Source organism: Schistocerca cancellata, chromosome 8 (genome assembly GCF_023864275.1).
Source record: "Schistocerca cancellata isolate TAMUIC-IGC-003103 chromosome 8, iqSchCanc2.1, whole genome shotgun sequence".
NCBI lineage: Eukaryota > Metazoa > Arthropoda > Insecta > Orthoptera > Acrididae > Schistocerca > Schistocerca cancellata.
The window spans coordinates 16,978,476-17,104,735 of NC_064633.1; the positions used below are offsets into that span (position 1 = coordinate 16,978,476).

Genomic DNA, 126,260 nt, shown 5'->3' on the forward strand with positions numbered 1-126,260 from the left:
TGTTAGCCACTACGACAGCATGGCGAGTAGTATGGAGGAATACCCATATAGAAAACTGCATTTTCCATGATAAAACTCTGGAATTATCATATTCTTATACATTGTAGCTCGAGCATTTCATAACTTGATCATTTATAAGGCTGCCTATTCACTTTGACCACCCCAAATATCTTTTTGTCCACAAGCAAATTTTAAAAAATCGATGAAGCAAATGCTGTTTGTCTACGAAGGGAACATTGACAAAAATGACTGCCTTTCTCGTGACTTTGTTCGTTACGAAGATATGAAAAGCAATATGTCTTTTCCAAATACTACCCAACACTTTTCATTTGGTAATCCCTTCTTCCCCTCAAGCAGTTTTCAAGAACTTAACACACGTATTCGCATGAACATGGCGTTATTAAAAATATAACACAAAACTGACATTCACTCTCCGGTACTAGAACACGTTACAATAACTTATCTGCTTGCTGCAGTTGACATTTAACAAATGAAAACACAAGGAAAGTGCACACCGATGTCATACGTCGACGGTTTGTGTTAGTACAAAATAGACCAACGAGGGGAAAGCAGAAATCACAGTCTAACATATCAGTCGTGACACTCACTGCTGTAAAAGTTGTTACCGTTTGACAGCTGGAGCGACACTAACGCTCCAAGCGGCGAGAAAGGAGAACGTCAGATGCGTTCCTAAACATAATGTTTGTTTTGTATCCCTTTTATAAGTGTTTTACGAAATATTTTAATTATTTTTTTGCCTCCAAGAGTTTGTGTAATATCAGACGACGTAGATGTTTCTAAAAATGCTTCTAGTAATATCAGTAATATCAGACGGCACAGATGTTTCTAAAAATGGTTCTAAAGTAAGCGTAAGTAGTGATAAAAATCATGAATCCAGTGGCAAGCTACAACACAAAAGTGAAGAAACACTTGCGACGTTGGATGGAACTGCAGCTTACCACTTTGATGTCATAAGAATATAAACACACAGATTCACTCGTAAGAAGTACAGACATGTACCACTAAGTGCAAAAGGGATCGACGCCCTACTTACCGTTCCGCAGGCCTACTGTGTTTTTGTTACTGTTGCCTGCTGCCACATTATTTTATTCTAAGTGGGACAACCAACTACCAACTAGTGGGAGAAATGTGCTGTGCGTGTAAACCCCAAGCCCTCAAAGCCAACGACACTGTCCGAAGCGCTGTCGTATGTTAAATTTGTCAATAGAGACATTTCAGCCAATGATATATTCATTAGTTTATCAGTATCGGAGAAACGCTGTATCTTTTGCTTTAAAAGGTGGAATATATTGTCAGCTTTCCACATTTCATTTGTATGGCTTCCACATACCTCTGTAATATACCCAATGATGGAAGCATAAATCATTCTGACAAAAGCTGTATGCCTGAGTGCTCTAATATAATAAATTTTGAGCAAACAACTTATTTTCCTCTTTCTATCTTGCAGCTTATTCCTCCTTCAGTGGCATGCTAATCTGGCTTAACAAGTCAAGGGGATCTTTTTGTAAATATCAGGATCCTATAGTCTTCGAAATTTGTTTGTCCTTTATTTGAGCCTTCTGATACAGTTTCTGTTGCTATCTGTACTTAAAACGATAGGCACTTTCCTTGTCCCGTAATAGATTTGCACCAAGTCTAGCGATCTGCAGATTCTGACACCTCACACGTTTCTGCAAGGCACGAACAACTGCATTTAATCTAAACACTTCATCGTCAAAGCAGGTCTGTGTTGACGAGTCAGATGAATCTGATACTGGCATAAGGAGAGTTGAACTGGCTGCTTCTGTGCCATAGGACTGTTTTACTGCTTTAGACGGAATGTCGAACCTTTGTGGCCGTTTCCTCTTCATCGTCAGTTGAAGTGGCTTATTCGGGCTGTCAAACAGTGTGGGTACTGCGTTTCACACGAGTTTATTATTGTAGGCATTCATGAACTGGTTTTGTTCTAAGTGTAGCGAACAAAACATTATTATCAAGCTAAACAGGATCCTTTTTCATAAGATCTTCTCGTCTGCTACTCACTAGCCATTTTCTGTTCTAAAACTAAACACTAATCATTGACACACATGTAGTTTGCAAGCGAATCCTGACGATACAATTTAGTTCAGAAAAATGGTTCAAATGGCTCTGAGCACTATGCGACTTAACTGCTGAGGTCATCAGTCGCCTAGAACTTAGAACTAATTAAACCTAACTAACCTAAGGACGTCACACACATCCATGCCCGAGGCAGGATTCGAACCTGCGACCGTAGCGGTCGCTCGGTTCCAGACTGTAGCGCCTAGAACTGCACGGCCACTCGGCTACAATTTAGTAACATGATGGTATATATCTCTAAGGGTCCGTAAGAAACCTAAAAAAAGAAAGATGATGTGTCTTGTTGTTGTTTTTGTTGCAATTTATTGCGCTATAGACGCTCCTATCGGTAAAAAAAAGTTGTTCAGATCAAAATAAACAACTACTATTCGCTTTCGCTTCCACGATCGCACCTAACTCATAGTTTTACTTACTGGACGCTTGGTGCGCTGCTGGGGCAGTAGGCGACAAAATCGAGGCGATACGTCGCGACTTTTACGTTAGATTCCGGTACAAATGCTGCTTATCTGTGGAGAACATAAGTTAGCGCAACAATAACGATCGATGTGCATTTTCCTTGTGCTCTGAATCGTTTACTGTCTATTCCGACCAGCGGACGGGATAAGCTACCCTAGACAGCTTCACTATGCGCCAGCAAAGGAGAGTCATAGTTATGTGTCACCGTTTTAATAGCGTCATGTGGTACAAGCTATAGGTTTTTGAACACGTCTTCAGAAGAGGAAGTGCATTACCAAATAAAGAGGTAGGGTGATATTTAAAAAGAGGCATACTTCTATTCGTATCTTCGTTACGAATCAAGAGTTACTCTTATAGCTTTTTAAATAAAACAGATTTTATTAACATTCAACATTCTGCGTCTTCATTCCCTTTGTGTATGTATTTCCAGCTCTCGGCCACTACAGGGCTCCGGATTATTCCGTGTAACATAGCGGTGTTAATGCAACTACGTTGGTGACCGAGAAACAGCGTGCTGTAATCGAGTTTAGAATTCGAACAGTTCGACCGCGCATGGAAAACCCTGTCCTCATCATAACAGTGTCAGGCAACACAAGAACACCTTCGGGGACTTCACCTTTAGAGCGATGAAGCTATGCAAGCAGAATTGAAATTTTGGATCCGCCAACAAAGTCAAACTTTCTACAGTAAGGGTATCGGCAAACTGCTCTCTCATTGTGAGGAATGTGGTCGTCGCCAGGGTGACTATGTTGAGAAATCAATATGTAGACGTGAAGAATAAAGAAGTTTATCGTTAACAACATTTTTTTAGTTTAAAAAGATACAAGAATTTCCACATAATAATTCTTAGGCATTACTTTTAAGCACGCGATCGTACTTGAACATTATTACACAAATAACTATGTTTCAGAAACAATCTTCGCTGCTAAACGATTTTCAGAACTGAGTAAATTTGTTTATCTGTTCCATCAATGCTATAGTTGCTGCTTCATGACAATAGTGACAAAATATTGAATAATTCGGGTCCTATGCCCACAGCGCAGTTAATTTGTGGGTCTCAGGAAGTAATGTCACCACACTTAATTCTGATTCGTGCATAAACAGCAGATACTCACCACGTATTTGCGACATTAATTTCATTAATTTTAACCTTAATTATATTAATTATAAAATATAAACAAAGTGAATAATCGAAAGCATAGCAACTGAACAGCGGTTCACAGTCTCAAGTTGCAGGTACTTTTGGTACCTGTATCAGAAATCTTTCGTTTTTGGAAGACACAAAATAAGATGAAAAGAGTTATGTCATGTTTTCAAAAATTCTTCCGATGCCGAAGGGGAGATTTCTTCAATGCTGTACAGAAGACTTTAGGAATGAGAAAAGTAAAGCGAAATTGAAATTTCCTCATCGACCACGACAATGTTGGAACACGTGAGGCAATACTGACCTTACGACTTACCTTAGAAGAAAGATTAAGGAAAGGGAAACCTACGTTTCTAGCATTTGTAGACTTAGAGAAAGCTTTTGACAATGTTGACTGGAATACTCTCTTTCAAATTCTAATGGTGGCAGGGGTAAAATACAGGGAGCGAAAGGCTATTTACAATTTGTACAGAAACCAGATGGCAGTTATAAGCAGAAAGGGAAGCAGTGGTTGAGAAGGGAGTGAGACAGGGTTGTAGCCTCTCCCCGATGTTATTCAATCTGTATATTGAGCAAGCAGTAAAGGAAACAAAAGATAAATTCGGAGTAGGTATTAAAATCCAAGGAGAATATATAAAAACTTTGAGGTTCGCCGATGACATTGTAATTCTGTCAGAGACAGCAAAGGACTTGGAGGAGCAGTTGAACGGAATGGGCAGTGTCTTGAAAGGAGGATATAAGATGAACATCAACAAACGCAAAACGAGGATAATGGAATGTAGTCAAATTAAGTCGGGTGATGCTGAGGAAATTAGATTAGGGAATGAGACACTTAAAGTAGTAAAGGAGTTTTGCTATTTGGGGAGCAAAATAACTGATGAGGGTCGAAGTAGAGAGGATATAAAATGTAGACTGGAAATGGCAAGAAAAGCGTTTCTGAAGAAGAGAAATTTGTTAACATCGAGTATAGATTTAAGTATCAGGAAGTCGTTTATGAAAGTATTTGTATGGAGTGCAGCCATGTATGGAAGTGAAGCATGGACGATAAATAGTTTGAACAAGAAGAGAATAGAAGCTTTCGAAATGTGGTGCTACAGAAGAATGCTGAAGATTAGATGGGTAGATCATGTAACTAATGAGGAAGTATTGAATAGAATAGGGGAGAAGAGGAGTTTGTGGCACAACTTGACAAGAAGAAGGGACCGGTTGGTAGGGCATGTTCTGAGGCGTCAAGGGATCACAAATTTAGCATTGGAGGGCAGCGTGGAGGGTAAAAATCATAGAGGGAGACCAAGAGATGAATACACTAAGCAGATTCAGAAGGATGTAGGTTGCCGTAGGTACTGGGAGATGAAGGAGCTTGCACAGGATAGAGTAGCATGGAGAGCTGCATCAAACCAGTCTCAGGACTGAAGACAACAACAACAACACCACGACAAAAAATTTTATTGAGTACATTTTGACTTTCTTTCTATTCTGGCTCAGAGTTTCCCTTCTATTTCACAGTGAAAACAGAAAAAAATAAACAAGCCATTGTCATCTACTACAACTGAGCCATATTCCAATATTTCTTAATACCTGCATTTTACGTGACTTAAAGTACTCTGCAGATGTGTAACCGGAGTGAGAATCTTGATTCAAAGTTGTCAGCAAACTTACCTGCTAACGCAGGAATAAACCTATGAAAGAAATAATATATTAATACCATGAAAAGATTTTACACTCCATTATCATTTTTAGCAAGAGGCCTGCTTGAATGATCCACGTGCTTGTTTTTGCCATTACAATTACTTTATGTAATGTTTATTCTTAGCTACTGTATGAAACAGATTTTGTCCCTATTGCTCTGCCTACAGCTTTTTCAACGCGGAGTACTAAGTATTTGCTCCAGCCAGCTTACTAACTAAGGCAGCGGTGCTTAACGTATGTTCGCGAAACTGCATGTAAGGGTAGCTCGACAGTGGAAGATAAATGAAACACCGTATTTGCTGTTATTCACTTTATTGTGCCACATTATTTGTTAAATACAGCTGTAAATTGCGCTTGTAAATAAAAGTTTCTTATTTATGAGTTTGGTAGCGGGCGTTATTTCTATTCAGCGAAACTGTTATCAGAAGTGCGAATCTACAATTATCTTCACAGTTGATGAAACATTTCACTACTCTCTGTGTTTTCGAGTCTGTCTGGATTTTTTTTTTTTCCACGAATTCTGTCTCCCTCGTCTACTCCTCCCCTAACTGACGTTTTAAACAGTCTGTGATATTTCTCACGCTTTTTGTTTATTATCGGAGGGTAAGTGAGCAAAATCACTTTGAGGCCGAACATACGTGTATCACGGTCGCGGCCAACGCAGTAAAATGCTGAAATAATAAGCAAACAGCGTGATAACAGGCATAGGTGCAGGTCAGAGGTGGTTTTGATGCCAGATCGGCACATACGGTTCTCTCTTAAAAATAGATTTGGTTAATGTGTCACAGAGGGAGGAGATGTTGTCGTCGAGCGTTAGTGTTGCAGAAGTCAGTTTATGTGAAGTTCGCGTTTACGAAGCATACACACAGAAGTACACGGCCTGAAAGTAGAACGTACGGTATTTTTGCTGAAAGACAGTGAGAGTTAGATTCAGCTGCCTGATAGTACTCCTTTCTTGGACCACACTGATACGATTCCATCGCGAATTGATAGTGTGCTGGTTTACTGCAAAATCCTGCGTGATGTTTGCATATTGAACTAATGGGACGAATCATTACTGCTGGCAGAAATGGCAACTAACCACCTGAGTTGTAAAAATTGAGGAAAACGTGACGAGAGCGATTGGCGTAGTACGTCTGCATTCGGGGCTGGATGCTCAAAATCAGAATAAATATTTACTAAGAAATTATTTTTTTTTCTACAGACTTTAATACTGTGTGCGGTTTTGTATTATAACTAGAAGCCATTGAGACATACTGTGCTACAGGTGGGAAGGGTCTCAGATGTTTGTATACTGAATGCTAAAGAAAAACGGTATAAGGGAGTTCTTCTTAGTTATTCTCATCTACATTGGTAATTGACGTTAGTGGACATACTTCGTGTAACGGGTATAAGTGCAGATACGTTTAGTGCAAATACATTTTGCTGGTACTTTAATATGCTCACACATCAACGTGTTGGTTGTACTTTTTCTGCATGGTCATACTGGGCTACTAAGAGGACTACAGCGGTCAGTATAGATTAACAGTTCTGCGTCTACGCGTCCACACGTCATCACCTGGCCTGCTACCCAGAGGAAAACTAGCCGTAATAACCTGCCCTTGTCATACATACCTGGAGGTACTAACCAACCTAAGTTGTTACTACACCTAATGTCTACAATTAGTAGTATGGAAATGACGAAAATATTGCATTCAGTACAATGTCGTCACTCACCAATAGAAATGTCTGCACTTGTACCCGTTACATCTTGTATGTATTTACAGAACAGTTTTTCAGTTTACGACAACAATGTTTTGACATGGTATGCTTCGTACTTAAACAATTACGGCATTTCTCAGTCAGAAAATCCCACAGTCCCAACTGGTTAGCAGTAAGACTTCTCAGATGTCTTAGAGCGTCTGTTGTTCATAACTGCGAAAGAGAAGTGAGAGTGTGTAATCCGATACCAGTGCATAGCCAACTGCCACACATCTGCACCGATCTGGCACCTTTTCTCGGAGAGATCTCTACCGACCGAGTAAAATACGGTCACCATGAGGGACACTGGGGAGTGGTTTGTGGTTTGAGGCAGCTTAGTGTTCAAGAGCTGCGCTTTAATGGCTCGCAACCCAAAGAACTGGAACGTGCTTCCGCCTGGTTGAGCTCGTCTCTAATGTCGTTGTTTAGCCATCTCATCTACACAGCATATGAATACTGCTGCGGCAGAGACAGCTCCTGTGGGGAACTCCGAGCATAAGAAGTGCATCTGCGCCCAGCCAAAGCGTGGATAGACGTGGTGGGCGAAATGAAACTGGTACAGAAAATATTTAGTGCTCGTTGAGACAGGCAAAGGAACTTACATCATCCCCACCCACGGGAGGTGATGTAGGTTGGGTCGCCTATCTCATCGTGCATGAAATGATCATTTTGCCCACTCTGTAATTGGAGGGAAGGGCAGAGTTATCGTACATAGATGAGGAGGCGTGTATAGTGCACGTGTGAAATTGCTCGGGAAGGGCACAGCTATTATATATAGATAAAGAGGTGTAGACAGCAGATGAGTGATCGGTGGGTGGTGCGCCACTATTATGGCTTCACGAGCTGACTGATGATCGATTCCAGAGAGGATGTGGCAGCCAACCAAACGGCTGAGAGAACGGGCACTCATCGCATTAGTCGAGGGGCAGCTGGTAGTCGAAGATGGAGTCGATGTCGCACTCCGGGTAGAGGAGGTCGCAGTCCCGGGCGTCGGCGTCGGCGTCGCGGCGCCGGCGTCGGTGCGCCTGGTCGTAGTGTCGCATGTCGGCGCCGTCCAGGTCCCGCCCGCGAGCCTCCGGCAGCCTGGAAGGTCACCAGCGCGTCACGAACCTCACACAGCTCTTATCGTAGACGAACATTGTTCAGTAGGTACTTATCTATATCTCTAAACAGCTTAAACGTTGAACCGAAAAGTTGCTCCCAGGCACAACAGCGATAATTTCATTTACAGTATTTCATATAATTATCAACCGAATCTAAAAATCTAAATTCTGTTATAATCTTACGTTAGAGCTTTAAGACAATAAGATTAGTATTACAGTGAGAAACTGCATTTCTGCTTGAGACAACCTACCACATGGAGCGCAAATTACCCAAACTACATTCATCCACTAGTTGAGATCGAGAGTATTTACCCACTTCCAACAAACTATACACATCATTTCAAACTTTTTCGATACTTTTTGTCACTGACGTTCTCCACCCTCCCCTTGCCCCCCTCCCCCCATAAGGTTCAAAATGGTTCAAATGGCTCTGAGCACTGTGGGACTCAACATCTTAGGTCATAAGTCCCCTAGAACTTAGAACTACTTAAACCTAACTAACCCAAGGACATCACACACACCCATGCCCGAGGCAGGATTCGAACCTGCGACCGTAGCAGTCCCGCGGCTCCGGACTGCAGCGCCAGAACCGCTAGACCACCGCGGCCGGCCCCCCATAAGGAACGAAAGAAAAAGTCTTTATACAGCTAAATTTCAGCATCATACATAACCTTTTAATGTATTACTTCTTTGCTAACAACTCTACATGAAACAAATTTTTCAGACTCTGTGTGCTTATACGACTCAATGCACGTACGAACTCATATCGTTCGACACTGAGTACGGGAGATACGATGACATAACACTGATTACAAAAAAGGAAAGAAAGACAGCAGCTCTCCACTGGGCGTTGAAATACATAAAAGGGAATTGTCTCTTTCTTGCGAAGGTCGGCCGTGGTGGCCGAGCGGTTCTAGGCGCTTCAATCTGGAACCGCGCGACCGCTACGGTCGCATGTTCGAATCCTGCCTGGGTGTGTGTGATGTCCTTAGGTTAGGTAGGTTTAAGTAGTTCTAAGTTCTAGGGGACTGATGACCTCAGAAGTTAAGACCCATAGTGCTCAGAGCGATTTGAACCTTGCGAACGTTCGCCTTGACCGCCTCGGTCTTCATCCCCCTCGTGCCAATGGATATTCCAATGGATACAGGTCCATTCATTTACTTGCTTATTCAATATTTACGCTACGACGTAATTTATACTGCGTTACGCACGCTGCTCAGCTAAGAGATATATTCAGTGTGAAATTAATGTAAATTTAAATTTGGTCCTATGTGAATTAGATTCAGGGTCCTGTAAAATAAAATAATCGGATATATCAAATACATTACCTAAAATTAATAGATTAAACGAACCAGAGGCGCGATTACTGGATCAAACATTCGGTCAATTTAGATTATGTCCAGTACCACGTACAGTACTTTCCTTACTCAAAAGTAAATAGTTTGTCTTCAACAATCAGAGGATTAGCCACTCACCAGTGAATAGTTCCTTGGTTATACGACAGGCTGAAATGAATTTAATCACGGATCAAACCTATCGTTAATAAAACATCCAACGTGTTCCTACTTAGATTACTATATAATGTAAATCTTTACTAAATAAGCCAATAAATAAATACATAAATAATGGACTTGTATACATTACCCCAAGGGAAAACTCCGTAGGATGTATCATACAGAATACGAGTAAAAACTGGGATGTGTGGGAAGAATTACCAGCAGTAACAGTGAAATTCAGTTCAACCTTCACTAAACATTTAACAAGAGCAACAAATGTAATAAAGCACTACACTTTTATACAAAAGCGTAATGGTTGATGGGCCACGTGAACGCAACAAATAATCAGTTGCATTGTCTCATGGGCTTGTAAGTCATTGGGTTCTCTTAAAATGGGGACAACTTAATGGTATGGAATCACACAAGCACCTCGCATTCATACTAACACCGCCCAGAAAACAGAAGACAGACTAGAAGAACTGCCACATGCATCACAAATACATACATCCAGTCGACAAGAAGGTTTGCTCCACCGCCTGACACAACTTGTAGAACTCAGACCGTGGAACACGACGAGAATTTCGATCCTGAGTTCAGATCAGTCGTAAATGCATGTAAGACACAAAACACATGTGCAGGTAATGTAATTTGAGCCCTACCAGTACAGAAGAGGAGTTGCAAACCGACGAGCTCAAGGCTAGTTCGTTTTTCGAACATGTGATCCAAGCCACAGAAAGCCAGAACAAGAGAGAAATATAAAAATTCCGAACAGTCGGTTAATCCGTGGAAGTAATTGCCTACACAAGTAAATTAGCGTGAAATAACTGAAAGATAAATCAGATTCCAAGGACTGAATACTCTCCAACCAACGACGAACACTTGGGCTTGAACAGACAAAGACACACGCCCTAACGGATAGAAATTACAAAATATGTGTGGAACTAACGAAACAGAATAATTAATAATGTAAGAAACGCAAACACACGGACATTTACAATGCAAAATATGAATTCTAAGTGACATTAAGCGTAGCTCCCACACTAGGGTCCCACATTCCGAAGTTGTGATAATTTAAATCAAGACCATAAGCTGTCGACAGGTGTTTATATACATCAACGGGGACGGTTGAAATTGTGTGCCCCGACCAGGACTCGAACCCGAGATCTCCTGCTTACATGGAAGACGCTCTATCCAGCTGAGCCACCGAGAGCACAGAAGATAGTGCGACTGGAGGGATTTATCGCTTGCACGCTCCCCGTGAGAACCACATTCCCAACTTAATGTCCACACACTACATTCGTAGTGTCCCCTCCCATTACACTCATTACTCGCGGCAGACAATCTTACCGAGTCCTGTAAGAGTTCGGGAAATGCGTGTGCATCCAGCACAGAAGAAGGTCAATGGCCAGTTAGCCTTAACTATATGAAGATGGTATCTGTTCTTTTGGACAGATATTCTGCATGATTGCAAAGGTCTGAAGCAGCAAAAGGAACAGGTTAAGACTTCACTCAGGCTGAAACTTACACAAACTCAGGTTCCATACCTATTGCTGCAATCGAGCACCCACCAACCCACCAACAACCTCTCTTTTCAAAATCTCAGGAACCAGTGAAGCACACCCAAGCCAAATGGGGGTACACACACACATAGAGAAAATAGTCGGAGGAAGCCCTTTCCGTATCCGGCCAACTTAAAGCCCAATAGTGCTTCGACCAGACGCAACGAAACCTCTTTCTCTCACTCAAAGCATACAATGAAGTTGAGTTGGCTAAATTGTTACAATAGCGGACGAGAAGTTTATCCGTCACCAGACAGTATGAAAACCCAATACATAAACGCACTCACTCGCTCTATCATTCAAAGAGGGTTAGAACTGGAAAGAAGTATAGTAGTACACCATTAAAACATTATGATCAAGCTTGGGGGAAGTGGAAGGAAACAAAGATACTTCGTAAATCGACTTACACTGAAGCGCCAAAGAAACTGGTATAGGCATGCGTATTCAAATACAGAGATAGGTAAACCGACAGAATACGGCGCTGCGGTCGGTAACGCTAGTATAAGGCAACAAGTGTCTGGCGCAAATGTTATATCGGTTACTGCTGTTACAATGGCAAGGTTATCAAGATTGTAGTGAGTATGAACTTCTTGTTGTAGTCGGTGCACGATAAATTGAACACAGTACCTCCGAGGTAGCGATGAAGCAGGGATTTTCCCGTGAGACCACTTCACGAGTGTACCATGAAAATCAGGAATCCGGTAAAACATCAACTCCCCGACATCGCTGCGGCTGGAAAAAGATTCTGAAAGAACTGGACCAACGGCGTCGGAAGAGAACCATTGAACGTGACAGAAGCGCAATCCTTCGGCAAATTTGCTCCAGATTTCAATGCTGAGTCATAAAAAAGTGTCAGCCTGCAAACCATTCAACGAAACATCTTCGATATGGGCTTTGGGAGCCGAAGGTCCTTTCGTGTACCGTTGGTGACTGCACGACACAAAGCTTTACGCCCCGCCGGGGCCCGTCAACACTGACATTGGACTGTTGATGATTGGAAACATGTTGCCTGGTCGGACGAGTCTCGTTTCAAATTGTATTGAGCGGATGGTCGTGTACGGGTATGGAGACAACCTCATGAATCTATGGACCCTGCACGTCAGCAGGGGGACTGTTCAAGCTGGTGGAGGTTCCGTAATGGTGTGGGGCGTGTGCAGTCGGAGTGACATGGGATCCCTGATACGCCTAGATACTACTGTGCCAGGTGACACTCACGTAAGTGTCCTGTCTGATCACCTGCATCCATTCGTGTCCATTTTGCATTCCGGCGGACTTGGGATATTCTAGCAGTAAAATGTGACACCCGACACGTCCAGAATTGCTACCGAGTGAACTATAAACGTTATTGAGCATATCTGGGATGCCTTGGAACGTGCTATTCAGAAGAGATCTCCTGCCCCTCGTACTCTTACGAGTTTATGGACAGCGCCGCAGCATTCATGGTGTCAGTTTTCTCCAACACTACTTCAGACATTAGTCGAGTCCATGCCAGGTCGTGTTGCGGCACTTCTGCGTGCTCTCTGGGGCCCTACAAGATATCACGCGGGTGTACCAGTTTCTTTGGCTCTTCAGTGTATATGCTTGTAAACCAGATACAGAACACACATGATTTCAGGGAATGTATAACTTGGTGACTGATAATGACACATTCAGCTGTTGACTCTCCCTCCCAGTCTGATTCATGAAGTACCCCTGAAGTACGAGATTCTAAAGACATGGAAAATGAAGTTAAATTTTGACGAAACATTATGAAATGGCTGATACACAAACGTTTCAGAATTAAAGTAAATCTAACTATAAATCACCTTATAATATCAGCATGTTACTGAAGGCTTCATGCTAATAAATGTTGTGAAATGAAAGTGATTGCAACTGAAACATTATTTTGTAACCCAATATACAGTCTCCTCGTGTGTCGGGAAAGAGTATAATTGATGTAGTCAGTGCGATTTGCCAGTACTTCTAGGTGTGACTGCCAAAGACTGTTCGGCAGTCAGCTGTTGTGGTCTGATGAAGGAGTGAGTACTCACGTGAAAATCACCCTGAGGATCTCCTGCAGGAAGGTGCCGGTGCCGGCGACGCGCTGCTCCGCTTCGCACAGGAAGCGGTACACACACGAACGGCCGTCCACGCCGAGGCTGCAAACACACCAAATGCGTGCTAACAATATAAACATCTTTTAGTCCCCTTTGTAAACAAACCTCTCCATAGTGACCTCTGAACCTTCATTCCCGCCTCTCCCCAAATGGGCGATACCATCAGCAAAACCACTGAGATCTTCATTTTTTTACTCACTTGATTTCTCTCATTATTGTGCCCATAAGTTGAAACGTATGTGCTGAGATTCGATCAGCATAGAGCCAGTGAAAAATGTCGATAGTTCCCAACCGCAAGGTTGGACGAGTAGTACATCTTCGAGTAGTAAGATCTTTGACAGCTAACAGAGCTAGGTGCACGCGGTAAAAGTTTGAGTAGTGGTGAGGAGATGCACTTTCCCCCATCTGCTCCTATTCCTCGAACATATCCGCATCCTCTACACCTCCCGCCGCCTAGAACCCCCTCACCCCCTGGTTGCTCCTCTCCTCTCCCATCCCTGCCCCCTGCCACGTCTTCACTGTTGTGTCCCCCCTACCCTCCATCTCTACAGCCTACATCTCCTTTCCCAAGGTGGCTTCCATCAACTCCCCCTCCTGGATGATGCCCTCTCTCCCTCCATTTATCCCTCCTATCAACTCTGATCCTCACTCCCCTTCCTTTCCTCTGTCCTTTTCCCGGGCGCCCTCTCCCCCCCTTCCATCCTCTTTCTTCCCCACCTCCCCTCTCTTTGCCCCCTTCTCTCCCCCGAGTCCTTTTACATTTCCCTCCTCTGCCTCCTCTCATTCCCTCTCGCGTCTGCCCTTCTCCCCCTTTATTAGTCCTCTCCCTTCTTGGTTCCCCCCCCCCTTTTCGTATTTTCCTCTCCTCCCTCCTTGTTTTTCCCCCTCCCCCCCCCCATCTGCCTTTGGCTCGGGAGTGCCATATTTGTGCAGTGTTTTACCGTGTATGTTTTTTCAGTGAGTGTTCCGTGTTGGGTCTTTTGGGAAGTGTAGTGCACAGCCATCATACTGTCGCTGGGTGTGTTTTTTTTATCTCTTGCGAACAGAAACCAGACTGTCGCCCTGTTTTTTAATTGTGTGTCTACTATGTTACTTGTCTGATTCCTGTGTATTTTATCAACATTGCCAACCCCTTTTGCTTTCTGTTTTAACTTTCCGCATTTTTACGCCATTTTACACTTTAAGTCACCATTTTATCGCCTGTTTTTCCTTGTTTCTTTCTTCTTCCTTTTTTTGAAAAAAAAGTCTGTAGGCTGTAGAGCAGCATACTAACCTGCTGCCAGCCCGGGAATTGAAAATCAATAAAGAAAAAGAAAGAAAAAAAAGAGGAGATGCGCAGAGACAGCAGACGTGTTTCGAGTCCGAGCTAGATGCCTGCAGGAGGCAGCCGGGTCGTGACAGCATCAAAGTAAGAATTGGCACTACGCACATAATAAGCTATACTCGGCACATACCTGGGGAAACTAGAAAGAATAATTAATAAAATAGGTTTTCTTTGGTTAAATAATGTCTAAAAGCTAAATAGAAATCCCATTGTTGATGCAATAAGCGTTTTGTGAAACTTTCTCGTAAATCCATGTTATAGAAGTGTTTTTTTTTTTTAGTTTTTCACATGTGCCTTAAAAGTTTGAACAATAAATATTTTTTAGATAAAATTAGAGTTTCATCTCACACCTTATGTCGTTCTCCGCATCCTGTGCTTGCATTGAACCAAAAGGTACATTAAAGTAAAGTTCCCATGAGTAAAGCTAATAATTTCATTTATCAGAGTAAAATAATCTCTATGCCATTGCACAGTTGGCAAATTATTCAGATCAGGACAGAATTTTTATTAAGTGAGACGGCCGGAGTGGCCGAGCGGTTCTAGGCGCTTCAGTCTGGAACCGCGCGACCGCTACGGTCGCAGGTTCGAATCCTGCCTCGGGCATGGATGTGTGTGATGTTCTTAGGTTAGTTCAGTTTAAGTAGTTCTAAATTCTAGAGGACTGATGACCACAGCAGTTGAGTCCCATAGTGCTCAGAGTCATTTGAACCATTTTTTTAATTAAGTAACAAAAAAGGGCCAAAATGAGTAAAGTTATCTAGAATGACAATTTTATGCCATTGCACTATGGCTGAGTTGAATATATGTTTCACTATCGGCTAAACGGGAAGGACTGCACGAGTTAAGTCCACAGACGCAGTCAGATGCAGGTTTGTGAATTTCATTTATTTTTACCACTAAACTTTCATGCAGTCAGATGTGTATTTTGAGTATTAATTTTTCAACAATATTGTCATGCAGTCAGATAAAGTTCAGTTCAGTTAAATACGCAGTCAGATGCAAGTTTTATTAAAGACTAAAGCAGTCACATGCAGTTCAGTCTAGTTTAAATAGAGAAGTTTTTATTAACAACACTTTCAAAGTCTAATGGAGAGCAACGGGGAACGTGAACTGCCTTGCTGAATATCTCCCTTTGCCCTAACGCATTTTGGTTTTCTGCCTCCTGCTTCTACACTGCTTTCACAAACTTCATACAATATGTGAACTGTTTTAATCATTGAATCAGGAATGTAATATTTTCTCAGGCATTCGCATATTTTATCCCTTGGTACACAGTCAAACGTTTGCTCCAATTTCAGGTACTCTATTATCAGTTCCTTTTATCTTTTGCAATACTTCTCCCTTAACTGACGGAGGGAAAAAATCAGGTCTGTGGTTCCCTTGTTACTTCTGAAGCCATTCTGTTATTCCTCAGATTGGTGTTCTAGGGTTTTCCTCAATCTCTTTCCAAAACAATGGTATTATAATTAAATGAAACAACTAGCTTACTGTTACCAGTCACCGTTTTATTTATTTCCACGACTCGTTTCAAAGGTTTAAACCTCCATCATCGGGTGGATTTACATTAGTTAGTATGACATTTGTGTGTGTGTTGCGTTACGATTTTTTGGAGGAACTTGTGGCACTGCCTGGAGCAGACTCCAGACGCCATATTTGTTTACAAATGTGACAGTATATATGTGATGTGTTACGACAGGGAAAGGAACCTGTGACCACTGGAGGCAGTGCCACAAGTTCCTCCAAAAAATCGTAGCACAACACACACACAAATGTCATACTAACTAATGTAAGTCCACCAGATGATGGATGTTTAAACCTTTGAAACGAGTCGTGGAAATAAATAAAACGGTGACTGGTAACAGTAAACTTGTTGTTTTATTTAATGTCAATAACAGTCACGGTAAAGCCTAACCTATAATGTTCACATTTAAAGGTATTATAATTCCTTTTTTCCAACTATCCGGTACTTAGTTCTCTTTGCGTATTAGCTTTGCTAAAATTTGCTAAATTTCCTTGCTAGACATGGTAGCCCTTTTCGTCTATACCGCCATGAGGACTTTGGAAGTCAGAACGACAGTATACGATGAAGTAAATCTAAATCGTTTCATAATGTACTACATTTATTTGATGTTTTTACTGTGGTCTTCAGTCCTGAAGACTGGTCTGATGCAAATCTCCATGCTACTGTGTCCTCCACAAGGCTCTTCATCTCTGCAACCTGCGTCCACTTGAAATCGCCAACTGTAGTCAAGCGCTGGGCTGCCACTACAGTATTTACCCCCACTCCTCTCAACGTTACCAAGATGATGATTCTTCGATTGTTCAAAATTTGTCCTGCAAGTTGAGCCGTAAATTTCTTTCCTTCCCATTTCAAGTCTGTGCCTCTTGATTAGATATCCGCTCTACCCATCCAGTCTTCAGCATTCTTATACAGCACAAAATTTCAGAAACCTCTGTTCTTTTCTCATTTGAGTTGTTAATCATCCAAGTTTCACTTGGTACAAGACTACACCCCGGACTCCTACATTCAGAAGAGACTTCCTAATCTGGTAGAGTTTTGTCTTTTTCGGAAACATTTTCCTTGCTATTGTCACTGTGCATTTTATACCTCCCTATGCCTAGCCATTGTCAGTTGTTTTGATCCCCAAATAGCAAAACTCGTCCCGTTCTAATTCCTCCACAATAACCTGTTTTAATCAGACTCCATTCCGTTGCCCTTCTATTAGTTCTGTTGATATTCGTTTATAATCGCTATCCCTTCCGTTTAGCTAATATCCCATGTCCTTTGTCGTCTCTGGCAGAAAACCCAAAGAGATTCCGGTCATACATAAAGCACACCAATGGCAAGACGCAGTCAATGCCTTCACTGCGTGACAACAACGGCGAAGTCACTGATGACAGTGCCACTAACGCGGAGTTGTTAAACACGGTTTTCCGAAACTCCTTCACCAAAGATGACGAAGTAAATATTCCTGAATTCCTGTCAAGAACAACTGCTAAGATGAGAAACACAGAAGTAGATATCATCGGTGTAGCAAAGCAGCTTAAATCGCTTAATAAAGGCAAGGCCTCCGGTCCAGATTGTATACCAGTGAAGTTCCTCTCAGAGTATGCTGATACAATAGCTCCATATCTAGCAGTTATATACAACCGCTCGCTCATAGAAAGATCCGTACCCAGAGACTGGAAAATTGCTCAAGTAACACCAATACCCAAAAAGGGAAATAGAAGTAATCCGCAGAATTACAGGCCCATATCACTAACATCGATTTGCAGTAGGGTTTTGGAACATATACAGTGTTCGAACATCATGAATTAACTCGAAGAAAACGATTTATTGACACACAGTCAGCACGGTTTCAGAAAATATCGTTTTTGTGAAACACAACTAGCTCTTTACACTCGTGAAGTAATGAGTGTTATCGACAGGGGATGTCAAATTGATTCCATATTTTTAGATTTCCAGAAGGCCTTCGACACCGTTCCTCACAAGCGTCTTCTAACCAACCTGCGTGCCTATGGAATATCGGCTCAGTTGTGCGACTGGATCCGTGATTTCCTGTCAGAAAGGTCACAGTTCGTAGCAATAGACGGAAAGTTATCGAGTAAAACAGAAGTAATATCAGGCGTTCCCCAAGGAAGTGGTACAGGCTTTCTATTACTGCTGATCTATAATTAACGACACAGGAAAATATCTTAGTAGCCCTCTTAGATTGTTTTCAGATGATGCTGTCATTTACCGCCTTGTAACGTCATCAGATTAACAAAACGAATTGCAAAATGATTTAGGTAAGATATCTACTTGGTGCGAAAAGTGGCAATTGTCCCTGAATAAAGAAAAGTGTGAAGTTATTCACATGAATACTAAAAGAAATCCGCTAAATTTCGATTACGCGATAAGTCATACAAATCTGGAGGCTGTAAATACTGCTAAATACTTAGGGATTACAATTACAAATAACCTAAGCTGGAACAATCACATAGATAATATTGTGGCTAGAGCAAACCAAAGACTGCGATTCATTGGCAGAACAATTACAAGGTGCAACAGGTCTACTAGAGACACTGCTTACACCACGCTTGTCCGCCCTATCCTGGCGTATTGCCGTGCGGTGTGGGATCCGCATCAAGTGGGACTGACGGACGACATCGAAAAAGTTCAAAGAAGGGCAGTCGTTTTGTATTGTCACGAAATAGGGGAGACAGAGCCACAGACATGATACGTGAATTGGAGTGGCAATCATTAATACAAAGGCATTTTTCGTTGCGATGGGATCTTCTAACGAAATTTCAATCACCGGTTTTCTCCTCCGATTGCGAATATACAGGGCTATTACAAATCCAGAATGAGATTTTCACTCTGCAGCGGAGTGTGCGCTGATATGAAACTTCCTGTCAGATTAAAACTGTGTGCCCGACCGAGACTCGAACTCGGGACCTTTGCCTTTCGCGGGCAAGTGCTCTACCATCTGAGCTACCGAAGCACGACTCACGCCCGGTACTCACAGCTTTACTTCTGCCAGTACCTCGTCTCCTACTTTCCAAACTTTACAGAAGCTCTCCTGCGAACCATGCAGAACATTACAAATGATTGAAGCGATTTCATAAATTCACTGTAGCTCCATTCATTGACATATGGTCACGACACACTACAGATACGTGGAAAAACTCATAAAGATTTGTTCGGCTGAAGCCGCACTTCAGGTTTCTGCCGCCAGAGCGCTCGAGAGCGCAGTGAGACAAAATGGCGACAGGAGCCGAGAAAGCGTATGTCGTGCTTGAAATGCACTCACATCAGTCAGTCATAACAGTGCAACGACACTTCAGGACGAAGTTCAACAAAGATCCACCAACTGCTAACTCCATTCGGCGATGGTGTGCGCAGTTTAAAGCTTCTGGATGCCTCTGTAAGGGGAAATCAACGGGTCGGCCAGCAGTGAGCGAAGAAACGGTTGAACGCGTGCGGGCAAGTTTCACGCGTAGCCCGCGGAAGTCGACGAATAAAGCAAGCAGGGAGCTAAACGTACCACAGCCGACGGTTTGGAAAATCTTACGGAAAAGGCTAAAGCAGAAGCCTTACCGTTTACAATTGCTACAAGCCCTGACACCCGATGACAAAGTCAAACGCTTTGAATTTTCGGCGCGGTTGCAACAGCTCATGGGAGAGGATGCGTTCAGTACAAAACTTGTTTTCAGTGATGAAGCAACATTTTTTGTTAATGGTGAAGTGAACAGACACAATGTGCGAATCTGGGCGGTAGAGAATCCTCATGCATTCGTGCAGCAAATTCGCAATTCACCAAAAGTTAACGTGTTTTGTGCAATCTCACGGTTTAAAGTTTACGGCCCCTTTTTCTTCTGCGAAAAAAACGTTACAGGACACGTGTATCTGGACATGCTGGAAAATTGGCTCATGCCACAACTGGAGACCGACAGCGCCGACTTCATCTTTCAACAGGATGGTGCTCGACCGCACTTCCATCATGATGTTCGGCATATCTTAAACAGGAGATTGGAAAACCGATGGATCGGTCGTGGTGGAGATCACGATCAGCAATTCGTGTCATGGCCTCCACGCTCTCCCGACTTATCCCCATGCGATTTCTTTCTGTGGGGTTATGTGAAAGATTCAGTGTTTAAACCTCCTCTACCAAGAAACGTGCCAGAACTGCGAGCTCGCATCAACGATGCTTTCGAACTCATTGATGGGGACATGCTGCGCCGAGTGTGGGAGGAACTTGATTATCGGCTTGATGTCTGCCGAATCACTAAAGGGGCACATATCCAATATATGTGAATGCCTAAAAAAACTTTTTGAGTTTTTGTATGCGTGTGCAAAGCATTGTGAAAATGTCTCAAATAATAAAGTTATTGTTGAGCTGTGAAATCGCTTCAATCATTTGTAATAACCCTGTATTTTGTTGTCACCCCCTACAAAGGGAGAAATGATCATCACGATAAAATAAGAGAAATCAGGGCTCGAAAGAAAAATTTAAGTGCTCGTTTTTCCCAAGCGCCGTTCAAGAGTGGAACGGTGGAGAGACAGCTTGAAGGTGGTTCATTGAACCCTCTGCCAGGGACTTTATTGTGAATAGCAAAGCAATCACGTAATTGTAGATGTAGATGTTACTAGCTGAGAAACCCTCCATTAACCGGGTATTTACTTAGCCATTTTCTATTAGAAACGAAAACAAAAAATGAACTGTGTTAGCAGTATAAATTTCATTCCCACGTATTAGTGAAAACACCTTGCGAATTATGAAACAGTCGTATAAAAAAAAATACACATAATGTTCAAATATCCAAGTACAGCTGCTTCGTGTACCAACAACGTGATTTTGTAAACGTTCCTATGGCAGCTCGAGTACCTGCACTATGTGATCAAAAGTATCAAGACACCTGGCTGAAAATGACTTATAAGTTCGTGGCGCCCTCCATCGGTAATGCTGGAATTCAGAATGGTGTTGGCCCACCCTTAGCCTTAATGACAGCTTCCACCCTCGCCGGCATTCGTTCAATCAGGTGCTGGAACGTTTCTTGGGGAATTCCAGCCCATTGTTCAAGGAGTGCTGCACTGAGGAGAGGTATCGATGTCGGTCGGTGAGACCTGGCACGAAGTCGGAGTTCCTAAACATCCCAAAGGTGTTCCGTAGGATTCAGGTCAGGACTCTGTGCAGGCCAGTCAATTACAGGGATGTTACTGTCGTGTAACCACTTTGCCACAGGCCGTTCATTGTGAGCAGGTGCTCGATTGTGTTGAAAGTTGCAATCGCCATCCTCGAATTGCTCTTCAACAGTGGGAAGCAAGAAGGTGCTTAAAACATCAATGTAGGCCTGTGCTGTGATAGTGCCATGCAAAACAGCAAGGGGGTACAAGTCCCCTCCATGAAAAACACGACCACACCAGAACACCGCCGTCTCCAAATTTTACTTCGGCACTACACACACTTGCAGATGACGTTCACCGTGCATTCGCCATACCCACACCCTTCCATCGGATCGCCACATTGGGCACCATGATTCGTCACTCCACACAACTTTTTTCCACTCTTCAATCGTCCAATGTTTACGCTCCTTACACCAAGCATTTACCAGCGTGATGTGTGGCTTATGAGCAGTCCCTCGACGACGAAATCCAAGTTTACTCACCTCCCGCCTGACTGCCATAGCACTTGCAGTGCATCCTGATGCAATTTGTAATTCATGTGGATAGATCTCTGCCTATTACACATTATGACCCTCTTCAACTGTCGGCGGTTTCTATCAGTTAACAGACGAGATTGGCCTGTACGTTTTTGTGCTGTACATATCCTTTCACGTTTCCACTTCACTATCACATCGGAAACAGTGGACCTAGGGATATTCAGGAGTGCGGAAATCTCGCGTACAGACGTATGACACAAGTGACACCCAGTCATCTGACCACCTTCGAAGTCCGTGAGTTCCGCGGAGCGCCCGTTCTGCTCTTCATGACGTCTAATGACTGCAGAGGTCGTTGACGTGGAGTACGTATCAGTAGGTAGAAGCAAACTGCACCTAATATGAAAAACGTATGTTTTTTGGGGTGTCCGGATACTTTTGATCACATAGTGTAGCTTTGCTGACGGCTGTTGTTCCTGTCTACCGCCGTTTACGCTTCGCAGTTAAAAGCTGTGGAAAGTGCTGCCAACTGTTAGGGATGTCCTTAAGTTGACTCGACTGTAGGTGCGTCTTAGTAGAAACGAATAAAAGTACTAAAACTACATGCGTAATGCGGCATCTTTTAACGTATCTCCGCGTTAATGACGACTATCCCTTGAACTATGTTTTGTAGAGTGACATATTTGTGTACGGTCATTCAGTGGCATATCTGGATATTGTCTGCGAAATATGTTACGAATAGAGATAGCAGCAATGAAGTAATAAACTTAAACGTTACGCATGATGCGGCAGTTTTTCATGCACCTCAGCGTTTACGACGTTCTATCTCCTGATATATATGATAGATAGCTGGTTCTTACAGCCACAGCGATTGTTGCCTAAGTTTGGTTCAGATAGATACAGTACTTTAATAGGGAACGTGGAAGTTACACACACACACACACACGCACACGCACATGCAAACACACACAAATTTATATATATACATATATGCATCAATTTTTATAATACGGATGGATTATATCCAACTGTTAGTGTTTATATATATCAATTTTTTAATTCATAGTATTTATATTGTGTTTCGAACACATGATTTATTAACCTAACTGTTACAGCGCTAATGAGGAACGCAAAATTGGGGTCTAGATAAGTTCCACCAAGAGCCGCTGAAGCACATTAGTGAAATACGCGAACCAAATTGTATATTTCCTTAATGAATCCCACTGGATTGGAATTGGTAGTCACGAGCAAATTAAAACCGCCTCATAACAGTATCGGAATATCTGAGTGGACGTTAATGAGCGGTGGAATATATTGGTGCTTGGGAATGCGTGACAGAACTTGGTACAGAGAAGAACTAGTGTTTTGTGGTGCCGTAATTGTTACGTATTGCTTAGTGCTTTACATGTTGAATAACTTAGTAGACGACTTACGTTTAAGCAGTGCAATACGTAAAATATCACCAATTGATTAACGCGTGCTTTTTTTGCTGCGTATTATGGTGAACTTTAACGATGCGTTCTTGTGTCAAGTCTCACGCATAAAGTTCTCCTCCTGTTGCGTGGGACTGACGACATTTCGGATGCAAATTGGTACAATACCATAAAAGAACATTTCTTGAAGTCCATATTGAAGATAGTACTCCCTTGCTTGTCTTGGTAATTCACCATTTGGTTATTAATGAAAACATTTCGTTAGAACTTAATGCACGTATAGCTCTCTTCTAGTTGTACTTGCGGAGTACTTTTCACATTTATTATTTGTTATTTTAAAGGATTCTGATGAATTGAAAGCTAACAGCTGCACAAATAAATTATGAAGACAGCATGAAATTACTGCTGCATACGACGAATGCTGTTAGATCCCAGGTTTCGAGGTTAACGTTTCTTCGACAGCGGTTTACTCTTCAGATACGGAGGACTGTGTTGAGCAGCGCGCTGCTGTCCATTTGAGATGTGAAACTAGCATTCAGGTCACGTGACTGAGTGACTCCGCGGAAACCCAAATCAAGTAGGCAAGATCAAAATTTGAGCCGCTTTCTTTTTTGGGTCATCGGCATCTTTCTTCTGACTGGTTTGATGCGGCCCGCCAATAATTCCTCTCATGCGCCAAACTGTTCGTCTCAGAGTAGCACTTGCAACATACGTCCCCATTTATTTGCTGGATGTGTTCCAGTCTCTGTCTTCCTCTACAGTTTTTGCCCTCTGCAGCTCTCTCTAGTGTAATGGAAGTCATTCCCTGAAGTCTTAACAGATGTCCTATCATCCTGACCCTTCTCCTTGTCAGTGTTTTCCACATATTCCTTTCCTCTCCGATTCTGCGCAGAACTTCTTCATTCCTTACCTTATCAGTACACCTAATTTTCAACATTCGCCTGTAGCATCACATGTCAAACTCTTCGATTCTTCTCTGTTCCGGTTTTCCCACAGTCCATGTTTCACTACCATACAATGCTCTGCTCCAGACATACATTCTCAGAAATTTGTTCTTCAAACTAAGATCTGTGTCTCATACTACTAGACTTCTCTTGGCAGGAATGCCCTTTTTGCCAGTTCTAGTCTGCTTTTGTTGTCCTGCTTGCTCCGTCCGTCATTGGTTATTTTGCTGCCTAGGTAGCAGAATTCCTTAACTTCATCGAGTTCGTAACCATCAATCCTGATGTTAAGTTTCATGCTGTTCTCATTTCTGCTGCTGCGCATTACGTTCACCTTCCTTCGATTTACTCTCAATCCATGTTTTCTACTCATTACACTGTTCATTCCATTCAGCATATCATGTAATTCTTCTTCACTTTCACTCAGGGTAGCAATGTCATCAGCGAATCGTATCACTGATACCTTTTCATCTTGAATTTTTATTCCACTCCTGAATCTTTCTTTTATATCCATTATTCATGCTTCGATTTACAGACTGAACAACAGGGAAAAGACTACATCCCTGTCTTACACCCTTTTTAATCCGAGCGCTTCATTCTTGGTCGTCTACTCTTGTTATTCCCTCTTGACTCTTGTACATATTGTACACCCCTGGAAATTGAAATAAGAACACCGTGAATTCATTGTCCCAGGAAGGGGAAACTTTATTGACACATTCCTGGGGTCAGATACATCACATGATCACACTGACAGAACCACAGGCACATAGACACAGGCAACAGACCATGCACAATGTCGGCACTAGTACAGTGTATATCCACCTTTCGCAGCAATGCAGGCTGCTATTCTCCCATGGAGACGATCGTAGAGATGCTGGATGTAGTCCTGTGGAACGGCTTGCCATGCCATTTCCACCTGGCGCCTCAGTTGGACCAGCGTTCGTGCTGGACGTGCAGACCGCGTGAGACGACGCTTCATCCAGTCCCAAACATGCTCAATGGGGGACAGATCCGGAGATCTTGCTGGCCAGGGTAGTTGACTTACACCTTCTAGAGCACGTTGGGTGGCACGGGATACATGCGGACGTGCATTGTCCTGTTGGAACAGCAAGTTCCCTTGCCGGTCTAGGAATGGTAGAACGATGGGTTCGATGACGGTTTGGATGTACCGTGCACTATTCAGTGTCCCCTCGACGATCACCAGTGGTGTACGGCCAGTGTAGGAGATCGCTCCCCACACCATGATGCCGGGTGTTGGCCCTGTGTGCCTCGGTCGTATGCAGTCCTGATTGTGGCGCTCACCTGCACGGCGCCAAACACGCATACGACCATCATTGGCACCAAGGCAGAAGCGACTCTCATCGCTGAAGACGACACGTCTCCATTCGTCCCTCCATTCACGCCTGTCGCGACACCACTGGAGGCGGGCTGCACGATGTTGGGGCGTGAGCGGAAGACGGCCTAACGGTGTGCGGGACCGTAGCCCAGCTTCATGGAGACGGTTGCGAATGGTCCTCGCCGATACCCCAGGAGCAACAGTGTCCCTAATTTGCTGGGAAGTGGCGGTGCGGTCCCCTATGGCACTGCGTAGGATCCTACGGTCTTGGCGTGCATCCGTGCGTCGCTGCGGTCCGGTCCCAGGTCGACGGGCACGTGCACCTTCCGCCGACCACTGGCGACGACATCGATGTACTGTGGAGACCTCACGCCCCACGTGTTGAGCAATTCGGCGGTACGTCCACCCGGCCTCCCGCATGCCCACTATACGCCCTCGCTCAAAGTCCGTCAACTGCACATACGGTTCACGTCCACGCTGTCGCGGCATGCTACCAGTGTTAAAGACTGCGATGGAGCTCCGTATGCCACGGCAAACTGGCTGACACTGACGGCGGCGGTGCACAAATGCTGCGCAGCTAGCGCCATTCGACGGCCAACACCGCGGTTCCTGGTGTGTCCGCTGTGCCGTGCGTGTGATCATTGCTTGTACAGCCCTCTCGCAGTGTCCGGAGCAAGTATGGTGGGTCTGACACACCGGTGTCAATGTGTTCTTTTTTCCATTTCCAGGAGTGTATATTACCCATCTCTCCGTATAGCTTACCCCTATTTCTTTCGGAATTTCGAACATCTTGCGCTGTTTTACACTGTCCAACGCTTTTTCCAGGGCGACAAATTCTATGAACGTGTCTTGATTTGTCTTTATTCTTGCTTCCATTATCAACCGCAAACTTAGATTGCCTCTCTGCTGGCTTTACCTTTCCTGAATCCAAACTGATCGTCATCCAACACATCTTCAATTTTCTTTTCTGTTTTTCGGTACATTATTCTTCTTAGCAGCTCGGATGTATGAGCTGTTAAGCTGATTGTACGATAATTCTCGCACTTGTCAGCTCTTGCAGTCTTCAGAGTTGTGTGGATGATATATTCGAGCTGTATTGCTCCAAAATGCTAGTACGGCAGTGACAACTGGACAGATAGGAAGAGTTTAGCAAAGTGGCCATGGTGGGCAAAGTGGCTATTGAAGTCCAGGAAGCTATGAGGGGGCGGCATCGCGCGGGATGTGCCTTAACCAGTCACCCCGTGAAGCACGGTTAGCCTACTGTGCCGCTTCTCCGAGCTAAAATTTTAGTTACTGAATATTCGGTCGTGCTATTAGAAGGTAAGTCTCCGCAGCGATGCTTAAAGCAAGTCCTTTTGATAGTTACTTGGAAGCGGCAAATAAAGGAAGTTAAAAGAAGGAAAAACGGAAAGCAGCCGAAGAGAAGGAAGGCAGTGTAAAGAAGATTACGAAAAGCAGGAAATCCAACTCTGGAAAAGCTCTTTTTGACAACAAATATGAAGACATAGGGTGCATGCTTCGCGAAGAGAAATTTTGAAATTCAAGACCAGAAGAGCAATAATTTATATACCAACTTACTCCCTCATCTCACGAACTCTGTACTGCAGTTGAGGAAGACAGTTTGACGTTTATTTGTGAAAACTGTAAGCCGAATCATGTTTTATTGTAAAATATTTTTAGTTCTTCGTTAAAACAGTTTTTTATCCCTTCTTTTTTGGTTCAACGCTAAGTAGCTTCTTTTCCTGCTCATATACTTAAAGTACTTAATTTGATCCTAAGATAAATAAATTCCTTTAGCAGCAACTGCTGGCGCAGCGACCATTTGATGTAATTTAGCCGACAGCCTGATTCGTTGAGACAGGTAGCGTCAAGTTCGGACATGTGAATCGGCGGCTAGAAACGCTGGGGTGGGGTTGTGTTTATCGTTTCTGTCGCGCATCGTGGATGTCGAACCACGTGAGAGCATTATGTCCTGTTCTAAGTTGCAAAAAAGTGCCAAAGAAATTCATGGAATGTTGAGATTAGTTTATGGCGATATATCTGTAACACTGAAGACTGTTTACATGTGGTAAGAGTGATTTAAAAACGGAAATGAGATAGTAGAAGACGAGCAACGATCGGGACGTCAATTAATCTCAAAATCTGGAGAAAATGTACAAAAAGCGGCAAAAATTGAGTGATGAACAGACGGAAAATCATGTGTGAATTTGTACGGAGTTGAAGGATAGTCTTCATTCAGATCCGAACATCATATCCAAAACTGTAGCTAGAGATGAGGCTCGTGTCTATGGGTATGACCGTAAGACTAAAATTGAGAATTGCTTATGGAAAACCAGTAAATCTACTCGTCCTAAAAGAGGCACGTCAGTCAACATCGAATATCAAAGTCAATTCTTTTTTATGCGTATTGAGGGTATCGTGTGATCAAAGTTGGTTCGAAGGGGAACAGCTGCAAACGCCGAATTTTACAAGGACGTACTGCGACGTTCATGAAAAGATGTACGAAGACCAGAAGAACGGGCCAATGGCTTCCTTCTTCATCACGACAACGTGCCACTGCATGCCTCGCTTTTTATTCACGAATTTTTGGCCGGAAAAAATGTTCTTGTTTGTTCACATCCGTCGTATTCACAACATTTAGCACCACGCGGCTTCTCGCTTTTCCCAAAAAATTAAAACCGTGCTTAAAGGAAAAAGTTTTGACACCATTCCTGACGTTGAAGGGGCCCACGTCAGAGCCGCTGAAAGCCCTTCCAGAAGAAACGTTCCAGAAAAGCTTCCAGTCAAGGATTCAGCGCTGGTATAAGTACATTGCCAGCCAAGGAGAGTACTTTAAAGGTGATAAATCGAATTCCATGTAAGTTTATTACGTTGTTTGTAGTAAAATTATTCACCCTGTTTTTGATCACGTTCGTATATTATACTTCAATAGTTGTAGGTAGTAATCACTGACTTGTATGTTTATATATATTTCCTTCCATTGTTACCCAACATAAAACAATTGGAATACCTTAGCCTGGCGACTTTGCCAGGCTCTGCCCTACTGCCAGTCCATGATAAACGATAAATTTCAGATATCTTCAACGAAAGCATAAAAATCAAGCTGAGATGCACTATCTCTTGAAGGAAAGGTTGGAGTCTCATGCCCTCAAACGGACTGTGTTAACACTAGACCACGGTTAGTTAACCGCTTGCAAGAGAACGCCGCAGGAGACAACATTAGATTTCGTGGACAAGACGGCAGAGAGCGGACGTAGCAGACAGTGGATCCTGGAGCGTGCGGAGGCCGAAGTCAGCAGGTGCGGACGAAGCGGCCCTACGCGGAGTCCCCCGGGCGCCCTTGATTAGCGGCTTGTCGGCCACACCGCCCTGGGGACGCAGCCAGCCAGCCCTGCGCTGTCTGTTCCGACCACAGCAGCCAGCATCCCTCACCCTCCACCGCTACTCACACACATACACGAGCAAGACACACTACTGTGGCCACACCATCCGCTGGCTCGATCTCACACCTTCCAGTTTTCTTATTTTTAATTTCTCTTAATGATCTGAAACAGGAGAATGGCCAGAGATCTCGGTCGCAACAATAATGATACCAATTGATAGATAGAAGAATGCCAAAAATGTGAATAACATATTGAAGGGCATCTACTGGGGTACACTTGCATGTGGCACCTCAATATGATATTAACAGTAATGTAAACTAAAACGAAACTATTATGTTGTAAGCGATATATGTCTCTGATAGGCTCTATAAAGCGGATCGCTGACTGTGCACGACTGCAGAGCCGAAGATACTGCTCCTGGTCTGAGATTGTAGTACTGGAGTCAGAGAGCGTTGGCGCATAGTAGTGGGTAGTGGTCTGTGAGCGAAAGAGGATGGAGTATGAAATTTTTGTGGTGTGCTCTGTGAACCAACCAAGAGTTAGATTATAATTTAGGTGTTATGAGTACATGTATTATTGGAAATAGAAACGTGGAAGCAGAAGTCTTCACGCAAGCAAGGTAAAGATGTTAAATATTTATGAATTACGTTTTCCCAGCGTTTTGGTGTAGATAAGTTGGCTGATAATTTGTAATTGTTGAGTAACCCTAGAATGTGCGTAAACTGATTTCCTGAAAAGGCTAGTTAGGTATTTCCCTTTTTTAAAGATTCTAAGATTTGTTAACACAGGTATATGTAACTTGATGGTTTTTATTTATGCTCTTTTAGTGAGGTTAGATAATAATTTGTGGATCAATTGGTAAATATGATGTAATCTGCTTAGTAAAGTAATTTCAATTGTAAGATGTTTTTGAAAATTCAAACTTAACTTGGAATATAATTCATTAAAAAAATCAGCGTTAGTAATTTACCGCAATCAGTATCGCCTCCCTGTCCAGGTCATACATTTTCTAAATACAATGAATTTTTCTCAGACGTTTTCATATATCAGCCAAAAGAATTTCAAAGTACTGGTTCAAAATGGCCATGAGCACCATGGGACTTAACTTCTGAGGTCATCAGTCCCCTAGAACTTAGAACGACATAAACCTAACTAACCTAAGTACATCACACACCTTCATGCCCGAGGCAGGATTCGAACCTACGACCGTAGCGGTCGCGCGGTTCCAGACTGTAGCGCCTAGAACAGCTCGGCCACGCCGGCCGGCAAAGTATTGGAAATCTGGAAATTTTTGTAAGTCCTATGGGACCAAACTGCTGAAGTCATCGGTCCCTAAGCTTACACACTACTTAATCAAACTTAAACTATGAAACTTCCTGGCAGATTAAAACTGTGTGCCCGACCGAGACTCGAACTCGGGACCTTTGCCTTTCGCGGGCAAGTGCTCTACCAAGCACTTGCCCGCGAAAGGCAAAGGTCCCGAGTTCGAGTCTCGGTCGGGCACACAGTTTTAATCTGCCAGGAAGTTTCATATCAGCGCACACTCCGCTGCAGAGTGAAAATCTCATTCTGGAAACTTAAACTAATTTACTCTAAGGACATCACACACATCCTTGCCCGAGGGAGGACACGAACCTTCGACGGGGAGATTCAAGGTATTACGGCCAGCATTGCACTCCGCTGAGTCTGCAGCTAGCACATTTTAATTTTTAATGAGAGACCAGAATGTATCGCGTTCCACAGTTTCTGCTTTAGAGGTAAGTATGCGCACAGGGCCCAATGTTAGGACCAGAGGTTTCAGTGCCTAAGGGGCTGAATGTATTTTGCGGTGACTTGTGTTTTTTTCTTGGTATTGGGAGTTGCAGTGCCCAATCAATTAGTATAAAGTTTTTGCTAACAATAACACAGAGCAAGTACACCATTGCAGTGAGAACACACTACACGATAACTCGAGTTATGTATCCAGTCCATAGTTCAGGCATTCATTTAACGTAATGACAAAGATAAATATTTAAAGAACGTTGCAATATGACTTTCAGTTCAGGACCTAATGCAGCCAAAGAGTTGTTGAGCGTGGTCAACATATGCTGATATGTAAAGCTAGTTTGGAAAGGGTGAAGGAAAACTAGTGCAACTGGTAAACTAAAAGTATCGTAGCGAAACATATTATAGAAATGGATTTCTATATGTGTGTATGATTTATGTTCCACATCTCCACCTAAACCATTGCTCCGATTTCAAACGGATTTGGTACACATATCCTTTACTGTCAGGCAACAGTTTCTGCGGGGGCAAGACTCACCTACCACTCATAGTTCACGAGATATGACGTCACAAACACTTCCACATTGTGCATGGCGTTTAAATGTATTACTTCTTTGCTACTAACTCCAGTCCCAACACATTTTCTAGACAGTGTCCACATTTGTCGCTGAATGTACCTAAGAAATTGTATTACTGTGTGACACTGACACATCATGCATAATATTTAAAGTCACTACTTCTCTGCTACTAACTCTGTTGGCAACGTATTTCTCAGCCAGTGTTCTCATATGCCACTGTATGTATCTACAGAAATATAGAATTGTACGACACATACTGCTAGAGATATGACGTCACAAACACTGAGATGCCTAAGAAAAAGGCTACATCATGAATGAAGTTTTAATATATTATTCTTTACTATTAAACAGTCGAGTCAACCTAAGGAAATCCCTGACACCTAGCAGCGATTTTCACAGCTTTAGATTGTGAAGTGCAAATGGCTGTAGGGATAAACAATAGCCATGTATAGAGCTATGAAGAGGCATTGCCATAGAGATCTTTAGAAAATCGCGTTGTAGACATGCGAAGCACCACTCACCAGAAACTGTCGCGATACTGTTTTTATACATTTGTACGTTATGCATATTTATTTGTACGGCTGTTTCATAATTTCAAAACGGTTTTCACGAATACATGGAAATCATTTCTTTCGATATTACATTATATACACAGTTCATTTTATTGTTTTCGTGTTTGATAGAAAATTGGCAAAGCGGATACCTGGGCAATTCCGGGTTTGTCAACTAGCGTCCTATAAGGGAGACAAAATTATATTGCAGTTGATGACTTCGGAGGGCTTTCGACATAATGGAAAAAGCAAGTTGGTGAGTGTTTTGAAGAAGAAGGGAGTTGATTCGAATAAGAGCAGATTGCTACAGAATTTATATTTAGAACAGAAGATAATAGTTGTGAATGAAATTTCTGAGCAAAGTATGATCGGGAGGGAAGTAAGACACGGCTGCTATTTCTCCTCATCTCTCTTTAAATCATACCTAGAGCAATTTTTTTATAAATGATTAGTTGGAAGAAGTGCAGTTTGTGTTGGAGGAAACAGAAGATAATGTAGTGGAAAGGGAGGGGGGGGCGGTAAAGTACTAGCTCTAAGGAAACTTTAGTTTTCACTAAACTATGATTATTCATATAAGCTTGACCCTAACAAATTTGAAATTTATCTGTTGTATAGTATCACACCAAATATTTTAAAGTAAAGAAGAAAATATGGAAGAAGTATAGGCACTTTTTGAAGGCTTACTTGGTGGCCACTTCTGCCTCCCTACAGGGGTTATGTGGTTAGTGCCATCGCAACAGCATCCTACTTTTGCGATTCTTATGTCGGGATATATTTTCTGGGGATCTTGATGCCCTACTATCTGAAACAATACCAACCGGCTTGAGCACATCGTTTTCAATCGGATGTTTGTGTTAGGCCAAATGTAATAGAACAGAGATAGTTTTAATTAATCCGACATCGTTACAAAGGGTTAGAATGACGGATGTTAGATTGTTTGTAAATTTCGCCAATCTTGGGGTTTTGTGTTCTTTTAAATTTGAAATGTTCTCGCTTCTGCAACAGTGTTCCGACCTGTTTAGTCCGTTATAAACTCTCAAACATTCAATCCGTATTAAATTTTGGTATAAGAACAGAATTGACTATTGTAAAGTTTTACAAATGCTGAATATTGCGTTTGCTGAGTTTGCTATGAACAAAACAATGAATTACGAGTGCAGAAACGTCTCTAAGGAGACGGTGAAGACGCTGAAAACGACTAGCTCCGTAGATGAACCTGCGTGTCACCAACCAGTGAAATCGTGGTAAAAGTGAAAGAAATCATTACGAACGTTCGTCGAATCCCAATCATAGAAATCTGTAATGCAAGTATGTAGATTGGATTACGCCATGAAGTTTTTTCGGGTGTTTGGGTGTGAAATGTGTGACGGCAAAATGTTCCAAAATTGATAAATTTCTAACATAAACAGGGACGGATGTAGTTTGTTCAGGAGTTACTAGATCAAGTCCACAACGACGCAGAAACACTGAACCGCGCCATAACAGCTGGTGAAACATGAGTTTACGGACGTGCTGTCGCAACTTTGTCTCAATCGTTCCAGTGGACGCATTCTGGACCGGAACAATCGAGAAAAGCTCGACTATATTGGGAATTATACTCACTGTGTTCTTCGATTTTAACGGCATGATACACCATGGGTATTTCCCACGAGATCGAAGGATCGATAAGGAGTACTACTCCCAAGTTCAACGACATTTGCGTGAAGCAATCCAAAAAAGTATCCCGGATTTGTGATGAAACAAATCATGGCTTATGCAGCACAATAATGCATCTGCTCAAATTTCATTGGTAGTTCGTGAACTATTGGCCAAAAATAATAATGGAATGGTTGCAACATTCGCCACACATGGTCCCCATGTGACTACTTTGAGTTCTCAAAAATAAGAGAAACAGTTTTTACAGACATAAATCGGTTTCAAAACATATCGTTGAGAGAGCTGAAAACTATACCAGAGCTCCAGAAGTGTTTCAAAGATTGGAGAAAGTGTTGATATAAGTGTATAATATCTAATATGGACTATTTTGAAACGGGTAACATTGATATAGACGAGCAAATAAAATTATTTCCAAGAAATGAAAGTTCCCGTTGTTTTTTGAACACATCTCGTATTTTATTCCCTCTCTCTGCAGACAACTGAGGTTTAAATTACTTTAACGGGGTTCATAACAATGAAAAAGGTGTACACTTACATCTAGTTTATAAATTCAAATACAGATCACTTCCTTGGAGCGATTTTTTAAAATATAAAGTACCAATATTTGTGTTGGTGATCTTGATGGTGCAAAGATGGGAGAAGCGATGGATGACAAAGGGATTTGTTGAGTTTGAGGTTCAAGTTGCCAGCAGTGTGGGTTTGGTGTAAAGGGCAGGTGTTCTGTTGGTTGGTTGGTTGATTTGGGGGAGGGGCCAAACAGCGAGGTCATCGGTGACATCGGATGAGGGAAGGATGAGGAATAAAATCGGCCGTGCCTTTTCGAAGGAACCATCCCGGCATTTGCCTCAAGCGATTTAGGGAAATGACGGAAAACCTAAATCAGTTTGGCCGGACGCGGGTTTGGACCGTTGTCCTTCCTTATGCGAGTCCAGTGTGTTAATCACTGCGCCACCTCGCTCGGTCACTTTTGTGTGAAGAGCCTTTCAGGTAGGATATGGTGACGCATACAACCGACAACCATATGATTAGAAAAGAAAACAGAGAAACTTACATTGGGAGGAAAAGGATTGGCTCTGAGCGCTATGGGACTCAACTTCTAAGGTCATCAGTTCCCTAGAACTGAGAACTACTTAAACCTAACTAACCTAAGGACATCACACACATCAATACCCGAGACACGATTCGAACCTGCGACCGTAGTGGTCGCGAGTTTCCAGACTGTAGCGCCTAGAACCGCTCGGTCACGTAGGTCGGTGTAGGAAAAGGATTATTCGGTTAAAATATTTGGAACTATCAGCAGATCTTTGGACGAATTTTATGCTCAGGAAGACGGAGGTGACTGAAGTCTCTTTAGGATAGGACGTGTAGAGTACATAGGGGTAACGCTGGGATAAGTACTTGTATAAACACGGCAAAGTATGTAGTCTGGAACACAAACAGGGAAAACTGGAATGGTTTATGTCAAGTTTGCAGAAATTCACTGCCATTCGGTGTGAAAAGCAGACACGTCCAGCAACCTAATGCCAAACTGACGCAGAATACCCATCTACTAATAATCCAACAGAAATCCCAGGAAAAACTAAGACTACGAACCTTCATAAGCTACGGCTACAGTGCCTCAATCCGACATATTCTGCTGTACGCCAGTGTGGCGCGAGATTCCCGCCCACCAAGGTTCTATCACTCCAAATCCTCGAACGCCGAGTGTATTCCACATCCTCTTATCCGAAGCAGACCACTCTTCTGTGATTGTATACCAGCACCTTCGCCTCCTTCCATCTTCCTCTTCCTGTCTTCTAATCTTACAATTGCTCAATCCCCACAACTTACACAAACGAATTTCTAATCATTCTACCTTCCCGATTACGGAATCCATTTAGAGATCTTCATTTTAGATCAAACAGAAAACTCTTTCTCCATGTCACGGCTGCCCTCTGCATCTACTACGTAAGCCACCTAGTCGTGAGTGGCTGAGGGTAGTTTGTGAACCACTGTGACTTTCCTCCCTTTTTCAGTCGCGATCAGTGTACAGGGAAACGACCGTTGCTAAACCACAGTATGAACTCGGATCTCTCTATTTTAACTACGTCGCGAGGTATATGAAACAAGAAATAGAATGTTAATTGACTCGTCTAGGAATGTTCGCCCTCGAAATTTTAACAGCAAACCACACACTCATGCTCAAAGTGTATATCAAGCCACTTGTGCTGGATGAGCGTCTCCGTGGCGCTTTCACTCTTACTAACTGAACCGGTGACACAAGAGACAAGGCTTAAAAAAAATCTTTCTTAGTTCTCTAACAATCCTACCTGATAAGATACCCGCACAGACGTGTTTGTTAAACGAGAGTTCTGGACGTCATTTCTGTCTTGTTTGAGTTTTTTCTAGGGATTCTTCCAATAAACCTTTGTTTAGCACCTGCTTTTCCTCCTCCTCACTTATTTTCTCCCCTTTCCAGCAGCTATTTTCAGAATCCTGTTCCTTATCATTGAACCCTCTCCATCTATCAAACATTGTCTCGCGAAATACCCACTGATACGTTCTACATACCTCATCCTCGAAATAAAGAGAAAGCCTCTTCTCCTTCTTCCCAGCAAATCATGAACCACTGTCATCACCAACAAATGTAAAGTTAGTCTACAACCTGCTTGTACGTACAGTTCAACGAAATACGGTTCTCATCTTTTGAAGGTATGAAGACATATTTCTCATTCTGTAATGGATTCTCGTACTGAACAACTGCGAGATACCTTTCGAGAGCACAATTCAACATCATTGTGCATATTAATTAGGACAAAAACTGCACATTGTAGGTAAATAATCATTAACTAATGAGATTTTTGTCGTATGAATAGGACTGCAATATCGTATGATGGACAGTAGTGAACAGACGGGTCAATCAAGTCGTGATTGATTGGGTGAAGAGGGGAGGGAAGATGGGAGGAGAGAAAGATGCGACGCTCGAACGTCTTCTTCATCTATTCCATGCATGAAGATTTCATCTACATTCAGCACAATGACATGTTCGAGCATACTCAGGATATATTTAAGTAAGTACAGTGAAAAGCCCATTTCACAGAAAACAACGCCATTTTCTCCATTTAGTTTGAAAACCTTCTCATGCACGCCGTTCCCTTCGCTTTTCAAGCCGTCTAAATCGTACCGTTAGGGGTGTACGTGAGTACGTGTCTGTGAGCTTGTAGTGAAGGGATGTGAAGGTATGTTTGCTTTTCTGATGTTCTAGTGGTTGCTTTTCTCATTATATCTCTCCCTAATTCTTAACCTGTTTCTTCTCATCATTAATTTGTTACAATCAATTCAAAATTTGTCTTTATATTAATTATGTCATACATTAATTTGTTACAGTCAATCCACTACAATATTATACCGGATAAATAACCAATATGAAACAAAATATTTGTCTAGAAATAAATTTATTGGTGCCTGCCAATGAAATATCATCAGGCGTACATCTGCTTAAATTTTCTACTCACTGTTGCAAGAAAAGCGAATTTTGCTTTGCATCCTTGCAGGGCTTCGAAAATTAAGGCTCTAAAGTAACGTTTCTAGCATAAGATTAATGTCGTTAACATTTCTTTTCTCCAGATTCCAGTGTATTGATACAACGATGCACACGTATTGATACAAGTGTTCAAACAGTGCTCGACCCAGATGAGATTTAAATCGAGACAAATGGAGGAAGACAGCGGTATAAAAACCACAATAGCAGAGTCTCGAAAAAATGTTGAAATATATTACTGGCTTTTCCGGAATAAACGCTCCTTCGTTTTCTCTCGTGTTACCAGCAACAGGCGAACCGATTTGCTAATTGCAACAACATTTTTAATGTAGTTCACAAGAAACTAGATTTTCTGGTATGACTGATGTATTAAGGGGAGCCTAATTTCTCGTTATTACTAACAATGAGCGTAATATTAAATTATCTACGGTTTCTCTTATTACGCGACATGAAGAATGTTTGGAACGCATAGTACAGTGTTCAAACTGTCTTGCGAGTATTTGCATCAGAATAAGCGTACAGGTACACGAGTTTTTGCTGTATTGATGATGTTGTTGTCGTAATTAAGTAGGATTTTAGTTGATAAGTAGCGGTAAAAATCATAACTTCCGAGTAAAGACACAGATTACAATATTTTACAAAAATTATATATAAAAACATTTATGGGGAAGACACACAAAATTTTGATAGGTACAAAGGTATATGCTGGTAAAACAGATACAGCCACTAACAAATATCGAAACACGCGTAGGAACTAATATTAATATGGCTTCGTAATATTGCAGTGCAAGGGAGCGTGTTGTACGCAGATAGTTTACCCAGGAACAAATGATTTTTTTCCGGGGTGGTGTTTCAGTCTATTGGCCGATTTTGGAATAAAATGAAGGAAAGCGCACTAGAGGCACTACTGACTAGATTTTCTAGATTGCAACTATTTCAAAACTGAGTATGTTATTTGTCCCAGTTACATATCATGTCGTACCCAAGAACCTTTTTCACATGTGGAAGGACTTTATTTCCGAGTAATTTCCGTAATTTCAGAAAAAGACTGCAGCACACATAAAGTGAATGCCCACACACAAAGTAAATGCCGTCATTTCGAAACGGGATGAGAAATATATTGCAGTTCTATTACAGAGTGGCTAGAGACGAAAGTGTTATGAGATAGACCATTCTCCTATAGTAAAATCTCAAGCGATCCATCTTGGACTTCTAGATGAGGTCCGTGTTTTTATCTCTAGTTGAGATGAAACTAGGATTAATTTTTTGGAAACCTTCTACGAAAGGTTCCATAAATTGACATGGCGCACTGACCGAAAAAGAAGCGCAGCACCAGAAATCAGTTAATGTAGAGTAGTGAAATTTCGGGAAAACATTTGTGTAGATAGCATATTTAAGTGATTGACATTGCAAGATACTAAGCTAATGTAGGCGCGAGATAAGTTGTTGCAAATTTAGAATGCTGGTACATTAATAACCGGTGTAAACGCCAGAATGCTGAATGCAAGCAAGCAAACGTGCATGCATTGTACTGTACAAGTGCCGGATGTCAGTTTGATGGTTGGAGTTCCAGGCTCGTTAGATTTAGTCGGTCGATACAGGAACGGTTAATGCTGGTTGTGGATGAAGCTGGAGTTGTCGTCCGAAGCTGTTCCTAATGTGATGGATGTGGTGTCACCGCCAGACACCACACTTGCTAGGTGGTAGCCTTTAAATCGGCCGCGGTCTTTTAGTATACGTCGGATCCGCGTGTCGCCACTATCAGTGATTGCAGACCGAGCGCCGCCACACGGCAGGTCTAGAGAGACTTCCTAGCACTCCCCCCAGTTGGACAGCCGACTTTGCTAGCGATGGTTCACTGACAAAATACGCTCTCATTTGCCGAGACGATAGTTAGCATAGCCTTCAGCTACGTCATTTGCTACGACCTAGCAAGGCGCCTTTACCAGTTACTATTGAGATTATGAATAATGTACCCTCAAGAGCGATGTTCACCATTTATGGATTAAAGTTAAGTATTCCAGCAGCTACGTACGTTTTTTGCTAAAGTCTAATTTCCTTGACCTGTTCCAGACCTCACGCCAGCCTGCGTGAGCTAAAACGCGTGCCTTTCGGCTTCCTCTCAAAAGCGGTGTTGGCTCTCCTGCCAACCCACAACAATGGATTGGAGATAGATCTGGTGATCGAGCAGGCCAAGGCAAAATGTCGACAGTCTGTATAGTACGTCGGTTACAACAACAGTACATGGGCGAGCGTTATCCCGTTGGAAAGCAACCCCTGGAATACTGTTCAGAAATGGCAGCACAACAGATAGAGTCGCCAGACTGACGTACAAATTTGCAGTCAAGGTGCGTGGGATAGCCACAAGAGGGCTCCTGCTGACATACGAAATCGCATCCCAGGTTATAACTCCAGGTGTAGGTCCAGTATGTTTAGCACGCAGACAGGTTGGTTGGAGGCCCTCAACTCGTGTCCTTCTAACCAACATGCGGCCATCACTGGCACTGAGATAGAACAAGCTTTCATGAGGAAACACAACAGACCTCCACCATGCCCTCCAATGAGCTGTCGCTTGACACCACTGAAGTTGCAAATGACGGTCGTTTGGGGTCAGTGGAACAGTTCGTTGTGTCACTGTGGTGCCAACTGCTGCTCAGATTGCTGCTCAGATACAGTATGATGCGCCAGAGCCGTACGCCGAACACGATCGTCTTCCCTCTCGGTAGTGCCATGTGGTCATCCGGAGCCCGGTCTTTTTGCGATCCTATGTTCTCGTGGACAGGGTTGTAGCCTCTCCCCGATGTTATTCAATCTGTATATTGAGCAAGCAGTAAAGGAAACAAAAGAAAAATTCGGAGTAGGTATTAAAATCCACGGAGAAGAAATAAAAACTTTGAGGTTTGCCGATGACATTGTAAATCTGTCAGAGACAGCAAAGGACTTGGAAGAGCAGTTGAACGGAATGGACAGTGTCTTGAAAGGAGGATATAAGATGAACATCAACAAAAGCAAAACGAGGATAATGGAATGTAGTCGAATTAAGTCGGGTGATGCTGAGGGAATTAGATTAGGAAATGAGACACTTAAAGTAGTAAAGGAGTTTTGCTATTTGGGGAGCAAAATAACTGATGATGGTCGAAGTAGAGAGGATATAAAATGTAGACTGGCAATGGCAAGGAAAGTGTTTCTGAAGAAGAGAAATTTGTTAACATCGAGTATAGATTTAAGTGTCAGGAAGTCATTTCTGAAAGTATCTGTATGGAGTGTAGCCATGTATGGAAGTGAAACATGGACGGTAAATAGTTTGTACAAGAAGAGAATAGAAGCTTTCGAAATGTGGTGCTACAGAAGAATGCTGAAGATTAGATGGGTAGATCACACAACTAATGAGGAGGTATTGAATAGGATTTGGGAGAAGAGAAGTTTGTGGCACAACTTGACCAGAAGAAGGGATCGGTTGGTAGGACATGTTCTGAGGCGTCAAGGGATCACCAGTTTAGTACTGGAGGGCAGCATGGAGGGTAAAAATCGTAGGGGGAGACCAAGAGATGAATACACTAAGCAGATTCAGAAGGATGTAGGTTACAGTAGGTACTGGGAGATGAAGAAGCTTGCACAGGATAGAGTAGCATGGAGAGCTGCATCAAACCAGTCTCAGGACTGAAGACCACAACAACATCAACAACATGTTCTCGTGACCACCACTGCCAGAAATCACGTGCAGTGGTTATATTCCTGCCAAGTCTTTATGCAGAAGGAACGTCCAGCTTCCTGTAGCCTTAATACAAGACCGCGTTCAAACTGAGGTCTTGATAATAGTTTCTTTGCCGCCTTAAAGGCATTCTTGGGTAACATCAACTCATCACGTAAAATCTCTAAGGTAGATAACGCTCACGACATTTACAGCGCGTATTTAAAGCACAGTCTTATGCGAATGGCGGGAAATTTGCGTAGACATCATGTCTCAAATGCAGAAGCTTCCCTACAAGCTTCCGTTTATGTTGCACGACTGTTCCTCGATGCTGCGGTTTCTTACCGTCAGTGCAATTGAGAGGATTCCAGTATTAGTCTGTTTTTACACTTCCACAAAGTGTTCTTTGTATGAGTCTGCGAAGTGGAACAGCTACGTAAATAAGGACAGTTCTGTGGTGTCACCGCCAGACACCACACTTGCTAGGTGGTAGCTTTAAATCGGCCGCGGTGCATTAGTACATGTCGGACCCGCGTGTCGCCACTGTCAGTGATCGCAGACCGAGCGCCACCACACGGCAGGTCTTGAGAGACTTACTAGCACTCGCCCCAGTTGTACGGACGACTTTGCTAGCGACTACACTGACGAAGCCTTTCTCTCATTTGCCGAGAGACAGTTAGAATAACCTTCAGCTAAGTCCATGGCTACGACCTAGCAAGGCGCCATTAACCATTTATAGAGAGAGTCTCACCTGTATCATCAAGAACGCTGTATGCAAATGATGGATTAAAGTTAAGTAGTCCAGCAGCTATGTACTATTCTTTATAGCATTCATTCCGTATCCTGTTTCAGACCTCACGCCAGCCGCTTGAGTTAAACGCGTGCATTTCGGCCTTCTCTAGCTATATAGCAAGTTCATTTTTTAAGTATATTGATGGCTGTTCTACTGCGCTCTATTGATCTACCGTACGTTGAAGAATTGTGGAGTCAGCACAGATTTGAAAATCTACATTTTGGAACTTATCAAACGATTTGCATTTGTAGAAAGGTATTTTAATTTCACCTTTTACTGTGGTCTCCATGGTGTGTTGCCGTACGGTTTTGCTTTTTTAGCTGTGTCCCTTCAAATTTTCTTCCTGCACCAGTAACTCGCAAACGGACGTAATTTGATCAGTCGTCTTACATACGCCCTTGCATCTTGTGCAGTTGTCACTTTGGAGACGAATCCACAGGAAAAACTATCGACGCTTTTTTGAAGACCGTACCACGTATTGAAAAGTGGAACCCTGAGTTACTGCTTATAGATCTCCTTTGGTTTAACCATTGTTCAGGTGACATTGGTGTAACGTACGGTAGACAACAACCCTACAATGGATCTGAAACTCATTCTTCCACACTTCTGGCACTTTCGATTCGACAACTTCAAAATGAGCGGCCACGTGTCGCACGGTGTTGTTTTCTTGTCTGTGTCTTAAAACAGTCAGCAGTAGTTTTGAAATGTGAGCCATATTTCTGAAAGAGCTGCAAATATGCTTTAAACGAAGGGTTTGAATGTCAAGAGATCGAATGAGCGATGTGGGGACACTCTGGGTTCGCTTTGAGGTGGACAGCGATTCAAAATCGCTCCGTACATCCTGGTGTAGCTTCACTGGGCTTTCCCTACATCGCCTAAGGAAAATGCCGGGACAGAATGAAAAGAACGTCAAAGTTTTTCTCGTCTGCCTCCTGTCTGAAATTCATTTACCACATTTCGCCTTGCTTTCCTTGACGGCTTGCTCAAGGTACAGAGTGAATAACATCAGGGACGGGTTACAACTATGTGCCACCCACTTCGCAACTATTGTGTCCCTTTTAGACCCCTTGAGTCTTAAAGCTGTAGTCTGCTTTCTGTTCTAGGCGCTTCAGTCTGGAACCGCGCGATCGCTACGGTCGCAGGTTCGAATCCTGCCTCCGGCATGGATGTGTGTGATGTTAGTTAAGTTTAAGTAGTTCTAAGTTCTATGGGACTGATGACTTCATATGTTAAGTCCCCTAGGGCTCAGAGCCATTTGAACCATTTGAAGCCATCTGCTTTCTGTACAAGTTATGTCAAACTCTCACTCGTTGTATTTTATCCCTGTTAGCTTCAGAATTTCAAAGAGTGTAGCTCAGTCAACATTGTCAAACTCTTTCTCCAAATCTACAAATGCCATAAAAGGTAGTTTATCCTCCATTAAGCTATCTTTTAAAATAAGTCATGGTGTGAGCATTGCCTGGATTGGTTCAAATGGTTCGAATGGCTCTGAGCACTATGCGACTTAACTTCTGAGGTCATCAGTCGCCTAGAACTCAGAACTAATTAAACCTAACTAACCTAAGGACATTACACACATCCATGCCCGAGGCAGGATTCGAACCTGCGACCGTAGCGGTCGCTCGGCTCCAGACTGTAGCGCCCAGAACCGCACGGCCACTCCGGCCGTCTGCCTGGAGTGTTCACTGGAAGTCAAACTCAGCTTCCCTGAGGTGAGATCCAACAATTCTTTTCCATTCTGCTTTATTTCTGTTACATACAGAGTGTAACCGGTATAAGTGCAGATAGTTTTATATGTGATACCTAAATATGTATGTGTAGGTTGTTTTTTCTCTCCGTCGGGCAGTCTTCCCACGAACACGCCACAGGCCTTACGACCTGATGTTTTCTTCACTGTCGAAACCACACCACTAAGTGGACTACACCTGCCAGTATAGACTAATCTCTTTGTATCCACGTGTCCACACTTCAACACTTGATCTGATGCCCAGGGGAACATTATCATTAATGGCTTATCTCGCCACACATACTTGGAGGTACTAACAAACCTAAAAAAATTACAACTTGTAATAGTTATAATTATTACTATGCAGATGATGTAAAGACTGATCTAATGTAGTTCAGTACATCGTCCTCAGTCACCAACAGATATACCATCACTTATACCCATTACACCCTCTATAGTAATTGGTGACGTCACGATAGTGTGTAGTGATCCCCATTGGAACGTAAACCCTTTTCTGTTAACAAAGATGTATCAAGTCAGAAGCAGTCCTGACACAAGGACAGCATGCCGAGTAATATCCGGAGATGAAGACTGCCTGTCCATACTCTGAACTGTTTACAGTTGAAAATACTAATCCAGTAAACGAACCCTGTGTGTTCAAAGCTTGTAGGATAGCATCAGAACTTGCTGCAGAGGAATAAAGATGTACATTCTCTACAGATTAACCGAGTATCGAATCGCAGTGGTGACAAACTGGACTCGCACTCTGGTGGGCAGCGATTCAAATCTCTATCCGGTCATAAAGTGTTGGGTTTTACGTGATTTCTGTAAATAGAACGGCAAGTGGTTCCTTCGAGAAGCACTCGGTCAGTTCGTTTCCTTATCTTTCTCCAGTTCAACTATGTGCTGCATCTGTAATGACAAGTGTACTATGGGACGTTGAACCACAATCTTTCTTCTACAAACTTGTGCGGTCACACACGGACACACGAGCAGAACTTTGCATCCACCTAAGGTAAAGGCCCCTACACGCAGGCGCAAGACACCCCTTTCATTCCCACGCCCGGGTTCCCGGGTTCGATTCCCGGCGGGGTCAGGGATTTTCTCTGCCTCGTGATGGCTGGGTGTTGTGTGCTGTCCTTAGGTTAGTTAGGTTTAAGTAGTTCTAAGTTCTAGGGGACTGATGACCATAGCTGTTGAGTCCCATAGTGCTCAGAGCCATTTGAATCATTTTGAACCCCTTTCATTTTTGAGGAATAACTGCCTACTGCTGTTCCACAAATAGAAACTTCTATTCTCTCAAGTTCATCAGCAAAGAGAATGGACTGCGCCTCCATTCCGGCATTTTCCTTAACCGTTGTAGGAAACCACGGAAAACCAAAAAACTGTGTCGGACAGTGGCTTGGGGTGATGTTCACCAGCATACGAATTCAGTCTCTCATTGCTGTGTCGTCTTGATCGGTCAATTTTATCGAATACGTAACAGTCTATGTAGCAGGCTCCGGTGGTCTTTTCAGGCCTTGGCCATAGTTAACCGAACTTTCCAAATACCGAAATAGTGGTATGACACTTTTGCTACTGCCTATGAACGGTTGAAGACATTAAAATGCAAGCCGAAACTTTAACTTTCGCGGTTAAGAAATCGTACAAAGATGCCGTCGTTTCATCATCGAACAGACTCCAGGATGGACGACGTAGTAATACGCATCCCTCACGTAGAGAAACAACTGAGAGAGTTGAAAACAAATATGTCGCCACGTCCGAATCGAATCCCAATTCGGTTTTACAAAGAATACTGTACGGCAATGGTCCGTTACTTAGCCTGCATTTACAACGAATCTCTCGTCGACCTCAGATCCCAAGTGACTGGGAAAAAGTGCGGGTGACTCCTGCATATAAGGAGGGTAAAATAACGAACATGCAAAATTACAGATTAATATGGCTAACATCGGTTTCCGGCAGAATTTTTGAACATACGAGGTGCATTCAAGTTCTAAGGCCTCCGATTTTTTTTCTCCGGACTGGAAAGAGATAGAAACATGCGCATTGTTTTAAAATGAGGCCGCGTTCATTATCAATACGTCCCAGAGATGGCAGCACCGTACGGCAGATGGAATTTTACCGCCAGCGTCGAGAATGAGAACTGTTTTAAATACTTAAAATGGCGACGTTTTCCTTACTTGAACAGCGTGCAACGATTCGTTTTCTGAATTTGCGTGGTGTGAAACCAATTGAAATTCATCGACAGTTGAAGGAGACATGTGGTGATGGAGTTATGGATGTGTCGAAAGTGCGTTCATGGGTGCGACAGAACATCGTGTGACAACAAACCGAAACAACCTCGGCCTCGCACAAGCCGGTCTGACGACATGATCGAGAAAGTGGAGCGAACTGTTTTGGGGGATCGCCGAATGACTGTTGAACAGATCGCCTCCAGAGTTGGCATTTCCGTGGGTTCAGTGCACACAATCCTGCATGACGACCTGAAAATGCGAAAAGTGTCATCCAGGTGGGTGCCACGAATGCTGACGGACGACCACATGGCTGCCCGTGTATCATGTTGCCAAGCAATGTTGACGCGCAACGACAGCATGAATGGGACTTTCTTTTCGTCGGTTGTGACAATGGATGAGATGTGGATGCCATTTTTCAATCCAGAAACAAAGCGCCAGTTAGCTAAATGGAAGCACACAGATTCACCGCCACCAAAAAAATTTCGGGTAACCGCCAGTCGTGAAAAAATGATGGTGTCCATGTTCTGGGACAGCGAGGGCGTAATCCTTACCCATTGCGTTCCAAAGGGCACTACGGTAACAGGTGCATCCTACGAAAATGTTTTGAATAACAAATTCCTCCCTGCACTGCAACAAAAACGTCCGGGAAGGGCTGCGCGTGTGCGGTTTCACCAAGACAGCGCACCCACACATCGAGCTAACGTTACGCAACAGTTTCTTCGTGATAACAACTTTGAAGTGATTCCTCATGCTCCCTACTCACCTGACCAGGCTCCTAGTGACTTTTGGCTTTTTCCAACAATGAAAGACACTCTCCGTGGCCGCACATTCACCAGCCGTGCTGCTATTGCCTCAGCGATTTTCCAGTGGTCAAAACAGACTCCTAAAGAAGCCTTCGCCGCTGCCATGGAATCATGGCGTCAGCGTTGTGAAAAATGTGTACGTCTTCAGGGCGATTACGTCGAGAAGTAACGCCAGTTTCATCGATTTCGGGTGAGTAGTTAATTAGAAAAAAAAAATCGGAGGCCTTAGAACTTGAATGCACCTCGTATTATCTGTTCGAATACAGTAAGTGTCTTAAGAGCTAGCAGCTTACGTCCACATATCAGCACTTCTTAGAAAGCGTCGCTCGTGCGAAACTCAGCTTGCTCTTTTCTCACATGATATACTACGAACTATGGATGAAGGTCAACAGACAGATTCCATACTTCTAGGTCTCCGAGAAGTATTTGACAGGGTGTCCGACAGCAGACTATTAACGAATGAGGGTGCATGTGGAATAGGTTCCTAGATATGTGATCGGCTCGAAGGCTTCTTAAGTAATAGAACCCAGTCTGCTGTCCTCGACGGCGAGTGTTCAACAACGACAAGGGCATCGTCCGGAATACCCTATAGAAGTGTGATAGGCTTCCTGTTATTTTGTATACGCGTGAATCATCTAGCGGGCAGGGTGGTTTGTGTGTGAAATCTTATGGGACTTAACTGCTAAGGTCATCAGTCCCTAAGCTTAGACACTACTTAACCTAAATTATCCTAAGGACAGACACACACACCCATGCCCGAGGGAGGACTCGAACCTCCGCCGGGACCAGCCGCACAGGACAGGGTGGGCAGTAAGTTTAGATTCCTTGTTGATAATGATATGGTCTACGGTATGCTGTCGATTTTCAGAGACTGTAGGAGGACACAAGATGTCTTGGACAATATTTCTAGGTGATGAATGCCGGCCGCGGTGGTCTAGCGGTTCTAGGCGCTCAGTCCGGAACCGCTCAACTGCTACGGTCGCAGGTTCGAATTCTGCCTCGGGCATGGATGTGTGTGATGCCCTTAGGTTACTTAGGTTTAAGTAGTTCTAAGTTATAGGGGACTGATGACCACAGATGTTAAGTCCCATAGTGCTCAGAGCCATTTGAACCATTTTTAGGTGATGAAATGAATGAAAGCGAGATCTAAATGTAGAAAAATGTGTGTTGATTCGGATGAGTAGCAAAAGGAAATCCGTAATATTCGGATACAGCATCAGTAGTGTCCTGATTGACACAGTACGTCGTTTAAATATCTGGCCATAACGTTGGATAGCGATATTAAAATGAATGAGCATTTGAGGATTACGGTAGAGAAGGCGAATATTGACTTTTGTTCGTTGACTGGAAAAGAGTGGTGCATCTGTAAAGGAGGCCGCATATACGACGCTAGCGAGACCTAACCTGTTCTTGAATAGTGCTCGAGTGTTTGGAGCCTGCGCCAGGTCGGATTTAAGGAACGCATAGAAGCAATTCAAAGATGGGTTGCCGAACTTATTACCGGTAGGTTTGAACAACAAGTTAGAATTACGGAGATGCTTCGGTAATTCGAATGGGAATTCCTGGAGGGTAGGCGACTTCCTTTTCGAGCAACACTTTTGAGGAAATTAGAGAACTGCCATCTGAAGCTGGCTACAGGACGATTCTGTTGACTCTAACATACTTTTCGCGTAAGGACCTGCAAGATAAGGTACGAGAAATTAGGGTTCATAAGGAGGCACATAGACAGTCGTTTTTCCCTCGCTCTTGTTTGCGAGTGAAGCAGGAAAGGAGGTGACCCGTAAAGGTACAGGCTATCCTACGCCACGCGCCGTACGATGGCTCGCGGAATACGTGTGCAGGTGTAGATCTAGAACAACAGGAGGACGACTTTTATCGAACTGGTCACTTACGTCTGCTGTGAGCCTTTCTGACAATCAGAAGCGGTCTTCGTGTTGTGGCCTAGCTGCCTTTACCCATACCCACGGCTTCCAGACACTGAACTGCCTGTAGTACACAGATGGCGCTATTGGCTTGCTTGTCATATTTTTTGCAATACTACTTTCGTAGGAACCAAATCTTCAGTTGTGTGGTTTGTTTTCTGATTTCTGCTGTAGCAAACAGCACGAATACCACGTACACATTTTGTGAAACTCTGCTGGCTCTGATATCCAGGAGGCAGTAGATAAGACCGCCGAGATTGATTGCATTTACCTTGACTTCCTCAGGGCATTCGATAAACTTACCTAGGGAACACAACCTGAGTTTACAATATAGGACTTACTTTGTTATTAGATTCAGGATTTCTCACCATATATATCACAACAACTCGTTCTTAGTGAAACGATCTTCAGATATAAAACTAATATCTGGAAAAAGAAAACTGTAGTGAAATGGAGGAAGACCTGCAAACAATCGATGATTGATACATAGGTTACTTAAAGGTTATGTATTGAGCAAAAATAGGCACAGAGATCCATTATTATTCGATTACACTTCGAGCGATGCATCAATGGAATCTGAAACAACTGTAAAACAGTTTGGAGTATACGTTCGGAGCGACCTTAAGTGCAACTGCCACATAAAATTTAAGCAGCAGGTACACTAAGATCCTTTAGAGAAATCCTAAGATGATGTTATTCATTCACGAAGGAGGTAGTTTACATTATCCCCTTCCTATCGATTCTTGGCTATTGTCCATCAGTCCAGAAATTTGGGAATTTGTGGTAAGTTTCTATGGCATCAAACTGCTGAGGTCTTCGGTCGTTAGGCTTACACACTACTTAATCTAACTCGCACTAACTCACGCTAAGGACAACACACACCCCCAAGCCCGAGGGCGGACTCGATTCTCCGATGGGGGCAGCCACGCAAACCATAGCAAGGAGCCATAGACTGCGCGGCTACCCCGCGCGCCATCAGTCTGCGACCATTACCAGACAGAACTGGGAGAGGCGACAGAGAAGAACCAAGGACTAGCTGCGCCCTTCAGCACGTGTTAGTTCAGCCGGGGGGTGAGTGTCTCGTACATGCTCAACAAATTGCAGCGGCAGACATAAAAGGAAAGGCGTCCTGCATCACGGAGACATTTACTGTCTAGGTTCAGGGACCCCGTGTTCCACAATGAGTCAGCAAATGTAATACTTCGTTCACTATACAGGGCGGGCCATTAAAATTCAAACTCTATCCACGTGGCATGCCACATACGTCAAACTGAGACGACGGGTACAACATGGTTGGCATTTCAGCACAACCACACAAAGTACAGAGCAGAAGTGCCATCTACATGGTATTATACACGGTCCAGTTACGGTAATGTGATCATCACGTACGTTAGACGTCCACGTGCCATGACCAGTCAGAGCCGCTAGGTGGCAGCACTGGTAGTGGAGGCTGTAGGTACAACGTGCGTCGAGGAAATGCATAAAACAATGCAATCGTTGTTGTAATGCGGAACGGATCGATTTATCTGACTTCCAAACAGCATGATCACTGGCATCGGACCAAGGGTTGAAGTATTTCCGAGACAGTTAAGCTTCTAAACTGTTCCGTGTGCTGCCACAGTTAAAGTATACCGTGCATGGTAAAATGGCGCTATTCAACACTGGGATGAATCAATTGTTGTGTACCATAGGCCATAGAGGACACGCGTGAACGACGGCTGCGGCGATGTTTACGGGCGAACAGACATTGGGGAACTGACAACCCAATTTAACCAAGGGACTACCAAGAGTGTCTCCTCAACGGCCTTGGGCTTCCGCTGCAGGTGCCTGGTTCATGCACCGATGCTGGCTGCTGTTCATAGGCGACGAAGGCTGGAATTTGCAACTGGATGTCCACTGTGGGGCGGCAGGTGGACGTTTCAGATGAATCACGCTTTATGCTCAATCGGTCGGAAGGCCGTGGCTGTGAACGGTGTGAAACGTCTGAAAGGAAACGTCTTGTAACAATCCAGGAAGCATTATGGTTTGGGCAATGCTTTCTTGGCGTTCCCTGGGTGATCTCGTCATTCTGGAAGGCACAATGGATCACCACAAGTATGCATCTATTCTTGGGGACCTGCCCCCGCCTACATGCAGTTTGTTTTCCATCGGTATGATGGCATCTACCAGCACGACAATACAACGTGTCACACAGCTTGCAGTGTACGTGCGTGGTTCTAAGAGCACCAGTATGAGTTTAGCCTGCTCCCCTGGCCACCAAACTCCCCGGATTTTAACACAGTCGAGAATCTGTGGGACCAACTCGATACGGTTGTTCGGGTACTGCAGTCAGCATGGCTCCACATCCCTTTCGGTAACTACCAGCACATCATTGACTCTCTTCCGGGACATCTGCGCTCGAAAGGTGGTTATTTAGCCTTTTTAACAGGTGGTCACGATAATGTGGCTCTGCAGTGTTTAACGGAAGATTTCGCAACAGTAATCGCATTTCAGTGTTATCTGATTGTCAGAAAATCGTGTTACGCGTCATTGAATAAGAAGAAACATCTGCCAGTACGAATCCAAATTCGACAGCGATGGAATCAGACCAATCGGGACGGTGAATTATTGATCCGCAATGCTGCCGCTCGCGTTGTACGGGAACCCCTCACTGTCGTGCGACTATGGAATCAATGATTTTAGAGGGGCCGTACTGAAGCCCATGTAGCATCTCAATAGCTCTACACGACTACCACAAAATATAACAGATCAATTACCTGCTGAGCCACGCCCGCCCATTGCAAGCCACATCAAGCACCCTGTTTCAGGAAATGGTTTAGAAACCAGCCACAAAAGTATCTAGACGGACAGTACGACCACGTGTTCACCACAGACTGCCACTAGGTCGAACTTTGGTGCGGCTACTCTTGATGTGGCAGCAGACAGGCGCGTCGTGACTGCTGCGCCCGTTGACAACATTGGACACAACAGTGGCACCACATCAGCTCTTTCGACCACTCCCACTTCCTCACAGAGCACGAAGATCGACGTATCGGTTTGTGAATTCTCTGAGGGAAACGAACGTTGGTACATTGCATTCGTCAGCCTCTCGCGATCCCACAACATGGCCTGGTGGTACAGAGTACTACTGGAGACATTTAACGATCACCTCTGGTTCACATAAGCGGTAATTTTGAAAGCAGAGGCCGGTGTGGCCGAGTGGTTCTGGGTGCGTCAGTGCGGAACAACGCTGCTGCTACGGTCGCAGGTTCGAATCCTGCCTCGGGAATGGATGTGTGTGATGTCCTTCGGTTAGTTAGGTTTAAGTAGTTCTGAGTCTAGGGGACTGATGACCTCAGATGTCAAGTCCCACGGTGCTTAGAGCCATTTGAACCATTTGAAAGCAGAGACCACGTTTCTGACTTGTTATGACCGACGTCCATGTCCTATCTTCGATCTCTCGCTGATGTCATCTTTGAACAAGGTAATGCAAGACCGCATGTTGCCCATGCAGTCCTGACGTACCTGGATACAGAATGTGATCGACCGATGCCATGGCCTGCAATTTCTCTTGGGGTGTCACACACACCGGAAACATTTCGTCATGAGTTTGCGACAGAATAGGGCGGCACCATTCGCTAGCCACTGCAACCGGCGAACTCTGTCATAGAGATGTAGCAGCGTCCAGTGACGTACCCCTACCCGTCATTTAAGCTCAGCTCGACTCGATGCCCAGCTGGGTTAGAGCCACTGGTGCTTCCAGATGTGGCAGGTTTGCGACATAAAATTCGCATCCTTCTGTAACTGATCGAAAGACACGAAAAGTGGAGACTGATAGGTGATGTGTCCAACTTCCTCCTTTACGATGGCTTGAACGCTGCTGGGGACACTTTCAATAAGTTCTCATAATGCCTATTCAGAACAGGCAGCCTATTCTTCCTCAAGATCCGAAACCAGAGAAGATAGTACGTCTGATCCTGGGGTCTGGATCGACGTCGACGCTCTAACTCATCCTGCAGGTGTTCCATTGGGCTCAGGTAGGGACTCTGTACAGGCCAGACCAGTTCAGCAATGTTATTGCCCACAAAACATTGCCTCATGGATAATGTTTTATGACAGGGCGCACTGTCAGCTGACACAGCCATCGTCCCTGAACTGTTTCTCTACTGTACACAGTACACCATGCTGTAAAATGTACTTGTATCCTTCAATATATGGCATCTTATTGAGAGAAATGATGGGACCACAACCTAACCACGAGAAACACCCTCATACCATATTAACAGCCTCCTCCGTTTTTTACTGTTAGCATTACACGCGATGGCAAGTAACGTTCTCGATGGTTTCGCCAAACTCTAACTCTTATATCGGATTGCCACAATGTATGGCATGATCACTCGTCTCCAGGAATCCACTGTTCAGTGGCATCGCTCTTTATACCACCTAAAGCAGGGTAGCCAACCTTCTTTACCTACCGCCAACATTTATATCTCCGTTAGTAGTAAAATTTTCTAATTGCCCACAGATTCTGGGTTGATAATAATTTATAAAGTTTTACTTGTGTAAAATTTATGAAGCAAAGCTACAGCAAGTTAAAGAACACACATCGGTTCCGAGAGTTCCGGAGCCTGTACAGAAAATTGGAATAGGGATCAACATAAACATCATTTCCACCCTTTTTATTGATCATGAAAACCACACATTGCATGTCGTACCACAATACAGCGAGACCTTCAGAGGTGGTGGTCCGATTGCTGTACACACCGGTAATTCTAATACCCAGTAGCACGTCCTCTTGCATTGATGCATGCCTGTATTCGTCGTGGCATACTATCCACAAGTTCATCAAGACACTGTTGGTCCAGATTGTCCCACTCCTCAACGGCGATTCGACGTAGATCCTCAGAGTGGTTGGTGGGTCACGTTGTCAATAAACAGCCCTTTTCAATCTGTCCCAGACCTATTCGATAGGGTTCATGTTTGGAGAACATGCTGGCCACTCTAGTCGAGCGATGTCGTTGTCCTGATGGAAGTCATTCACAAGATGTGCACCATGGGGGCCCGAATTGTCGTCCATGAAGACGAATGTCTCGCAAATGTGCTGTCGATATGGTTGCACTATCGGTCTGAGGATGACATTCACGTATTCTACAGCCTTTACATCGATTTCCATGACCACCAGCGGCGTACGTCAGCCCCACATAGTGCCACCCTAAAACAGCAGAGAACCTACACCTTGATACACTCGCTGGACAGTGTGTCTAAGGCGTTCAGCCTGACCGTGTTGCCTCCATACACCTCTCCGACGATTGTCCGGTTGAAGGCATAAGCGGCATTCATCCTGAACGGTCCATTCGGCATGCTGTTGGGCCCATCCGTACCGCGCTGCTTGGTGTCGTGGTTGCAAAGATGGACTTCGTCGTGGACGTCGGGAGTGAAGTTGCGCATCATGCAGCCTACTGCGCACATTTTGAGTCGTAAAACGACATCCTGCGGCTGCAGGAAAATCATTATACAACATGGTGGCGACGCTGTCAGGGTTCCTCCGAGCCATAATCCTTAGGCAGCGGTTATCCACTGCCGTAGTAGCCATTGGGCGGCCCTAGTGAGGCATGTCATCGACAGTTGCTGTCTCTCTGAATCTCCTCCATGTCCGAACAACATCGCTTTGGTTCACTCCGAGACGCCAGGACACTTCCCTTGTTGAGAACCCTTCCAGGCACAAAGTAGCCGCGCGGGATTAGCCGAGCGGTCTCAGGCGCTGCAAAAAAAAATGGTTCAAAATGGCTCTGAGCACTATGGGACTCAACTTCTGAGGTCATTAGTCCCCTAGAACTTAGAACTCCTTAAACCTAACTAACCTAAGGACATCACACACATCCATGCCCAAGGCAGGATTCGAACCTGCGACCGGAGTGGTCTCACGGTTCCAGACTGCAGCGCCTAGAACCGCTCGGCCACTCCTCAGGCGCTGCAGTCCTGGACTGTGCGGCTGATCCCGGCGGAGGTTCGTGTCCTCCCTCGGGCATGAGTGTGTGTGTTTGTCCTTAGGATAATTAAGGTTACGTAGTGTGTAAGCTTAGGGACTGGTGATCTTAACATAAGTCCCATAAGATTTCACACACATCTCAACATTTTTTTGAACACAAAGTAACAATGCGGATGCGATCGAACAGCAGTATTGACCTTCTGGGCATGGATGAACTACAGACAACACGGGCCGTGTACCTCCTTCCTGGTGGAATGACTGGAACTGATCGGCTGTCGGACCCCCACCGCCTAATAGACGCTGATAATGCATGGTTGTTTATATCTTTTGGGCGTGCCAACGTGTATCTTCAGGAGTTCTGGGAACCGGGGTGATGCAACACCGAAATAAAGCGAGGCTTAGAATCGATTGCAGGAATGTATGGTTTATGAGGAGCTGCTCCACAATTGTACCCCACGCTTTTTAACTCCATGTGCATAGTCATTATACTAGATGGAATGCTGGTAACATTTTGGAACTCACGAGTGATTCCTTCTGCTCTTTTGGCTCTGAGCACTATGGGACTTAACATCTGAGGTCATCAGTCCCCTAGACCTTAGAACTACTTAAACCTGACTAACCTAAGGAGATCACACACATCCATGCCCGAAGCAGGATTCGAACCTGTGACCGTAGCAGTTGCGCGGATCCGGACTGAAGCACCTAGAACCGCTCGGCCACCGCGGCCGGCTTCCGCTCTTTTCATACGATTTTTTATCACGATGCTTCGCAATGCTCGGAGGCCATTGTCGGTCACTGCCTGAGGCCTGCGAAGTTTAGGTTTGGGTGTGGTTCTTTCGCTTTTTCATTTCACAGTCGCGTCACAAAAAGTCGACTTGAAGAAGACTCTAGAAGAGTTGAAACGTCCCTAATGGATGTGTTACTCAGGTGTGAGCCAATGACTAGCCCACGCTGGAAGTCACCTAACTGTCGTAACTTGACCCACCTTGGTGTTCCTGCTTCTCTACTCACAACATACCACTCGCCGCCTCCGTTTGTAGTGGCTGGCTAGCCTCTCGTGTCACCTACTGGTCAGTTTCGCATCACACATGGCTGTCTGGATACGGCGCACATACTCTCAGGTCACCTGCAAGTTATTCATTTACCCTTCCCACTACACTGTATTCGCACGCCCAATACGCAAAATTTCTTTTTTTTCAGTATTACCAGGGATATTGGCAAAGTAAGTTCCGATAGGTCGCGAAATGGAAACGGCAAATGAAAATCCGACGAAGTTTTGTACAGATGTTTTGCGCTGTGTCTCCAGTATGCCTGTCGATCGCGTCACGTCGTTCTTCTCAGTTCTGAACAAACAGACAACACGTAAAGATCCTCAGAACAATTGTGTCGCCCGCCAAGTATGGGTGCCTTCTCCGAGGTTTCGCCTGATTTTATGCTATCCCACACAATTCCTTCTTCATGGCAGTTCTCGGCCGCGCGCTGCAGGGTACCCACCATATCCTGCTCACATGAACCGCTGGTTATGTAGACAGCATTTTGGCACAGACAACGAACTGCAGATAAGCGTAAATAAGTGGCGGAAAGCACAGCCGGCTGCCTTCTATAACGACGGTATTGGAAAGCTAGTACAACGCTACGAGAAACGCCTACGTCGGAGCGGCGACTATGTAGAGAAGTAGCTGGAAAGTGTAGCAAACTGTTGAAATACTTGTACTGTCACAGGTGACTGTCTGAGAAATTGAGGCTCATACGGAGGCCTAACGATAGTCGCTGTTACAGTACACGATCCGCAGGCAGAATAGAGAAGGATGAAATTTCAGTGGCACCCGATGTCTCCTGGGCCTCGCAGCGCAGGGAGGCACGCCAAATACCCATGTAGATATTATTGTTGTACCGGTGAATTTTCTAGAGTTTACAGAAACTCATCCGAATAAAATCGACGCGTGCTTCTCATTTGTCGGCTAAGCCTTATCGCTACAGGTGCCTCGAGCGGCGGGTGCGTGGTGCGTGCGCCGAGCTGCACGCATTGTTCCCTCCCCTCCCGCCGGCCGCGCGGCCACTTCCGCACGGAAGCACACGCACAGTGGATCGCTGTGACGCACAGCAAACGCATCACGCCGCAGCACGCACTGCGTCGCTATAAATCAGCAGACCCCCGCGTGTACCACAAATTTTACTCGTAGCTGCAGTAGCGAGCGCTCCGAGAGGTAGAAACTCTTTCGTGACGCTCACGCATAAGATCTCGTGTGGTGCCAAGAGCGAGCAGGTCCACGAAGTAACGCCGAGTGCTTCACTTTACCGCACATACAGCGAAACCACTTTTCTATCGAAAAAGTTTTCCGATGTCCCCATCGTTTGTTCGACAATAGTACCTACCGACTTACGCAGTCAGATAATGGGATTCTTGTAGAGATCAGATCTGAAGAGAAAGCAAAGAAAGTAAGCACATTGCGCTCGTGTCTGGTGGAGATCGGCCACAAGCCTTCACAGTAAAAGTTAACGTTTTGACTTCTGTCGTATATCTTCTGCTGATTATCTCCTTTAAGTTTCTACTTTAATTAGTTAACCAGTTTAACTTTGGAATGCAGACAAGATATAATAAGAGACCTTAAAAAGGAAAATCTTGATATGCAATTCTCATCTAATAATACCGGACAAATGAAAAAAAATGTTTACGTTAATTAATATGCCCAAATGTGATGTATTCTTTATTGTTTGCAACGGGAAGTTATAGCCAGCTGCAGAATAGTTTTCTGCCTATTTGTAAGAGCAACCATCGACACCAACAACATCACCACCACCATCACCACCACAACCACCACCGCTTTCCACTGGATCGCCATCAGAGTTGGTTGTTTGGTTGGTTTGGGGAAGGAGACCAGACAGTGTGGTCATCGTTCTCAGCGGATTAGGGAAGGATGGGGAAGGAAGTCGGCCGTGCCCTTTCAGAGGAACCATCCCGGCATTTGCCTGGAGTGATTTAGGGAAATCACGGAAAACCTAAATCAGGATGGCCGGACGCGGGATTGAACCGTCGTCCTTCCGAGTGCGAGTCCAGTGTCGAACCACTGCGCCACCTCGCTCGGTCGCCATCAGAGTCTTTTCTTTTCTAGGGGAATCAAACAAAGAGTTTCTTTGGCCTCCCTACAATTCGTTTATCTGGCTGCATGCCCCACCTATATGCCCTTCATATTCATACATCCTTCAGTCTGTCTTTTCCTTACTGTATTTCTTTGTTTGCTTCTCCCGTCTATCGGTCTCAGCATGCGCTCTGAGCAACAATAAATTTTTAATTGATTTCGCATTCACATATCATGTCTCACTGTCATATGTCATTGGCTGTTTTACGCATTGATCATAAACTTTTCCATTCAGACATTATGGAATCTTCGTTAAAGACATCTCCTAATACTTGTACAATTTCCTCTTCGCTGTTGTTTCCCTTGCCATCTGCTATCTTGACTGACAAAATATGATATCCACCCAAAGTAAAATTCTCTTTTGTTTCCTTCATATTGTTTACAATTAACAATTTCACCAAGCTGTTGTTATACTTCATATCCAATGGAAGACGTACGCTGATAGTTTAGTTCAGCACATTCCATAATGTTCCTCTTTAAATCTCTTCCGTTCTCTTTAAGAGTTCTAACATTAAATTTTATTTCTTCATCCGCACCTCGAGGAAGACAAATTCAATTGCCAGAACACATTAGCAGACTTACATTTAGCCATTGTCAGTCTTATGGAACAAATTAGATAACAAGATGAAATGTACTGCAATTTTTTGAAATAACTGAATGAGCGAGATAAAAGTGAACAGCTTGAAGTCACACTCCTGCGCTATACAGGAATATTCTTATGTCCGTTGATTAATCACAGAAATCGAAAAGCAGGTCTTGAAAATCGGAGAAATATGTGAAATCAAATGTTTTTTGCTCGAGTATCATGTCGTTTTTCGAAACTCAGAATCTACTATGTAGGAATCAACATGGATTCCGGAAACAGCGATCGTGTGAGACCCAACTCGCTCTATTTGTTCATGAGACCCAGAAAATATTAGATACAGGCTCCCAGGTAGACGCTATTTTTCTTGACTTCCGGAAGGCGTTCGATACAGTTCCGCACTGTCGCCTGATAAACAAAGTAAGAGCCTACGGAATATCAGACCAGCTGTGTGGCTGGATTGAAGAGTTTTTAGCAAACAGAACACAGCATGTTGTTATCAACGGAGAGATGTCTACAGACGTTAAAGTAACCTTTGGCGTGCCACAGGGGAGTGTTATGGGACCATTGCTTTTCACAATATATATAAATGACCTAGTAGATAGTGTCGGAAGTTCCATGCGGCTTTTCGCGGATGATGCTGTAGTATACAGAGAAGTTGCAGCATTAGAAAATTGTAGCGAAATGCAGGAAGATCTGCAGCGGATAGGCACTTGGTGCAGGGAGTGGCAACTGACCCTTAACATAGACAAATGTAATGTATTGAGAATACATAGAAAGAAGAATCCTTTATTGTATGATTATATGATAGCGGAACAAACACTGGTACCAGTTACTTCTGTAAAATATCTGGGAGTATGCGTGCGGAACGATTTGAAGTGGAATGATCATATAAAATTAATTGTTGGTAAGGCGGGTACCAGGTTGAGATTCATTGGGAGAGTCCTTAGAAAATGTAGTCCATCAACAAAGGAGGTGGCTTACAAAACACTCGTTCGACCTATACTTGAGTATTGCTCATCAGTGTGGGATCCGCACCAGATCGGGTTGACGGAGGAGATAGAGAAGATCCAAAGAAGAGCGGCGCGTTTCGTCACAGGGTTATTTGGTAACCGTGATAGCGTTACGGAGATGTTTAACAAACTCAAGTGGCAGACTCTGCAAGAGAGGCGCTCTGTATCGCGGTGTAGCTTGCTCGCCAGGTTTCGAGAGGGTGCGTTTCTGGATGAGGTATCGAATATATTGCTTCCTCCAACTTATACCTCCCGAGGAGATCACGAATGTAAAATTAGAGAGATTAGAGCGCGCACAGAGGCTTTCAGACAGTCGTTCTTCCCGCGAACCATACGCGACTGGAACAGGAAAGGGAGGTAATGACAGTGGCACGTAAAGTGCCCTCCGCCACACACCGTTGGGTGGCTTGCGGAGTATAAATGTAGATGTAGATGTAGATGTGTCGCAGTTCCAACTGGAACGACTTTGGAGATATCCAATTCCGGCAAGGGGAACCGTAGAAAAAAATTGCGTTTAGGATAATAGTGTTACAGTGAGAATATAATTCGACACATGTACTTGTCCAAAGTCAGCTGTTTCGCAACAGAATACCGAAGAGAAATTATCGCATAGAATCTGATTCAATCAGAGTAAAACAAGTCTGTTCATACGCTGCCAGTAGTAAATCTTATAAAACAAAAATGTAGCACAGCAGACTATGACGCTTACTACGAAAAGAAAGAACCCGTGTCACACAGAAATTATGTGCTAGACCCCTCATAACCTGTTCGTCAATATTACTTTAGTATAAAATTTTCTTCTCTTTCTTCTGCCTCTGAAGCCTTCCAACGTACAGCTCATTCACAGCGCGCGGTAAGAATTCTCAGGGGGCTGCAAGTAGCGGGGGAAGCATGCTCCTCCCACCACCTCTCAGCACATGGACTGCCGAGGGAGAGAGGCGGTGCGGGGGGTAAGAGACCATGCTTCAGGCAGGCAGTGTTGCTGGCACTACACATGTGCTTGCTAGTTTTACACGGCACGGATGACAATCACTTTATAACGGCTACGTCACACAAGGATATTGTATCGTTAGGTGGCCAAAGCTGGCAGTGGGCGGACACAAAACATCAGCAGGCCTACATCGACCGATTTCTAGAGACTTTTGCAGATCCATAACTGAGGGCGTTTTGCACGAAAAGTGTTTGTATGTTTGTTTTCATTAACTCCTTATTCTCTTTACTCTGCGACTGGAATAGCTGACAGTTCCTGCTAACTGCTCAAGCACACTGTTTAATGAAATATTTGCTCCATTGTTTGGCTCTTCCGAGAAATTTTAATGACATCGCGTAGACACACGTGCCTATTTGTGAAGTACCTTCCCCGCGTTGCCATGCGCTGTAGTAGAGATATGGTAACCCTAACGCTCGAAGTGCAGCGGCTGGGAAGCGAAAGGTCAGCAGAGGTGGCCGTCACTTTGGAGTATATGAATGGACACGGCCAATGCCCAAGACTAGAATGAGTACCTGCTGTGGAGCCACTGTATCTTGCACGAGCTCTACTTAATGCAAGGAGTGTAGATGACTGTTGATCTTTATTCCAAATGGGTGGAGCAGGTCAAGGCGTTGTAGAACTTTCAGCAGTTTTCATCGAAATCCCAGCGAGTTGGTGGTGGAGCAATTCCAATTGGAAATGTTTAGGATGGGGAAAGCCGGTTCAGACATTTCTCTAACCAGTGAAAATCTCCCAAAAACCTTTATCGCAGCTGGTGTGGGAGGGGGGGGGTTAATTGAAATGATTTTAAATTTACTCTCGCCACTATTTTGTCCTACAGAACAGTTGATTTGACGTTTAACAACATGTAGTTGATTGTTCTTGTACTTTTCATTCTCCACTCCGTGGAGTAAAGCAATGTCTCTAAGATTTGGTTCGTTATAAAGTCACAGGTCTTTTCAGCCAGTTACCAGGAGAGCTGACAATGGAGCAAACTCAATCACGGATGCAATTACAGGGGAGGGGAGTACCAGTTCTGATATATGCCAAATAACCAACGAAAACTGCCAAAAGATCTTTGTCAGATCTAGGTGACTGGAACTATTTGTCATTTATTTCCAAAACAATGTTTCACATTTTCAGAAATTAGTGTGTGTGTGTGTGTGTGTGTGTGTGTGTGTATTTGTGAACAAAAAATAGACAGTGTAGCATGATTTATGGAAGTTGGTCATCAGTTCAACTACAAGAATGGTTCTGAAAAATGTCGTATACTAACTGGTATTACTGCGAAACTTATTGTGAATTTCAAGCCATGTTCCACTCAGCCCCAACGTAACACACGATTCAAACATCTTATGTAAATGTGAAAGGTGGCTACACTGAGCCACAGCGCCAGAGATCGCGCCAGAGAGTTTTGTTCCACCGCCTCCACTGGCAGTGATTATTGAGAAGTAGCGGAGGGCAGTGCTTGCTGAGATGTCGTAGTGAAGAGTGCTTGTCGAGAGGTCGTGATGGAGAGTGCTTGTGGAGATGTTGTAGTAGGGAGTGCTTGTTCCATGGTTTATGCAGTTGTTTGATGGGCTAGACAGCAGATGTTGTTCTAATGGAGATATTGTAATGATTAGAGTGCTTTTCGTCAATGTATATGAAGGTAACAAACTTGCTTTTTTTTCATTATTTCAATGTCTTGAATAATGCGTCATTACAGGTTCAGTCAACAAAGCATCTGGCTCGTGTTCTTATATTAGAGTGTAATTCTGGTTTTCTTGCGTAATTATAGTGTTTCTATTCTTTTTAATTACTTCAATATAAATTGTACTTAAAATTTCTTATCTTATTGAAGAAGAACCGTGCCAGATGTGTACGTTGAGTCATACTTCACACACAGAACAGCTACACTTGTGTTTGTTGTTTCGTAGGTTTTATAGTTGCTGGGGACTTAATTAATTGTGTTAACGAAAATTTTCATTTCTTTCTTTGTTGTTGTTCTATGCAGTCAGATTGCGTACAAAAAACTAGTCAGGGCCAACCGTTTACGAGACAGCGTAACCTCACAGACAGTAAAAAATTATTTTAATAAAAATTTAATTAAGCCCCCATGCAAATGCCTACGCAATATTTCACGCTAACTATATAATAATATTGATTTCAACGTCATTCTAACGTCTTCAAAACGTCTACAAGAATAACACAGCCCAAGATTAGATTTAACAAATGTTCCCTGTTTCAGTTCATATACTACGCACTCATGAATACTGTTCGTCTATTTGCACATAATTCTTTCCATGTTACAGCTATGTTCTGCATGCTGCTTGAATTTTTTAACGACTGTCTTCTCGCAAACACACTTGCCCACCTTAATGTGACCACTCGTCAAAAACCTGAGTAACCACCTTTCGTAGCGCGAGACGTGCCTGGAGAGACTGAGTGAGGTTCTGGAAGGTGCTGACAGGGCTGTGGAGCCATTCTGACTGCAGTGTTGTGGATAAGTGCGGTAGATTGGTCGGCTGAGGATCTATGACGCGGACAGCCCGATCGAGATGGTACTACAGATTCTCTATTGGGCTTAAATTCGAGTATTATGGTGGCGACAGAAGTACAGTAAAGCCATCGTCGTGTTCTCCGAATCGCAAACGTACCCCTGCGAGCTGTTGACACGTCGTATTGTCCTGCTGGAAGAAACCACCGTGCCAAGGAGAAACAAACTGCATGTACGCATGAACGTGGTCCCTAAGGATAGATGCATACTTGCATTGATCCATTGTGCCTTCCGAAATGACGAGATTAGCCAGCGAACGCCAGGAAAACATTCCACAGATTTTATCTCTCCCTCTGGTTGCTGGGTGCTTGCTTTCGGTTGCCTATGGCCGTCTGTGCGATAGAGCATGAAGCGTAATTTATCTTAAAAGGCCACCTGTCACCATTCAATGGGCTTCGACTTGTCGTATTGGCGTACAGTTTCCAGCTTTCGTAGCCGATGGGCACCAGTGAGCATGGGTGCATGAACCAGGAGCCTGCTGGCGAGTCCAAACACGGCAACGTTTGCTGAATGGTCGTTGTGGGTCTTTTGTATATGACTTCACAATGATGATTGTTCGAAATTTAGAATGTTGCTGCCACTACATTGCCTTAAGAACCAAATACCATCACCGGATACCTGCTTGCTTTGAGAAGACGTGGCAAAGTTGTCAGTACATTGGACTTGCATTTGGACGTGCGGTGGTTCAGATCCCTGTCCGGTAATCCGCATTTAGATTTCCCGTGATTGCTCCACATCGTTTAAGGCACTGTTGGTAGCCCTTTGGTTTATCTGCGAGGTCAGTTGCTAGACAGTCCCACGTCTGTACGCCCTTACATATGTCCACAGCCGCCGTTCACCTCTATCGTCTATGGCACATGGTGCACCACCTGGACGTCGGTTTTGGGTAGCGTACACGATATACTTTAAGTACAGTGGCAGGCTAACAGCTCGTTCCGAAAGCCAAATCGCTCTGTTTCTGCGTTACGACAACGGCTGCACTGTTTTCCGCGTCTCCCCGACTGCTGCCACCTGCTGCCTGTGAGTGGTCACTGCACGTTGACGTCGATCACAGTCGTTGGTCACGTTAATGGGACTGGACCATGTAAAGTTAGTCAGGAATAAATATTTTGTCAATATTTACAATATTCCTGCACAATTGTTTCTTTTGTGTATGACTTCACAATGATGATTGTTCGAAATTTAGAATGTTGTTGCCACTACATTGCCTTAAGAACCAAATACCATCACCGGATACCTGCTTCCTTTGAGAAGACGTGGCAAAATTGTCAGTACATTGGACTTGCATTTGGAAGTGCGGTGCTTCAGATCCCTGTCCGGTAATCCGCATTTAGATTTCCCGTGATTGCTCCACATCGTTTAAGGCAATTGCCGGATGTTTTCTTTGAAAGAGCACGGCCGACTTCCTTTCCCATCCTTCCCCAATCTGAGCTTATGCTGCGTCTCTAATGACCTCGATGTCGACGTCGACGGGACGTTAAACACTAATCTTTCCTTCGTTCGTTCCCTGCTTACTTTATCAGCGAATATACTGCAAAACTGTGTTAATACAAATAAAAGTTAGTATGATATCCATTAGCAAATACTGGTGGGCTAAGCAGCATTTATAAGAAATTACGACGTCAGTGCATGCAACTGGAATTCCAGCGTCCACTTCAGAGGTTGATTCAACTTTCTGGGTCACAACCAGAAGCTTGAATGTTTCGATCTCCTCTCATGTATTTGTTAACTGAACTTGGATTTTACGCAGAAACAAAAAGCCGATTTTTATATGCCATGAGCAGCTTTTGATGTGTAATATCATGTGATAATGGTCTTTCAGTGTTGCCTGCGTCGATAAAAAGTCCAAAATCACTTTCATATGGCGTTATTACGTTCAAAATGTCTCAGGTAACAAGACGCTTTTTAACGAACCACATGATTTCACTCGTTCCTTCAGTCTTCTTGGTAACACAAGTTGAAACGTCTCTGTGTAGTCGTTTTAGGCTCTGTGGAGTCGTTTCAGCGCTTGTCTCGCTGAATTCTGTGCATCCTCTTCTGTCCACCACCTGATTGCAGTTTAATTTATTAACTCTCCCAGAAAGACTGAGCAATCAAAGTAAGGCTTATTGAATGATTTCTTAATTTTTTTGTGTTCCATAGGAAATCATGTCCTGTTTTTCCCTTCACCCTACCCTATGTGAGCGTGAATGTGACTGAATGAGTGTTTTTACGAGTGGTTTCGGGTTTCTTTTGTGAGGGACGCTGAGTTGGTTGTCGTCTCCTAGGAGCAGGTGATGTTTGCTCCTCGTTTGGAAGGTAGCACAGGATGACCAACTTAGGACCCCAGTACCTGGACAGAGAGATTTACTCCTTTTAGTCTGAGATTGGTTTGTCCGTCAGGTTGGTGGCGGAAGCCTACCCCTCTGGTAGCTTCCGTTGCACCGGTAGTTAGGCGAAGCTCGGTGGAGAAAGGACACTTTGCAGCTAGCGGTTGGTGAGTACAGTTCTTAGCTGCTAGAGAGGGTTTCTGTCTTGCTGAGTTAATTTTATATCGTGACGGCAAAATCATTCTCCTATTGCACCATTAAAATTTCTTACATTTGTGCCTGGTTTAATGTCTAAATTCTGAACAGTTTACTCGTAATCAAGTTTACCACGTGCTGAAGTTCGGCCGTTCGTAAGCGGCAGGCGCGGATTCCATGTCGTATATCTACTATACAAACCTTGCGAATCGGATAAACCTCTTTCCAAGCTAGTCCATGAGCATAATGGTGATAGGTATCTCTCTGAACTGTTTCTGTCGTGGGTATGTAGGTGGAATGATTGAATGATTGTGTTTTTCCTTTTTTTAATTGCGCTATTCTACCATTTTTGGCGAATTATTTAGTAAAATTTTTCATTCAGGCACCAGTCATGTGTATTCATAGGATGTATATCAAATTCAGTAATGAAATAAATGTGCTACGTAAAAGATAAACTCTACGTCCTTCATCTTTCTAATTGCTGCCAGTTTTAAAATTAATTTTCTATTCCCTGATTTTTTTAAGTTAATCTGCTTGCTTGTGATGAACAAAACTGGGAGGAAAATTCGATTTAATTAAACAAGCTTATTGATATACGACATACAATGCTGTTCATCTTGTTAGTGTCTTTAAAAAATTGCATTCTTGTAATTAATTTCTTAATTTAATTGAACTGATAATTTCCAGTTCGGTCTTTTCTTAATTATTAGGAAGGGCTTGGGCTGGTGGCGACCCTATAATTTTTATATTTATAATTGTCCTTGTGAGGTGGCTTAACCAAAGATTGCGCACAAGGGTTACATCTCCATTATTCTTGGTACGTAACGCATGTCGAGCCTTGGTTAGGATCCCTTTCCAGTTCTACATACATACTTTAAAAAGTATTCAAAAGTAAAAAAAAAGAAGAAAAAGAAATAAAAACGATACAATGAATGTTTCACGAAAAAATATTTGCAGGATGTGCAACTTTTAGTTAAAGATGTTGTGCAATGGTGGAACGTTTCTATCAATTTTCATGTGCTTCATATAGAGCTCCCACACTCGTAAAATCAAAGTGCACTACTTACATTTGTAGTACACTGCTCTCCAAATCTCAACGAAAAGTACACTGCTCTCCAAATCTCAAGGAAGAGGTAGATAAAGTAATATGACATACTAATAACGCTGTCGAAATTGATGAAAGAGCTGGTGCATGTTGCCAGAAGCCTTCTAGCCGTGTACAGATAGCTTGACGACACACAATGTGAGGTCAGTGTGAGTATAGTGCCAAATGGACCTGGCCCCGCTGCACAAGGCGGGTTTAGGAACGGGAGAAGACAGTGTGTGTCAACTTGCAAGGAGCTACGACGTTCTGTGGTGGCGTTCTTCATTATAACATAGCCCGGAGACAATATCTGTATGACTACGCATTGAAAAGAAGCATCGGAAAACTGGGAGGAGGACGAAGTCTGTTTAGAAAAAGTGACAAAAAGCAGATTTCAGAGTACCTGTTGGCTCAACACAAAAGTTTTGTCTCAAGTACAGATAGTGTTGAGGATCAGTGGACAAAGTTCAAAACCGTCGTACATAATGCGTTAGATGAGTATGTGCCAAGCAAGATAGTAAGAGATGGAAAAGAGTCACCGTGGTACAACAACCGAGTTATAAAACTGCTGCGGAAGCAAAGGGAACTTCACAGCAAACATAAACATAGCCAAAGCCTTGCAGACAAACAAAAATTACGCGAAGCGAAATGTAGTGTGAGGAGGGCTATGCGAGAGGCGTTCAATGAATTCGAAAGTAAAGTTCTATGTACTGACTTGACAGAAAATCCTAAGAAATTTTGGTCTTATGTCAAAGCGGTAGGTGGATCAAAACAAAATGTCCAGACACTCTGTGACCAAAATGCTACTGAAACAGAGGCTGACAGACTAAAGGCCGAAATACTAAATGTCTTTTTCCAAAGTTGTTTCACAGAGGAAGATTGCACTGTAGTTCCTTCTCTAGATTGTCGCACAGATGACAAAATGGTAGATATCGAAATAGACGACAGAGGGATAAAGAAACAATTAAAATCGCTCAAAAGAGGAAAGGCCTCTGGACCTGATGGGATACCAGTTCAATTTTACACAGAGTACGCGAAGGAACTTGCCCCCCTTCTAGCAGCGGTGTACCGTAGGCCTCTAGACGAGCGTAGCGTTCCAAAGGATTGGAAAAGGGCACAGGTCATCCCCGTTTTCAAGAAGGGACGTCGAACAGATGTGCAGAACTATAGACCTATATCTCTAACGTCGATCAGTTGTAGAATTTTGGAACACGTATTGTGTTCGAGTATAATGACTTTTCTGGAGACTAGGAATCTACTCTGTAGGAATCAGCATGGGTTTCGAAAAAGACGGTCATGTGAAACCCAGCTCGCGCTATTCGTCCACGAGACTCAGAGGGCCATAGACACGGGTTCACAGGTAGATGCCGTGTTTCTTGACTTCCGCAAGGCGTTCGATACAGTTCCCCACAGTCGTTTAATGAATAAAGTAAGAGCATATGGACTATCAGACCAATTGTGTGATTGGATTGAGGAGTTCCTAGATAACAGGACGCAGCATATTATACTCAATGGAGAGAAGTCTTCCGAAGTAAGAGTGATTTCAGGTGTGCCGCAGGGGAGTGTCATAGGACCGTTGCTATTCACAATATACATAAATGACCAGGTGGATGACATCGGAAGTTCACTGAGGCTTTTTGCGGATGATGCTGTGGTGTATCGAGAGGTTGTAACAATGGAAAATTGTACTGAAATTTAGGAGGATCTGCAGCGAATTGACGCATGGTGCAGGGAATGGCAATTGAATCTCAATGTAGACAAGTGTAATGTGCTGCGAATACACAGAAAGATAGATCCTTTATCATTTAGCTACAAAATAGCAGGTCAGCAACTGGAAGCAGTTAATACCATAAATTATCTGGGAGTACGCATTAGGAGTGATTTAAAATGGAATGATCATATAATGTTGATCGTCGGTAAAGCAGATGCCAGACTGAGATTCTTTGGAAGAATCCTAAGGAAATGCAATCCTAAAACAAAGGAAGTAGGTTACAGTGCACTTGTTCGCCCACTGCTTGAATACTGCTCAGCAGTGTGGGATCCGTACCAGATAGTGTTGATACAAGACATAGAGAAGATTCAACGGAGAGCAGCGCGCTTCGTTACAGGATCATTTAGTAATCGCGAAAGCGTTACGGAGATGATAGATAAACTCCAGTGGAAGACTCTGCAGGAGAGACGCTCAGTAGCTCGGTACGGGCTTTTGTCAAAGTTTCGAGAACATACCTTCAACGAAGAGTCAAGCAGTATATTGCTCCCTCCTACGTATATCTCGCGAAGAGACCATGAGGATAAAATCAGAGAGATTAGAGCCCACACAGAGGCATACCGACAATCCTTCTTTCCACGAACAATACGAGACTGGAATAGAAGGGAGAACCGATAGAGGTACTCAAGGTACGCTCCGCCACACACCGTCAGGTGGCTTGCGGATTATGGATGTAGATGTAGATGTAGATGTGTGACGAGTGTTGCCCAGGAGTTTGGTACTGCTCACAGCATTGTTTCACGTGCATGGGGAGCGTTCCGAACCACAGGCAGTGGTGCCCGAAGGAGAGGAGGTTGCCGACCATGGTCAACTGGACCAACAGGTGACCGCTTCATTGGCCAACAGGCAAGAAGGAACAACTGTCAAACAGCGAGCGCAGTTACAACCCCTTAACGCGCTTGGCAGTGACGCGGGGAATGCAGGTGGTGGCATCTTCGCCAGACGACGTGTATGGTGCGTTCAGCTGACACCCGCACATCGGAGGCACTGTTTGCCATGGTACCACGAGCAGCGCTTCTGGACCAGCGAGCAGTGGGACCGCGTCCTTTCCTCGGAAGAGAGCAGATTCGGTCTGAGTAGTGATACTGGAAGTAACATAATATGGTGAGAGGTGGGAAGAAGTAATGTATCCCGGGACACTGTCGAACGTGATAGTTTTTCATGGCCCTGGTGTTACAGAGTGCGGAGGCATAAAGTTACATTGGCGGACTGAAGTCGAAATGTTTGAACACACCGGTCAACGTTATTCTGATACTTTGCTCCTTCACTAAGTGTATCTTTTCATTGTTGTTATCGATGACAATGCCTAACCACATCCAATAGCGCACGTCTGGAGATCTTGGAATGAGAGGATGGACTGCCCATTCCCCCAACTTAGATCCCACCGGAAGTGTCTGAGATGCGTTGGGACGTATCACAGCACGTCCACAGGCACCAGTGACCATACAGCAGTTACCAGCTGCACTGGTGGACGAACGTAACGCCGTGCCACAAGAGGTCCTATACCAGCCTGTGGCTAGCATGGTAACACGTTGCGGACAGTGCATTGCTGTCTGTGGTAATCACACACCCTGTTAGGAATCATGTTCCATCTCCTGTAATGTCCAGGAACCATCATAAATGGCGACGACTTCAGCTTACTTATTATCTCTGATTAAAACTGTTATTTCTGTTTGTCTCATTGCGTGTTTCTTTCAGTTACCTTCTACACTATACTATGCTCTAGCAGTTCCAACTTGCATCGACCTGTGTTACTTCGCATGCGAAAGTCAATTTCGTCCTTAAGATTGGCACACCACTGGACAAAAGAAACTACCAATACAAGCGCTGCTGGGCCTTAAGTTTACAGAAGGCTATACTTTGTTGGCCGCAGTCCTCATAACCACCAATATAAATTGAAATTATGGTCACAAGAATGGAAGACATTAAGCACGCATTTCTGCACGTTTAGAACAGTACTCAGCAACTACACTCCTGGAAATTGAAATAAAAACACCGTGAATTCATTGTCCCAGGAAGGGGAAACTTTATTGACACATTCCTGGGGTCAGATACATCACATGATCACACTGACAGAACCACAGGCACATAGACACAGGCAACAGAGCATGCACAATGTCGGCACTAGTACAGTGTATATCCACCTTTCGCAGCAATGCAGGCTGCTATTCTCCCATGGAGACGATCGTAGAGATGCTGGATGTAGTCCTGTGGAACGGCTTGCCGTGCCATTTCCACCTGGCGCCTCAGTTGGACCAGCGTTCGTGCTGGACGTGCAGACCGCGTGAGACGACGCTTCATCCAGTCCCAAACATGCTCAATGGGGGACAGATCCGGAGATCTTGCTGGCCAGGGTAGTTGACTTACACCTTCTACAGCACGTTGGGTGGCACGGGATACATGCGGACGTGCATTGTCCTGTTGGAACAGCAAGTTCCCTTGCCGGTCTAGGAATGGTAGAACGATGGGTTCGATGACGGTTTGGATGGACCGCGCACTATTCAGTGTCCCCTCGACGATCACCAGTGCTGTACGGCCAGTGTAGGAGATCGCTCCCCACACCATGATGCCGGGTGTTGGCCCTGTGTGCCTCGGTCGTATGCAGTCCTGATTGTGGCGCTCACCTGCACGGTGCCAAACACGCATACGACCATCATTGGCACCAAGGCAGAAGCGACTCTCATCGCTGAAGACGACACGTCTCCATTCGTCCCTCCATTCACGCCTGTCGCGACACCACTGGAGGCGGGCTGCACGATGTTGGGGCGTGAGCGGAAGACGGCCTAACGGTGTGCGGGACCGTAGCCCAGCTTCATGGAGACGGTTGCGAATGGTCCTCGCCGATACCCCAGGAGCAACAGTGTCCCTAATTTGCTGGGAAGTGGCGGTGCGGTCCCCTACGGCACTGCGTAGGATCCTACGGTCTTGGCGTGCATCCGTGCGTCGCTGCGGTCCGGTCCCAGGTCGACGGGCACGTGCACCTTCCGCCGACCACTGGCGACAACATCGATGTACTGGGGAGACCTCACGCCCCACGTGTTGAGCAATTCGGCGGTACGTCCACCCGGCCTCCCGCATGCCCACTATACGCCCTCGCTCAAAGTCCGTCAACTGCACATACGGTTCACGTCCACGCTGTCGCGGCATGCTACCAGTGTTAAAGACTGCAATGGAGCTCCGTATGCCACGGCAAACTGGCTGACACTGACGGCGGCGGTGCACAAATGCTGCGCAGCTAGCGCCATTCGACGGCCAACACCGCGGTTCCTGGTGTGTCCGCTGTGCCGTGCGTGTGATCATTGCTTGTACAGCCCTCTCGCAGTGTCCGGAGCAAGTATGGTGGGTCTTTTTTTCCATTGTGTTCTTTTTTCCATTTCCAGGAGTGTAGATAACGTCGAGAGATGTAGGTCCTATCCTTGAAGACCCTGAAATGGATTTCCATCCTCGCTATTTTTAGTGGCCTTAGGAAATTATTCGCTAGTTACCGTAGGTAATCTACTTCATTACGTGTTCCACAATGAATCAGTGAACATTTTCACACAATAAATGTTACAAGGACGTTATCAAACGGGCAAAAGTTTCATAAGCACCAGTAAAAATTGTTTTATGTAGCTACATGTAGACAATTTAGAGAATGAGTTAGGAAGGGGTAGAGGGTGGGCAGCTACAGGAATCCCGAATTACAGGTATGGCCAAGGGCCTAGTGGTGACGGTTTTGTGTTGTCTTCCAGCGATCTATCGTGAAGTGTCTGTGTTGTGTGGAAGTATCTGCCTTGTTTGGGAGACCGTGATGAGATTTTGTGCAGTTTGCAGTGTTGTGTTGCCATGGAGGATGCATAGAGGGGAGTGGGGGGAGGGGGCAAAATCCAATGCCAGCACATACTCAGCTCCAGTCGAGTAGCACAAAGACGGTCCTCAAGCTTAGAGTCCCCATCTGGCAGACAGAACAGTGAAGCGCCAATACTTTCACTGAACGAGACACTGCACACAGTTTTGGAATTTAGTCCATGGTATTAACGTGAAGTCTGTCGATCAGGAATTTTACTGTACAATCGCTTCACTCATTGCCAGCTAAAAGTGATGAAAACTTTTTCAGGCGACCAGGATTTGAACCGCTTGTATACTATTTGAATGGGCTCTGAGCATGCGTCATGGTAGGATAGCGGCTGGCAAATCCAAGACCTGAGTCGGTCTGTGAAGTGTGGTATGATTCCCATCTAAGAGTCCAGTTTTAATACTGGTCTGAGAAACAGCTTTTAGCTGTCAGGAAGCTTAAACAGCACGTGCCTAGCCTAATCTGAGTGAAAAATCTGTTCATGAAACATCGCTTAGGGGATGGTAAAGCCATTCATTGTAGGAGAAGGAGAAGAAAGATACACGACAGTATTCATGAGATGTGGGGAGAAGTTGGTTGGCTGGTTTGTGGGAGGGGACCAAACAGAGAGGTCATCGGTCCCATAGGGTTAGGCAAGGATGAGGAATGAAGTCGGCCGTGCCCTTTCAAAGGAACCATCCCGGCATTTGCCTGAAACGATTTAGGGCAACCACGAAAACCTAAATCAGGATGGCCGGACGTGGGTTTGAATGGTCGCCCTCCCGTACTCGAGTCCAGTGTGCTAGCCACTGCACCACTTCGCTCGGTGTACATAAGTGACTGACCATTAAGCACCCAGTTTTTTACAGAAATTGAAAGATGCTCAAGTGTAGTTCCATAAAGTAATGTGAATGCTCAAAGGTAACAGTCGGAGTTCTATGTAGCTCCGTCACCTGGCGCCACCTGCAGTGACAGGTAAATTTTGCTAAGGTGCGTCATGTGAAACGTGAGTATTCTCCAAGTACGGACGAGCACCTACCTGCTGAAAGCGCCTTCTGCCTTGGCGTAGAGCGTCCTACGGTCTCTGCGGTGCATCAGCACCTCGCCCTGGTGCATGTGGTCGTAGCCGAAGTGGTGGCTGTACTCGTCGAAGCCCGGATACCCGTCCGCGTGGTGGTCGTGGTCGTGGTGGTCCGGCGGTGGAGGGGGCGGCGGCTCGGTCGTGGGCTTGCGGAGCGCCTGGCGGAGCTTCTTCTTGTACTCCACGATCTGCTTGCCGTCGCTGGGCAGCTCCCACGCCAGGCCGAGAGTCCACCCAAACTTGAAGAAGGGCACCGGGACGATCGTGGGCACCGTCAGACAGTAGACCAGCTGCAGGGGAGAGGAACGCAACCACTGTACGACACTGTACACCTCATACACGCAATTCACTTGTCCTAATCAACGTCTTGCGAGTGGTGTGGAACAGGAATGAATGGCATCACTATGAGGGCCCCCTGTTCGGTGATTAGTATTGTGGTGTCACCGCCAGACACCACACTTGCTAGGTGGTAGCTTTTAAATCGGCCGCGGTCCGCTAGTATACGACGGACCCGCGTGTCGCCACTGTCAGTGATGGCAGACCGAGCGCCGCCACACGGCAGGTCTAGAGACAGATACTAGCACTCGCCCCAGTTGTACAGCCTACGTTGCTAGCCATGGTTCACTGAGAATTACGCTCTCATTTGCCGAGACGATAGTTAGCAAAGCCTTCAGCTACATTTGCTACGACCTAGCAACGCCCCATTACCAGTATAGATATTGAGATTCTATTAATGTATCATCAAGAGCGATGTTCTACAAATTTGGATTAAAGTTAAGTATTCCAGAAGCTACGTACTTTTCTTTATAGCATTCATTACGTATCCTGTTTCAGACCTCACGCCAGCCTGCGTGAGTTTAAGCGCGTGCCTTTCGGCTTCCTCTCATTGTGTCTAGGCTGTCTTGTCTAGACACAACAAGTATCAACCATAGTGCTAGGATTCGCACGAGTTCTAGAAGCCAGGAAAAGTCGCAGAGCGATTCAAAAGTGTTCGGCCAAAATGTTCAATGTGCAAGCTGCGTACTCTTTAAAGTCCACAAATTCTGTGATACATATATCCAGCTAGTCTGGTTCCTAATTCGGTAATGTCCATAGCACACTGCACAGCTGCTTAACCCTTTCCTTATCAGCAACAAACCATTTCTAGTATTATTATTTTCTTAACACTACTACATTCTTGTAGATGCCAAATTAACGTAAGTACAAGCAGTTTCAGTAAACAGTTATTCTGCAGTATTTTTAGTGTATGTAGTTTCGCACGGAAACGACTAGTAAAATTAAAACTGTTTCATCTTGTACTACGCAAAAAAGTTATTATTACTCATGCAGAGCCCGGTACTACATCTCTGGTACATTTACACGATGAGAGTATCTCACTGTACTAGATAATGCACACTTTTTTGATACTTTCTGAGAGGCATATGTGCAGGCTGATTTATCTGTTTAGCTTATGTAACGTCTAGTTTATAGCAGCTGATGCGTACTACTTTATTTGATTTTATCGTTGGGATTATACCTATGTCTTCACAAGTCCTCCAGTACTAGCGTTAGTGATCCTCAAACTCATTTTATCTTCTCTGTCAATAATTCTGTTCAGTATTGTGACACTGACAATAACCAGATCACGAAAACTCCACGTTATATGATGCCACCGTTTCACGTTCATTGCCACTTACCAGTGGTTGCAGTCTAAAACTACACATGTTTTTTAAAGACATATCAGTACTTGCCGTCAACAAAAACTGCAGTTCTCTGAACTGTGTAATCACGAATAAGGAATATCTTCCAGCCAGAAGAGCACGCAAAAGGCATGAGTCACACAGGTAGGCTACAAATTAGGAAATTTGAGCTATTTAAAACTGTATACTCATGGTGGTCGCAAGAGTTCAGTAGCTGCCAGTAAAACTCAGGATTCCGCTATCACATCACTGACAAGCTAGGTAGTCTACCTAAAAAAGATTGTTTCTGCCAGTAACCACTGGTAAATAAGCAGCTAAAGGGACATCCTTACAGAATGCTGCTATTCATATGTTGCAAGATAGTGGAAAACGTGTTGCATTCCGTCGGAGTTTCATCTCATTTCTGATGCTATATGAGAAAGAACTCGGAGATTGGTTTTGTTCTGACGAGACATGGTTCCACCTTGATGGATTTGTGAAACAATGGTGCTCAACAGTGTTGGACGTACCCTCACATCGCGAGAGATGCGAGCACCTAATGCAGCCAGGAACATTGTCTTTTTCGTACTCCTGGTGTGGGGAAGTATAATGTTGCATGGACTTACTGAACTCCAGACATGTGAATACTGGACACACACCTGTCGGCATGTGTGTCTCTTCAGGAACGCATTGGGCCCTGAATTCACTCTTATGGATGAGAATCCGCGACAGCATTGAACAATGCAAATGGGGGAGCTCTTGGAAAAAGACTATATCCGGCAAAAGAACTGACTCATCAGTTCGCTCGACTTAAAACCCGACCAGGGCGTGTGGGATGTGTTGGGGAGTTGGGGAGAAGTACTGCAGTGCGTCCTTACGGACGAACGACGGCCAAGCAGTTGTCAACCACGGTGGTGGAGACAAGAACCTCTTCTTAATCTTGTGGCCAGCGTGGAAGCACTTCGCAGAACATGCATAGCTGTCAGTGATGATCGCTTACCCTGATCATTATGAGCCGTGCTGGCTTCGGTACAGTAGATGTCTTCCAATGACAGTGTCATTTCTGTCCATCTCATTGTGAACGCCTTCAGTTAACACCCGTACTGTACTGTACACTGAGGTAACAAAAGTCACGACACAGCGATATGGACAAATACCGATGGCGGTAGCATTCCATACACCAAGTATAAAACAATAGTGCACTGGCAGAGCTGTCGTTTGGACTCAAGTGATGCCTGTGAAAAAGTCTTCCGACTTGATTATGGCCGCACGCCGGGAATTAACGTACTTTGAACGGGGAATGGTACTTCTAGCTAGACGCTTGGGACATTCCATTTCGGAAATCCTTAGGGAATTCAAAATTCTGAGATCCACAGTGTCAGGAGTGTGTCGGGAACACCACATTTCAGGCATTACCTCCCAGTGTCCGGTGGCCTTCACTTACCGAGCTAGAGAAATAGCGATCGCGTAGAGTTGTCAGTGCAAACAGACAAGCAACACTCCGTGAGATAACAGCAGAAATCAATGTGGAACGTACGACGAACGACAGTGATGTCAAATCTGGTGTTAATAGGCTACGGCAGCGGACAACAGACGGGAGTGCATTTCCTAACAGCACGACATTGCTTGCAAGCAAGACGACTGGAAAACCGTGCCATGGTCAGATGAGTCCCAATTTCAGATGGTAATAGCTGATGGTATTGTTCGAGTGTCGCGCAGGCTCCACGAAACCACGGAGCCAGTTTGCCAACAAGGCGCTGTAGAAGCTGGTGGTGGTTCCTTGATGGTGTGGAGCGTGTTTACATGTAATGGACTGGGTCTCCGGTTATCTTCGGCTTCTTAGAGACCATTGGCAACCACTCATGGTGTTCATGTTCTCCAACAACAACGGAGTTTTTATGGACTACAGTGCGCCATGTCACCGGCACCCAATTGTTCACGACTGCTTTGAAAATCATTCTGGACAGTTCAGCCGAATGATTCATTGACTCAGATCGACATAATCGAGATGTCAGTTCGTGTACAAAATCATGCACCTGTGACACTTTCGAAGTTATGGACGGCTGTAGAGGTGGTTCAGTATTTCTTCAGCGGACTTCCAACGACTTGTTGAGTCCATGCCACGTCGAGACGCTGCGCTACGCCGGACAAAAGGAGGTATCTACATCTACATCTACATCTACATCCATACTCCGCAAGCCACCTGACGGTGTTTGGCGGAGGGTACCTTCAGTACCTCTATCGGTTCTCCCTTCTATTCCAGTCTCGCATTGTTCGTGGAAAGAAGGATTGTCGGTATGCCTCTGTGTGGGCTCTAATCTCTCTGATTTTATCCTCATGGTCTCTTCGCGAGATATACGTAGGAGGGAGCAATATACTGCTTGACTCTTCGGTGAAGGTATGTTCTCGAAACTTTGACAAAAGCCCGTGCCGAGCTACTGAGCGTCTCTCCTGCAGAGTCTTCCACTGGAGTTTATCTATCATCTCCGTAACGCTTTCGCGATTACTAAATGATCCTGTAACGAAGCGCGCTGCTCTCCGTTGGATCTTCTCTATATCTTCTATCAACCCTATCTGGTACGGATCCCACACTGCTGAGCAGTATTCAAGCAGTGGGCGAACAAGCGTACTGTAACTTACTTCCTTTGTTTTCGGATTGCATTTCCTTAGGATTCTTCCAATGAATCTCAGTCTGGGATCTGCTTTACCGACGATCAACATTATATGATCATTCCATTTTAAATCACTCCTAATGCGTACTCCCAGATAATTTATGGTATTAACTGCTTCCAGTTGCTGACCTGCTATTTTGTAGCTAAATGATAAAGGATCTATCTTTCTGTGTATTCGCAGCACATTACACTTGTCTACATTGAGATTCAATTGCCATTCCCTGCACCATACGTCAATTCGCTGCAGATCCTCCTGCATTTCAGTACAATTTTCCATTGTTACAACCTCTCGATACACCACAGCATCATCTGCAAAAAGCCTCAGTGAACTTCCGATGTCATTCACCAGGTCATTTATGTATATTGTGAATAGCAACGGTCCTATGACACTCCCCTGCGGCACACCTGAAATCACTCTTACTTCGGAAGACTTCTCTCCATTGAGAATGACATGCTGCGTCCTGTTATCTAGGAACTCCTCAATCCAATCACACAATTGGTCTGATAGTCCATATGCTCTTACTTTGTTCATTAAACGACTGTGGGGAACTGTATCGAACGCCTTGCGGACGTTATATGAGGACGTCATATGAGGACGTTATATGAGGAGGTGTTCCATGACTTTGATCACCTCGCGGTACTGTTGCAGTTCGTCCTATGAATGGTCCGAGTTCCATCGAGCTACCTTACTCGGCAGTGACACACCATGCGAAAGTTACTGCCGTCCTTAAGTTTTGCACTCCATTGTACGAGGGCAGTTCAATAAGTAATGCAACAGATTTTTTTTCTCGGCCAATTTTGGTTGAAAAAACCGGAAATTTCTTGTGGAATATTTTCAAACATTCTCGCTTCGTCTCGTATAGTTTCATTGACTTCCGACAGGTGGCAGCGCTGTACGGAGCTGTTAAAATGGCGTCTGTAACGGATTTGCGTTGCAAACAACGGGCAGTGATCGAGTTTCTTTTGGCGTAAAACCAGGGCATCTCAGATATTCATAGGCGCTTGCAAAATGTCTACGGTGATCTGGCAATGGACAAAAGCACGGTGAGTCGTTGGGCAAAGCGTGTGTCATCAGCGCCGCAAGGTCAAGCAAGACTGTCTGATCTCCCGCGTGCGGGCCGGCCGTGCACAGCTGTGACTCCTGCAATGGCGGAGCGTGCGAACACACTCCATCGAGATGATCGACGGATCACCATCAAACAACTCAGTGCTCAACTTGACATCTCTGTTGGTAGTGCTGTCACAATTGTTCACCAGTTGGGATATTCAAAGGTTTGTTCCCGCTCGGTCCCTCGTTGTCTAACCGAACACCATAAAGAGCAAAGGAGAACCATCTGTGCGGAATTGCTTGCTCGTCATGTGGCTGAGGGTGACAATTTCTTGTCAAAGATTGTTACAGGCGATGAAACATGGGTTCATCACTTCGAACCTGAAACAAAACGGTAATCAATGGACTGGCGCCACACCCACTCCCCTACCAAGAAAAAGTTTAAAGCCATACCCTCAGCCGGTAAAATCATGGTTACAGTCTTCTGGGACGCTGAAGGGGTTATTCTGTTCGATGTCCTTCCCCATGGTCAAACGATCAACTCTGAAGTGTATTGTGCTACTCTTCAGAAATTGAAGAAACGACTTCAGCGTGTTCGTAGGCACAAAAATCTGAACGAACTTCTCCTTCTTCATGACAACGCAAGACCTCACACAAGTCTTCGCACCCGAGAGGAGCTCACAAAACTTCAGTGGACTGTTCTTCCACATGCACCCTACAGCCCCGATCTCGCACCGTCGGATTTCCATATGTTTGGCCCAATGAAGGACGCAATCCGTGGGAGGCACTACGCGGATGATGAAGAAGCTATTGATGCAGTACGACGTTGGCTCCGACACCGACCAGTGGAATGGTACTGTGCAGGCATACAGGCCCTCATTTCAAGGTGGCGTAAGGCCGTAGCATTGAATGGAGATTACGTTGAAAAATAGTGTTGTGTAGCTAAAAGATTGGGGAATAACCTGGTGTATTTCAATGCTGAATAAAACAACCCCTGTTTCAGAAAAAAAATGTGTTGCATTACTTATTGAATTGCCCTCGTACTATTGAGACAGGCAATACAAGCGTTGCTGTCCTTTAAGTTAACAGATACACTATACTTTTAGGCGACGATGCTCGACACAGCGCCTGAACGATGCGTACGTAGGACATTCGCGTGCTGTGGGACCTACCTGCAGGGAGCTGCCTTCCGGGTAGACGAGGTAGCGGCGCCGGCGCGACAGAATCCGGTGGCGCACGCCGTCGCTCGCCGACTCCAGGTCTGCCAGTTCTCCGAGGCTGGAGTCGCTACACGCCGCCGCCGCCGCCGCCGCTAGCAGCGCCGCCACAGCCACCACTCGCATCTTGCCTGGGCAGGTTTCAGACTACAGGGTGGCGCACGAAATGTGTTACTATTTTGTTTTTGAATATAAACTTTATTGTCAACACAATCTGAAAGGAACATATTCTACAATGAAGAGCCGTCCATGGAGATTTGTTCTAACTCAGCACATGCTCAATATGTCCACCATTCCGTTTCCTAACTGCCTGCAAACGAACAGTGAAGTTACCAGACGGCACATGTCTTCCGTAATATCACTGCAAGCTTGAAGAATAAATCTTCTGAGCTCCATTAAGTCACGTGGACGTTTCGGGAAAATTTTTTTCCTTTAGGTACCCCGAAAGAAAAAAGTCACATGGATTGAGGTCTGGAATATTGGGCGGCCAATTTTATCCGTCATTGAAGCGACCTGGAAACCTGAGTGAAATGATCCGCATGTCGAAATGCTCGTGAAAAAACTCCAACACAGTGTTTGCAGTATGTGGCCTTGCTCCATCTTGCATGAATGGTTCAAATGGCTCTGAGCACTATGGGACTCAACATCTTAGGTCATAAGTCCCCTAGAACGTAGAACTACTTAAACCTAACTAACCTAAGAACATCACACACACCCATGCCCGAGGCAGGATTCGAACCTGCGACCGTAGCAGTCCCGCGGTTCCGGACTGCAGCGCCAGAACCGCTAGACCACCACGGCCGGCATCTTGCATGAGCCACTGCGTGTTGAAGGGTCATCTTGTATGAGTACACATGGAGGTCACTTTCAAGAATGTGTTGAAAGGAGCGTCTGGATATTCCCAGTTGCACTGCTGCCTTTCTACACGATTTCCCGGGACTTCTCTGTACAGAAACTCGTACTGCTTCAGTATTCTCCGGCGAACAAACAGGCTTAGGCCGAGGTCGCTTCGCTTCCAACACTGTTCCTTCCTGTACAAATTTATCGTACGACCTGTAGATGATCTTCTTGCAAAGGACCCATCGTGTGTTAAACTGTTGTCGAAAACGCCTCTGAGTCACAACAAGCCTTTTCGTTTCATCAAAAAGTAACACAATTGCCGATCGTTGCTGTTGAAAGGTGGCTACACTGAGCCACAGCGCCAGAGATCGCGCCAGAGAGTTTTGTTCCGCCGCCTCCACTGGCAGTGATTATTGAGAAGTAGCGGCAGGCAGTTCTTGCCGAGAAGTTGTGGTGGACACTGCTTGCCGTGAAGTCGGAGTGAGATGTGGTAGTGGAGAGTGTTGTTCCATGTTTTATGCAGTGGTTTGATGGGAGAGATAGCAGATGTTGTTCCAATGGAGATATTGTAATGATCTGAGTGCTTTTCGTCAATATCTGAAGGTAACAAATTCCCTGTTTTTTTTCTTTTTAATATTTCTGTATCTCAAATAATGCATCATTACAGGTTCAGTCAACAAAGCATCTGGCTTGTGTTCTTGTATTAGAGTGTAATTCTGCTTTCCTTACGCAATTATAGTATTTCTAATTTTCTTTTATCACGTCAGTATAATTGGTATTTAAAAATTCTTGTCTTGTTGAAGAAGAACCGTGCCAGATGTGCGTTGAGTCATACTACCACACACAGAACAGCTACACTTGTGCTTTGTTGGGTTGGTAGATTTTATAGTTGCTGGGGACTTAATTAATTAACTGTGTTAACGAAAATTTTCTTTCATTCTTTGTTGTCATTCTAAGCAGTCAGATTGCGTACTAAAACTAGTCAGGGCCAGCCGTTTACGAGACTGCGTAATCGGACATACAGCGACAGAAAATAAAAAAAGTATTTGCATTGCATTCATATTTTTTTTAATTAAGACCCCATGCACTGTGTCGTCAGTCTTCCATTGTCAGCAAATGCTGCTTACTAGTCTCCTAGCGGCACTTTCGTGAATTACACCTCATTTCGTAACTCATTTGTTTTTACAGGCTCTGCTGGTACTGCTGTAGAGATCCCAGCGGGACATCTTATGTGCGTCGTAAATTGTGAAAGAAATAATTGGTAACACATTACGTCTGCCACCCTGAATAAGTGCATTACTAACAGGAGCGCGTGTTTGCGACTGGGAAGTATTAGATTCGAATGCCCCATCCACACTGGAGTCACTACGGGTGGAGTACAGTTTCGCATTGGACAAGAATTTTTTGCACAATGGCGAAATTGGTAGCAACTGACCTTTTGAGAACCTCGTAAACTGATCTACGGCCGGTTGAGCGGTGTGCTAACTACATGCCGCTCCAACGCCGCATCCAGTGACGCCTGTGATGATGACACGGCGGCCGATCGGTACCGTTGGACCTTCAGGCCTGTTCGGGAGGAGCGTAGCTTTTTTTTACACCTCGGAGAAAACCACTTTGAATCCAGGAAAAATGTAGGATCACGCGAGACGATGCTAATGCTAATGGACTCGCACACGCTCAGTATTTATTATCCAATAATACACAACTGGCCATTAAAATTGCAGCACCAAGAAGAAATGCAGATAACAACGGGTATTCACTGGACAAATATATTATACTGGAACTGACATGAGATTACATATTCACGCAATTTGGGTGCATAGATCGTGAGAAGTCAGTACCCAGAACAAACACCTCTGGCTGTAATAACGGCCTTGATACTCCTGGGCATTGAGTCAAACAGAGCTTGGACGGCCTGTACAGGTACAGCTGCCCATGCAGCTTCAACACGATACCACAGTTCATCAAGAGTAGTGACTGGCGTATTGTGACGAGCCAGTTGCTTGGCCACCATTCACCAGACGTTTTCAGTTGCTGAGGGATCTGGAGAACGTGCTGGTCAGGGCTGCAGTCGAACATTTTCTGTATCCACAAAGACCCGTACAGGACCTGCAACATGTAGTCGTGCATTATACTGCTGAAATGTAGGATTTCGCAGGGATCGAATGAAGGGTAGAGCCACGGGTCGTAACACATCTGAAATGTAACGTCCACCGTTCAAAGTGCCGTCAATGCGAACAAGAGGTGACCGAGACGTGTAATCAATGGCACCCCATATCATCACGCCGGGTGATACGCCAGTATGGCGATGACGAATACACGCTTCCAACGTGCGTTCACTGCGATGTCGCCAAACACGGATGCGACCATCATGATGCTGTAAACAGAACCTGGATTCATCCGAAAAAATGACGTTTTGCCATTCGTGCACCCAGGTTCGTCGTTGAGTACACCATCGTAGGCGCTCCTGTCTGTGATGCAGCGTCAAGGGTAACCGTAGCCATGGTCTCCGAGTTGATAGTCCATGCTGCTGCAAACGTCGTCGAACTGTTCATGCAAATGGTTGTTGTCTTGCTAAGGTCCCCATCTGTTGGCTCAGAGATAGAGATGTGGCTGCACGATCCGCTACAGCCATGCGGATAAGATGCCTGTCATGTCGACTGCTAGTGATACGAGGCCGTTGAGATCCTGCACGGCGTTCCGTATTACCCTCCTGAACCCACCGATTCCATATTATGCTAACAGTCATTGGATCTCGACCAACGCGAGCAGCAATGTCGCCATACAATAAACCGCAATCGCGATAGGCTACAATCCGACCTTTATCAAACTCGGAAACGTGATGATACGCATTTTTCCTCCTTACACGAGGCATCATAACAAAGTTTCAACAGGCAACGCCGGTCAACTGCTTTTTGTGTATGAGAAATCGGTTGGAAAGGTTCCTCATGTCAGCACGTTTTACGTGTCGCCACCGGCTCCAACCTTGTGTGAATGGTCTGAAAACCTAATCATTTGCATATCACAGCATCTTCTTCCTGTCGGTTAAATTTCGCGTCTGTAGCACGTCATCTTCGTGGTGTAGCAATTTTAATGGTCAGTAGTGTATTTACGGACTGAGAATGGTATTGACGGTCTCGGCAATATATTAAAAAAGAATGCAGGTTTTAAAAATACTGACGCTGGTTCAGTATACTACGAATGTGTGTTACCGTGTAAGGGAGGTATTGCGCAATACAAGACGATTTCTGGAAAGACTGTAAGAAATTCAGTTCGCTCTGAAAGAATTTCTGTAAAGAACAGAAAAGAAAGTGAAAGGCAAAAGCTCAGTAACAGGGCTGGAAGATGCGTATGAAAGCACAATGCAGCACTTTGAAAAATGAAATTCCTTATTGGTCAGATATTCGTCTTCCACACGAGTAGAGGAAACTGAAGATCGTGGTCTAGTGATAGCACATTTAATTTGTAGAATAGTTGTAGGAATTGACAAAGAAGATTATGTCAGCTATACAGTGAGCGTACATGTTCATATTTTCTTGCAATACTTGTCACAACAAAGACACACGATCATGTAAGCTATCAATTATTATTCATTAAATATTTTTTCCTGCTTTCGCAGTAGTTCTTACAGTAGAGAATGCATAGAAAACAGCATATTTACGAGATGAATTTTGCAGTTAACTTTTTTAACTTATAAGTTGTTGTTGTTTACGATTCTATGTGACCGTGAATGGAGCCGGCCGTGGTGGCCGAGCGGATCTAGGTGCTTCAGTCGGGAACCGTGCAGGTGCTACGGTCGCAGCTTCGAATCCTGCCTCGGGCATGGATGTGCTTGATGTCCTCAGCTTAATTAGGTTTAAGTAGTTCTAAGTCTAGGGGACTGATGACCTCAGATGTTAAGTGCCTTAGTGCTCATAGCCATTATTTAACCGTGAATGAACCCTGGTCGATTGAGATATTCGCTGGCAGCTTTTCAGACTTGTTTCGCAAGTTCTGCGTAGCTTCTGCTTGTGTTTCAAAAGACAAAGAAATCAATTAGAATACGTGCGAGTTCCACATCATCGGGCGCCAACATGTCCGCTATGTAGGCAGATTTCTAACTGTCGCTTCCCACAGATAAATATTGCGCAATTTATCGTGCTGCTCTTGGTCTCGCACTTCTGTGCAATATATTTCCTCAATATTATTGTGTCAATAATAATGATCTTTTGCGCGCTGCTTAAGGGTTATCTTAGGAGACAAACCCCTTCCCCTTCCCGACCCCCCCTCCCACGCATGACAGTCCAAAAAATTTCGATACTAAATACACTCCTGGAAATGGAAAAAAGAACACATTGACACCGGTGTGTCAGACCCACCATACTTGCTCCGGACACTGCGAGAGGGCTGTACAAGCAATGATCACACGCACGGCACAGCGGACACACCAGGAACCGCGGTGTTGGCCGTCGAATGGCGCTAGCTGCGCAGCATTTGTGCACCGCCGCCGTCAGTGTCAGCCAGTTTCCGTGGCATACGGAGCTCCATCGCAGTCTTTAACACTGGTAGCATGCCGCGTCGTGAACCGTATGTGCAGTTGACGGACTTTGAGCGAGGGCGTATAGTGGGCATGCGGGAGGCCGGATGGACGTACCGCCGAATTGCTCAACACGTGGGGCGTGAGGTCTCCACAGTACATCGATGTTGTCGCCAGTGGTCGGCGGAAGGTGCACGTGCCCGTCGACCTGGGACCGGACCGCAGCGACGCACGGATGCACGCCAAGACCGTAGGATCGTACGCAGTGCCGTAGGGGACCGCACCGCCACTTCCCAGCAAATTAGGGACACTGTTGCTCCTGGGGTATCGGCGAGGACCATTCGCAACCGTCTCCATGAAGCTGGGCTACGGTCCCGCACACCGTTAGGCCGTCTTCCGCTCACGCCCCAACATCGTGCAGCCCGCCTCCAGTGGTGTCGCGACAGGCGTGAATGGAGGGACGAATGGAGACGTGTCGTCTTCAGCGATGAGAGTCGCTTCTGCCTTGGTGCCAATGATGGTCGTATGCGTGTTTGGCGCCGTGCAGGTGAGCGCCACAATCAGGACTGCATACGACCGAGGCACACAGGGCCAACACCCGGCATCATGGTGTGGAGAGCGATCTCCTACACTGGCCGTACACCACTGGTGATCGTCGAGGGGACACTGAATAGTGCACGGTACATCCAAACCGTCATCGAACCCATCGTTCTACCATTCCTAGACCGGCAAGGGAACTTGCTGTTCCAACAGGACAATGCACGTCCGCATGTATCCCGTGCCACCCAACGTGCTCTAGAAAGTGTAAGTCAACTACCCTGGCCAGAAAGATCTCCGGATCTGTCCCCCATTGAGCATGTTTGGGACTGGATGAAGCGTCGTCTCACGCGGTCTGCACGTCCAGCACGAACGCTGGTCCAACTGAGGCGCCAGGTGGAAATGGCATGGCAAGCCGTTCCACAGGACTACATCCAGCATCTCTACGATCGTCTCCATGGGAGAATAGCAGCCTGCATTGCTGCGAAAGGTTGATATACACTGTACTAGTGCCGACATTGTGCATGCTCTGTTGCCTGTGTGTATGTGCCTGTGGTTCTGTCAGTGTGATCATGTGATGTATCTGACCCCAGGAATGTGTCAATAAAGTTTCCCCTTCCTGGGACAATGAATTCACGGTGTTCTTATTTCAATTTCCAGGAGTGTATTAATAAAAAAACTGAGGAACGTTAAATGGAGATTTTAATGCTTGGATGTTCGGCATAGTCCCTCCTTATTTGAGTACAGCGCACAGAATATTCATACAAACCATGTGGAATGTCAGAAAAGTTCTTCTTTTGTATGTTGTTCAACTCGTACTTCATATCGGTTTGAATGACGTTTTTCATTCTCGTTGCGACAGGCACCAACGCGTCACTGTTTACGTTCTAGAGTCTACGTGTGCGAGAGAATCGTTGTACACGCTTTCCTCTTGTTCTAAAGATTCTGGAGAATGTCTCGAATACTTGATTCAGGCATGTTGCCCCATTGCGAATTGTACACGACAACGCTGGGACACTACAGCAGAAAGTTCACTGCCTGCTCACTTGCACATCTGTTGTTTGCAAAAGCTGCCACGATGTTGACCGAGCTGTTGTTATTTATGAAAATGAAGCAATGTTCCGAGTTTTGGCCCAGAAGGGTGAATGAGGACCGACCGGCCGCCGTGTCGGTCTCGACCGGCGTCGTTATGTGGATGCGGTATGGAGGGACAGGGTTCACCACACCGCTCTCCCAGCCGTTGTCGGCTTTCTCGATGTTGGAGCCGGCACTTCTCGTCATCTGGCTCCTCAGTTGGTTTCACCGGGTTGACTACAGTCCGTACCAGTCCTCCTATCAAGAAAAAATGCCTGACAATACCGGGAATCGAACACGGATCCACCGTTGACAACTGAGCTACGGAGTGAACGATTCGCTTACAGGCCACGAATAAAAACAGTCTTGGAACTCTCTGGGTACACTGTGTAACTGAAGACACGTAAGCCTACGTTTATAGCATTTGTAGAATTAGAAAAGGCATTTGACAATGATGACTGCAATACACTCTTCGACATTGCGGAGGTAGCAGCGGTAAAATACAGAGAACGAAAAATTATCTACGATGTGGACAGAAACCGGACTACATTTAAGAGAGTCGAATCACATGAAACGTCAGCAGTAGCTGTGAAGGAACAAAGACAAGGTTAATCAATTTATACATTGAGAAAGGCCGTAAAGAAAAACAAGGAGAAATTTGCGGAGGGAATTACTTCGAGGTTCTGTTGGAAATGTTAAAAGACTTGAAAGAGAAATTGTACAGAATGGATGGTACCTTGAATAGAGGTTATATGACGAGTACCAACACAAGCAAAATAAGGGCGAGGCGTTGTAGCTGAATTAAATCAGGCGCTGCTGATGGAAGTAGATTAGGAAGTGAGAGACTTAACTATTACAAGAGTTTTGCTATTTTGTCACCAAAATAACTGATGATGGTCGAAACAGAGACGATATAAAATTTGTACTGGCAGCAGAAAGATACAGAAAGAGACAAATTTGTTAAAATGCAACGTAAATTTAAGTATTTATCTTCCCATTCCTTGAATGCTTTCACGACAAATTTCGTTACTATAATTTTGGGACTCACTGCTCCGTGTTTCATTTTTGGCCTGAAAGAACAGTAAGTAAACTGGACTTCAAGTGGGTTGTTATGCTGATTATTTATTTTTAAAATGTACTTCATGTTATGCACAGAACGCTATTTTTACTATCGTGTGTACTGCAAATGTCAGGAATGTTTCATTGACAGACTTCTATCATCCACTTATCTCCCAAATAGCTTTCCAGTTGAGCACCTTTCTTCACTGTGTAAGTGATGGCATGTCTCCAGGGAACTTGAATAACTTCTCCCGGCATTGAGGTCAGTTTTAAATGTTAGTTTCAAATGCTAATACATGAGTGGAATATTTTGGGAGCTTTGTGATGTAATGGTTCATAATGGAGTTTGTTTACGGATAGTTCTCAGCATTTTGGTATGAGGAATACTTGGAGTGCAGTAGACGGTCAAAGATAATTGAATTTCGTTTGATTCCTAATCCCAATTTGTCTTTGCTTCTTTATCACACTCAGAAAGTCTTCACAAGAGTGCAAATAGCGATGGTATCTTGTGCAGAAATTAAATCAAGGTGCTTGCCACGTACAATAGTATTGCTCTTTTCCCTCTAAAGCTTCGGTACTGTTCCATAGTCTCCAGTTCGTTTTGACGGCAGTTTTAGCGGAACATTAATGGTGATATACATCGGTATGGATAGGTTTACCGATACAGAATTGGCCGATATGCATCCGTGTATGGAGTCACTGAAAGCAACTGAAGATCAGCTCAGAGACGCTTTACTGTGTTGTTCCCGCAGTCACAACTTCTGTGTCTGAATTAGCTGTCTTGTACGTGACTGTTGTTGCATTACTCTATGTTTTGAGTTTTACGTTTTGCTGATTGCGTATTATAGGCCGTTTCACTATTACAAAGGTATTTTCACATCTGCATTATTCTATGTATTGAGTTTTACGTTTTGCTGATTGCGTATTATAGGCCGTTTCACTATTACAAAGGTATTTTCATATAACCAAAAGCAATTGGGATAACAAACCGAATAAATAATAATTACGAGGGTCGTTCGATAAGTAGTGCCTCACATTCTTTTTAAGCCATTAATATACATAGACAAATGTCCGTGTTCGTGTTTCACATTTGATATTTGCTCTGTGCGACGGTGCAGTTTCGATCCGTTCTGGCAGATGGCAGAGCCGTAATATAGCTTCAAAACGGCGTCTACATACGACTCACGTTACAAGCAGCGTGCTGTTTTTGAATTCTTGTGTGCAGAAAAAGAAACCGTGGTGGACATTCATAACTGTTAGCGTGCAGTGTATAGTGATGCTGCAGTTGAAAGTACAGTTTAGCGATGGGTACAGAAAATTACAGCCTCAAGATATGCAGAAACAGAGCTCCATGATCAGCCACGCTCGGGATGTCCTGTCAGCCACTGCTCCAGACATGCTGAATCGTGCGGACTGGCCCATCACAACTCGACAATTGGCTCTACAGTTGTCGCCGGCTAGAGTGGCCGTGCGGTCCTAGGCGCTACAGCCTGGAACCGAGCGACCGCTACGGTCGCAGGTTCGAATCCTGCCTCGGGAATGGATGTGTGTGTGATGTCCTTAGGTTAGTTAGGTTTAATTAGTTCTAAGTTCTAGGCGACTGATGACCTCAGAAGTTAAGTCGCATAGTGCTCAGAGCCATTCCTACAGTTGTCGGTCAACATTGTAAGTGACTATGCAGTGATCGAGACTCTCGAATATTCGAAGAGGTGCTCACTATGGGTTCCACAAATGCTCACAACGGACCACAGGATTCAAAGAAAGGGCAACTTATCCGAATTGTTGGAGTGTTTTGAGATCGACGGAGAGGTTTTTCTGTCACGGATTGTTATGTAGGACGAAAGCTGGGTGCACAACTTTGAGCCGGAAACAAAAAGGCAGTCCATAGAGTGGGATCATCCTCTTTCCACACGAAGAAATTCAACACAACCCTCTCTGCTGGAAAAGTCATGGTGACTGTCTTCTGGGGTTGTGATGGCGTCATTCTCGTGGATGATATGCCAAGAGGGTCAACTATCAATTCAGAGGCATACGTGAAGACTTTGAATAAACTCAAGAACCGTTTCCGACGTGTTCGATCGGACAAGAATCCAGCAGCAAATCTTGCTCCAAAACGATAATGCACGCCTGCACCCAAGTCTGAGAACCCGGGAACACGTCGCCAAATTGGGTTGGACATCACTGCCTCATCCACCCTATAGTCCAGACCTGGCAGCCTCGGACTTCCATCTCTTTGGGTCGCTAAAAGATTCTCTACAGGAAACACACTTTGAAGTTGACGATAGTGTCAGTCATGCAGTGAAAACATGGCTACGTCTACAGGACAAGACCTTTAACCGGCAGAGAATACACGCTCTTTCACAACGTTGTCGTATGGTCATAGAACGTGATGGAGACTGCGTGGAAAAATAGGACATCGACATGTTGATGTACAGGGTGAAAAGTATCTAGGAGGTTGTAGGCGACATCAAAACAAATATTTTCGCCTAAAAGTTGAAACGTCCCCTTCGAACAATTGTACATGACTATGAAACGTCCCCTTCGAACAATTGTACATGACTGTTCTTAACCTGACACACAATATTTTTAGCGCAACGCAATCTGACTTCCAATAATCCCTACAAAAGAATGGCCCTGACTAACATTAACCTATACCTTTCACAAATCATTTACCTCACAAAAATCAGCGTTACTGCAACTACTGCAATACAGCGAGCGTCACTACTGCCAGCTAAATAAAAGATACAAACTACGGAAGGCACTAACTACTGATAGGAATAGTTAGCAAATGAAAGATTTTAATAGAGAACAAACAATGTATTTACTTTAATAATCATAATATATATAGTAGTTCATAATATCCAGTATAACAAATTTCAAAACTCCGCCATCTCTCTCCCCACATCCACCACTGCTGGCGGCTCACCTCCAACTGCGCAACGCTACGCGCTGTTCACATCCAGCTGCCGCTGCCCAACGCTACAATGGCAGACAACAATGCAAACTAGCCACAGACTGCACACAGCACAGCCACTGATTTTCATACAGAGCGCTACGTAACGTTGCCAATAAGAAAACATAAACTGCCTACTTACAAAGTCATTTTTTTCCTATGAGGAGTATTTAAACCGGTAGAGGAAGATTTCTCTGGCGCAAATTAATTAAACCAACAAACACTTTTCCATTTTTTATGACCTAGAGACAACAACTAGGTAGCAGATACTGCCAAATTAAACAGTCCCCAACAACACCGACCCACACATTAACGAAGAACCGCACTTGATGAGCGCTAGTAACTGTGGCATGTGGGCTATCCTCACTCCAAAAATGCGAATTGTGCAAGTTGAAGACTCCACCACGCCCGAACGTTGCTTCATCGGCAAACAACACAGAGGGTGGAAATGTAGGATGCATTTCACACTGTTCCAGGTACCACTGCGAAAACTGTGCTCTGGGTGGATAATCAACTGGTACCAGGTTGTGGACACGCTGTAAGTGAAATGGACGTAACGGCTGCTCTCGAAGGACTGTTCTTACATTCGTCTGGTTCGTCCCCATGTTACGTGTAATTGCACGAGTGCTGATTGAAGGATCCCGCTACACATGCTGCAAGACAGCTTCCTGAACTTGCAGCGTTCTTACCGTGCGACGGCGTCCGTGTCCAGGTAATCTGCTAAATGACCCGGTCTCACGCAGACGTTGGTACACAGCAGCAAAGGTCGTATGATGCGGGATACGGTGATTAGGACATTGTTGTTGATAAACCCGCTGTGCAGCTCGTCCGTTGTGGTGAACTAAGTCGTACACACCAACCATATCAGTGTACTCACTCCAGGTGTATCGTTCCATTAGTAAACAGAGACAATGCACTACTACACTGGTGGACAGCAGTTGCCTACAATAGAAGAGCGTAATACGCCCTGTAACAACTGAAGATCGTAATACGGCCTCTAACAACTGAAGAGCGTAATACAGCCTCCACCGGTTTAAATACTCCTCATAGGAAAAAATGACATTAGGGAAAAATATTTGTTTTGATGTCCCCTACAACCTCCCAGAGTTTGTCGGTTTAAATACTTTCCACCCTGTATATTGTCACCAAATTCTGACTCTTAACAATATATATGTTCTGAGAAAAAAATGTGGGGCTTTACTTATTGAACCACCCTCGCACATTATTACTCCGTAACGAAATACTGGAGACCACGACTCGCTTGTACCAAACTTCTCGCTGAATAACCACTGACATTTTCTCGGTAAAATTCTAATTCACTCTGCGTATGCCTTCCATAGTAAGCTTTCGCTTCTGCAATTGGCAACTTTTGTAGCTGATTTTGCTCCTAATTTCTGGCACTTTTCTTGCACATTTTTCATTATACTTTTGCATCTAAAAATTCTGGATCTAACAGTCACGAATAAATAACCACGCGAAGAGGAAATGTGTTGTCTCATGAACAGAAGCTAATACCGCCAGAAAGCGCAACTTACCGAAACACTGTACTGGCGCGGCCCTCGGTGTGATGCCAGCTGCGTGCTCCCACTGAGGCATGGACGGGGCCCTCTGACAGCCGCGCCACAGCTGCTACTGGGCGAGCACACATACTGCACGCGCTAACAGCATAACTGTCGGCACGTGGCCACTTAGCACCCTACTCCGCAGACCGTATGTCCCGAAACTGGACCGCGTAGCCAAGCCCATTAAATATCTGGGTCTGCAGCTGACCCTAATCTTGACAGCACACATATTAAAAGTCATAAAAATGAAACAAGCTGCTCAGTTTTAAGACAACGGCAGTAAGTGACTTGCCATAACGAACTTAAGTACAAAACAGTAACATATTCGAAATACAAGTTATAGACATTGCATAAAAAACGACTCGTCCAGAACAGAAACACAAGCCACTTGTATATGCCAGTCCTGTTACAGCGCCTGTGACATAATCACGATCCACCAGGGCACGGAAATACAGTACAAGTCATTCACCATCTGCAGACGACCATAAACGAGCATATCACCGGGCAAGCATAATTCAGCATCATTAAAATCAGTAAAAACAGACATTTCACATTTCAAAAAAGTACTATATCTAGAGTCCACTAACACAAAATAAATATTTTAATGAGCCGACAAATAATGGAAACCAAACACTGTACAAAAAACCCAACCCCTTCAGAGAATACGTATCCGAGCGAAACAGTGTAATACGAAATAGAAATCTTCTTCTTCTTCTGTCTCCCTCCCTCACCCCCACCCCGCTCTCTCTCTCTGTCTTCTCTGTGTCTGCCTCCGTCTCTATCTCTTTATCGCTGTTTTCGCTCTCTCTCCTGCAACTTCCCTCCATCCTTCATCTCATAACAACAATACTCTAATACTCCCATTTTTGCATTCGTTGGTCACATCCTTGTACTATTCTTCTCCCACTCCCTATGTTCTACACCAAACACTCACCCCACTTTCGTTAGACAAATAGAAACGACCGTGACAAACTAATTGCTCACGTATCACAAGCATAACGTAAGAGAATAATTTTAGCAGCAATTAAACTGTAACTAACAAATAAGTTGGCTCCCATGCATACTTAAGTGCATGGACGTACATTTAGACAGACAAATATAAACATTTATGAGCAATAGTGGCGCAATATCCAGCCGTGTTACATGTGGAAAATGGCTAAAAATTAATTAGACCAAAGATACCAGTGATAAAGGCTGGAATACCCGAACAAATGTGCTTGCAGGCGACATTTGCAGATGTAAGGCGAAAACTGGTGCAAATTCAATGAGTCAAGAGAACCAGATTTAAATAGTTTATGGAACGAACTATTTTACATACACAACCAAATTCAAGTCTGTTCATGGCAAAATTTTTTACACAGGTAAAATACGTAATCTGAACAAAATAATGTGAAAAGTTCCTAGCATTGTCCAGAAGCGTCTTATGGACTAACAACTATGTAAATCCGCATCAAAACCTATACATACAACTCCTAAATTGCGGACAACAGAACATTATCCTACTTGCGGCACTGCTATCTAGTTACTACTTCATCAAATTCCATACATGTTATATCCATGGAATGCATCGAAGAGAGTCTTTCCAGTGCCACAGAAAAAGTATATAATTCCAAATTACCTTTCGGTCTTTCTTCCATATTTTCCAGTCTCTATATATTCACTCTACCTCACCCTATAATCGGTTTCTATCATTCCGTTTCTTCATGACTGACTTCTTTTTTTACTTAAAAAGTTGTATGCATCCCTAAATCCTATTTTTTAGGCAACATCTTTTCGTCATTCATATACTGACAGAGTTTTTCATATTAAGAATTTACTTACATACAGAAATATAACACACAATCAGCCTTTGTCACCAGTTCAAGACCACCAACGTTCCGCTACAAACAATTTTATATCGGATTCTGAACAGCTTACTACGATTTGTCAGATCAAAGTGACACTAAATCGTTTCGAATTCAAGAAGGGGTCACCACTATCTCCAGGTAATTGTAAGCACGACGGTGAGATACGTAATTAGTACGAGGGGAATCAAAGGTTAAAAAGATTTTCTGTACCTACAGTTTGATAGTCAGTCGTATGTCTCTTTACAGTTTCGTACGGCCTCTTCATTAATAATCATCACAGCATGACGAAGAGATGGCTGCGCACATCACTCTACGGTTAAAGCGGTATATTTGGCACTACTGTGACATTAATTCTATGTGCTTGACAGATGACAGTTATCTGTCACCATAAGGTTTTCCGATGTCATAACGTCTTTAAGGAACAATGAACAAAACTTTAAAAAAAGAGTAACACGGAAAGTAAAATAAATTTATTATTTCCTTCAAGAAACTAAACTTTGATTTAAACAACGCAATCTTGTGAAATCTATTTTCAGCGAAGTCCCTTCGTCGGTGTTCGACGTACCAAATGAGATTAGTTACTTGTCCCCGAAAAGAAAAGAACTGAAGTCAACATGAAAATGTGGAAAGAACACATAGAAAATGTCGTGGGGAAGGGGAACTAAGGACTGCATTTTATTGGCAGCACACTTAAAAATTGTAACAGATCTACTTAAGAGACTGCCTTCACTACGCTTATCAACCCTCTTTAGGAGTACTGCTGCGCGGTCTGGCATCCTTACCGGATAGGATTGACGGAATATATCCAGAAAGTTCAATGAAGAGCAGCACGTTTTGTGTTATCGCAAAATAGAAGAGAGTGTTTCACTGACATGATACAGGATTTTGAGTGGACATCATTAAAAAAAAGCCGTTTTCCAGTCTCTATACATCCACTTCACCTCGCCCTATCATCGGTTTCTATCATTCCGTTTCTTCATGATTGACATCTTTTCTTCCTTAAAAACTTGTATGCATCTCGAAATCCTATTGTTCAGGCAAGGTTATAGTATATTTCCTTCAGTCGTTCTCCTAGACAACTATTTGTCATTCATATACTGACAGAGTTTTTCGTATTAAGAATTTACTTACATACAGAAATACAACACGGCGGAATCTTCTCACGAAATTTCAGTCACCAACTTTCTCATCCGAATGCGACATATTTTGTTGACGCCAGTCTACACAGAGAGAAATTATAATAAAACAAGGAAAATCAGAGCTCACGCGAAAAGATATAGGTGTTCGTTTTTTCAGAGCGCTATTCGAGATTCAAATAATAGAGAATTATTGCGGAGATGGTTCGATGAACCCCCTGCCAGGCACTGCAGATTTGCAGAGTATCAATGTAGATCTAGATGTAGATGTTATCATACAACACTCAACCTGACAGTTTCCTGTGAGAATTTCACACCTATGTTATTACTGTTATACCGAGATTAGTGTTTTACGTCGCGTCTACAGTAAAGCCGTGAAATATGGAGCACAGTCTCGAATACAACAGGAAATATCAGGAAAAAAACGGTATAAATTTCCTTCATCTGTGAATGCGAAACCATAACAACAGACACAATTTTACATTTGGCACAAAAAATAATACATTACACTATTCATCATACCATTCAGTCAGAAACAGACTGCATACAGTTTTGTGCTTCACAGACTGCATAGACTGCCATGCAAACACGCTTAAGTATTAAATAAACGCAATAAGGAAAATTGAAAGATCCGATGGGTTCGGAAACGATGTTGTACACAAAATGTAAGAGTCACACGTGACAAATGCAAAATTGAGCCAGTATGCCAAACGTACCTAGACACCTGTTAGTGGTCATTAATATGGAGTGAGTCCTCCCTTCGCCATTATCAGGGCTTGACCTCTGCTGGGAACACTTTCAACGAGGTGTCTGAATGTCTGTGGAGGAACCATAGCCCATACTTCCTCAAGAGCCGAAACTAGAATAGTTAATGAAGTCGACTTTCCAAGTCATCCCACAGTTGTTCCACTGGGTTCAGTTTGGGACTCCAGAATGACCAATGCTCTTGGGAACGTCACTGTCCAAAAACCCTTTTACCTCCCTATGTACGGCTAATGTATTAGGTGGACTGTTGGTAACAGATTGTAACTCACGAATGTTTCCTTCGGCTGATTTCGTGCTAGTTTTTACAGCCACCCTGCCAATGCCTGAGCGCCCTATCCGTCAATAGACGAGGTTCGAATGGAGTCGGTTTAGTTGTGGTTGTTTTTTCGCATTTCCACTTCACAGTCCATCACCAACAGTCGACTTGGGCAGTTTTAGATTGGTTGAAATGTCCGTGGGCGGGCCACGTTCGAAGTCAGTGAGCCCTCGTGAGCGAGCCACTGCACTGTCACTGATTTTCCACTGACAACACAATGCTCTCTTCTTGTCTAAAATATTAATCGTCCATGATTCACTTTCATACATGGCTGCACTCCATACGAATACTTTCAAAAAAGACTTCCTGACAATTAAATCTATACTCGATGTTAACAGATTCCTGTTCTTCATAAACGTTTCCCTTACCATAGCCAGTATACATTTTATATCTCCTCTACTTCAACCATCATCAGTTATTTTGCTCCACAAATAGCAAAACCCATCTACTACTTTAAGTGTCTCATTTCCTAATCTAATTCCGTCAGCATCACCTGATTTAATTCGACTACATTCCGTTATCCTCGTTTTGCTTTTATTGATGTTAATCTTATATCCTCCTTTCAAGACACTGTCCCTTCCGTTCAACTGCTCTTCCAGGTCCTTTGCTGCCTGTGCCAAGTTACAATGTCATCGACAAACGTCAAAGTTTTAATTTCTACTCCATGGATTTTAATTCCTACTCCAAATTTTTGTTTTGATTCCTTCACTGCTTGCTCAGTATACGGATTGAATAACATCGGGGATAGGCTACAAACTTGTCTCACTCCCTTCCCAACCACTGCTTCCCTTTCATGCCCGTGGACTCTTTATAACTGCCGTCTGGTTTCTGTATGAATTGTAAATAGCCTTTCGCTCCCTGTATTTTACCGCTGCCACCTTCAGAATTTGAAAGAGAGTATTCCAGTCAACACTGTAAGCTTTCTCTAAGTCTACAAATGCTAGAAACGTGGGTTTGCCTTTCCTTGATCTGTCTTCGAAGATACGTCGTAGGGTCAGTACTGCCTCGTGTGTTCCAACATTTCTACGGAATCCAAACTAATCTTCCGCGAGGTCGGCTTCTACCAGTTTTTCCATTCGTCTGTAAAGAATTCGTGTTAGTATTTTGCAGCCATGACTTATTAAACTGATAGTTGGGTAATTTTCACACCTGGCAACGCCTGCTTTCTTTTGGATTGGAATTATTACATTCTTCTTGAAGTCTGAGCGTATTTTGCCTGTCTCATACATCTTGCTCACTAGATGGAAGAGTTTTGGCATGGCTGGCTCTCCCAAGGCTATCAGTAGTTCAAATGGAATATCGTCTATTCCCAGGGCCTTGATTCGACTTAGGTCTTTCCGTGCTCTCAGAACAGGTGGTTCTCTTGTCTCCAAAGGTCTTTTTAACTTTCCGGTAGGCAGTTCCTGTCTCACCACTAGTGATATATGCCTCTACATTCTTACATCTTTCATCTAGCCATCCCTACTTGTCCATTTTGCACTTCCCGTCGATCTCATGTTCGAGACGTTTGTATTCCTTTCTGCCTGCTTCATTTACTGCATTTTTATATTTTCTCCTTTCATCAATTATATTCAGTATCTGTTCTGTTACCAAAGGATTTCTACTAGCCCTCGTCTTTTTACCGACTTGATCATCTGCTGCCTTCACTATTTCATCTCTCAAAGCTATCCATTCTTTCTCTACTGTATTTCTTTCCCGTCGTTCTTGTCAATCGTTCCCTAATGCTCTTCCTGGAACTCTCTACAACCTTTGGTTCTGTCAGTTTATGCAGTTCCCATCTCCTTAAATTCCCACCTTTTTGCAGTTTCTTCACTTTTAATCCACAGTTCATAACCAATAGATTGTGGTCAGAGTCCACATCTGCCCCTGGAAATGTCTTACAATTTAAAAGCTGGTTAATAAATCTGTGTCTCACGATTATATAATCTATTTGAAGCCTTCCAGCGTATCCAGGGGTCTTCCATGCATACAACCTTCTTTCTTCATTCTTAAATCAAGTGTTGGCTATGATTAAGTTACGCTCTGTGCAAAATTCTACCAGGCGGCCTCTTCTTTCATTCCTTTCCCCCACTCCATACTATCCTACTACTTTCCCTTCTCTTCTTCTTCGTACTATCGAATTCCAGTCCCTCATAACAATTAAATTTTCATCTTCCTTTACTATCTGAATAACTTCTTTTCTCGAATCATACATTTCTTCAATCTCTTCATCATCTGCGGAGATAGTCGGCATATAGACTTATACTACTGTGGTAGGAGTGGGCTTCATGTCTATTTGGCTACGATAATGCGTTCACTATGCTTTTTGTAGTAGCTTACCAGCACTCCTATTTTTTTTATTCATTATTAAACCTACTCCTGCATTACACCTACTTGATTTTGTATTTATAGCCCTGTATTCACCTGACCAGAAGTCTTGTTCCTCCTGCCACCGAACGTCACTAATTCCCACTATATCTAACTTTAACATATCCATTTCCCTTTTTAAATTTTCTGACCTAACTGCCCGATTAAGAGACGTAACATTCCACGCTCCGATACGCAGAACGCCAGTTTTCTATCTCCTGGTAACAACATCCTCTTGAGTAATCCCCGTCCGGAGATCCGAATGGGGACTTTTTTACCTCCGGAATATTTTACCCAAGAGGACGCAATCATCATTTACCCTTACGGAAAGCTGCATGCCCTCGGGAAAAATTACGGTGTAGTTTCCCATTGATTTCAGCCGTTCACAGTACCAGCACAGCAAGGCTGTTTCGGTTAATGTTAAAAGACCAGATGAGTCAATCATCCAGACTGTCGCCCCTGCAACTACTGAAAAGGCTGCTGCCTCTCTTCAGGAACCACACGTTTGTTTGGCCTCTCAACAGATACCCCTCCGTTGTGGTTGCACCTGCGGTACGGCTATCTCTGTCGCTGAGGCTCGCAAGCCTCCCCACCAACGGCAAGGTCTATGGTTCGTTGGGGGGGGGGGGGGGAGGAAGGGGGGGGGTGTTAATTTATGTATAGAAGATAATTATTGTTCCCTAGGTACACATGTTCTAAAGACTTACATTAGTCAAAACCAAGGTCTGTATTCTCTTTCGCCGGTTTCATTTCCTCTATTTTTATATATTCTCCTTTCCACAATTACATTCAATATCTTTCGTAATACGCAAGCATTTCTATTAGGCCTTGTTCGTTTACCTAATTCATCAACTGCTGACTCACTATTTCATGTCTCAAAGCTACTCATTCTTCTGCTGTATTCCTTTCCTGTATTTCATTCAATGTTGCCTAACACTCCGTCTGAAATTATCGAAACCTCTTGTTCTGTCAACTTGCCGAAGTCCCATCTATTTAATTTGCTGCCTTTTCGCGGTTTATTTAGTTTTTATCTGCAGTTAATTACGAATAAATGACAGTCAGAGTACTGTACTGCCCATGGCAGTGTCTTACAGTTTAAAATCTGATTCCAGACTCTTTTGTCTTACCAATCTGTAATCTATCTGAAACGTTCCAAAACCTCCACGTCTCTTCTTCAGCCAAGTGTTAGCGATCATCAAATTACGATCTGTGGAAATTGTACCAAGTAGATTGGTCTTTCATTTCTTTCCCACACTACACATTCCCTATTTATTTTTTTCCTATTATCGAATTCCACTCCCGCATTAAAATTAAATTTTAGTCTGTCGTAACTATCTGAATAATCTCATCACGCATTTCTTCAATTTCTTCGTCATCTGCGGGGATAGTTGGTGATAAACTTCCGTTATTGTCGGCTTTGTGTCCATCTTGGCTACGATAATGCGTTCACTATGCTGTTCATAGTAGTTTACCCACATTCCTGTTTTGTTATTTCTTATTACACTTACCCTTGTCATTACCCTATTTGATTTTGAATTTATAACCCTCTACTCATCTGACAAGTAGTGCTGTTAATTCTGTCACCGAACTTCACTTATATCCACTGTATCTAAATCTGATCTCTCATTTCCATGTCTAAATTCTGTAACCTACTTACGTGGTTAACTTTCGAGCGGGAGCGCCTTTTTGTAAATCTTTATTCATTTATTTATTAATTTTTTTGCACGAGCAGATGCATGGGGTATTTAGTACTTCATCTTCTATACTGGCCTCCAAAATTAAAGCAACAAGGCACCATTTTCCTGTCCTGTGTCCTATTCACGATATGATCACACAAACTGTCAACAGGTGTTCGTACGATCGTGCTCTGCACGAAAGATAGCATTCTGATCAACGGAAAATCACGCTAACGATGACTTCAGAGTACCTATCAAATGGGGTACTGTTTGCCGGGTAGTCCCATACCCACGGTTGCTGAGTATACAGTCAAGGATGGTGGATTATGGCGCATGACAAGACACCTATCAGACTCTCTGCAGTGGAGGGTCATGGGAAGGATGGAAGCAGGACAGTCGCAAACCGTTGTGGCCCAAAAGCTTAATGTGAATCGTTCTGCTGTTTCTCGCATGTGGCGACAATTTATAGACCAGGGCAGCGCCGACCACGTTTGGCATCAGAAACAGAGGAGCTTTGTTTGGCGGTAAGGGCACGGCAGTACCGCCTTAGTACTGCATGGCAACTGGCATCTGACCTGGCAGCATCCACAGGACGTGTTGTATCGAGGGAAAGGGTTTACAGAAGGCTTCGGCAGTGTGGCCTTCAATGTCGGAGACCTGCTGCATGTGCATCTCTTACGTGTCTATCTAGAATGGAAAGTCTGGAGTGGAGTCGTCAGCATGCCACTTGGAAGGAACAGTGGGCCAGTGTTCTTTTCAAAGATGATTCCCGATTTAGTATGGAGAGTGATTGTCGACGGATTCGCATCTGGAAGGAACGCGGAACACGATTTCGATACGCAAACGTTGTAGAAAGAGACCTATATGACAAGTTTCAACTGCAGTTAGGTATCGTGACGCGATGTTGGGACCTCATGTGCGGTTGTTGCGAGGTGCTGTGGACCCAGACATTGTACTGATGGACGATAATACTCGACCTCGTAGAGCATGGGTGGTTGATGTTTCCTTGAAAACGGTGGATAGTGCACACATGGCGTGGACTGCTCGCTCTCCCTATTGACATCCCATAGAGCACGTCTGGGATGCACTAGGGAGACACATTGTATCACGTCGGCATAAAGCAACCACTTTCCAAGTCTTGCGAGCAGCTCTGCATGAAGAACAGTCGTTATTTCCTCACTCATGCTGAGCCCATTAACGAGTTGTTGGAGTTTGTGTGCGAATCCATTAAGCTGGAAAAAACGAAGAACATTTTTGTCTACTGTTATGTGTGTTGCAGTTGTTTACGTTTTTTATTCTTTACATTGTTTCTACTTTACTACCATCTGTATACACCAAAATAAACGCAATCTTGCAAAATTTCCTTTTCTTGCTTTAATTTTGATCTCCAGTGAATGATAAGTTATAATTTGTTTAGGAATCAGTTAAATATTTATATTTACACAACGCATTGCAAAGAGAAACCTTTTGCAGCTCGTTGAGGCCGTCAGGATATCCACACCAGTACCGTCTGGCTCCCAAAGTTCTTTTACGTTTACATGTTGATATTTCTTCACTTTCGTCAAAAATAAAACACCAAATTGGCACATAATTTCATGTCTAGTAGTAACTTTAGAATTTCTTGCTCGTTTGAGGTTTGTTCTGAGTTTGTCAGTGTATTTTTTAGTATGGGATAGTATCCGTATTACATCAATTTCAAAGACCTTGGAAAAACGCATCTATCTCATCAGAAATATTTTATGAATAGCTTGTGAGACCGGGTGAAACTTTTATGATAATTTTTTGCTTAGATTTCTTTGTTTATTTAGAGGCCAGTATTTTACTCCATTATGAAAGTTCATCTTCTCCTAAGAAAACCTCAATTTCTGAACTTCTTCCTTCCTCATTCCCATTTTTGTCTTCCTGTTCAGAGATAGAAAATGAAATGAAAGTATAACTGGTACATACGTTCAAAATTATCAGAAAGAAACAACTATAATACGACATGTGCGCGGTATATAGAGAGTGCGCCACTACCGTTTTTCTTGCGAAATAACACAACACTGAGAGCTCTGATTCTAGGAGAGAGGGTAGACGGAACGAGGGGGGTGAGGGGGGACTTTGGGGGGAACGAAGGATCAGGTAAACAAATACCTAGAGCTGCCACATGACAGGGCTCGGCGCTACTCTATAGCATTACGAAATTCCGCAATGTGGAACTCAGTACCACAGTGTACATCCTTCAAGGTTAAGGTATCTAACATTCCATACTCCAACAGGCGGAACGCCAGTTTTATTTTTCCTGATGACGGCATCCTCCTCAGTACACCCCCACTCACAGATTCGTTTTGGTGACTACATTCCTCCGAAATATTGTATGGTATCATCGTTCCATGGGTAAGTTCATGAAATTCACCAAAAAGCTCAGTTTTCAATTTATTTTTTATTTGTCAATAGAACACATGAACTATAAGTTCTCAAAGTTTCAATTATGAAATCGAATCCAAAGTGCTTGAAAAATCATTAAATGTGTGATATGACATTCCTACCATTCCCACCGTTTGAAGTAACACTTCAGTACTAGCTCGGTGAACAACGATCCCGTGAGATATTTACAAGCAAACGCGCACGGAATACATATAGATGGCTGTGATATATGCTCTTTGGTTTTATATATCTTCAGTGGCCTTGTTCCATTTTGTTCCATATCTTAGACAGAATAACAAACCAGCTGAGTTGTTTACGAAGAAGCAGTTCTTTTTTTTTTGCCACGTTTTCATCTGCTACAGTTGTCAGAATTGAAATTTATGATGCAGTTCTTGTATTTAGTTATGGGAACGTACGGTGGATGTAGGTATTATAAAAGATATATTGAAAAAAATAGATTCTGAGCACCTCCGTGTAGCTGAAAGGTTAGTTGAATAATTGATAAAGGAAAGAAAGCAGAAAACAAGAAATCAGAAGATTTCCCCTAAAGGGAAAGAAGATTCTGAGTACAAATCTTGGACCTTCTGAATTACTGACTTTAGCAAAAACATAAGGTTGATCTTTAAATTGCATTTCCAAAAGATTGTGTTTTTTACAGTTTATCTGTCTTTTCTCAGAATCTATGAAGTCTAGAATTATGAAATGTTGTACACTTATTTCTGTAAACCAAATAAATATTGTCTCAAGAATAAATTTTCAAATTCTGAGTTTAAGCTGATATGCAGAGCAAAGTGCTTGGAATTTTGCTTGAATTTTATAATTTTCATACAGAATTACAATTAAAAAGTTACTAAAATAGTCGTATTCGATATATTCAAAAAATCTCATGTGAGAAGCTTACTATATGCAAAGAGATTAAATAGAGAAAATTTTGTAGAAATCTCTAGCGTAGTTAGTGAGAAGAAGTTACATTATTGCTTTTTAAAAATAAAGTTTTTAAATTGCAAAAAAAGTTAAAGCTATATGATCCAAGAAAGTTAATAATGCGTTTGTTAATTTCATGTAAAGCATGGTACAAAATATCAATGTAGATGTGGTGCATCTTTTCAGTAGTGTGTGATTTTCTTGGATGTTTCCCCTTAACCATACAGCAAAGCTATAGGCCATCAGGAAATGTAACAGCTGTAATTTTCCTTTGCTTTGAGTTGTTCGCAGTACCAGCACAGCAAGGCCATATTGACTGATGTTACAAAACCAAATCAGTCCATCATGCAGAGTCTCGTCCCTGCAGCTACTGCAAAGGCTGCTACTCCTCTTCAGGAAGGACATGCTTGTCTGGCATCTCCACAGATACTCCCACGCTATGTCTGTGCCTACAGTGCAGCTATCTGTGTTTGAACCTGGCTTTCGTACATATTTTCATTCGTATCTTCAGTCCGTGTATATACATCAAAGACTTCTGAGACACTCGAAAAGGTCTCTGGAACCATATAGTTTCATTTGACAACTGAATAGACCATTCGCATTCCTCTTCAGGCTAAAATGAGTTTATTAGGAGAAATGTGTCCTACTTGAGATTTTGCTAGATTGTATTAAAAGGATGATAATATTTGAACAGATATGTGAGTAACATAAGAAAAAAATTGATGTTGGTGATTACTCTTACTCTCTCAAGACATTTAGTAACTAAGGCCGGTATTACACTATCAAATTTCTTTGTCAACAATCTTTGTCAAAGATATTTGATGGTGTAATACGGAACTTTGGCAAATGTCGTCCAATATTTGATCAAATCTAGGGCCTCGCTGTAGATTTGATCAAAGAAATCGCTTGTCTTCTGTTCACTGCAATGTGACATGTTACCACGTGGAGCGCTAGCATCGCTGCAGCGTTCTGTCGTCCGTAGTGTTTTTATGAACATTGCTGGTAAATACAATTGGTGTGTGCCGACAACTACAAAATTAATAGATATGTATGAAGCTGATGAGGCGCTTTACAAAGTGAAGCGCCCTGAATACAAAAATAAATTAAGAAGATTGGAGACCTGACCTGACCTAACCTAACCTAACATAATCCTCTCCTGTAGCAAGGAATCGGAGTGTTACAGTGAGCCTGTCTTCTGAAGATGTAGCAGTTCGTAAGTGAATATTGTGCTTTGTGGTATGAGGATACACTTCACTGAGCACATACAGAAATGTATGCTCATCCATTCTTAAGTAATTGATGTACGACTTGACGTATTCCACTGTAAGCTCACGTAACAAGTTTTGTTGAATGCTTTTATCGTGTCGTCGTAAAACCCACGGTTTCACCCAGGTACGTTTCCTTTTTTTTTCCCCCGCTTCTCTTCCGCATGCGCACACAGTGCAATTGTGGTACATGCAACTGCTGCGTTTAATAACAAGTTGTTGTTGTCAGCCATCTTGACCTTTGACGAAAAATATGATGACAGTGTAATACCCCTTCTAGCGCTACGTCAAAGATCTTTGTCAAATATATTTGGCGGAATATTTGATCACATCTTTGATCAAATCTTTGACAAAGAAATTTGATAGTGTAATACCAGGCTAAGGAATGTAAGACCGGTCAGGCGATCAGCCGTGGACTTGAGCATCATACCCACAGTGTGGGAACGAGAAGAAGGTTTAGAGAAGATTAGTTTAGCTAAAACAGTGCCAGAAAAAATGTCTCCATTACTGCAACACAGTACAAAAAAGTAAAACTCGTTCTTGGTTCTTTCCTAGCTATAACAACGAGGACGCAAGATAAAGTTAATGATGTCATTCACTTAAGCCCTTGAACAAAGAAGATTTGGTTCAGAGCTGCTACGGTTTCTCTGGCGTGTTCAAACAATCGACAAGACGATCGAGTAAAAACGGCCTGGATTTCTGATCACACATCCATTCACTCAAACCTACTTCCTGAGAGCTCTTTCTACATTTTTACAAGGATGAAAGTATGGATATCTTGTTTGCAGACACATTGTAGAGGGAACGTTTTCCATTTTCAGAGCTCTCGATTTTTGTTCCAATGCGTGAGGCAGAAAATTGCTGCCTCCAAATGGAACAGCAGGGCGACCCCCCGGTTCGGGTCGGCTGGCGACGCCACCGGCGGGAACCAGAGAGTCGTAGGAAGCGGTAATCGCTCGGCGGGGGCGGGGAGGGGTGGGGGCGGAGGAGGCGGAGGAGGAGGCGGAAGCGGTGAAAGGCCAATAGTCGATTGCCGCCCCCATGATGAAGCGCGGCGGGGGGCACCTCTCTACTGTTGCGGTCTGTTCCGCTGCTCCCGACAACAGAGCTTGCTCGACGGCCCACTTCGGCACACACGTAGCGAAGACATATTGTTATACTTCCTTTATTAGTATGGATTACTTGTATTGATGTCTCCCCGTCGGACTGTGGTACTGGTGTAGCCACCAAGGAAACAGTTTTGCTGTCGACCAACTGCATAGAACTTAGTTTTAACTTGCAAGCGCTATTCGCCAGTGTTGTTAATAAACTACTGCCCATTAACCCACGCAATACCAAGATGGGAGCAGGGTAATTAGTTGCCCACCCTTCGAAAATTTTGCGATATAGTCAGTTCCTTCATATGATAAAATTATGAGAAAAGCTTATTGTTTTTAATGAATTCTGACAATTCTTCTACCTGATTCCACATCCGTTTTACATTCGACCTTAGAGCGGGCGCGCTGGGGTACTGAGTGTGTAAGTAGGCTGTTTATGTTTTCTTATTGGCAACGTTACGTAGCTCTCTGTATGAAAATCACTGGCTGTGCTGTGTGCAGTCTGTGGCTAGTTTGCATTGTTGTCTGCCATTGTAGTGTTTGGTAGCTGAATGTTAACAGCGCATAGCGTTGCGCAGTTGGAGGTGAGCCGCCAGCAGTGGTGGATGTGGGGAGAGAGATGGCGGAGTTTTGAAATTTGTAAGACTGGTCGTCAATTATGATTATTAAGGTAATACATTGTTTGTTCTCTATCAAAATCTTTCATTTGCTAACTATGCCTATCAGTAGTTAGTGCCTTCCGTAGTTTGAATCTTTTATTTAGCTGGCAGTAGTGGCGCTCGCTGTATTGCAGTAGTTCGAGTAACGAAGATTTTTGTGAGGTAAGCGATTTGTGAAACGCATAGGTTAATGTTAGTCAGGGCCATTCTTTTGTAGGGACTTCTGAAAGTCAGATTGCGTTGCGCTAAAAATATTGTGTGTCAGTTTAAGCACAGTCATGTATAATTGTTCAAAGGGGACGTTTCAAGTGCCACGTTGCAGAATTTCGTAATGCTGCAGCATAACGCAGAGCCCTGAGTCGTGGCAGCTGTACGTGTTTGTTTACCTGTGTCTCCTTCCCCCCAGCCCCTTCCTTCCCTCTGCCCACCCTCCTGTACTCAGAGCCATCAGTACTGCGTTGTTTCCAAGGAAAACGGTAGTGGGCATTCGGTACCCCGCGCGGCCACTAGTGATGTACTTGTTTCGTTCTGACTATTTTGAACGTGTGTGCCATTTTCACTTTACCTAAGCGGAAGTTTGAACTGTGAAATACTTTCTCACTACAGTATTTATTACAAGGATCGAAAAATATATATGTAATCATTTTATACAGGGTGGAGAAACTTTGTCACAAAATTTTAACCACGGATAGCTAATGACAGTAGGAACCAAAATTACTAATGTTGTGTAGGTCAACAACGCACAATTTTTAAACTGCGGAAACTTTGCGCCACGCGCTCCGATTGGCCGCAAGATTGCCCTGTTGCCGGATGCTCTGGACAGTGCATGACCGCGAATGCTATTCCACACGTGTGCGTATCACGTATCACGTCGTGGCAGTGTCGAGGCGAGGGACGTTTGTCAGTGTGTACAGACAACCACAGCGCTGCCCGTCAACCGACAAACGGAAACAGTGCAATGCCACGGCCACGCGGAGCGCGTGGCGCCAAGTTCTCGCAGTTTAAAAAAGGTGCCTTGCCGACCTACACAACATTAGCAGTTTTGGTTCCTACTGGCATCAGCTATCCAGGATTAAAATTTCGTGGCACAATATTTATCCATCCTGTATATTTTTCGCGATGTAAGAGTCGTTGTCTATTTGTTTTTAAGTTCAAAGATTTTATAAAGCTCGATGACATACCAGCGTACCTCCAAGAACTGGACGAAGCCGAGAGACTTGGATTAAATGTTGCTGAGTTAGCTGGAATCCAGGGTGATCTGAATGATGAAAGTGGAAGTGAAGATGAAATGAGTTCAGAAATTGCGTATTTCTTAGGAAGAGACAGACAATGAAAAAAAAAGCCTAAGCAAAAATATATTACATAATTTCACCTGGTCTTACAGCCAATACAAAAAATATTTCTAACGAAATTAATGCGTTTTCACGATTTTTGAAACTAATATGATGTATGTGAGAGTATTCCACACTAACAAATACATTGACAACCTCAGAACACACTTCAAAGTATGATAGACTGTAAAGTTATAGATAGATGTGGTATTATGGCACAATTGTCTGTTTTAGTTTTGGTAGGTTAAAGAAAGGTCAACATGTAAATGTAAAAGAACTTTGGGTGTCAGATGGTACAGTTATGGATCCTGAGGGCAACAATGAGATTTCTATTTGTAATGCATTGTATGAGGTTTGATGATGTTTCCACTCGAAATGAAAGGAAAAAAAGTTTGACAAACTAGATGCTATCGGAAAGCTTTTACATTCCTTCACAAGCAACATGAAACGATGTATAATCAAACTGAATATGTGACTATCAGTAAAATGTTGACAGAATTTAGGGGCTGCTGCTCTTCGATCAAGTACATAACATTGCACCGACATTAGCCAAATACGTGATAAAAATATTTGCAGCATCCGACGCAAACCCTTTTTATACCAGTAATATTGAAGTACATGTGGGAAATTAGTGAGATGGGCCATTTCAAGTATCAAAATGCACAGCAGAAACTGTACAACGGCTTCTCAATGATACCAAAGGAACACACAGAAATGTGACTAGTGGTTACTGGTACATTAGCACCCAGTTGATAAGAATACAGGCTGGCACAATAGCCGGCCGGTGTGGCCGAGCGGTTCTAGGCGCTACAGTTTGGAACTGCGCGACCGCTACGGTCGCAGGTTCGAATCCTACTTCTGGCATGGATGTGTGTGATGTCCTTAGGTTAGTTAGGTTCAAATAGTTCTAAGTTCTAGGGGACTGATGACCTCAGAGGTTAAGTCCCACAGTGCTCAGAGCCATTTGAACCATTTTTGAACAGGCTGGCACAAGCCCAGATAACGTACTTCAAGGATTCTGATAATGACCTCCGGTGTTGGGTTACACACTTGGGCTCTCTGCTTGCCCCACTTCCTGTGCCCTGGGGAACAATGTGAGTTGATCAAGGTCACCCTGCCGAATCACCCAGTCAGTTGTGTCACATGAGATAAAAATGGGTGGAATCCCCTGTGGACCGACAAAAATCATGCATACCTACCACACTTTCGTCTTTTATAATTGGGGAACTTGCATGACAGGAGTTATTCAGGAGCAGGAGTGTATAGCGTGAGGATGTGAGTGTTAATAATAAATGCCGTTAAGTCACATCACTTGAGCTCTATGTGTTAATACCAATATTACTAGAGACTAGTATAGGCAACACACAGACAGATATGATATGAAAATTCTTTGTTTTACATATTTTTCAATATTTTGCTTAATTTTGCGTATTTTCCACAATTTTCATATTTTAAAAGTGGAGGCACTCTGGAGCATAGAGAGACGTCATATCGATACGTTTATAACAAATCACATCACTCAACAACGTCTGCCTGTTAATAACAATATTACGTGACACCAGCAGAGACCACACCCAGGCAGATCCATAAGTACATCCATTTTTACGTATTTTTCGTATTTTTCCCAGTTTTACGCATTTTTTACAATATTCCTGTGTTATAGCTGGAGGCATTCTGGAACATAGGTATAGACCGAGCCTGTTTTGTTAATAACAAGTCACGACACTTGAGGTCTGCTTGTTTAATATTTCGAGGCACTAGCTGAGACCTCACCCAGACAGATATGTAAGTACTTTCAGTTTTGCCGTGTTTACCACAATTTTTCACATTGTATCCAGTTACATGTCAACACAGTGTCATGTCGCATTGCGTCGGGTCGACATCATGAAGTTGTCAGCCTTAGTCGCGATTATCATTACTAATATCTGACGTCATGCAGTTAGAAACTAACACGTTGGTAGAAATAGTAATGTCGTAGAGAATTCTGAACGCCATGATATTCTGTAAGAAATGCCACACTACATTACTAACCTATGTTACATCATAGAAAAATTATGATGCTTCCAACTAAAGATACTTTATTTGCGGCACACATATAAAGAGAGGCATCAAGTACCTGCACCAATTCCTGCGAAAGTCTTGTCGTCTGCTGGAAGGTAGACCACCCCCATCTGATTCCGATGTGGAAGAGCTTAGCTGATAACGTCAACGTTTGCGGACACTGTGCGCAGCAAGTACCGGGAAAGTGACGGCTGGTGCCTAACATTGCCGTTACTCCTGCAGGAAGGAGAGCACTTGGTCATCAAACAGATCCTAAGAGGAAGGTGGAAATATTAATACACTCCTGGAAATGTAAAAAAGAACACATTGACACCGGTGTGTTAGACCCACCATACTTGCTCCGGACACTACGAGAGGGCTGTACAAGCAATGATCACACGCACGACACAGCGGACACACCAGGAACCGCGGTGTTGGCCGTTGAATGGCGCTAGCTACGCAGCATTTGTGCACCGCCGCCGTCAGTGTCAGCCAGTTTGCCGTGGCATACGGAGCTCCATCGCAGTCTTTAACACTGGTAGCATGCCGCGACAGCGTGGACGTGAACCGTATGTGCAGTTGACGGACTTTGAGCGAGGGCGTATAGTGGGCATGCGGGAGGCCGGGTGGACGTACCGCCGAATTGCTCAACACGTGGGGCGTGAGGTCTCCACAGTACATCGATGTTGTCGCCAGTGGTCGGCGGAAGGTGCACGTGCCCGTCGACCTGGGACCGGACCGCAGCGACGCACGGATGCACGCCAAGACCGTAGGATCCTACGCAGTGCCGTAGGGGACCGCACCGCCACTTCCCAGCAAATTAGGGACACTGTTGCTCCTGGGGTATCGGCGAGGACCATTCGCAACCGTCTCCATGAAGCTGGGCTACGGTCCCGCACACCGTTAGGCCGTCTTCCGCTCACGCCCCAACATCGTGCAGCCCGCCTCCAGTGGTGTCGCGACAGGCGTGAATGGAGGGACGAATGGAGACGTGTCGTCTTCAGCGATGAGAGTCGCTTCTGCCTTGGTGCCAATGATGGTCGTATGCGTGTTTGGCGCCGTGCAGGTGAGCGCCACAATCAGGACTGCATACGACCGAGGCACACAGGGCCAACACCCGGCATCATGGTGTGGGGAGCGATCTCCTACACTGGCCGTACACCACTGGTGATCGTCGAGGGGACACTGAATAGTGCACGGTACATCCAAACCGTCACCGAACCCATCGTTCTACCATTCCTAGACCGGCAAGGGAACTTGCTGTTCCAACAGGACAATGCACGTCCGCATGTATCCCGTGCCACCCAACGTGCTCTAGAAGGTGTAAGTCAACTACCCTGGCCAGCAAGATCTCCGGATCTGTCCCCCATTGAGCATGTTTGGGACTGGATGAAGCGTCGTCTCACGCGGTCTGCACGTCCAGCACGAAAGCTGGTCCAACTGAGGCGCCAGGTGGAAATGGCATGGCAAGCCGTTCCACAGGACTACATCCAGCATCTCTACGATCGTCTCCATGGGAGAATAGCAGCCTGCATTGCTGCGAAAGGTAGATATACACTGTACTAATGCCGACATTGTGCATGCTCTGTTGCCTGTGTCTATGTGCCTGTGGTTCTGTCAGTGTGATCATGTGATGTATCTGACCCCAGGAATGTGTCAATAAAGTTTCCCCTTCCTGGGACAATGAATTCACGGTGTTCTTATTTCAATTTCCAGGCGTGTATATACTTATACATATACCTAGACCTATATACAGGGTTATTACAAATGATTGAAGCGATTTCACAGCTCTACAATAACTTTATTATTTGAGATATTTTCACAATGCTTTGCACACACATACAAAAACTCAAAAAGTTTTTGTAGGCATTCACAAATGTTCGGTATGTGCCCCTTTAGTGATTCGGCAGACATCAAGCCGATAATCAAGTTCCTCACACACTCGGCGCAGCATGTCCCCATCAATGAGTTCGAAAGCATCGTTGATGCGAGCTCGCAGGTGTGGCACGTTTCTTGGTAGAGGAGGTTTAAACACTGAATCTTTCACATAACCCCACAGAAAGAAATCGCATGGGGTTAAGTCGGGAGAGCGTGGAGGCCATGATATGAATTGCCGATCATGATCTCCACCACGACCGATCCATCGGTTTTCCAATCTCCTCTTTAAGAAATGCCGAACATCATGATGGAAGTGCGGTGGAGCACCATCCTGTTGAAAGATCAAGTCGGCGCTGTCGGTCTCCAGTTGTGGCATGAGCCAATTTTCCAGCATGTCCAGATACACGTGTGAAACTTGCCTGCACGCGTTCAACCGTTTCCTCGCTCACTGCAGGCCGACCCGTTGATTTCCTCTTACAGAGGCATCCAGAAGCTTTAAACTGCGCATACCATCGCCGAATGGAGTTAGCAGTTGGTGGATCTTTGTTGAACTTCGTCCTGAAGTGTCGTTGCACTGTTATGACTGACTGATGTGAGTGCATTTCAAGCACGACATACACTTTCTCGGCTCCTGTCGCCATTTTGTCTCACTGCGCTCTCGAGCGCTTTGGCAGCAGAAACCTGAAGTGCGGCTTCAGCCGAACAAAGCTTTATGACTTTTTCTACGTATCCTGTAGTGTGTCGTGACCATATGTCAATGAATGGAGCTACAGTGAATTTATGAAATCGCTTCAATCATTTGTAATAGCCCTGTATATACCTAGACTGCGAGCCGATGCGGTATGGAACTGCCAGAATGGGAGTGCGCCCCATGTTTCCTTACACTATGGCTGGCCACCTCCCAGGAGTGGGAGAGAAATCTGCACAATATAGATGTAATCATTTCCGACCTATTAGCTGTCATAAAAGACGTTCAATCATCCAGGGAGAGGGAGAGGGCGTCCCGCCACAGCAAGTACCTTCAACGTTTAGTGCTAACTTTCTAAACTCATGTTCGTATTTGTTGAACTCGTGTTTGTATGCATCTGGTTGGTGTCTGAGGTATCTAAGAGATGTATAAAACCTACTTTGACATCGAAATACGTAACAGAACTTCGTTGAAATTTTGATCTGAAATATATGAAGCTTACGCTACCAGACTAGGCAGCACATTAAACAATTCAGCCTTCGAGAAAGCAATCTGTTTTAAATGAAATTTACATAAGCTGTTTGACTGCAAAACAAATGAGTCAGATTAAAATCATGGCCCTGAATATAGCTAATCCTTACCCTTAGTCTTGAAAACTATCACTATACTAGAACCGTTACTGTAATTACAGAGCGAATGAAAGTAAAAATCGAATGATAAAACTGCTTGGAAACTCACAAGATAGCTCTTTACTGAAATCTGGTAACTGGTCTCTGAAGTTATGAAATTTTCACAAATACGTTCCGACGTTCACTGTATTTTACAATGGACGTTAACTTCCATGATAGGCCGGCCGGCGGTTCTAGGCGCTGCAGTCTGGAACCGCGTGAGCGCTACGGTCGCAGGTTCGAATCCTGGCTCGGGCATGGATGTGTGTGATGTCCTTAGGTTAGTTAGGTTTAAGTAGTTCTAAGTTCTAGCGGACTGATGACCTCAGAAGTTAAGTCCCATAGTGCTCAGAGCCATTTGAACCATTTTGAAATTTCATGATAATTAAATTTGTTGGCCTACCTATGCGAACGGAACGCTCGTCTTTTCTGCAGCCTGTTTCTATTAAGATAATGATGAAACCGTCAAAAACCAAATTTCATTTACCGTACTTGCGATGTGCAATGCAAGACGGTATCTTATCAATTTTCACAAAAATGCTTCTGCAGCACACAACTCGCGATGGACTGCGATTGTACCAACACAGTTATAAAGGTAAAAAATGAAAACTGAGGAGGTAAACTTAACGATCGATAAATGAGTAAAAAAATTTACTCAAAGTACGATTATGCTTCATTAAGCTACAACAAAAGTACAACCTTTCATAAAGTACTCACAGCTAGACAAGTTAGCAAAATATATTATAATAATTTTCCTTGTGAAATTACTTTCCTTGACAACCATTTTAATTATAAGACGAGGCCATGTGCTTAATTACGAAATTACTACAGGATACTACAACTATACGCAATGTTCTAACAATAAAAACTACACAGTTACAAATACAAAAGAAAAGTGTATTACCTTAAAAGTTCTTGTTAATCTTTCATTAATATTTGCTCAAAATCTTCAATATTCCTCAAAACATAGTATTACGAAATCCTTTGCTGCCTTCACTACATGGCAAGCCAGCTTCCATCCTTCTAAAACCAAATATACTGGCGGAAAGTCTCAAACGTACTGCCCGTTACTCTCTGACTAACATCTGTGGTCTCAGGAACAGACTTACAAAGAATATGGCTACATCGATACTGCAGAGGTTGAGTACATTTGTCAACTTTTCAACTTCATTAACATTTACAGTAAAAACTTCCTAAAACTTGCGATAGCAAAAAGGATAGCCTCCTTTCAACCAGTCGTAACTTGTCAGTGCTTTTGCGGGTAATCTCTGCTAACTGTTTAATCACTTAGAACATTGCTCCCCACCACCCTTTCTTTCTTGACCATTCAGGAATATACTCTCCTCCTCCTCCCTCCAACCATCAGGTTTTTGAAACTAGCGTGGGTGGCTCCATTTTTAGCTAGGCTGACTCCCAGGTTGTATGAATACTCGTAACAAAATAACCCCTGCAGGTAACGGCGACATTACTATATGCATCGTATGGTATGTAATATCGATTGGTCCATACAATTCCAAAAAGATACAATGCACAGCCAGTACACTGCTGTATTTGCTGCGAAAATTTATCTGTGCATTAATAATGAGTATCCCTGAACCGCGAGTACGACTGGTGCAATAAGCGTATCCCCCGCTCCCCACTACACATGATCCATCGACGAAAAAAATTTAGCGACCAAATACAGTCCTAGGACCACGTCGGTGGTAGGCTACATCTGCCAGACACGTAACTCTATCAATATTATGTCACTATAAGAATCGTAAACAGATGTGGAAATAATCGTCTACGACATCACCAGTTGAAAACGAGGCAGAGAAATGGTCACAAAGCATCAGTAACAAACTACACTCTTTCTACATACAAAGTAATACACTCGCAGACATCACGATACCATCAAATGCGACCTTAGAGACCGAGCACTGTATACCGATAAATCGCTTCTCCAAAGACCAATTAGCAACGTCATTCAGAAATGCAAAGAACACGCGCACAATGACAAATGGAAGAAAACGGCTCAGACGTACCTAACAACGGTGCAAACATCACCACATTTTTGATGAGAAGATGTGTGTCTCTGTCGACGCAGGACCGCGACTGCTCATTTCATAGCCCATCGGCTGTAAAAATATTAGAGGAATTGTTGCTTGTAAACCAGATTTCCTTTTCCAAGCACTGCTGGAGATTCCTTGTACGTAAATTAGTATGCTGAAGAAACACATTTTCCCACGTCTGTCTGCCAACACACTTTCTGCATCCACCGAAACACTGGATTGTATATGTGTCGAAAGCAGTAAATTTAACACAGCTGATACAGCGTGAAAGAACAGTCGAACAAAATTTAAATGTACGATAAATATAGTTATAAAATTAGACGAACGCCAAACAATAGTGTCATGTAGGTAAAAGATATGCTACCCACAATGCCAAGAGAGTGCTTTTCTGTGTCCTTTATCAGCAAACGTCTCATGATTCACCTATAGTTACGTCAATATGCACTCAATGTTTTTGATTCTGAAATGTTGCAACCTTACACTGTAGCCAACCACTTTTTACCGTTCCAAATACATATCGTTGTGTCAGCTACTGTGGTGTGCAGTACCAACACAAACAAGGATGGAGAGAAGTTGCGATGGCCGATGGCAGGAATCTTAAATGATCCGTACATACTCTTTCAAATTAATAGAAATCTTTATTTTTAAGAAGAAGAGAAACATAACATTGTTACGAGATTGCTTGATGTGCTTCTTGTGCCTCCTACGCGCAATAACAGTGACACACTGTTACTACCTGTAGAACGCAGGCTAAATATCGTTTGCCTATTACTCAGTGCTGATGCTCTCGAAGACTGCGACCGAAGTGGGGCCGACCAGGGATGGTCGGCTGGTTAAGACAGCGTTGACAGGGGGTGCTGAACTCTGTTTTGCTGGAAGTGTGGCGCTGCGCCCTCTTTCCACTGGCTCGCTGGTCAGCGCCTTCTTGACGCCGTTTCGTGGTGCTGCACTGCTTGGTCAGCAGTCGATGCTTAAGGTCTGAATCCTTATGACTTGCAACTAACATGTAATGGGCTAGAAAATTCCACAGCATTCAGAATAAAATAACATTGCAGTTCGCTCACACATACTTACTCCTATAAATGGCAAAACCAGCTCTAAAACACATGTACTGCTGTTGGATGTAGTGTGTTGACGTTATTCTGCTGTAAGCACACAGGTATTCTATTTCGCGTGTTGACTTCCCACTCCCTCTCCCCACTCACGCCGAAGGCGGCTAGGAGGGTGGGGGCCGGTGTCAGTGTCCTGCCATGGATTCGGAGGTGCGAAAGAATGATAGATGCTCCTGCGTTAGGTATGAGATGTTACTAGCGCTGGAGTCACACCTAATAATAATACTCCTCTACATATTGTACTGTGGATCCAGCATGTGCTGCGTCAGAGTCGAATCCATCTGCACAAATAGCCAAGATGTATCCATTTACGCAAAAAAATTCATGGATCGACCGAAGCATGATCCGAAGCATCGTTTGAAAGACGGATCCGCCAGCGTCACGTCCTGGAACATTGTTAGGGCTGGGATGGATCTGCCTGCGCAAATAGCCGGGGCGGCTCTATGTGCACAATAATTCCTTGTTAGTGACTGGTATGGACCCACCCACTTATGGCCCCGGGGTAGCATCTGAAAGGTGACTCATCCTACGTTAAGTCCAACACTGCCGCCGCAGCTACGGCGTCGCTGGAGAAAGGGAGGTGGAAGTCAAAACGTGAATTGAGTAACTAAGTGTTTACAGCAGAAGAATGTCAACACACTACCTCCAACAGCAACAGACGTGTTTTTTTATTTATTTATTTTATTTCGGGGAATAAATATGTACCCTGGCTGGGTTGGAGCTTTGTATCAAATTTGGATGGCATAATTTATTTATTTTATTTCGGGGAATAAATATGTACCCTGGCTGGGTTGGAGCTTTGTATCAAATTTGGATGGCATAATTTATTTATTTTATTTCGGGGAATAAATATGTACCCTGGCTGGGTTGGAGCTTTGTATCAAATTTGGATGGCATAAAACAAAATAGCAAGTCACATCTAGTAATATAAGAAATTTGATAGTGGTAAGTTCCTATGGCCAGCGGCGGTGGCCGTGCGGTTCTGTCGCTGCAGTCCGGAACCGCGGGACTGCTACGTTCGCAGGTTCGAATCCTGCCTCGCGCATGGGTGTGTGATGTCCTTAGGTTAGTTAGGTTTAAGTAGTTCTAAGTTATAGGGGACTTTTGACCTAAGATGTTGAGTCCCATAGTGCTCAGAGCCATTTGAACCATTTTTTTAAGTTCCTATGAGACCAAACTGCTGAGGTCATCGGACGCTAGGCTTACAAACTTAAACGAAAGAACGAAAGGACAACACACACACACTCACACACACACACACACACACACACACACACACACACACACACACACACACACACACACACACATGCCCGAGGGAGGACTCGCCCCTTCGATGGGGACAGCCGCGTGAACCGTGGCAAGGAACCTCAGACCGCGTGGCTACCCTGCGTGGCTGTAAGCAATAACAGCATATTTGTTCTTGTAGGCTTACATATGGAAAAAATGGTTAAATATCTAAAAACGTTGTAAAAGTCGAAAAAATCGGTAAATGTCTGGATATGACGTGGACAAACACCATATCTGCATCTATCTTAGAGTGTGGTAGAAACGTGACATAAACACTAGATCAAAGTGTCTGGGGAGATCTCCAGGATTCTCTACTAGAAAGCTATCACGAGTACGAGTGAACTACTAGAATCTACCAGAATCTCTTTCGAAATTGACTGAACACCGTGCTAAGGTTGAGGGAGAGAGATCTCGTAGCAGACTCCTTAGAAAAGAATATATGGTTTTCGTTGTTACCTATACAGAATAAGTGATAGACATGGCATCAGAGATTTAGTTCGAAGAAAACAAAATTATTATACACATGTCTTAATTGGTCGAGAGGAGGAACTGTAACGAGTAGACACAGAAGCGACAGCACCTTTGCCTCACTAGTGGAGCGATAATTCATTCTAGAGAGACAAGACGAATTTGTTATACTTCCATTAGTTGTGTGGAGGAACTGTAGTGTTATTTTATTCTGAATTTTGTGGCATTCTTTAACCCATACATTCTAGTTGTACGTCATATTTATTTGGAATCGTAAAAAATAGTTGGCTTCGTTGTAGATTGGTATTATTTTAGAATCGAAACACGTTGCTTCCATATTGACGAAACTATAGGCGAATTAACGGAGGTTTTCTGATAATGGATACAAAAGGGACTCTGGTGGTAACGTGGGCAGCGTAATTTTCATCTAGATGACTCAGATGAGCTCCTAATACTATCGTTTGGAGTTGTCTAATTTTATAATCATATTTATCTTACATTTAAATGTTTTTCTACTGCTGTTTCTGGCCACATCAGTTGTGTGGTAAATTTACTAGTTTCGACAAGCATGCGATGGAGTGCTCTGGTGGAGACTGAAAGAGTGTTGGTGAAGGATGGTCTAAGGCGCTTACAGCGTTTATGCTGCTTCCGTCCAGGTTGGGTAGCAGCTCTAGCTGCCATCCTGCGAGCTCGTCCCCTCGTAATCCATCGGTTGTAAAAATACTTCAAAATTATTGCTTATAAACCAGATTTCTGTTTCCCAAACACTGCTGGATATCATTCGGTAAGTGAATTAGTGTGCCGTAGAAACATATTTTCCCTCCAGTCTCAGTGCGGTCGGAATGGGAATATCGTCCGTTTGTCAGACATGTTACAACTGGGATTCTGGTAAATGCAACTAATCAAGACTGGGTAGCATGGTTGTTATTTATGGTTTACAAAACCGTCAAAAGCGATGTGTTTCCCAAAGATTTTTACTAGTGTGTTAAAACAATATTGGGGAAAAAGACAAGTGAGAATTGTTCTGATAATGCAAAGAAGAGGCCAAGAAAAGAAGGCATCCCCATATGACTGAAAGTGCTGAGATGTTGTTTTCTGTCATCGATAGTAATAATCGTCATCCTGTGTTTACCATACATTTACAAAAGCTGACACATGAGAGAGAGGTAGCAAATACTAAAACAGGTCGATGTGAGATCTAAAACACAACATTCCGTGGAGTTAAAGTAGGTATGGATGATTTGTAAAGAGATACACGTATGCCTGACAATCAGGTCGAGTAATCGGTTACGCAACTGTATCCCTGTCGTCGAGATATACGTTCCAGGGGTTGACCTCCACAATAATAGCGAAGTGATACGTACACAGAATTGCTAAGATAGATAGACTGATATGGGATTTAGGAACCGCCAAACGGATAATTAATGTTGATATGACTGCCTGGAATGACGTCCACCCCCACTAAACTGGACTGATGAAGTGTTACAGAACATACCAAACGGGGTACTGACAGCAGTATTATGGTCCATATGTTGGTGGTAATCTTACGTTACGTCTCCAGATGACTATCTATTTGTCGTAAACAACTCGGCATGGAAAATTGTAGAGCGAATAAATCTGAGAATGCTAAGAACAATTAAGCATATTTTCTAAAGGGTTTGGTTGGTTGCACTAAAGAGTAAATTACGCCTTCCTAATACGTATAGGAGACCTTTTTGTCGAGCAGACTATTTTATTTACCAAGATTGTTCCACAATTTGACTATTGCAGATGGCTAATATTATCTCAGATGGAACTGATCATGAAGGCATTCCTGGTTATTGATCCTAAATTTTGGATACATCTTATATCTTCGGCTGGGTGTGGATGTCTTACGAAAGACTGTAGTTTTAATGAGTGTATTTGGTAATGGTACGATGTAATACCTTCATACTCTACTTAAGAACAGAAAATCAGGGCCTATTAATGTTTATAAAACCGACTTGTGGTACATCGATCGTAATGTAACAGTACGCACGTTGTCTGAACGATTCTTTTTAATGAGTCCGATCACGATGCAGTTACTGCTTATCTGTCTCAGAACGTTTTTCTCCTGGTACAATCGACTTCACGAAGTATCGCTGTGCAGATAGACTCTGTAACCGTTACTCTCAGAAGTATTAGTTCGTTATAAACGACATTATGCTGTCGGAGATTTAACAATACATGAGAGGTGGATTCGTGGTAGAATCTTAACGTGCAACATCTACTGATATTACTGTAACGAGTAAAAGTATGACGTGCTTTTGCTGCTATACAATGCTTTTTTCTGTTACTAGGACTGTGGTGTCACTGCCAGACACCATACTTGCTAGGTGGTAGCCTTTAAATCGGCCGCGGTCCGTTAGTATACGTCGGACCCGCGTGTCGCCACTATCAGTGATTGCAGACCGAGCGCCGCCATACGGCAGGTCTAGAGAGACTTCCTAGCACTCGCCCCAGTTGTACAACCGACTTTGCTAGCGATGGTTCACTGACAAAATACGCTCTCATTTGCCGAGACGATAGTTAGCATAGCCTTCAGCTACGTCATTTGCTACGACCTAGCAAGGCGCCATTACCAGTTACTATTGATACTGTGAATAATGTACCGTCAAGAGCGACGTTCACCAATTATGGATTAAAGTTAAGTACTCCAGCAGCTACGAACGTTTTTTACTAGTCTCATTTCCGTGTCCTGTTCCAGACCTCACGTCAGCCTGCGTGAGCTAAAACGCGTGCCTTTCGGCTTCCTCATAGTGGGTTGGCTGTCTTGCCAATCCACAACAAATATGACATCCAGTACAAAGATATATATTCATGAATAATTTTCAATCTCCAAGTCGGATTCTTCCAGATCGTTAGCCTACGCTAACGCTTCAGACCTCTACCCTCCATCAATGCTGACTTCTCACATTTAACATCCATCACTGCTGGCTGTTCACTTCCAACTGCCCAACGGTACATCCATCACTGCTGGTGACTAACTTCCAACTGCCCAATACTACTGGCGATTAACTTCTAACAACGAGTCCAACCAGCCACAGAGTCTCTTACAAAGAAAGCGCAGTCAGAGATCCAATTGAAAGCGCTACACAGCGCTGCCAACACTGAAGCAGCCCACTTACACTATTGTTAACTTGGTTATTGTACTCATACCTACGTCTCACTCTATAATTTTAACCCTTTCAAATTTTCCTCCATCCCCAAACTGTCTGTACCTTTGTGCCTTAGGATGTCCATTATCAACCGATCCTTTCTTTTAGTCAAGTTGTTCCTTAACTTTGTTCCCACACTTTCATTCATTAGCTCCTTATAGTTATTCAATGTACCCAAATAATCTTCAGCGTTCTGCTATAGCACCACATTTCAAAAACTTCTATTCTCTTCTTGTTTCAACTGCTTGTAATCTATATTTCACAACCGAATGAACTACATTCCAAAAATATACCTTCATAAAAGACTTCCAAAGTTCTAAATTTATATTAGAAGTTAACAAGTTCCTCTTTTTCAGAAGTGCTTTTCTTGATATCGCAAACGATATTTGCGAAGATATTATCGTTCTCTGTCAAACTCTTCAACTATTCGCGTCTCGTGGATACTAGACCTTTTGAAATAACAGTAATCATGTCATTATCCGTAGTATCTTTTGACAATTTCGTGTTTGAGCTGTCTGTAAACCGTCAATTTGTTGCAGTTCAAGGCAACGTGTCGCACTGTCTACCATCCCAAATCTTCACTAAGACACGCTCAAGAACTGAATGCAATAACTAGACGCAAGAAACCTTCACTTCTATCTTAGGCATTGTTATTACGTGAATTACCGTTTAAACCAGCTCCTAGTTACCCACATAATAAACAGCAATTGCAGATTTGCTAATCTGGGTTGATTTCTCCCAATGCATGCAACTGTTTGAGGAGAGAAAAGTGCCCTGCTATTTGAACGCTCCTACCATGGTCGAGGCAGCATGGTTAGAGCTGGAGTAGAAACCTTTAAAGCGGAATGTATTCATAACCTTAATATAATGAACACTGTTGGTTGAATAAGTTACAAATTGCTAACGTTCTTCCAGTAGTGATGGCCCACATCCTAATTGTGCCGTGCAAGTAATTCGTATATTGTGACTTCGACATCAAATTATTAATGGTCTCATAGAATTAACAATATGAGAACTGGAAGGCTCTGAAGTACACATGGTATCTGTTGCTTGCGGCATTGGTGTCAAAAATTTGGAAGTATGGAAACAGCTTGGGCTATCCACATTTAAAACATCTTTCTCAAACCACACAGATGGTGAGAGTATAGAATGGTGTTCTGTACTGTAATGCAGCATTCTGGAAATTGTCAAGAAACTACTTACTACACAGAGGACTTACCTCCCCAGATTTCATAACCGTGACAAAGACATTAATACAGGATATTTCAGTTGCATTTCATACATCAGAAGCAGATATGATTATTACTGGACGTGCACGGCGTAGTGTGGAGGCAGTTGCACAGTTGCTTTCACACCACTCTGCCCAAGCTGTGAAATACACTTGAAGGGAATGGACAGAAGGAAAGTAACTACCTGTGCAGAGCGGCCAGCGTGGAGCGGCTTGATCCAGCACAGAAAATGTTCCCTTGTTATGTAATGAGGCAGCACACAATGGCAGCCACGTGGTGGCACAGACCAGTGTGACGTGACAGCGAGCCAGAATGAATAAGACATTCTTTGCCCGCTTTTGGCGGGCTGGTTCACCATGTGCTGCACTGGCAGAATCGAGCCGTATGCCCTGAAATCTTTCTCAGACGATTTTGTAGAAACTAATCAGTAACAAAAAAAAATTCTGTTACTTATAGCGTCATATGTCATCTTCATGGTGAAGTGCCCAAAACTGCAAAACATTGTCATAATTCTTGAGATATTCTTGTTTAAATAAGAAGCTTCATGAAATTCATAAAAGACTGCAATGAAAAATATGAGTCGCTATGTTTTGCATTTGGTGCATGTTACACGATATGTTGCTGTGAATGAAATTTAACCCAGATATGGGAATTAGATTAGGAAATGAGACACTTAAAGTAGTAAAGGAGTTTTGCTATTTGGGGAGCAAAATAACTGATGATGGTCGAAGTAGAGAGGATATCAAATGTAGACTGGCAATGGCAAGGAAAGCGTTTCTGAAGAAGAGAAATTTGTTGACATCGAGTATGGATTTAAGTGTCATGAAGTCGTTTCCGAAAGTATTTGTATGGAGCGTAGCCACGCATGGAAGTGAAAAATGGATGATAACTAGCTTGGACAAGAAGAGTATAGAAGCTTTCGAAATGTGGTGCTACAGAAGAATGCTGAAGATTAGATGGGTAGATCATATAACTAATGAGGAAGTATTGAATAGGATTGGGGAGAAGAGAAGTTTGTGGCACAACTCGACCAAAAGAAGGGATCGGTTGGTAGGACATGTTCTGAGGCATCAAGGGATCACCAATTTAGTATTGGAGGGCAGCGTGGAGGGTAAAAATCGTAGAGGGAGACCAAGGGATGAATACACTAAGCAGATTCAGAAGGATGTAGGTTGCAGTAGGTACTGGGAGATGAAGAAGCTTGCACAGGCTAGAGTAGCATGGAGAGCTGCATCAAACCAGTCTCAGGACTGAAAACCACAACAACAACAATGGAAATTTCCTTTCTACGTGGGAGAAGGTCTTTGTCTCCAGTCTCGAGAAAATGGAATTTCTGTAGCACTTGCACTTCAAACTTCACACGCTTGAGAATAGAATATACATAACAAGCCTCATAACTCCTAAACCTTCTGAGATATCTATACGAGATTTTTTCAAGTGATACCACAAAAAGAGGAGAGTATTTTACTATATGGTTAACCACAGAACGTTCTTATCTGTGGTTTTATAACAGAGGCTATGGTTGTTATTTTATTTTTGTCGGCAGAGTACTGTAGTTTTTTAAGTATCTTTGACTCCTATTGAATATAGCATATACTACTATGGAAATGAACATGAAATATCTTATCTTGTGTGACACAACGAGGTTTCCTATAAGGTAATGACCACCCTGCTCACCTATTGCTTGTTGATCGCTTTCAGACATAACTTTTTTTCTGGAAGAAGCAAAAGTTTTCTTTGTGTCTAATGCTTTTAGGTAATTTTGAAATGATTTTAGATGCATGATTTATACAAATACATGGGCCTGTTTTCGTATGTACTTACAACATTTGGCGTCTTTTTATCCACTAAAATAAATAGTTTTCAAATATTCATTGTTATAATAAATCAACTTATAATTCAATAATTACGACGCAGAATAATAACAGTATTTAATTATACATTAGAGTAAATCTGACCAACAACTTCAGTGAATTCTGGGAGTCACCAGCTGCTGCACACTACTATATTCTCTTGCTGATATTTTTACAGTGATACCCAACACGTGGAAGCACTTGTGCACAATGAAAAGATTGAACATTCACAGATGTGTACATGAGGTTTACATTGAAGAAACATATTTCTGTTGCAGATAATACACACTAAATATTAATGTATACAATTGTAGCAAGGCCTTATGAAGGGTAAATAAGACACTCTGTTTCAGTATTCTATCACAATAGCCATTTCAAGGTGAGTTTGTGCAGTTTACACTTACTTCGGTAAAAAAGCAAAATTATACCCAACTTCAAGAGACTTGTAGCCTTTCCTCATAACTGATGAAGCTTCTTCACATGAGAAATGGTTAACAGTTCAGACAAAAAAAATCGCCAAAGCCCTTACAGTTTTGACAGAATCCTGTAACCCACAGTACTTTTAATAGTGAACGACTGGGTTGAAAATTTACTAAAGAATTTTCTCCCTTTCCTGCATCAGAGAAATGTGAAAATAACTCGCTGCAAATAGTATATCATATTTCTGTTTCTATCCCCTTTCAGAGTGAAGTGGTGAACTAATCGTGAGTAAAAGAAGTTATAAATAGGTGTAGTCTGTCTGTAAGACAATAAAAGATGATTGTTGTGCAGAAGTTTACTGAATGAGGATAAGAACAGAAATATGGCACACTATTTCCTGCGAATTATTTTCATATTTCTCAGATGAAGAAAGGAGAAAAAATGTTTTGGTAAGTTTCGATGTCAGTCCTCTACTATCAAAAGTATGATGGGTTAAGGAATTCTGCCAAAATTTCAACAGAATTGTCCAGTTTTTTTTTCGTTTGAATTATTAAGTTTTCCTCCTTTAAAGAACAATCATCAGTTATGATGAACGGTTACATTTTTTTTTGTTGACAGGTTTAATTTTGCTTTTTTTGCCAAAACACAGTATAATTTGTACAAACTCGCCTTGCAGTAGCATAATTCTGAAACAGTGTCGTATTACGGTTGGCGACCAGAGGGATCGATAGCTTACAGAAAACATCATTGTTTCGGTTCACAGTAACATAATGGAAGAAATTCCGTGTTTATTTTCATACTAGCGAATTCTCTTTTCAGTAGCTGTTGAAGACTCTTGAAAAAGCACAGTACATTGGACTGAAAAATAAAAACAACTGTAGCTTCTGCTATACCGCCGTAGATAGGAAAGTTTCTTATGTTAACCATAAACATAATACTAGCCCTTACGCACGCTATCACTTTCCAAAATCTCATATCGATATCTCGAACATATTAGGATATATGAGGGATGTTATCGATATTTCATTCTCATGCATGTGCGGTCGGCAATGAACGTGCTACGTAAATTCCATTTTCTCGAGACCGGAAACATGTAGATACCTCCTCCCAGGTATAAAGAAAAATTCAGTACCTTAGCAAACTTTCATTCATAGCAACATACGGTGTAATGTGAAAAAAACTCAATTATAGCGACTGATATTTTTCATCGCATACTTTCTCCAACTTCGTGCAGCGATATACTGAAATGAGAATATAACAATAAGTATGACCATTAGCGAGATGATGGGCACTTCACCACGAAGCCGAGTAGCAGACTAACTAGCGTCCTCTGTGTGCATCCATAGGCGCGTATAGCCGCACTGGACGGCAAGGGGTGTCTGCATGCAGACTACCAGCTTTCATTCTGTTCTTACACTGAGCCAAGAAAAAAACGACGCACCTCGGAGTTACCCGAATGGGACGGAAATCGGTAGATGTGATGAACGTGTACAGACAAACGAATGATTTAAATTTCAGAAAAAGTGGATGATTTGTTCAAGAGAAAGAGCTTCACAAATTGAGCATGTCATAAACGCTTTGGTCCGTTTCTGACCCTTAAGAAAGTAGTTATTCGGCTTGCGATTGATTGACAGAGTTGTTTGATATCATCCTGGATGGTTTAGTGCCAGATACTGTCCAGTTGGTGCATTAGATAATCAAAATCCAGAGCTGGATGGAGAGTCCTACCCATAATGCTCCAAAATTTCTCAACTGGGGAGATCTCCGCCGACCTTGCTGGCGAAGGCAGGGTCAAGAAACAACGAAGACAACCAGAATAAACT

At 43.7% G+C, this 126,260-nt stretch overlaps 1 protein-coding gene across 1 annotated transcript; it reads right to left on the reverse strand.

The window, feature by feature from the left end:
* Positions 1-8,061: 8,061 nt before the first annotated feature.
* LOC126094974 (uncharacterized) lies at positions 8,062-79,381 on the reverse strand. The gene is made up of 4 exons (XM_049909629.1): positions 79,211-79,381; positions 72,793-72,950; positions 13,336-13,443; positions 8,062-8,230 (listed from the first exon to the last, which is right to left on the reverse strand). Exons 1-4 carry the CDS (start codon positions 79,379-79,381, stop codon positions 8,062-8,064), a joined length of 606 nt encoding a protein of 201 aa, XP_049765586.1.
* Positions 79,382-126,260: the final 46,879 nt, after the last annotated feature.

Bases quoted from the DNA above. Each gene is read 5' to 3' on its own strand.
- LOC126094974 (XM_049909629.1), bottom strand. From the start codon at position 79,381: ATGCGAGTGGTGGCTGTGGCGGCGCTGCTAGCGGCGGCGGCGGCGGCG. The intron at 72,951-79,210 runs GTAGGTCCCACA...TCTCCCCTGCAG, and splicing joins CGGAAGGCAGCTCCCTGCAG to CTGGTCTACTGTCTGACGGT. The intron at 13,444-72,792 runs GCCGCCCCCTCC...GTGTGTTTGCAG, and splicing joins CGCAAGCCCACGACCGAGCC to CCTCGGCGTGGACGGCCGTT.